Source organism: Mobula hypostoma, chromosome 2, assembly GCF_963921235.1.
Source record: "Mobula hypostoma chromosome 2, sMobHyp1.1, whole genome shotgun sequence".
NCBI lineage: Eukaryota > Metazoa > Chordata > Chondrichthyes > Myliobatiformes > Myliobatidae > Mobula > Mobula hypostoma.
Window position 1 is genome coordinate 63,645,275 of NC_086098.1, and position 144,179 is coordinate 63,789,453.

The 144,179-nt window shown below is 41.8% G+C and overlaps 1 pseudogene; it reads left to right on the forward strand.

The window, feature by feature from the left end:
• The first annotated feature begins 84,909 nt into the window (after positions 1–84,909).
• LOC134343156 (U2 spliceosomal RNA) lies at positions 84,910–85,081 on the forward strand (annotated as a pseudogene).
• The last annotated feature ends 59,098 nt before the right edge of the window (positions 85,082–144,179 follow it).

A 144,179-nucleotide genomic window follows, 5' to 3' on the forward strand; every position in this document is an offset into this window, starting at 1 on the left:
TTGAGGAAATTCGGTCTGTCACCAAAGACACTTGCAAATTTCTGCAGATGTACCATGGAGAGCATTCGAACTGGCTGCGTCAGAGTCTGGTATGGGTAGGGGGTGGGGGCGAGGTGCGGACTGCACAGCGTCGAAATAAGCTGCAGAAAGTTGTAAGCTCAGTCAGCTCCATCACGGGCACTAGCCTCCCCAGTATACAGGACATCTTCAAGGAATGATGCCTTAAAAAGGCAGCATCCATCATTAATGACCTCTGTTACCCTGGATGTGTCCTTTTCTCATTGTTACCATCGGGGAGGAGGTGCAGGAGCCTGAAGGCACACTCTCAATGATTCAGGAATAGCTTATTTGCTTCTGCCATCCGATTCCTAAATGGGCATTGAACCCATGAATGTTGGCTTGCTATTTTTTTTTCTTTTTTTGTACTATTTATTTAATTTATCACTTTAATATATATTTTTTATATTAGGTGTCTCCACTCCTAATATCTACTGAGAACCATTGTGGTAATCAAGGCCGTGTTTAATAAAGAGGCAGTAGAAGAATATGGAGGAACTGAAAGGGAGCAACAGGGTAAGTGAGACCACAATAGATTTAGTTGAACTGTGCGATATTTCTACCAATTTACCATGAATATATTTGAGTATATTTAATATTCGCAGGTTAGGAATGAAAAGAGGAGAGCTGAAATGGTCAGAGATTCTTCTTCCCTCCACAATCCACACTTTGCTTGTTCATTTATTGGCAGAATCTGTTTAAATGTGCACTCCTAGAAGATGACTGAAAATGCTGAGTGGAGAACTGGATGAGGAAAAGGAGGAAGGTAGTTGCAAAATGGTAAGGGAGGGTAGTTCGTAAACCTATAAAAATGGGTATTCCACAATGTCATCAGATGCTCATTTTTTAACGGTCTGTCACTGTCAGTATGACCTTGTGGCAATGATAAACAGGTTTTCTAAGGCAGGTATCTAGGCTACGGAAAGGGCAAGATTGTTTCTCTCAGCTTTTCAAGCATGTGGCCTCAATGTGCCCAATTGCACATCTGAATTTTGAAGATGTGCCAAGGGTCGATAACAAGCAAACTCCTATGGTTAAAGTGCTTCTGATTATGACTGCATTACAGAAGCACATATTGCTTAAAGGTATTAAGCCAACAAAGATTACACCTATGGCAATTTTGACACTCAACATTACTCTCAGTGTTGAATTTACATGTGATATTTATAATATTTACACTTTAATGAAAAAATTGTTCTTGCAGTAAATGCTAAAAGTTTGTGTTGTAACTGGGGCCAAATGCTGTGAATATAAGCTACCAGAATGACTAGCTTGCCCTGAGTGTCTCTAGTGATGGCAGTCGGTTGGATATTGATGTCCAAACTGAAATTGGCTGTTGACATCTTTTGATTGAGACCCTTCACCTGGACTGAATTCTGTTGGCTTGTTGCTAGGAGTTCCTCCAGGAATTCATTTTCTCCCCCCCTCCAGATTCCAGAATCTGCAGAACTTCATGTCTCCATGAATGTAACAACACTTCACTCTTGAAAAAAAATTCAATTGCACTAAGGTAAAACATCAATCATTTTAACCAAGGTGGTGGGCCTGCAATTTTAGTTCTTATGACTGCAACCTGAGCCCTGTTTTACTCCAATACCTGTAAAACACTGTAACATTTTTTGTCTCTCAATCTTTCCTAATTCCCTCCTTTTCAGCGACTTGTTTCCAGAAAAATCCTGTCTGTAGCATTTAACACACAATGCTGATCAATGGAACTTTTAGTCAAGGCATTCCATTCGTTTTAAAGATTTAACTTTATGCATATCTGTAATATGATTATATTAATTAATATATTCTGTAAGTTGGATCATAATACAACACTACTTTTGACCCATGGCCAAAGACCAACCAGGTGATTCAGCTCTGCAGCAGATTTAGAACAGATGCCATGGCATGCCACAGTAAAATTGGACCCTATTTCTGTCAGAAAGTGTGCGTGTTTCACTTGCGAAATATTCTGTAACAATTGAGAAGCCACAGGAGCCTGCCTCTTGTGATGCAATACCGCAATAGAAAGAGTTCAAGCCACTTTAAAGAGCCAAAAGGGAGGTGACCGGAAATGTAACATGAAATTTGTCCTGCTAAAATAAATTGAACTGGCGCCTGTTAATATGTGACTCCAAATACAATAAACTAAGCTATTATCCAGCCTCAGTGAAAATGGATCTTTGTGGCAAACTAATAAGTAACAACCAGCCATCTGAAGCTGGAAGAGGGATGCAAAGAGCATCAAAGTCATATTCTATGCCTGGATTACACAAAACTTTGAAATGCTTAATCACAATGATGCCATTCAATAGGGCCCACAACCATCTGCAAAATCATTACACTATGTTACAGAAACTTTGGCATTTACTGCAAAAACATAATGTTTTCAATAATGTGTAAATATTATAAATATCACATGTAAATTCAGCTCTGGGAGTAATGTTGATTGTCAAAATTGTCATAGGTGTAATCCTTGGTGCTTTAGTACCATTAAGCAACATGTGTTTCTGTAATACACTCACAATCAGAAGCACTCTAACTGCAGGGGTTTGCTTGTTATAGCTCCTTTGTCCAGCTTCCCACAGTCCCTGTTGGCAGTCCTCAACAGATGGCACAGAACAGCAATCCTGCTGGTGTCCCACCAAAAAGAAAGGGATCCGAGGTCTGTGTGTGTTTGACAGTTGAAACAGATGATGCAGTGCACCACCTATGTAAACAGAAATAGTGCAGGGACTGATATAGCACAGAGATATGACCCTGACCAGAGAGCCAGTCAGTCTAGACTCCAGATGTGATCATAATGTTACCAGGACATTTCAAATCCAACTGGTAAATATTTCTAACAGACGACAGTGGTTTGGTCAGAAAATGTGAGACAGAAGACAAAGGGAATGTTATAAACACATTGCAAGGCATTTTGAGTAGCTTTCCAAAAATAGGCGGCATCTACAGTGAGGAAAATAGCTGATTTGTTTGAAGCAAACATCGAAAGTGCTCACTACTGGGAATTGGAAAATGTCCACAGCAAACTCAAGCCACTTAGGGGTCCACCGTCGAATTACATTTTTAATACAAACTAACTGTACAATTAGTAAATTAAATTTGTTTCATTCACTTAATTTTTTGAGTGCCTTTTTCAGGGTAAAGTCAATCCACTCGAGTTTTTGCAAAAGCTGCTTTAGAAAGCATGATAGCCAACCCAGGAATACGTATGGGACCATTTATGGTAGGAAAATGTGAAGTACTTCAGCTAACCCTTTTACGGCTGAATTGCCATGGCACTTTGCAGAATGTAAACCTGGTTTTAATGAAACTGGATAGGACTCACTGCAGCAATGCGCCTGCTTTTCTCACTGTCTCTCACTCTCACACTGCATTATTGCAGGGATGACTTTTAGAGGAATAGACAGCCTCCTCTATTGCCTTGGAAGAAATCCAAGGCTGCTTAAGAAAATTAAGACAAAAAAAATTGAAATCCGTGCAGCAAAACTGCACAAGTAAACATAAAGGCATTACTGGGGATCACAAGCTGGTGAAGTACATTGGTAAAGCAATGATTTGCACTGAACAACGAGTATTAAAATCATCTGCGTCAAGAATGTTTTACATCAGTGTCCTTGCAGGCATTTCCTCAATTGATCCAATCAGATTGGCCTTTAACATGGGTGGCATGGATAAGGAGCTCTTCATGCTCAGAGAGAAAAAAACAACTTCAAACAGATTCCCTTTTCTTCTGTGGTAAGTATCCTGCTTTTGAACAAATATAATTCCCCTGTCCCACACAACACAAGAATCATACAATTTTATAGCATAGACAAGGTCCAGTCAACCCATTTTGCCTATGTTAGAATCAAATTTTGTTTTCGTCAGAATCTAGTCCAATTTCATCAGACAACTTATTACAGAGAAACTTGGGTTAGTGCCTCAGTACAATGCCATATTCTTACAGACAAACTCAAGCAGATTTCTGGCCTAATTTAAGTCAGAATGTAGATTCATTTCATATTTTTCACCATCTGTGGACATCACAAAGTGCTTTAGAGCCAATGTTTCTTTGAGGTGTTGAAACTGTTAATGTATGGAAATGTGCTTGTACATAGTAGGATTCTGCAAATAGTATAAAATTAATGAGATTATCCCTTTTTTAAGAACGATAAATATTGGCTAGGATACTTGGAAGAACAATACATTTCCAAAAATAAACACCTACGTGAACAGTTATTTATCCATTTATGAAAGAAGACAGCTTCGGTTTGAAAGGCGGTACCTCTGAAAATGCAACACTTCCTCAGCATAGCACGGGAGCCAGAAGGGAGAATTGAACCCACAATTTAATTTCCTCATAAAAGAGGATTACCATTAATATAAAGCTTATACTCAAAACAATCCCCTCAGCACCACTTGGAAATAACTGTCCCTTTCACTTTTACCACAGCAACGTCTGCATTGGTATAGAACTTCTGACGTTGAAAAATCTTTTGTTGCCTCATGGGATTAATCAGACATCATGGAAAGCAAGCCAAAGGAGGAAATATTAATATCAATATTAGCAAAAAGGGTGATTAACCATGCTCTAAAGTGGGAGAAAAGTGCAAAAAGCGAGGCTTTTCAAATGTTTCACCTCTCCAAGCTAGAAACCAATAAGGCAATTGCTTAGCTATCAGTGGTAAACTCATAATAGCTCAAAGAAATGAGAGTACTGGTGTTACAGAATGTAGATGGGAAGAAGGTAGGGATGCGCTTACACATGATATCAAATAGATGTGCATAGTACCAGGAAGAATCTATGGCTAATCCATTTCTGCTTGGGCTTGAGATAGTTTCCTGAAGAGAGGGGTTGAGGATAGGTGGTCAAATTGGTGGCAAGGTTATGATGGTTACAGAAGGTGAAGACCTTGGTTGCCCAACAGTCTGCTGTTGAAAATTGTGGCTCATCCAAGAATGGAGGTTACTGAAAAAAGTATGTGTCGGTGCAAGATCTTAGAGAGGAAATAATGGTTGCGATCAGCACACCAGTCATGTCTTCTGTTAATATTGTTGAGTAACAGCACATAGATGAGAAAGAGGTGTGGTTCGCATGGAATAAATCCATAAGGTCAGCCATTGGTGCACTGCTGAAGATCCTTCAGCTAGAACTGAACAGGTAAGTGTGTAACCAAGTGACAGCATTCCCACAGGGCATTAAGTTTAATGTTCCTAACCCCAGAATATAATTCCGTCCCGTATACAGAATCATTCCTCAAAAATATACTTCATTTTAAAAATGGAAATTATGAACACTTAGAGGTTTCTTGCATGTATTTACAGAGCTTCAATAAAGTCATAACATTTTCATGAATTGTTCATATCTCTAGCTAAGGAATTATTTGTGAATTTAAAATAAGCTATAGTACTTTATTAAATCATGTTATGAATTTATGCAATAAGCTTCTTTAACAATAACCAAATTAAATGTCCTTACTTTAAAATAATATATATTGGCCCTCATACGATATTATTTAATATATGATTGACTGATTTTATTTGAAGTATTCCTACTGGACGACTTTGGCAAGAATAGAATCTGGTATTAAACATTGATACTGTAAAATGTGTGTGTTATTGTCTCAAATTTCAACTTAGTTTGATGGATTTAGCAATATGAATCTGCACTCAATTATACTAAAACTGATGAACTCTCCCATTTTTAAATATTGTATATAAATTGTTAAACTCCCCAGCTATGCAGAGACCCTTCAGCAGCCAGCAATATTTGAGAATCTCGCCAGGCACTCCGCATCTTAAATATCACCTATCTGAAGAGTGCTGTTATTTTGTAAGGAGCCCAGCAAAAGAAGGGTGTGGAGGAGGGAGAAAGGGGTGGTGAAGCAGCAGACAAGTGCTCTGTTTCCTGACATCTTTGGAATTTAGAGTGTGATGAGCCGGAGCATGTGGGTCAGTCTGCCGTATCCATCGGCTGAAGGAAAGCTGTGGGTGGGAAGGTGAGGGTCTTGTCACAGAGCCTGAGTGTTTGGATAAAGCCTGTGAGCATGTGGAGGAATCAGCGTGAAGCAACACACCTGGAGGAAAAGACAGCTAATCCAACCATAGTTCCAAAAGACTGGCTCCACAAAGTCTAGCCAACATCTGGAATGGATATCAAGAGACACTGAGCAGCTCTGACTGGTGCACTATCCTACCTTTGTACTTTCATTTAAAACGCAAAAGCAAACAGACATCAAGGATATATTTATGTTCAACTGTCTTTGAGAAGCATTTTTTTCTCCATCGCCACACTTGAAAAGTTATTCAGAGATCGCTGCTGATAACCAAATGCAATTCTGTAATCTTTGGCTTGGTTCCTTTTATGTGGACTAATGTCATTTTATGTGGATTTCAAATAAAAGTGGCAGTGAAAACCAAGACAATTAGCAGAGCATTAAGGTTCATTTTTCTTCTATGGGTATTAATTGAATGTCAGCCAGCTCTGCCTTGCTCTGATGATCATCCTTGCTGCAGCATTAACCCATTCTGCAGCCCAGTCTTTCAACCCAATTTGGATTCTGACCCTATAAGGCAACAGAAAACATCTTGGCTCCAGTTAAGCTGATATTTTTGTTTTTATTCAGACAGACAGCTTTATTTTTATTAGGAGGAACAAGTCATGAAAGTGTCATTTTGAAGAGAACCTTTTTTTTCACTTTGGGTTTTCTGTACAGATCCAGATATTAATCATTGATGATATTTTTAGTGGAAGAAAATATATTGCTTCCAGATTTCTCTTCTATCAGAGCTGTACATATGTAACACATTGGCTTGAAGTGTCTTTGCAGCCAATAGCATGATCGAAAGGCTTCAATAATTCCATAAACTCTGAAAGTAACATTTGATCCTTTGACAGAGTCACAGGAGACCAAGGCTGTGCTGCAAACTTGTTTTTGTTGATCAAAGGCAGTTGTTCAAGGCTCTTCGGTCTCTGTTCAGCTGGTGACAGGAATGGCCCATGTGTTACTGAGGCACACACATCAGGACTTTCCAGGTACAACTCATGGTCTGTTGTGAATTAGCGGGTTTTAGCCAAGAGTCAGTAACGATGCCACAATTCAGCTCAGCACTTCAGCGCTAGGCCAGTAGAAAAGAACAGCCAGGGTTTACATTGCTTTTGATTGCTGTCTTATGACAGCTGCTGAAGACCAGGCCTGACTGTCTAAACACTGAGTAAGGACAAGACTGAATGCAATTGTGTTGCTTTCACAGTCAAATAGTGTTCCCACAGAATGGCGTGTTGGAGTTCATTGTAGCAGATAGGAATTATGTCTTAATGATCAGGAATTTGCAAGAGGACAAATTGAAAAATAAAGGAATTATGTTTCCATTATTATGCTCAACTTGTCCTCTTGCATATTTCTGGTGATTAATACATAAATTCTATGTATTACGCGCCCTTGAAAATTCAACCTAATGTTTTGATGAAATGAGGGGACTACAAGTACCTTTCTACCTGAAGGTTTTGGATGTGAAAGCTGGAACTGAAGAGCTATGAACCATGCAAAAGTTCACAGCATGGTCTGATATATCAACCAAAAGGAAGAAGAAAGTCAGTGTCTTTTATCTCCTTCCCATGCATCCTTCCCTGTTGCCTTCTCTATCTCTCTTCCTCAATCTGGAGTAGATAATTCACAATATTTCTCAAACTGGAATAGACAATTCCAGCAACTTTGATGTGTGTTGCTTAGATAATTCACAACTTTGCTGACATTTCTCCCCTACCCAACTGAGTTTCAGATCTCATAACTGTGATAACTGGAAAACTGAAACATCTCCAGATGCTTCCTGAATCAGCTACTGCTGAAACCCACATCCACATCTTTGTTACCCCCAGATGTAACTGTTCCACCACATCCCTGACTCCATTCCTCATTCTACTCTCTGTAATCTCCAAAACTCTTGGCCAAAATCCCATTTATCCAACATTCCTGTGCTTGTTGTCCCTGATTGACTTTTATTAATGATCAACCTGATTTAGAAATTCTTTCAAATCCGTCTATGATTTTGACTCTCTCCACCTCTGCCATTTTATCCAGCCCATTAACCATAAACTTTTCTGCCCTGGAAGCTATATCTTCAGTTCCCAAGGTCCTCTTGTCTGGAACTCCCTCCTTGCATCTCTCTACCTTTCTGTGTAACAATGTACCTGTTTGACTAATTTTTTTTTCCTGATTAGCTTTATTTGTCACATGTGCAGGTGTGGAAACTACATTGTGGCGGTTAGGAAGGCTCTACAATGGGTAACCAAGTCTGCCAAACGCATCACTGGCACCAGCCTTCACACAATCAAAGATATATGTACAGAAAGGTGCCGAGAAAAGGCCAGCAATATCAAGAAGGATCTCACCCACCCTGCTCATGGACTGTTTGTCCGATTCCCATCAAGGAGGAGGCTACGTAGCAACCATGCTAGGACCACCAGACTCAAAAATAGTTACTTTTCCCAAGCAGTGAGGCTGATCAACACCTCCACCCACTAACCTACCCAACCGTACAACCAACAGCACTACCTTATCATTTCCTGTCAGAACCACCTCATGTACAGACACTCCTGAGCCTAGCATTACTTTATGGACATACAATCGATCTATGTATATAAGCTAGTTTATGTGTTTGCTGTGCTTTTTTTATTATCGTGTTCTTTATCATTTTTTGTGCTGCAGCAGATACAGAGTAACAATTATTTCATTCTCCTTTACATTTGTGTACTGGAATTGACATTAAGCAATCTTGAATTCTTGAAATCTTAAATCATCAAAACAAACAGTGAAGTACGTAGATTGCATCAATGACCAGCACTGTCCGAGGATTGCGCTGTGGCAGTCCGCAGGTGTCATCACGCTTCTATTGCTAAAATAATGTGGCGTTAATGCTAACCTCAACCAAACGTCTTTGGAATGTGGGAAGAAACTCATGCAGTCACGGGGAGAACATACAAACACCTTACAGACAGCAGAATTGAATCTCAATTGGTGATCACTAACAATGTATGTCCCAATATCTGGATAAGCCCAGCAAAACAAAAATCATATTTTGCTTGATAACCTTACTCTGAAGCATCTTGAGATGTTTTTGCTTCAGTACAGAAGTAATTTAAGTTGAATTAGCCATAACAATTAATACTGATAAGTTGGAGAATAGAATAAGTTTTGGTAAGGTTTCTTTGATTCACTGACATTGCAACCCTCCTGTGGCATGCTGCAAGAAGGAATGAGAGTTCTAGACTTCCCATTAAATTCTGGAACATGTATGGTGCAGTAAATGCATGCACAAAGTACACGAAAACAAAGATTTAATCCTTGCTCCATTTTCTCACTGCAGGAGCTGGAAGCAACCCCATTGACTGAAAGAGGAGAAAGCAGGCAGCTTCTAATTGGATTCAAATATACAGTCTGTTCTGAGCAAATTTTGTTTACAACAAATTTGTTTAACGAGCGTGGATTCAATAACAAAGATAGGAACTATTATTTAATTGTTTTAATGTTCTTCAGCCATTTAATTCAGTTTAAGTACTTAGGCAGAGTGTTTAAAAGGCAAAATATTTGCACATTCTGTGGTTTCCTGAGAAATGACAAGTGGGAATAAACAAGCACAGGAAAGTACAGTTTTGTGTGCTTTGCAAAACTTGTTCACCATTAAGCTAGACTTTTATATACATTCTGCATTTACAGTACTCAAACAAACTAACCCAGGTCTGTACCTTTGTGAATTTATATTCCTGTATTCTTGTACTGTCCAATGACAAACTTAATGTATTTATCCAACAAATGTAAGCCTGGAATATCTGCTGTGTGTGTTATCATATATATCTTACTTATGCTTATTAATGATGCCCTCATGATTGCTGTTTTAAAAGAGGTGACAGCCTAATTGTTTTTAAATGGTAGACAGAGGAAATTGATTTAACATTTTGAGGATTTCTGTGATGGTATTGTTGCGTGTCAATCCAAGTCCAAGGTTTTTGTGGGCCTTTCATCATTATACGTTTATAAATTCCTGCACTTGTCTGCTAAATGTTGAGGAATTACACACAAAAATACATCTCAGAGTTTTCTTTGTGTCTGCAAAATGTCTGGAATTACGCATAGAGCGTATCAATGATGTGTCTCCAAACATGTCAGGACAATGTTGCTTATATAGGACATATAAATATAAAATCATAAGATCATAAGACAATAAAGTATAGTTAGGCTGTTCAGCCCATCAAGTCTGCTCTGCCATTCTATCACGGCTGCTTTATTATACCTCCCAATTCCATTCTCCTGCCGTCTCCCCATAACCTTTGATGCCCTGACTAATCAGGAAGCTAACAACCTCTGCTTTAAATATACTCAATGATTTGGCCTCCACAGCCTTCTGTGGCAATAAATTTCACAGATTCACTGCCACCTGGCTAAAGAAATTCCTCCTCATCTGTGTTCTAAATTGATGTCCCTCAACACGACGTCCTTGTACGAGAGGGAAAGCAACCAGAAGTCGTGATACATGTTGGGACCAACGACATAGGCAGGAAGAGGGATGAGGTCCTGAAGTGTGAGTTTGGGGAACTAGGCAGAAGGCTGAAGAACAGGACCTTAAGGGTGGCGTTCTCAGGATTGCTGCCAGTGTTACGTGACAGTGATGGTAAGAATTGGAGGAGATGGCAGTTGAATGCATAGCTGAAGACTTGGTGCAGGGAGCAGGGTTTTAGATTTTTGGATCATTGGGATCTCTTCTGGGGAAGGTGGGACCTGTACAGATTGAATGGGTTGCACTTGAACTCGAGGGGGAGAAATATCCTTGCAGGTAGTTTTGCTGGCATGGAGCGGGAGGGTTTAAACTAATTTGCAAGGGGGATGGGACCCAGAGCGATAGAGCAGTGAAAGAAGTGCATGGAGTAAAGCCAGATTTAACATATAGAGAGGCTTTGAGGAAAGAGAAGCAGAATAAATGGTGTAAAGGTAGTAAGGTAGAACGGCTGAAATGTGTGTACCTCAATGCAAGAAGCATCAGGAGCAAAGGTAATTGACTGAGAGCTTGGATACATATATGGAATTATGATGTTGTGGCCATTACAGAGACTTGGCTGGCACCAGGGCAGGAATGGATTCTCAATATTCCTGGATTTCAGTGGGGGACGATGACCACCGCTCCCTGGCCTTTAGCATTTTCATGGAAAAGGATAGAATCAGAGAGGACAGGACAATTTTTAATTGGGGAAAGGCAAATTATGAGGTTATAAGGCTAGAATTTGCGGGTGTGAATTGGGATAATATTTTTGCAGGAAAATGTACTATGGATATGTGGTTGATGTTTAGAGATCTCTTGCAGGATGTTAGGGATAAATTTTTCCCGGTGAGGAAGATAAAGAATGGTAGGGTGAAGGAACCATGGGTGACAAGTGAGGTGGAAAACCTAGTCAGGTGGAAGAAGGCAGCATACATGAGGTTTAGGAAGCATGGATCAGATGGGTCTGTTGAGGAATATAGGGAAGCAAGAAAGGAGCTTAAGAAGGGGCTGAGAAGAGCAAGAAGGGGGCATGAGAAGGCCTTGGCGAGTAGGGTAAAGGAAAACCCCAAGGCATTCTTCAATTATGTGAAGAAAAAAAGGATGACAGGAGTGAAGGTAGGACTAATTAGAAATAAAGGTGGGAAGATGTGCCTGGAGGCTGTGAAAGTGAGCGAGGTCCTTTATTTCTCTTCGGTATTCACCAATGAGAGGGAACTTGATGATGGTGAGGACAATATGAGTGAGGTTGATGTTCTGGAGCATGTTGATATTAAGGGAGAGGAGGTGTTGGAGTTGTTAAAATACATTAGGACGGATAAGTCCCTGGGGCCTGATGGAATATTCCCCAGGCTGCTCCACAAGGTGAGGGAAGAGATTGCTGAGCCTCTGGCTAGGATCTTTATGTCCTTGTTGTCCACGGGAATGGTACCGGAGGATTGGAGGGAGACGAATGTTGTCCCCTTGTTCAAAAAAGGTAGTAGGGATAGTCTGGGTAATTATAGACCAGTGAGCCTTGTGTCTGTGGTGGGAAAGCTGTTGGAAAAGATTCTTAAAGATAGGATCTCTGGGCATTTAGAGAATCATGGTCTGATCAGGGACAATCAGCATGTCTTTGTGAAGGGCAGATCATGTCTAACAAGCCTGATAGAGTTCTTTGAGGAGGTGACCAGGCATATAGATGAGGGTAGTGCAGTGGATGTGACCTATATGGATTTTAGTAAGGCATTTGACAAGGTTCCACACGGTAGGCTTATTCAGAAAGTCAGAAGGCATGGGATCCAGGGAAGTTTGGCCAGGTGGATTCAGAATTGGCTTGCCTGCAGAAGGCAGAGGGTCATGGTGGAGGGAGTACATTCAGATTGGAGGATTGTGACTAGTGATGTCCCACAAGGATCTGTTCTGGGACCTCTACTTTTTGTGATTTTTATTAACGACCTGGATGTAGGGGTAGAAGGGTGGGTTGGCAAGTTTTCAGATGACACAAAGGTTGGTGGTGTTGTAGATAGTGCAGAGGATTGTCAAAGATTGCAGAGAGACGTTGATAGGATGCAGAAGTGGGCTGAGAAGTGGCAGATGGAGTTCAACCCGGAGAAGTGTGAGGTGGTACACTTTGGAAGGACAAACTCCAAGGCAGAGTACAAAGTAAATGGCAGGATACTTGGTAGTGTGGAGGAGCAGAGGGATCTGGGGGTACATGTCCACAGATCCCTGAAAGTTACCTCACAGGTGGATAGGGTAGTTAAGAAAGCTTATGGGGTGTTAGCTTTCATAAGTTGAGGGATAGAGTTTAAGAGTCGCGATGTAATGATGCAGCTCTATAAAACTCTGGTTAGGCCACACTTGGAGTACTGTGTCCAGTTCTGGTCGCCTCACTATAGGAAGAATGTGGAAGCATTGGAAAGAGTACAGAGGAGATTTACCAGGATGCTGCCTGAATTAGAGAGTATGCATTATGATCAGAGATTAAGGGAGCTAGGGCTTTACTCTTTGGAGAGAAGGAGGATGAGAGGAGACATGATAGAGGTGTACAAGATAATAAGAGGAATAGATAGAGTAGATAGCCAGTGCCTCTTCTCCAGGGCACCACTGCTCAATACAAGAAGACATGGCTTTAAGGTAATGGGTGGGAAGTTCAAGGAGGATATTAGAGGAAGGTTTTTTACTCAGAGAGTGGTTGGTGTGTGGAATGCACTGCCTGAGTCAGTGGTGGAGGCAGATACACTAGTGAAGTTTAAGAGAATACTAGACAGGTATATGGAGGAATCTAAGGTGGGGGCTTATATGGGAGGCAGGGTTTGAGGGTCGGCACAACATTGTGGGCTGAAGGGCCTGTACTGTGCTGTACTATTCTATGTTCTATGTTCTATGTAATTCTGAGGATGCAACCTCTGCTCCTAGAATCCTCCACTCTCGGGAACATCCTCTCCACATCTGCTTTATCTAGGCCTTTCAATATGAGAGATGTTGAAGAATGGGAGATTCCCCCCCCCCCGTTCTTCTAAAATTCAGCGAGTACAGTTCCAGAGATATCAAATGCTCTTCATTCTTGTGAACGTGTGATCAATCTTGTGAACTTCCTCCGGAACCTCACCAATGCCAGCACATCTTTTCTTAGATGAGGCCCAGAACTGCACACAATAGTCCAGGTACAGTTTGACCAATGCCTTATAAAGCCTCAGCATTACATCCTTGCTCTTCTATTCTTCTCCTCGTGAAATGAATGCTAACATTGCATTTGCCTTCCTTATCACCAACTCAACTTGCAAGTTAACCTCTAGGGAATCCTGCACAACCACTGCCAAGTCCCTTTGCACCTCTGATTTTTGAATTTTCTCCCCATTTAAAAAATAGTCTTTGCCTTTATCCTTCTACCAAAGAGCACAATCATACACTTCCCTACACTATATTCCATCTACCACTTCCTTGCTCATTCTCCCAATCTGTTTAAGTCCTTCTGCAGATTACTGCTTCCTCAACACTACCCACCCATCCACCTATCTTCATATCATTCACAAACTTTACCACAAAGCCATTAATTCTGCCATTCAAATCATTGACATATAATGTGAGAAGAAGCTGTCCCAACACCAACCTGTGAAGAATACTACTAGTCACTGGCAGCCAACCAAAATAGGTCTTCTTTATTCCCACTCTTTGCCTCCTGTCAGTCACCCAATCTTCTATTAATGCTAGTATCTTTCCTGTAAAACCATTACTCTTATCTAGTTAAGCAGATTCATGTGTGATACCTTGTAAAAAGCCTTTTGAAAATCCAAGCAAACAACACCCACCAACTCTCCTTTTCCTATCCTGCCTGTTATTTCCTCAAAAAAATTCCAACAAATTTGACAAGGAAGAGTTCCTCTTAAAGAAACCATACTGACTATGTCCTATTTTGCCATGTGCTTTCCAAAATCTCATCCTTAATAATGGATTCCAACATCTTCCCAACCATTGAACTCAAGCTAAGTGGCCTGTAATATCCTTTCTTCTGCCTCCCTCCCTTCTTAAAGAGTGGAGTGGTATTTGCAATTTTCTACTTCTCTGGAACTGTTCCAGAATCTAGTGATTATTGAAGGATTATTTTACTAATGTCGCCACAATCTCTTTAGCTACCTCTTTCAGAATCCTGGGGCATCATCTATCTGGTCCAGGTGATCTGTCAACCTTCAGATCTTTCAGCTTCCAAAGCTGCTTCTACTTAGTAATAGCAACTACACTTACAACTGCCCTCTGACACCCTTGAATTTCTGGCATACTGCACGTGTGTTCCACAGTGAATACTGATGCAAAATACTTATTAAGGTTATCTGCCACTTCTTTGTCCCCCATTACTACGTCTCCAGAGTAACTTTCCAGTGGTCCAATGTCCACTCTTAATTCTCTCTTATCCTTTCTGTATCTCAAAAAACTTTTGGTATCCTCTTTTATGTTGTTGACTAACTTTCTTTGAAAAATCATCTTCTCTCCGTCTATTTCATTTTGGTTGCCTTCTGTTAGTTTTTAAATGCTTCCCAGTCTTCTAACTTAACATTATTTTTTGCTGTATTATATGCGCTCACTTTTACTTTTGTGCTGTGTTTGACTTCCCTTGTCAGCCATTATTGCCTTATCCTCCCTTTAACATACTTTTTCATCTATGGGATGTATCTGGCTTGCACCTTATGAGTTGTCCTCAGAAACTCCAATTACTGTTTTGCCATCATCCCAGCTGGTAATCCCTTCCAATCAATGTTGGCTAACTCTCCTCTCATTCCTTTGTGATTCCCTTCACTCCACTGTATTACTGTATTTTGCGATATTATTGATACATCTGACTTTATCTTCTCCATCTCAAACTGCAGGGTGAATTCCTTCATGTTATGATCACTGTCTCCTTAAGCTCCTGAATCAAATCTGGTTCATCATACACAGCACCCAGTCCAGAATTGCCATTCCCCTAGTGGGCTCAACTGCAATCTGCTCTGAAAACCCATTTTGTGGACATTCTACAAATTCCCTCTCTTGGGATCCAGCACCAACATGATTTTTACAACCTAACTGCATATTGATATTCCCCTTGACTATGGTAACCTTTTCTAGAAGAGATCCCAATGATCTAGGAATTTGAAAGCTTGCCCCTTGCACCAATTCCTCAGCCATGCATTCGTCTGCCAAATCATCTGATTCTTACCCTCACTGGTGCATGGCACAGGCAGCAATCCAGAGATTACTACCTTGAAGCTCCTGCTTTTCAGCTTTCTTTCTAGTTCCATATATAACTTCTTCAGGACCTCCTCTTTTTTTCCTACCTACGTTGTTAGTACCGGTGTGTACCATGATTTGTGGCTGCTCACTCTGCCTTTTTTCAATGCTGTGGACCCAATTCAAGACATCCTTGACCCTAGCACCTGGGAGGTAATATACTATATAGGTGTTTTTTCACGTCCACAGAATTTGCTGTCTGTTCCTCGAACTATGGAATCCCCTATCACTACTGCAATCCTTTTCTCCCCCCTTCCTGTCTACGCCGCAGAGACAGACTCAGTGCCAGATTCCTGGTTATGTGGCTCCCCACAGTAGGTCATTCCTCCCCCAACAGTATCCAAGGTGGTGTACTTATTATTGAGGCGAACAACCACAGGTATATTCTGCACTGGCTGCATATTCACTTTCTCTCCCCTGACAGTCACCCTGTTACCTGCCTTCTGCAACTTAGGGGTGACTACCTCCCAGAAGCCCTTATCTATCACATCTTCATTCTCCCATATGAGCTGAAGATAATCAAGCTACATTTCCATTTCCTTAACACGGTCTCTAAGGAGCTGCAGCTCAATGCACTTCATGCAGATGTGGTTATCAGGGACACAGGAGGTTTCTCAGAGTTCCTACATCTCACACAAAGTACATACCACTAACTCTGGACCAATTCTTAGTGCACTAGCTATGGACAAAGAAAGCGGGGGAAAAGAACTTCCTAGGAACTTACTTAGAACTTCCGCCTGTGCTTCCCAAGCCTGTTCTCGCTGAAGCCTGTTGAGCCAAAGCCTCCGCTGTAACACCTGCCACTCCAACAATGGCTGCTTTGCTTCTTTTTATTGGCTCTAATAAAACTCACTCCCAACAAGAATTGTTTTTTCCAAATGGCTCCTTAAGACTGTCCAACTGTACATTTATTTTCAGCTTTCACAATGCTCCAGACAATTACTGCGAGTAATCGGACCTGTCAGTGAAGAACCTTGCAAGGTAGTTGGAAGGAATGTTAAAGAGGATGATAGGTGTCTTTCAGAATATACAGATGACAGTATGTCAAAAGTATTGTTTCTGCTAGTGCACCTCAAGGGCTAGTTAATGCTAATTAATGCTGGTTATTTTTATGCTAATCTAAAATCTCCATCCAAAGATGCAATAATCCCAATGCACCACATTGCTCTTTTATTTCCAGAAGTCAAGGAAGACATGATATTCTTCATAACTTCCGCGAACCAGAATGCACAGATTCTCCTCCCCTCCCCTCTCCACTTTGTTCAGTGATCACATTCACGGTGACTCCCTTTTTTGCTCGTTCTTCCCCACCTATCCTCCTCCCTCTGTGGGAACTCACCCCTGTAATCATGAAAGATGTTTCATGTGCCCTTACACGATCACCCTTACCACCATCCAGGGTCCTAAAGAGCTTCTCCAGGTGAGACAATCTTCCACGTATGAATTCCTTGCTGTAACTATTGCTTCTGATGCTCCCAGAATGGCATCTTCTACGTCAGGGAGACCCAATGACCCAATGCAGTTAGCATGACTGCTTTGATAAGCACCCGTGCTCGGTCCACAGTGCCAGCCAAGGTTTCTCGGTGGCGAGCCATTTTAATTCTACTTCCCATTCCCACACTGCCATGTCTGTTCATGGCCTCCTCCAATACCAGGTCAAGGCTAAAGGCAAATTAGGGGAACAGCACCTCATATTTCCCCTGGCCAATCTGCAACCTGGTGATAGGAAAAATGAATTCTCAAACTTCCAGTAACCACTCTCCTTCTGCCCCTTTTAGCTTTGTTTTATTTTCCATCCCTCCTCTTCCTTTTCCTACTGGGCTCATCATCTGATTTTATTCCTCTCCCACACCTTCTCCATCTGCCCATCATCTGCAGGTTCCTCCCACTGATTCCTTCTCCTTCTCCCTTTATTAAATGCTCCACATTTCTCTGCTATCAGATTCCAACATTTTCACCACCTCGTTTTTGACATCATTCCTGCTCTCCCCTCCCCCACCTGCCCATCACCCCATCACCCTCTGGTATCTGGATCTAACTTTTACCTGCATTGTTCCACCCCTCTTCTGACCTTTATCGTTAGGTCCAGATGAACGGCATCGACCTGAAACATCAACTGTCCATTTCCCGCCATAGATGCTTCTTGACCCACTGAATTCCTACAGTAATTCGTAAGAGGTTATTTTAACCTCTTCACCCTTGTCTGCTTCGGACCACTGTAAGCAGATATGATTGATGGTTTAAGGCGAAAATACTGTAAATTGAGTAACATAATGTTTAATCTATCCTATAATGCTTATAATATTTTTAAGGTTGTGGACCGTACTGCATATCTATGTTCCAGTCTCACTTGGTAACATATTTCGTTCAGACTCACTTGGTAAACTCAGGTGGGAGTTGTCAGATCTAGTGGGTAAGTGTTTATTAAAACAGTGCTTGTGTTTTGGGAGAAGGCATATGTATCCTTTACCCCGGAATCTCAAACAAACCCAGCACTTTTCGCACTGTTTCCAGAACTCCTTTTGTCCTCTGCCTGTCATTGAATCATAGAACACCAGAGCACAGAAACAGGACCTTTGGCCTGTGACAAAACAGGTCTCTGCCAGACCTGTTTTTCTTCCTAGTCCCATCCAACAGCTCCTGGACCATTTCCCTCCATAACGTTCTCATCCATGTACCTATCCAAATTTCTCTAAATGTTTACTTAGTGGTGGAAGTGGCGGGTGGGTGTGGGTTTCATTTCAACATTTAAAAGAAACTTGGATAGGTATATGGATGTGAGGGGTATGGAGGCTATACTCCAGGTGCAGGTCAATGGAACTAGGCAGATTAATAGTTTGGCACAGACTAGATGGGCTGAGTGTTGGCGCGTAGCCAAGTGGTTAAGGCATCGGTCCAGTGATCTGAAGGTTGCTAGTTTGAGCCTAGCTGTGGCAGTGTGTTGTGTCCTTGAGCAAGGCACTTAACCACAGCTGTGCAAAGACATCAGTGCCAAGCTGTATGGGTCCTAATGCCCTTCCCTTGGACAATATCGGTGGCGTGGAGAGGGGAGACTTGCAGCATGGGCAACTGCCGGTCTTCCATACAACCTTGCCCAGGCCTGCACCCTGGAAACCTTCCAAGGCGCAAATCCACGGTCTCACAAGACTAACGGATGTCTATAAAAACAAGATAGGCTGAAGGGCCTGTTTCTGTCCTGTAGTGTTCTATGACTCTATGTTGCAGTTGAACCTACATCCACCACCTCCACTGGCAGCTCATTCCACACTTGCACCAATCTCTCAGTGAAGGAGTTTCTCTCAGGTTCTCCCTAAACATTTCACCCTAAACTTATGCCCTCAGACTCACCCAAGCTCAGTAAAACGTCTGCATGTATTCACCCTATCTATGCCCCTGTCTGGTGGTCCATTCTCTCCACAAATCCCTAATCCATTCTGGTGGTGTTCCTTTCCACCTCCCACATCACCCTCCCCATCCAGCTTCCTTTACTGTCAACAAAATAAAAGAGAATCCTGTGCTTCTACCAGCAAATACGTCAACACATATGAGCACTTCCCCCCATCCATTGCCCTATTCTGTCCTTTCCCAAATCCTCATTTTCTACTGGTGCATATGAGCCTTTGATTCTATTCTTGCCTCTTCATTGAGTAGCAATAAGAATCCTGTTTCATCTAAGATTTGTCACTGAAACCATTCCATTCCAATCAATACCATTATAAATTCGGAAATTAATTAGAGCCAGTGTGATTTTTTATTTAAAAAAACAACTAGAGCAATCAGTAGGAGAATTTCTTGGTATAAAAAAAACACTTTTTTTTGAAACACAGTTAATTCTGTCTTCAAAATATAATTTACTGGCTTGGAATGGTTGGCGAGCTCCAATTATCCAAGGATTAAGTGTAGACACTGAACTTGTTAAGTTTTTTAATGACTGTTAAAGCTGACATGTTAACTCGTGGTATAATTGGGAATTGGGGCTGTTCTATGAAAGTTAATTGTGCAATGAATTGCACCAATGTGCATCCGTTTGCATCCATGACAGAATTGGTTCAAAGGAGCTTAGATCCATCCTTTACCCTTAAAGCATGACGGAGTTGTCAATCTATTATAGTGAACAGGAGTGTGGCTGTTGATTGAGAAGAATGAAATTACATATACAGAATATAGTAAGAACTCAAATCAAACTAAAGCACTTTACAGCCAATTTGAAGAGACGTTACTGTTGCAATGTGGAAAATGTAACTGACAAATGCATGGATGGCAAGCTCCTATTATATAGGCATCCGGTAGTCTCGTGAGACCATGGATTTGCACCTTGGAAGGTTTCCAGGGTGCAGGCCTGGGCAAGGTTGTATGGAAGACTGGCAGTTGTCCATGCTGCAAGTCTCCCCTCTCCACGCCACCGATGTTGTCCAAGGGAAGGGCATTAGGACCCATACAGCTTGGCACTGATGTCTTTGCACAGCTGTGGTTAAGTGCCTTGCTCAAGGACACAACACACTGCCACAGCTGAGGCTCGAACTAGCAACCTTCAAATCACTAGACGAATGCCTTAACCCCTTGGCCACGCGCCAACACGGCAAGCTCCTATTGGGATGAATAATAGTCAGATGAGCCATTTTAGTGATGATGGTTAAGGGATAAATATTGCACACAACATTGGTATTAAAGCCCAGTTTCTTTGTGAACCATTGACTCACAAAGAAAGCACAACACAGAAAAAGGCTTTCAACCTGCTGTGTCTATCCTAGTTGATGAGCTTTGAGTATATAACTCAAGGGCCATAGTGCTTTGAGCATTTGGTCAAATATCACTTAAAGTGTAAGAGTTAATGCCCCTTCTTTCTGATAGACCTCTATTGGGAAAAACAAATTTCATCATCTGCCATCTAATTCATGAGCCAATTATTTAAATTTTTTAGTCTTGAGGTTTTGATCCCTGTGCAAAAGGAAATGGGTCACTAATTTTGTACTCAATTAAATTTCTGTGCTTCTAAAAAATTGAACACAGTCTTTGCAAATTTTGCTCGTATCTAAATTTTTTTCACTCCTGGCAACATCCTCATTAATCTCCCATGCACACTGTCTAGTAGAATCAGATCTTTCATGCACTGGTACGATCAGAACTGTGTGAAATAGTCAAGCTGTGATCAAGCTATTGCTGTACTCAGCTCCTACATAACCTCCCTGCATTTATATTCTGTGCCTTGGTCAAAAACGGAATGGAATTCCTTCTGCTGCCTTTAAGGATCTGTGGATATGTACTCTTCTGTTACTCTAAGTTTCTCAGTACCACATGTATGGTGTACTCTCTTGCCTGAAGCTTTATACTTTTTTATATTGAATTCTGTCATGCCAATTTTCTATCTTGCTGACCAGATCACTGATATCGAAATGCAAGCCTTCTACCTTACATGGAACTATACACTCATTTTCTAAAATGTACATTGCTTTTTATCATGTTCTCTGTACATACATCTGAAAGAATCGTACAAATTTCAAATACCCAAGAGCCCAAGTATTCAATTCTGTGACAACATTGTCATAAATAACATTAGAGATTACCACTGTCCATCTGTCCATAGACATTTCCGAATTGGGATTTCAGGTTTCCTCTTATTCTTTTGCCTAATTGCTGGTGTGTGACGTAGCTCAATTTCCAGACAAATCTCACAAAGAAATTAAAAGCTTGTTTGTTAGTTTCATTATTGTGAATGCTTCATGCATTTATATCACAGGTTCCAGTGGGGTTTGATGACTATTGCCTTGCAGCCATCTTGTTCCAGACAATTTTGTGTAAGATTACAGTCTTCTGTCAGCCATGCATAACAATTAAAATAGATAATGTATTTCAAATGATGAAACATTTAAAAATCACAATAATTTGTAAGTGTCCATTGAGCTGATTGCTTGAAGGGAGGAACGATTGTTTTCATTCACATGATAGTGATGGGAGTTTAAGACCTTGAGGTAACTGAAGTGGGGACAAGTTGACTTTTGGGATATATTTGGACAGATTAGAAAGTGGTGAAGTAAACTATTGTAACTATGATGTGGATGTGTTGGTTGGTTAATTAAATTAAATGTTTGCACATATCTTATTGAACGTTATCTGAAGCAAAAAAAAATTATAAAACAATGCCAAAATAATGTAGGATTTTGTGAATAAAACATGCAAAAGTCATTTTATGCGCTTAACAAAAGCCGCAGCCCTTTACTTCCATTATGAACAAACCAAAAGAAGTTGTCTTACACTGACATCATTATGTCAGACAGCATCTCTTAAAGTGAAACCAACAACTCAATGAAGGTGTTTGTGAAATATGTAGAATAGTTTCTATTATGAACAATATGTGTCACCCATCACATTACCCTACAGTAGCATTTAAAGCTTGAACTGAATTTTATTCATTATTGATTAAAACATAATTGGAAAATAGCTGAATAACTTTAATAGCAAGAAAGGTAACTCAATAAAATTAGAGAGCTATTAGGACTCATGGAAAAGACAATGTCATTTTTGCTGGAGTTAGGGATCTCAGTTAAAAATTTAATTGGAGTGTCTGGTTGAATTGTATTGAAACTTCTTCAAACACTTTACCTGACATTTCTTTCTCTTTTCAAACTAGCAGATGGAAACATTTGATTGCAATACATCCTGCTGTGCAATGGTGTAGAAGCTGCAAGAGTAGAAGATGTGCATTTTATGATGATCCCCCTCTTTCCCATTCATTTTTGGCTGTATTATCTTATTTGGGGCTCTGGTCTTTAAAGTGATTTCTTATGTCATTAGATTTTGCTGCAGACTTTCCAGAGACTGGGAAGTTCAGCAGGAACTATCTATAAAAATTTGATGTGTGCATCTCTTAGAGATAGATCCAATCATGATAGGTCTGGGGTCGAAAAGGCAAATTCCAGTGCCTAAGTTTTTCATTAAGATGGTAAAATTTTGTTTTTAGCTATTACTAAATTTCTATAAAAATTTAATAAGAAGAAAGAAACTCTTCACCCAGAATTGTTAAACATAAAGAAATAAGAGTGAAACTTTATGTGCAGAATATATAGACATGACAATAAATAGATTGTCAATTGTGACTTTTACTTAGTTTTCCAAAGTAAGAATCGCATCAGCAGAATATAAGGGTGAATAGTGTTAAATTGACATTTCATTCAATTACCCTCTATGACAGAGAGGAATTTCACAGTTTTGCCTTTTTATATGCCTCCCTCTGGATATTAACTACTGGAGTGTTACTAATGAGATAACTTGTTTTGGCAGTATTCATCTGCCTATGTTTCTGATGAATTTTCTCACTGGAACAATTTAAATTTCTAAATGTCATCCCAATTTCAGCTTGATACCCTGAGTGACCAGATCAAATGATACTGTTCAGAATGATGCAAACAAGAATCTTTGAGGACATTTTTAAAAATTCAATAGGAAAGTTGATTAAAGTATACTCATTTCATTTCATTAGATTATTTGGATTTCTCTGTATTTGACTATTGATATGGAGATGAATGTGGCAATTGTATGACCATCATTACATAGAACAGTTCAGTACAGGCCTTTTGGCTCATGATGTTGAGCCAACATTTTAACCTACTCCAAGATGAAACCAACACTTCCCTCCCACATAGCCTCCATTTTTATTAGATCCATGTCTCTACCTAGTATATTTGCCTCTAACACCACCATTGGGAGTGTCTTCCTTGCACCCACCACTCTCTGTATAAAAACCTCCCCCAGTTATCCCTCTATACTTTCCTCCAATCTCTTTGAAATCAATCTCCCCTCATATTAACTATTTCCACTTTAGGAAAAAATCACTGGCTGTCCACTTCATCTGTGCCTCTTATCATCTTACACACTTCTATCAACTCATCTTTTCTCTCCCAAGAGAAAAGTCCTAGTTCACTCAGCCTCTCCTAATAAGATATGCTCTCTAATTCAGGCAGCATCCTGATAAATCTCCTTTGTATCTTCTCTAAAGCTTCCACATCTTTCCTATACTGAGGTGATTAGAACTGAACAAGTTACTCCAAGTTGGTCTGACTAGAGTTTAACAGAGCTGCAAAACCTGCACCTGCAAGAAAAAGAATCTCAAGGTTGTGTGGTGACATATATATACTTCGATAATAAATTTACTTTGAACTTTGAACATTACCTCACGGCTCTTAAACTCAATCCCTTGACTAATGAAGACCAATATATCAAATACTTCTTAACCAATTTATCTACTTGTGTGGCAACCCTGAGGAACCTATGGGCGTGGACCCAAAGATGCTTCTGTTCCTTCACACAGCTAAGAATCTTACCATTAACCTTGTACTCTGCCGTCATGTTCAACCTTGCAAAGTATACCACTTCAGACTTCTCAGCCCAGCTCTGCACCCTCTCAACGTTCTGTAGCAATCTATGATAGCCTTCTATTTTAGGTTAGATTCAACTTCATTGTCATTGTGCCGAGTACAGGTACTAAGCCAATGAAATGTAATTAGCATCTGACCAGAAGTGCAAAAGAATAGTATTGTTTACAAAAAACCTTCAAATAGAAAGTAGTGCTACAGCATACAACTATAAAAGTACTGAGACAGTCCAATATGGGTGCAATACTGCTTAGCGCTGTGATGTGAGGTTCAGCAGTGTCACAGCCTCAGGGAAGAAGCTCTTCCTGTGCCTGCTGGTGCGGGAGCGGAGGTTCCTGTTGCGCCTACCAGATGGGAAGAGAATAAAAAGTCCATGGTTAGGGTGAGATGCATCCTTGATAATGCTTTTCGCCCTGCCCAGGCAGCGTTTATGGTAGATGTTCTCAATGGTGGACAATTGAGTGCTGAAGTGCTTTGCGGTCCGATATGGGACAATTGCCATACTACACTAAGATGCAGTTGGTGAGTATGCTCTCAATGGTACAGTGGTAAAAGTCCGTCAGTATCCTGGAACAGAGGTGAGCTTTCTTGATGCTCTGCAGGAAATAAAGGTGCTGTTGCACCTTTTTGATCAGGACGGCTGAATTCAGGGACCAGGTGAGATCCTCAGAAATGTGGACACCAAGGAATTTGAAGCTTGATACACGCTCCACTACAGCTCTGTTGATGTAGATGGGGACATGAGTGTGGTTCCTAGCATGCCTTTACTATCTACAGCACCTTTGTGTCATTAGCAAACTTTCCTATCTCTTCACTTCCTTATCCAAATCATTTATAAAGATCACCAAGAGCAAGGGTCCCAGACCAGATCCCTATGAAACACCAATGGTCACTGATCTCCAGGCAGAATACACTCTATCTGTTACCATTCTGCCTTCTGATATTTTGCAACCAGCATTGAAATAGGTATAGTGTTTATGGTCTAGAATTTGGATGAGATCTGGTACATGGAGGGCGTTATTTGTGAGCATATTCTGCCACGATCATGTGACGTTGCCATGCAATTGCAAAAATTGCACCAATCTTCTGCCTTCTTCCAATATCCCTTCATGCCCTGACCAATCAAGAATCTATCAACCTCTGCCTTAAATATACATAAAGGCTTGGCCTCCACAGCTGCCTGTGGCAAAGAATTCCACAGATTTACCACTCTCTGGCTAAAGAAATTCTTCTTAATCTCTGTTATTAAAGGGAACCCCTCTATTCTGGGGCTGTGTCCTCTGGTCTTAGGCTCTCCCACCACAGAAAACATCCCCTCCACATTCACTCTATCAAAGCCTTTCACCATTCAATAGGTTTCAATGAGGTCATCCCTCATTCTTCTTAATTCTAATGAATACAGGCCCAGAGCCATCAAACACTTTTCATATGACAAGCCATTCAATCCTGGAACCATTTTTGTGAATCTCCTCTGAATTCTCTCCAGTTTCAGCACAAACTTTCTAAGATAAGGAGCCCAAACCATCTCACAATACTCCAAGTGAGGCTTCACCAGTGCTTTATAAAGTTTCAACATTACATCCTTGCTTTTATATCCTAGTCCTCTTGAAATGAATGCTAACATCACATTTACCTTCCTCACCACAGATCCAACCTGCAAATTAACCTTTAGGGAATCCTGCACAAGGACTCCCACGTCCCTTTGGACCTCCTTTTTTGTATTTTCCCACTTAGAAAATCATCAACCCTTTCATTTTTTTCTACCAAAGTGCATGACCATACACTTCCTAACACTGTATTTCATCTGGCACTTCTTTGCCCATTCTTCTAATCTGTCTAATTCCTTCTGTAGGCTCTCTACTTCCTACAAACTACTTGACCATCTTCGTATCTTCATATCATCTGCAAACTCTGCAACAAGCCATCAATTCCAATGATCCAAATCATTGACATATAACCTAAAGAGGATTGGACCCACACAGACCCCTGTGGAACACCACTAATCACTGGCAGCCAATCAGAAAAGGCTCCCTTTATTCCCGCTCTTTGCCTCCTGCCAATCAGCCATTGCTTTATCAATGCTAGAATCTTTCCTGTAATACCATGGGTTCGTAGCTTGTTAAGCAGCCTCATGTGTGGCACCTTGTCAAAGGCCTTCGGAAAATCCATGTACACAAAATCAATTGATTCTCCTTTGCCTATCCGACTTGTTATTTCTTCAAAGAATTCCAACAGATTTGTTAGGCAAGATTTTCCTCTACTTTGTCCATATTATCATTCCTTTGCAAGATTCATACCGAGCAATGTGAGCTAACTCCCATAACAATAAAAACACTCTGATCACTTAAGGGGGTATCTCATGCAATGAACCTGATCAGATATCTTGGGTAGACCCAAGCTGTTACATTACTACAGTGGAGTCTTCCAAAGCCACAGTGAAGTATTAATATGTCTGAATTCAGCAAAAGCTAATGACTGTACTTTATTTAATATATTGGCTTCACTGCAGAAACTATAAAACCAGTCATTAATCATAGACTAAAGCCCCTTAAGTCATATTAAAATTTCTGAATCTAATTCTTCCCATAACGTTTGGAGTTTGTAACCATCACTGCAGAAAACTCAAACACTATATAGTCAGGATACTTTGAAATGAAAATGACCAATGTAAACATTGAGACTAATTTATAGCTATTTTAGCAAGGCTTTGATCTTAAGGATTGGGCTACAATATAAACACGATGTGCAAGTCAGGGGTTAGTTAGAGCTTTGCACTGTTGGTTATCTTGCAGTTCCACTGTGCTCTGAAAGCACAATTTAATAACAATAAATCAAACAATCCACAAACACATTTGAGAATTGATTTAATTCAAGATAAATGTTACTTCTTTCTTGAGAAACTAAAAGTATGTTTGAAATTGTTTTCATTTTGTAACAATGGTCCCACTACAAGATCTGGAGAACTAGAGGCACTTTTAGTACAATTAGTATGGTTTCTGCAGTGCTAACTACAAAACTCCTGACAACTTTACCTCAGGGAAATACTTTTTTTTAATATTTGTGAAATGTCTGGAAGTCATCTATTGTTATGTTATACCTTGGGACAGGGGCTAAATTGGTGCAGGTTTGCAGATCAATATACGTTGTATCTTAAACAAAGGCCTAGTGCATCAGTTTACTCAAATGTAATAGATTAAATAATTTAAAGGCCAAAGTATTTAAACGGTACGGCTACTAACAGTAGAATTGTATATTTATGCAGCATTCTTCACTGTCTCTTGATATTCTGATCTGAATCACAGTAACTTAATTAGTTTTGAGGTGCAGCTATCATTGTTACACAGACATGCAGAAGTCGGTTATCTGCACAATAAATTTCTGCAAATAGCAATGAGCTGAATTGTCAATTAATAAGTTTTTGGAGAGTATTAGTTGAAGAGATGCAGAAAGTTGTTAATACTATTATAGTTAACAGAAATGGAATAAGCCCATTAGGAATTTAAACATAAAATATACCCCATACTCAGTTCAACAAACAGAAAGGCATTTAGGTGAAACGTTGTCAGTTAATTTTCTAATCCAATTTTTTGCAGGATCAATGGAATTCTGGTGTTGAACTCACAATGATAATTTTACAAACAACCTTAACCAAAAGTTCAACAACTATAACGATATTTTATGTCAAAGGTTTCTTTCTTGGCATGGATGTTAATGTTGAAATGTTAAACATTTTCTCCCCAGACTACCTCTTGATGGGTCACCCTTCAGCAATAATTATTTTTTCCCACTCTTCAGACATTTCAACATTTCAAAGAGAGATTACCCAGCCACTGATTAATCTTTGACCTAATTAGTTTCCGACACAGGCTGCGGCACCTACGGAGTGGCTAACTAACTCTCATTAGAGTTGGATCTCATCGGTTCTGTGCACTGAATTCCCCTGACATAAAGACAAAGGATTCCTTTAAAGATACTGCAAGCAAAATCCAGACTTTAAATCATATTTACCATCTATTTAATAATATATTGAAATATTAGTCCAGAAATCTCAAAAATAATTACAACATACAGACCATGAAAGGATGATGAATGGGTTAATTCTGTTATATAAAACAGAAGCACTTCATAATATTTGTTGTCGACCAAAGTAGATGATAAAGACTAAATAATGTTAATAATGTTTCCCAGTTATTTACAGTGTTTCTCAAGTCATTGAATTGTGCCTACTAAGGAAACTATCATCTTATATTTGTGACTATAAAGCTGGCCAGAGATCTAATTAAAAATCAGCTTAGCTCCACGGCACTCTGTCACATTAATCATTGCTCTTTTTTGATCGTTCCTCTATAATGCATAACCATTCTTTCTGGAAATAACACATTGAACTAAAAATAAACATAAATGTGTTACTTAAGAAAACATTTTAATTCAAAATCTTTTTTTTCATCTTTGAATTCGTATTCTCACAGTCTATGTATTTTACTGCATTCCTTGCAATAATATTTTCACCGAGTAATGGCTTGCTGGTAGTATTCTCTTGCCCTGAGCCAGTAGAGGTGCAAGAATGTTGGCTTGGAGCACTGCAATATTCTTTATGAGGCCTGGATTTAAATCCAGCATTGGCTAATGTGAAGTGGGACTCTCTCTTTACAAGCTGTGATGGCTGCTCTGTGAATCCCATGGGCACTTACCCGCTGTAGAAAGCCGCCAACAACTGAAAGTTGCTGAGTTTATTTAGAGCAATGTGCTGCCAATATTTACTTTTGTGGCTTTTGTACTAACCCTTTTTAGCACTTGTGGCCTCACTGTTACAGTCGCTGGTTTCCACCTGCTTCAAAAGGGCACACCAGTGCCCAGAGGAGCAGGGCGAGCTGCCTCAATGACTATTGCCCTGTAGTACTCACATCTACTGTGATGAAGTGCTCTGAGAGGTTAATATGGTTATAATTAATTCCTGCTTGAAAAAAGACAAGAGTCCACTGCAATTTGCCTGCCTCCACAATAGGTCTTTAGTAGATGCTCTCCATTCAGCCCTGGAGCAGCTGGACAACAGCAATATTGATGTCAGGCTGCAGGTTATGGATTACAGCTCTGCATTCAATGCCATCATCCCCTCAGTACTAATCAACAAGTTTCAAAACCTGGGCCTCTGTACCTCCCTCTGCAAATGGATGCTTGACTTCCTTATCAGGAGACCATAGTCAGAATGGATCGGAAATAATACCTCCTCCATGCTGACAGGCAACACAAAGATGTGTGCTACGTCTGTTGCTCTACTCTCTCTACACTCACGAGTGCATGGCTAGGAACACCTCAAACACCATCATTAACTTGCTGGTAAAACAACTGTTGTTCGCAGAATCTCAGACTGCAATGAGGAAGCATATAGGAATGAGATAAGTTGGCTGGTTGAGTGGTGTTGCAACAAAAACCTTGCACTCAAAGTCAGTAAGACCAAAGAATTAATTGTAGACTTCAGGAAAGGGAGATCGGGAGAACACACTCTAATGGTCATCGAAGGGTCAACAGTGGAAAAGGTGAGCAGCTTTAAGTTCCTGGGTGTTAACATCTCTGAAGTTCTATCCTGCGCCCAACATATTGACGCAATTATAATGAAAAGACATCAGTTGTTATACTTCATTATGAGTCTGAAGAGATTTGCTACAGTATATCACCAAAGACTCTAGCAAATTTCTACAGAGGTAACATAGAGAGCATCCTGACTGCTTGTATCACTGTCTGGTATGGAAACATCAATATACAAGATCAGAAAAAGCTGCAGAGAGTTGTAAACTCAGCCAGCTCCATCATGGGCACTAACCTCCCCTCCATCAAGGACATCTTCAAGATGGCCGCATGCATCATCAATGACTCTCTCCATTTCCTCATTACTATCAGGGAGGACGTACAGGAGCTAAAGACACACACATACTATTATTGTAATTTTTTATGCATTACATTGTACTACTGTTGCAAAACAATAAATTTCACAATGTATGTTAGTGATAATAAACCTGATTCTGATTCTGAAGTTGCATAATGTTGAAAAATGACTTGTCACTACATTCAAGGTTGGTCTAACTACCCTGAACTTAGTAATTGCAGAGCATGTCACATGGCTCGCTCAAAAAATAAATGGCTTACTGAACCTTCAGCAAAATGTGACGAGTAAAAAAGGAATAATGTTCTTATGACACCATAGCCACAATCAGACAAAATCCTTTCAAAATCCTTAGATTTCTTACCACAATCACATTGACCTGCTGAGATTACCAAGTGAAGCCAGTTACCTAACCAATCAATGTTCGCCCTTTGACAAGATTTCCCACCTGTAGAAAATGATGCTGCATGTCTGAGAGGTACTGGAGCTTTTTCGGTGCTTTTCACACCCATTAGAACTTACAGCATACAACAGTGCAGCACCGTACAGGCCAGTTGGCCCATGAGGTTGTGCCAACCTTTTAACCTAGCACAAACTTTATCTAAATCTTCCCTCCCACGTTGTCCCACATTTTACTCTCAACCATATGCTGAATTATGCAAGACATCTTCAAGGAGTGTTACCTCAGAAATGCAGTGTCCATTATTAAGAACCCCCATCACCCAGGACATGCCCTCTTCTCATTGTTACCATCAGGAAGCCAGAAGACACATACTCAGTGATGCAGGAATAGCTTCTTCCCCTCTGCCATCCGATTTCAAAATGGACGTTGAACCCATGAACACTACCTCACTTTTTTATTATTTCTCTTTTGCACTACTATTTTTAATTTAATTATTTAATATGTTTGTTTGTTTGTTTGTTTATTTATTTATTTATTGCAATTCATATAATTATTTTTTCTATATTTATCATGTAGTCCATTGTACTGCTGCACTAAGTTAACAAATTTCACGACATATGCCGGTGATATTAAACCTGATTTGATTCTGATTCTGACCTAAGACTCCTCTAAATGTCCCCACTGTATCTGCCTCTGCCATCACCTCTAGAAGTGTGTTCCACGCACTTACTACTCTCTGTGTAAAAATAATTACCTCTAATATCCCTCCAATCACCTTGAAATTATATCCTTTCCTATTACCCATTGCCTCCCTGGGGCAAAGACCATGGCTGTCCACTCTGTCTATATCTCTTATCATCTTACGCACCTATATTAAGTCACCTCTCATCCTCCTTAACTTCAAGGAGAAAAGCGCTAGCTCACTCAACCCCTCCTCATAAGACATCATTCCTATAATGAGGCAAGCAGTACAGAGCACAATATGGCAAGTGTGGTTTAATTACTGTCTTATTGGGCTAAAACATTACCTTGTGGCTGTTGAACTTGGTCCTCTGACTAATGAAGGCCAGCACATCATATACCTTCCTAACCACCCATATTGGCTAGCAGCTTATCTGAAATAGAAACTAGCTCTTCAGGTCTTGTTGTTTCTGCTATCATCCATCCTCTATTTGATTCCCAATTCATAAAGGAGCTGGCAGCTAGCATACAGATCACCTCTGCAGGGATTTTTCTATATGGGGGGGAACACTTACGATGCAAGAAAAATTTAAAGTGTGATGATCGCAAATGTCCCCATAAATCACTTTAACATAGCTGTGCTCCAGTTGGGTGAAAATAATAGTCCTGCCTCAGAGAAAATCCCAATGTAACATAAAGAATGTTGGAGACATAGCATATTATCTTACCTCGAGCATTCCATCCTCTTGTTTGGGAAGTTAAGTGCTCCCTGGATGGAATTGTGAGGAAATCTGATCTTGAAATATCGTGCTTGCTGAGTAAGTGAAAGTACGCTGTTGATATGGAGCTGAAAAAATTAATCTGAACTCTCAGTATTGTGCTAGAGCACAGAGGATTAAGAATGGCCACTGGATGTCAAACAGATTCCTCTAGAACAGAGCAGAAAGAGATTTCTTCAGCCGAACTTTGATAGAGAAATCTCTTGTGCAATTGTTAGGTATTTATTTCTCTGTCTTGTTATAAGTTGCTGGACTATTTAAAAGCAGAAGTGCCTGAGATAAGCAGCATTAGAAATGCAGAGCGAGGAATGTCATATGAAGGTATGTGCATGTCCATCCACAAATAATGAGCATGAAATAACAATATAACAAAGTCCTGAAATGAGTGTTGTTATCCTATTTTGTTCAAGAGCCTGATGGTTGAGGGGTATTAACTGTTCTTGAACCTGGTGGTGCGTGGCCTGGATCTCTTGTACCTTCTCCCTGATGGTAGCAGCGAGAAAAGAGCATGGTGAGGATTTTTGTTAATGGATACTGCTTTTCTACGGCAACATTTCATGTAGATGTGCTTAATGGTTGGTTTTACCTGTGATGTACTGGGCTGAATCCACTACCTTTTTGTAGGATTTGTAGCATTTGACGACAACAGTAAAATAATGCTAAATGAATAGTCCCAGCTACCTTTAATACTGATGGCAACATGTGACTGAGGCAAAAGTGGGCACAATACTTGCAGAAACCATGGGTGCTAATTGGTCTTGTTTCTTTAGTGCACTAAAACTTCATAAGCATCTGCTGTCAAGATAGTTTGTCAATATCTACATTTCACAATGCTCATGCAACAAATAGGGATGCAAACGAGGATGCAGTTGTACTTCAAGACTAGCAAACAATGTTCTGGAACTATGATCCCAGAGATATGAATTCAAATTCCACCATGACAACTGAGGAATTAAAATTCCAGTAATTAAACAAATCCAGAACTTAACAAAAACTTAGACTCTGTATCAATACAAGTACAGGGATGTGATGCTAAAGCTTTATAAGGCACTGGCGAGACCTCACCTTGAGCGTTGTGAACGGTTTTGGGCTCCTCATCTAAGAAGAGATGTGCTGGCATTGGAGAGGGTTCAGAGGAGGTTCAAAAGGATGATTCTGGGAATGAAAGGGTTATCATATGAGGAAAGTTTGATAGCTCTGGGCCTGTACTCACTGGAATTTAGAAGGATGATGGGGAATCTTATTGTAACCTTTTGAATGTTGAAATTCCTGGACAGAGTAGATCTGGAAAAGATGTTTCCCTTGGTGAGGGGAGTCTAGGACAAGAGGGCACAGCATGAGGATAGAGGGGCATCCATTCAAAACAAAGATGTGGAGAAATTTCTTTAGCCAGAGGGTGGTGAATTTGTGGAATTTTTTGTCACAGGCAGATGTGGATGTCATGTCTTTGGGCATATTTAATGCTGAGATTGATAGATTCTCGATTGGCCATGGCATCAAAGGTTATGGCAAGAAGGCCAAGGAGTGGGCCTGAGGAGGGGCAAAAAAGGATCAGCCATGATGAATGGTGGAGCATTTGACCAAATGGCCAATTTCTGCTTCTTATGGTCTTATTGAGATACAGCACGGAGTAGGCCCAACTTGCCCTTCGAGCTGCACTGCCCAGCTATCCCCCGATTTAATCCTAGCCTAATAATGGACAATTTACCCTAGCAACCAGTACATCTTTGGACCATGGGAAAAAACTATGAGGTCATGGGAGAACATTCAAATTCCTTCCAGGCAGTGGCAGGAATTATTATTTGTCGTGTTCATATTCAAACTCCCTGAACAAGTGAAGAAACACAGGAATACAATTTCAGAGGTTTATCTGCCATGTGATCTGACATAATACATTCAACAAGACTGATTCAAGCCAACACATCCACTAAAATAAAATAATTTTCCTGAGATAACTGTCTTCTCTTCACAATCCAAGGAGACATTAGATTGCATATAATTAGGCAATTGGCAAGTTCTAATAAAAAGAAGCTAGGTTTAAGCATGCTGGTCATTCTGGAAGCAACAAATGAATCAGTAGGCCAGTGTTAGAGTGGGGAGATGAAGCTTTGGCTCATCGAGGCTTCAGCAAGGAGAGATATAGGCCTTAATAGATTTTCTTTTTGTTACTTATTTCTTCTTTCTTTCTTTTTGCACATTTAAAACAGTAGAGATGGCAAGCAGGGTAGTGGAATGCTCCTCTTGTGGGACGTGTGAAGGAAGAGAGACCTCCCTGATGATTACACGGCAAGAGGTGCATCTAGCTGCAGCTTCTAACAGGCCGTGCCTGGATGACCAGCATATAGCTCCTCCAATACTTTACTCTCACCGCAACTCATATCACAGGCAATTTCATCCCTGTGCTGATAAAAGATGGGTGAACTGGGAATTCTCCAGCCAATTGGAGAGGCCATGTAGACCAGAAACAGTGTGGGGTTTTTCCTGGTTTCCCTTTGGATCATCTCTGCCGTAGTTGGGAGACTTTTGATTTCCATTATATTTCCTTTTCCGAGGGTAAATTGGACAATCCATCAGTATTTCCATAATTAATTGTCCACTTTGGCCTAGGGGCACCCATCATTGCTTGAATTTTCTCAGAACACTTGTGTAAATCTTGTGCATCAATGTTGTGACCAATGTTGTGATGTTTGTCTTAAACAATTCACACTTGTTGCAAAGTCCTCTGAGCCCAAAATCTTCTAATCTTTTTAACACCGTCTCAAGATCTTGGAGATGTTCCCTGTTATCCACACTGGTAGCAATGATATCATCCAAATAAATCTGAGTGCCTGGGCAGCCTTCCAGCACCTGGTCCATAGATTTCTGCCAGAGTGCAGGTGCAGATGCTACTCCAAAATTAAATCTATTGTAGTGATAAAGCCCTTTGTGAGCATTTATGGTGGGAAACATTTTGACTCTACTTCCATCTGCAGGTAGGCCTCAGCTAAGTCCACTTAGAAACATAGAAAACCTATAGCACAATACAGATCCTTTGGCCCACAATGCTGTGCTGAATATTTTCTTACTTTAGAAATTACCTAGGGTTACCCATAGACCTCTACTTTTCTAAGCCCTATGTACCTATCCAGGAGTATCTTAAAAGACCCTATTGAATCCGCCTCCACCACCATTGCCGCCAGCCCATTCCATGCACACACCACTCTGTGTAAAAAAAGTTACCCCTGACACCTCCTCTGTACCTACTTCCAAGCACCTTAAAACTATGCCCTTTCGTGTTAGCCATTTCAGCCCTGGGAAAAAGCCCCTGACTATCCGCATGATCAATGCCTCTCACCATCTTATATACATCTATCAGGTCACCTCTCATGCCCCGCCACTCCAAGGAGAAAAGTCCGAGTTCACTCAACATACTATCATATACCTTTGCAACACTTTTTGGAGAGAAACACTTTAGCAAAATACTGCACAAGTTGACCCTGTGGTTCAGAAGGCATACAGGGTTGGAAAAATATACTCTAATCTGGGCAGAGGGTATTGATCTACTTTCAGTACTGGGTTGATAGCGACCACAGATCTTGACAGAACCACCCTTCTTGGCTAGTGGGACCACTGACATTGCCCATGCGCTCCACTCAACTTTGCAAAACATTCCTTCAGCCTCCATGCAATCTAGCTCACTGGCTAATTTACCACAGGTGGTATACAGAACCGCACGGGCTTTGGAAAATTTGTGTGTGGCATTTTCATTTAACACTATTTTACCCTTGATATGTTTGAGCTTTCCAATGCCACCATGATCAGTAGTGTGGCATCATCCAGTACCTTTGTTAATTCACTTTCAGTTGACAATTACAGGGACACTCACAGCACGCTGGAGGAACTCAGCAGGTTGGTCAGCATCCGTGGAAACGATCAGTCAATGTTTTGGGCCGCAACCCTTCGTCAGGACTGAAGAGGAAAGTGGCACAGGCCCTACTTTCTTTATAGGGCCTCTGCCACTTCTCTCTTCAGTCCTGATGAAGGGTTCCGGCCCGAAACGTTGACTGATCGTTTCCACGAATGCTGCCCGACCTGCCGAGTTCCTCCAACATGTTGTGAATGTCAGTTTAACCCCAACATCTGCAGAGTATTTTGTGTTGACAATTACAGGGGATGTGGCATGCAAGTTGTGGACAAATCTCCAATCACGTTGTAGTTATCTCAATCAATCATGACCACACAATGCTGGCCTTCCTGTTTTTACCACATACAAGCCCAATGTGGCCTGTTGCTTGTTGAATTCTACTGTTACAAATGTGATTCCCACAGGATTTATCTTTTCTCCAGTTTAAGTTCTTAGTTCGATATCTGCAAGCTTCAGTTCAACATCTTCGAAATGCCATTCAAATTCACTTTGTGGAATGACTAAAACTGCAGAGTCCACGTGCAATTCCGTTTTGAGTAATTTTCTGTTCTCTTCCCATGTGAGCCATATTGCTCATCTATTGTTAGTTTTCACATTGTAACCCTCAAGGCCGTCAGTTCTTTGTCATGCTCCTTACTATTAGATTTTTTATAAACAGTATGCAGATTAGTGCACATTGAAACTGCAACTTGACATTTTATCTTCTTCTCTTCCTTTCAATCTCTTCCTTTAAAGTTTTGCCTGTAACTCTGCCTTGGTCGGCCTCTGCCACAACAGTAACACAATTTGTTCAGTCAGGCAGGCTTCTGTTTAGATGTTACAACCTTTGTTTAGGCCCGCTTTCATCCCTGACTGCAACTCATCTCGGGATGCTGTTTCCATTGCTACTACGATTTCAACTGTTCTTTTAAATGTGAGTCGTGCGTCAGTTAGCACCAGTTTTTTAATATTTTCTTGTAAGATTCATCAGACTGAATGATCCTTCAGTGCATCATTAAGTCTATTACTGATCTGGCAATTTTCGAACAATTTCTTCAGTTTACCCATGTGTGATGAAATGGACTCCCCTTCCTTTTGGTTCTGTTCATAAAACCTAAAGCATTCTGCAATCAATAATGGTTTCAGTTCTAAATATTCCTGCATTACTTTTTTGATATGAACAAAGCTTATTTAGGCTGGTTTGGTTGGAGCAGTCATACTTCTAAGCAAACTATATGCCTTTCCACTTATTACTCTCAGCAAAACTGGCATTCATTTGCTGTGGCTTCAACATACTGCTCAATACATTCTGTAATTGAACACGTCTACTTTTCTGATGTAGCCAGCAATTTTATATTTATGTTCATTATCACCAGGAATTCACTGTTTATGAAACTATGAATTTTGTCCATTTTCTGTTCTTTACTTTAACTTGAACATCTCACTGCTCTTCAGAAGGAAAAGAAGTGCTGGAATGTCTCTCTCTCTCTCCCCCGTGTGAAGAAAGAACATGCCGCTCTTCAACAAATAGTTAGTGATCTCGGGTTCAGTTTAAAACTTACTTGGCACCACTGTTATGTTTTTAACACCCTAAAACATAAAACTAATTAAAAGAAAAACCTATAATCAGGGATAAGTTGTGTATGTTTAGTTCTTTTTTCCTTTTAGTGACATGGTGGCATGTTGATGTATGACTCTCACGTACTTTTACATATAAACTGTAATGAATTACGTAAACAACAAAGAATGCTTAATCAAACAATATACTGTATTTACAATATTACTCAAATATTACTGAGATATTAAATACGCAACATATAGGGAGGTAGTTACACCCAAGGTGAAAGACAAATAACTGGGTGAACCTCAAGAGGAGTAAGGGGATGGGCAGCCAGTGCAGAGTACTCTTGTGCTCAATCCCCTCAACAACCGGTGTACCCCTTTGTACCCCGAGGGACAAAATTGGTCCTCTGGAAGAGCAGAATGGTAATTCCTGTGTAGAACCAAAACAGATGGGGGAGATCTTAACTGCATTCTTTGCATCTGTATTTACTCGGGAGACAGATACCGAGTCTATAGAAGTGAGGCAAAGTGGCATCAACTTCATGGACCCTGTACAGATTTCAAGGGATGGGGTGTTTGCTACCCTGAGGTAAATCAGGATGGATAAATCCTCAGGGTCCTTGGACCCTATGAGAGGCAAGTGCAGAGATTGCCACGGCCCTAGCAGAGATGTTTTAAACATCCTTAGCAACAGGAAAGGTACCAGAGGATTGGAGAATAGCCAATATTGTTCCGCTGTTTAAAAAAGTAAATTATAGGTTGGTGAGTCTGAAGTCAGCAGTGGGAAAGTTATTGGAAGATACTCTAAAGGACCAGATATATGGAGTGAGTACTTGGATGGGCATGGACTGAATAAGGATAGTCAGCATGGCTTTGTGTGAGGTAGGTCATGTCTAACCAATCTTAGAGTTTTTTGAGGAAGTTACCAGGAAAGTGGATAATGGCAAAGCAGTAGATGTTGCCTACATAAACTTTAGTAAGGCAGTTGACAAGGTCCCGCACAGGAGACAGGTCAAGAAGGTTCAGTCGCTCAGCATTCAGAATAAGGTAGTAAATTGGATTAGACATTGGCTTTGTGGGTAAGCCAAAGGATGGTAGTAGAGAGAGGTTACCTCTCTGACTGGAGGCCAGTGACTAGTGGTGTGTCACAGGGATTTGTGCTGGGTCCTTCATTGTTTTTCATCTGTATCAATGATCTGGATGATAATGTGGTCAACTGGATCAACAAATTTGTGGATGACACCAAGATTGGGCTCTAGTGGACAGTGAGGAAGACTGTCATGGCTTGCAGAAGGATTTGCATCAGCTAGAAAAATGGGCTGTAAAATCGCAGATGGAATTTAATAGAGCCAAGCGTGAGGTTTGCACTTCTTACAGAATGACTGGTAGACACTGTGGTAGAACAGAGGGATCTGAGAATGCAGATACATAATTTGTTGAAAATGGCACCACAGGTAGATGTGGTGGTAAAGAGAATATTTGGCACATTGGCCTTATAAATCAATGTATTAGGTACAGAAGGTGGAATGTTAATATATAAGATGTTAATGAGGCCTAATTTGGAGTATTGTGTGCAGTTTTGGTCATCTGCTTACAGGAAAGATGCAAGCGAGTTTTAAACAGTGCAGAGAAAATTTACAAGGTTGTTGCCAGGACATGAGAACCTCAGTTATAGGGAAAGGTTGAATAGATTAGAACTTTATTCCCTAGAATATGAGGAGATTTGATAGAGGTACAGTATACAAAATTATGAGTGGCATAGATAGGGTACATGCAAGCAAAATTTTTTTCCACTGAGGCTGAATGAGACTACAACTAGAGCTCATAGGTTAAAGGTGAAAGGTGGTATGTTTAAGAAGGAACTTCACTCAGAATGTGGTGAGAGTATGGAACATCTACCAATGCAAGTGGTGGATGCGGGTTTGATTTCAACATTTAAGAGAAATTTGGATAGGTACATGGATGAGGGGGTATCTCGGGTTATGGTCTAATTGCAGGTTGCTGGAACTAGGCAGATTAATAGTTTACCATGAACTAGATGGGTCAACTTGTCTATTTCTGTTCTGTAGTGTTCCACTCTTTTTCTGTTCTATAAACATTAATGCAATTTCTGTTTACAACTCACTAAACAAGATGTTTCTTCAGTGATTGAACTAGCTGCTTCAAGGATGGCTATATTTATAACAATCCTAATGATTTTTTATAAAATTAGTTTGTTTGGTTTGGGAACTACCATGTGGTAAGATAGTCAGGATGAAGAGAAGACGGGAAAGGCTGGAGCAAGAATCAGCAAGATAATGGTAGATGTAAGTGAGGAGGAGTGATAGAGAGGAGGTTTGCTAACTGATGCACTGGATTCCTCCAGCAGTTGGTTTTCTGCTCCACATTCTAGCATCTGCAGTCTCTGGTGTCTCCAGTCATGGCTTTCCTTCCCATAAACCAGAGCAATATGAATGATTAGCCCTGAGTGAAGCACAGAATTTACACAGTGCCTAATGAACATGTTGTCACGTCACTCAGTAAAGCAGAGTGAATTGAGATCCTAATGATTGCAGCATGTTGAAACTTTAAACTTCCCATCCAACATATAATATAACTTTATTACATGATGTGTTGTATACAATGCCTTGTGAAACTGTCTGCTCTAGTTAATGTATCAGAATCAACCGTACGCTAGACTGGGAACATAAAAACATCTGTTTCCTTGAGCTGGTAACACCAGTGGTTAAAGGTTACTCTGTCACACAAAAATCCTGCAGAGCCTGGGTATTAACGGGATGAATTCCAAACCAGAGGCCCCCCCAGTACCATAGGGAAATGAATGCCACAACCCAAGATTTCATAATCTTGAATTTTAAGTGGACAGAATTGCCAAGGGCTGACAATTTATAATTCCTCAACCAGAGCTCCCTGGGATTGCAGCTCAATGCACAATCAAGGGGAAAGATAAAATGCATTTAGTTCTGTTAATTTTAAACCCTAATGCCAACAACATTTTAATAGTAAAGTGCCTAAATTCAAAATGATTTTTGTTTGTGGATATACATATATGATGTCCTGTCATATGCAAATAGAATAGCATTCCATCTTTGCTAAAGGTTTTAACATGTATCAGAAAAGAAAGCTTACCACTGAAGTCATGCTTGAACAAGATTTCCTTGCACTCTTTTTCAGGACAAACTGATTTGCCTCAATGTGCCACCATTTGGCATTTCAGCTAATCAGACCACTTGGTTGTACTCCTGCTACCTGCATACAGACAGAGTCTAAAGCTCAAGGATCCAGAGATCAAGACAACTAAGAGGTGGCTGCAGGAAGTAGAGGAATGGTTACAGGATTGCTTTGAGTCAGTGGACTGGGCCCCGTTCATGCACTCATCTGAGGATCTGAACGACTATACCAGGGTTGTAATAGACTTTGTTAAAACTCCAGTAGATGAGTCTGTCCCCACAAAATTGTTCAAGGTCTGTCCCAATCAGAAGCCCTAGATGAACCATGAAATCCAGAATTCACTGAGGGCAAGATCAGAGGCATTAATATCTGGAGATTAAGAATGCTACAAGAGGTACAGGTATGATCTCTGGTGGAGATCCCAGACTAGACTGGAATCAACGGGGATACTCGACAGCTGTGGCAGGGTTTGAACGCCATAACCTCCTATGAAATTAAATCAAGTGATACGGGGAACAGCAGAGCTTCCGGATGTGATGAGCTCAATGCCTTCTATGCTCACTTTGGCCACACCAGAACAGGAAGGAATGATTGTGTACTCCATATCTCCCAATTATCCTTTGGTCTCAGTATCTGAAGATGACATGTGGGTTGCCTTCAAGAGGGTGAATCCAAGGAAAACATCCAGTCTGGACAGAGTACCTGACGAAGTACTGAAGATCTATGCTGACTAACTGGCTGGAGTGTTCATGGATATCTTCAACATCTCACTCTGGCGATGTGTGGTACCCACCTGCATCAAGCAGGCTTCAATCATACCCGTGCCCAAGAAGAGTGTGGCAGCCTGCCTCAATGATTATAGGCCCAGTGGCACTTGCACCCACAGTGATGAAGAGTCTTGAGAGGTTGGCATTGAGAAATATCAGCTCCTGTCTGAGTGGCGAATTGGACTCGCTCCAATTTGCCTGCTGGAACAGATGCCAACTCATTGGCTCTTCCTGGAACATCTGGACAGCAAAGGTGCATTCATCAAGATGTTCTTTATTGATTACAGCTTAAGATTCAATACCATCATCCCCTCAAAACAACTCAATAAACTCCAAGACCTGGGCCTCAATAACTGCTTGTGCAATTGGATCCTGGATTTCGTCACTTGCAGACCTCAGTCTGCTTTGTTCGACTCGACTTGCCTTTCACCTATGACTGTGTGGCTAAGTGCAGCTACAGCACCATATTCAAGTTTGCTGATGACACCACTGTTGTGGGCCATATCAAAGGCGGCAATGAATCAGCATACAGGAGGGAGATTGAAAATTTGGCTGAGTGGAATCATAACAATAACCTTTCACTCAATGTCAGCAATGCCAAGGAACTGAGTGTAGACTTTGGGAGAGGGAAACCAGGGGTCCATGAGTCAGTAATCATCGGAGGATCAGAGGTGGAGAGGGTCAGTAACTTTAAATTCCTGGGTGTCTCTATCTTAGAGGACCTGTCCTGGACCCATCATTTAAATGTAATTGCAAAAAAATCTCAACAACATCTCTACTTCTATAGGAGTCTGCAGAGATTTGGTATGTCATCAAAAGCCTTTACAAATTTCTATAGATGTGTGTTGGAAATTGTATTAACTGGCTGCATTACAGTCTGGTATGAGAACACCATTGCCTTTGAACAGAAAATCCTACAAAAGGTAGTGGATTTGGCCCAGTACGTCATGGGTAAAACCCTCCTAACCATTGAACAGATCTATATGAAACCTTGTCATAGGAAAGCAGCATCTATCATCAAAGTTCCTCACCACCTAGGCCATGCTCTTTTCTCCCTGCTGCCATCAGGTAGAAGGTACAAGAGCCTCAGGACTCACACCACCAGGTTCAAGAACAGTTACTACACTTCAACGATCAAGCTCTTGAACAAAAGAGGATAACTACACTTGTGTATTGATATGTTCCTACAACCAATAAGGACACTTTATCTTGTTTTTCATGGTCTTGTTATTTATTTCTATTTATATTTGCATTTGCACAATTTGTTGTCTTCTATGCTTGTTCATTGATCCTGTTTACAGTTATTATTCTATAGATTTGCTGAGTATGCTGCAGAAAAAGAATCTTAGGGTTGTATGTGGTAATATGTATGTATTCTGATAATAATTTTTACTTTGAACTTTGAACTTAGACCCTTCCCTTTTGGCAAAGGACTTGGGTAGTAATGAAAAGCTTCATAGTCTGTCTGCTTCTGGAAGATGTGGCACACTATAACAAAAAGTAATTATACAAATTACATGTTTCATTAGACATTTAAGCCTCTCTGACACACAAGGGAAGATGTTCTTTGGTTCTCCAAACAGTTCACAGTTTACAAAATACTCATATGTTACTTTTTCAGGAAGTGGTTTCAAGTTTAGTCTCAATTTCAGCATTAAGCTCCCAATGTTTCAAATTTCAGCTCTTAAAATACTGACAATGTAGATGAAAAAACACTTTGATTAAATATCTTGTACTGGGGATGGGGACAGATCAGTGGTGCATTAATGTTCTTTATCACTCGAGAATGTACTTCACAAAGAAGAAATGTCTATCGGGTTCTTTCTCTTAAATGTTGGTTCAGATTTATTGGTAATATTGACACTGCACTCCTAAGCATCTGTGATTTTTCTCTCAAGTAGTGTGACGAATTTTGAAACATCAGACTCCTGATGAAGAGAGAGCATAATTAATTTGCAAATACTCTGATATATATTTCTGGATCCCACCAACATATCAGTACAAATGTTAACAAGAGTTTGGTTGTCTTTACCAAACATTGATGTTCATTGAAAATTTTCGAAAATCATTCACGGGATAAAGCCTTTAAAGGCAAAATATATAGCCTGACATTTATTGCCCACTTCTAACTGCCCTTGAACTAAATCTTGTGACAGCCCATTTCCAAAGCAGATGAGTCAGTTACATTGCTGTGTGTCACAATAGATGAAGGGCAGAAATTCAGGAGAAGGGAGTCAGGAGGTGGACTGGAGAGATGATTAAACATGGGCAATGAGGAAAGGAGAATAGAGTAATTGATAATTAGCCATTGATTTATTCTTGTCACATATCCCAGGAATCTGTGAAAAACTTTATTTCCTTGCCACCCAGCTAAATAATTCCATACACAAGTACATCAGAATGGAGGATTGAGTGTGACATTTACAGAGAAAGTGCAGTGCAGGTAGACAAATAACTTGCAAGGGCCATGACTAGGTTTGTGAAGAGATCAAGAGTTCTACTGAGCCTACTGAAGGAGGGGATTAGGAGAAAGCTATAAGGAAGAGGGTGGGGGGTTAATTAACATCTGGAACAGATGGAAACAAGATGAGGGGCTTGAGGGAATTAGACATGGTAAGGGACCAGGGAGAAGGACCTGAGGGAGTGTTTGAATTGGGCTTAAGGATAGGAATTTAGAGTTCCACAAATTTCAACATCAAAAAAATCCTTCGAAGTTACCAGATCAGGATAGTTCTAAGAAACTTGGATCGATCCATTTGCATTCCTGTGTAAATTGTGAAAACAGCACAAAGTAAAATCACTGCCACTTTATTGCCACTTGCTTTTATGGGAATTGAACTCACGTTTCCAGTTGTTAGTTCTGGATTGCAAGTTCAGGAACACAGCCAATCTGCCATTGCTTCCTCAACAATATTATTTAGAAGGTGGTTTTATTACATGTATATAGTTATTAGAAAGGTTTAGTTTACAATATTTACAGATAATTCAGATCTCTGGCATTCTCAAGGCTGGTTTACAAGGACAACTATTTGTTTATTTTTAGGTGGTTAATCCATAAAAGTGTCTGGAGTAACAGAATGCATTTGAGCGATTCCTTCTCTGTATCTGAGGGGGTTGATTTAACTCTTTCATTTTTGCATTGAGTCAATCTCCCTGTTTGTGAATTTAGAGGTCAGAGTTGCCTTTGAGTTTTGTGCAGGATTAAAGTTTGGAACCTATTGAACTCTGGCTTTATAGGTTCAAGAGCACTAGAGCACAGAAAAGGGCCCTTTGGCCCTTCTAGTTCATGCCGAACTATTATTCTGCCTAGTCCCATCAACCTGAAACTGGACCATAGTCCTCCATACCCTTCCCATCCATGTACTTACCTTAACTTCTTGTAAATGTTGAAATCAAATCTGTATCCACCGCTTTGGCTGACAGCTCATTCCACGCACTCACCATCCTCTGAGTGAAGCAGTTCCTACTCATATTCCCCTTATACGTGTCACTTTTCTCCTTTAACTCATGACTTTTAGGTTCACCCAAGCTCAGTTTTCTAACCTTCATTAGGGTTGGAGTTCCACAGCGGGATATCAAGCAGAAGGTCCTGCATTTTTTTAACAGCACATTACAGGCCCTTTGGCCCACAATTTTGTGCTGACCATGTAACCTACTCTAGAGGACTGCCTAGAATTTCCCTGGTGCATATCCCTCTATTTTTCTAAGCCTTGTACCTATCTAAGAGGCTCTTAAAAGGCCCTATTGTATCCACTTCCACCACCACTGCCGGCAGTGCATTCCACGCACCCACCACTCTCTGTGTGAAAAACTTACCCCTGACATCCCCTCAGTACCTATTTCCCCCTCAGTACCTATGCCCCCTCATATTAGCCAATTCAGCCCTGGGAAAAAGCCACTGGCTATCTACACGATCAATGCCCCTCATCATCTCATACACCTAAATGCATGAGTAGCATTAAGGGATGCTAATGAGGTGCTGGTGAGTGGGAGGACATTGCCACCTTCATGTCACAGGACATTCCAGAGGGTTGGAAATGCTGAACAAGTGGATGGGAACCCAATGCAATGGGATATTGGAGTGTTGGGTTGACTTGAGTCTCAGTGTGCAGTTGAACGATAACTGAGACCGGTGAATCTCTAAAATTCTCTACCCCAGAGAAACGACGGGGACAACTTATTTAAAATATTTAAATTGGATATGTACAGATAGGCACAGAGGAGCTGAAACCTGGGGTAGATTAGACATGGTTATATTGAATGACAGGGCACGCTTGAAGGGTCAGGTGGCCTACTCCTGCTCCTGTTTTCTTGCATTCTTGTGCTGGTGGTGAAAACGCCTACTTCTGGTGTCTATTGGTGAACTGATCTGAGCCTTGGGGTAAACAAGTGCCATCTCTGATCTCCAAGTCACTCGTGCTGAGCAAACAAATATTTTTAAGAAATGATCTAATCAAAGGACTAGATTTTCACATTCATCAGTACCGGTACTGAATGCTTCATAAATAGCACGTACAGTTAAAATTCTAGACGTGCTTCTTGTATTCAGCTAACAGACTCACAATCAATTGACACATCTTATAATTTTCCTTTTAAGACAATTTTTATTTTTAAAACTATACTACTTTTAGATTATGGTATAATGAATACTCCTCACGTAAATATATATTTAAAGGTTGCAATTGTTGGATCATGTATTTTAAGCAGTTACCACACACTTTTGTATACTTGCTTTCCAAATTCTTTGCAGCATTTGTTACAACACATTGCAATCTGACAAACCAGGCTAGGGTGGCTGGACTAATTGAAATTTTCCAGACCAGCTGAAAGTCTGCCAATGTTGACCCTCTGGACTTTATGTTTGCCTGCTGTTGTGTCAATCTAATGATGTTAGGAAGGTGCCAATGGATCCACACAGTGGGCTGGTTCACTGTGGGAAAGATAAAAGCACATAAGATCCTTCAGCAGTCTGATCAAGGTCATAAACTCTGTCCATTTCACTGAAGCCGTTACAAGGATCCCAGCTGTTTGCATGTTGCTCAGTTCCTCAGGTCCATTTCAGGTAAAGCAGGTGGATGGGAAACAGCAGAAACTTGCGCCAGCCAAACATTACTTCCATTTGGCTTGTCTCCAAAAGACCCCAAAGTCCTGTCATTGCTTCTCAAGCACGTTATTTCTCAAATAAATTTCCACCTATCCTACACTGTTAGGGAGTCAACTCCAAATCCGAATTATGAGTGAAGAAGAACAACAATCCTATGCGCCTTTCCACATACCCACAGCCCCTGCCCCACCTTGCACTCCACCCGAATATCTCTTGTTACACACTGGATATAGAACACATAGATTAACACAAAAGACTGCAGGTGTTGGAACCTGGAACAACACACAAAATGCTGGCGGAACTCAGTGGCACAATCCATGGAAGGAAAATGACAGCTGATGTTTTGGGTCCTGACATTTCGTCCTGTCTGAAAGTATTTTGTGCGTAGTTCTTTCCATGCAGTTTAGTTTTATTGCAAGAGGTTTTCAGGTGTTGATTACTTTGAGGCACAAGAGACTGCATATGGTAGAATATGGAGCAACAATTAACTGGACGAGCTCAAAGGATTGAGCAGCATCTGTGCGGTGGGGAGGGGGTTGGTGGGGGTTAAGGAAGAATAGACAAAACATCAACAATTCCTTTCCTCGCATAGATACTGCTCGACCCACTGGGTTCCCCCAGCAGATTGTTTGTTTGCTATGCTGATTGCTCTGTTACTCACCGTGATCAGTTCAGATATAAGACTTTTCTTTTCAAAACATTAATTAGGGTCTCGGCCTGAAACATCGACTGCACCGCTTCCTAGAGATGCTGCCTGGCCTGCTGCGTTCACCAGCAACTTTTATGTGTGTTGCTTGAATTTCCAGCATCTGCAGAATTCCTGTTGTTTACACTATACAACAATTGAGTAGAAATGCAGTATGAACCAAGGGGGCAATATATTCTCTGCTTGGGTGTCATGTTCCACTAATCCACTGGCCTACTTTCCTCTTTCAGAAAGGGGGTTGATTACCCTTTACTTTACAAACACAGCTGTGTTAGCCAAATCTGGCTCCATTCTCTGAATTGTCTTATTTTCTCACCCAAATGCTACAAAGTGTAAACCTTCACTTCTGAACTGAACATGATCAGAACCCTTCCTTGGACTTGTGAATCCTACTCATCAAATTTTATCCTTTCAGTGACATTCAAAAGTGGGCTGGAAGCTTAAAGGGGAAGGAAAGTCAAAGAGCGAGAATATCTTCAGATCACTTGCCCTGTTTGCATGATGTTTCCCAGTCCTCAGTACGCTCTCCTGAGGTTGAATAACTCTGATAGGATTCTTGACTTGTAAAAGCATTTAAACACAAAAGTTTCCTAGATGGTACTTCTACTGTAACTGATTGAATATCTAAAACTGGCAACTGCGTTAGGAGAACTATTCAGTTAATTATAATGACAAACTTGAGAATTTTCAAGATTTTTCAAGCTTGAAAAACAAACTTGAAATATCATTTATACAATGATCTGAATTTATTTTCCTCAAGAAAGGGATAGATTAATGCTAAAAGCCAGTTAAAGGAAACTGCCCGTGAGCTGCAGTTAATGCAATGGGTTGGAAACTGAGGTTTTGATTGACCATAATCCCTTTAAAGTTCTTTGCTTTTCTCCTTTTCTTTCTGTTTCCTCAGCTTTTCATCTATAGACAATGGTTGAAACCTACAGAAGAGCCTTTTGGTGGATAGCAAATGTATAGCTTATTTGCATATGAAGCAATAATTTGGGTTCTAAATATTCAACAGAGGGCTTATGTCATCAATGTATTAGAAAATGTGGTGAGGAAGGAGACGTGGGACAAAAAACCCCCACATTTCCCACAAAGCATAACCAGGCATCATCTAGGTCTTACCCTGGCCCTCCACCCCTCTGCTTTCCTTCCACCTTCTATTTTCCCAAGCAGTCTCTCCTGTCTCAAGCTAATCTTAAAAATTCCCCTTTGTTCTTCTTTCCCTCTTCCTCTGTATCATAACTATGTTTACCTCCAACGTTTTCCAATTCTAATGAACAATTATCAACTTAAAAAGTTGTCTCTATGTAGCTGCTGCCTGACCTGTTGTTCATTTCTGGCATTTTCAGTTATATTTCAGATCTTGAGCATCTGAACATGTAAAAAAAAGCCTTCCTTTTCATTCTTCCTCCTCACAGAATTTCCTGAACAGAGTAAATAAGAACCAATAGTGAGTGTCAGGGAGCTTATTTGAAATCAGGGGTGGGAGTTATGATTGCAAATACGTACAAACCCACAGCCACCAGAGAGTGACAAAGAAAATCTGTGCCCCAGATTAGCTTGAGCAAGGAAGTGGTGAATGATTGGTACCATCTGCTACACATTTTGTACACAAAAACTCCCCATAAGGAGAAGTGATAAATCTGTAGTTGCTTGTTTTCAACCCACTGTTATGCATCTGACTTATTCCATTCCGCAATACAGAATATCTGCTAGTATCAACAACTTGGTGTGCAAAGATATACTGAACAGATGATTTACATGAAAATCTGAAAAACAATATGACATATTACTGCCTCATATGCTTCACTGCAAGCTTTCAGAAAGTGTATGAAACACCCATAACATCCACATGAATTTTTGAGTTCTGAATCTTTATCAGATGGACTATTACTGACTTTCTGACATGAAAGTTGTTGTTTTGCGGCAACAATATGGTGCAAAGTCATAAAATTTGCATAAATTACAAAAGTAATAAAAGTTGCAAAAAGGTATAACAAGGTTGTGTTTATGTGTTCATGGACTGTTCAGAAATTTGATGGTGGGAGGGAAGAAGTTGCTCCTGAATTGCTGATTGAGATTCTTCAGGCTTCTGTACCTCACCCTCGATGGTAGCAACAAGAAGAGGGCATATTCCAAATGCTGAAAGTGCTTAATGATAGAGGCACTGCCTCGTGAAGATCTCTCCGATAGTGGCGAGCATTCTGCTTCTAATGGAGCTGGTTGAGCCTATAACCTTCTGCAGCTTCTTACAGTCCTATGCATTGGAGTGCCAAGATTATGCGTGACATCTCGCACAATCCAAATTCTGACATCCCTGTCAGAATGAGTTCAGAAAAGAATGATGCTGTGGGAAATATCTGCCACGTGGCAGCATGGTGCATCAACTGGCTGATCAGTGGGATGAGAACATTTAAGCAGTGGAGTTTTCAGGAACAAAGTTCCAGTTTCTTTTAAGATTTAGTAGGGTATTTCAGCTATACATGCTGTTGTAGTGGTCAAATTAATCAAGGTTGTAAAAGTCCTGAGACTATCTTTGACAGCTGTCAACATTAACAACTCTAGGTGTCTCAGCTTAACAGAACCTCTGTAGGTATAGCTCCAACATTTGTTTTGCTTCCTTTTAGTGCAGACTGAGTGCCAAAACCCATATTTAAGCTGCCTTATTTAAACTTAATATGGTAATTATTATTTCCATAAAGGGAAAAAAATCCTGGATTAAGAGGTTCCAAAAATGTCAGAGCTACTCAAGTACCAAAGAAGGCTTGACTGTGTAACTCAGAGTTTGTTGAACAGGCTCCATTTCAAAGCCTGTTGTTTGTAAAAACATAACCCTAATTCTTATTTCTCTGCCAGGCCAGTTACAGGTTATTTTACATGTATACAAAATGATTTGCTGCTTCTGCTTATTCTACTGGTCAGACACCAAATAAAAAATGAACTGAGCACTGCCCTAAACATTTCATCACACATTTCTAAAGGTCAAGACTTTTCTGAACAAATAATTTCAGCAGTGGAGAGTAACTGAACAGATAAAATGTGACACCAATAATTATTAATGCCTTTTCACAAGAACAGAAAAAAAGCAAAACACTGAGAGAGGAATAGTGTTCACTCGTTGTTACCAGGTGATTCCTACTGGGAAAGAAACCATCACTCTTATGTCAAACTTCTCTGTTTCAGGTTTACTCATGAAAATGAGCTATTTGGCTGGAGAAGCCAGATAAATTCCCTGCAGCACTCTGTCCCAACAACAAACCAGATGGTAGTGGGGAACAACTAATAGATCTGCAGTCTCACAACTCCAGTGACTTGGGTTCGATACTGACCTTTGCTGTTTTCTGTGTAGAATTTGCATTTTTCTTCCTGTGAATGTGTCGGTTTCCCCTGGCACTCTAGTTTCCTCTGGCACTCTAGTTTCCTCTCCCATGCCAAAGACCTGCAGGTTAACTGGCCACTGTGATTTATCTTTGGTATAAGTAAGTGGTGAATGGGAATATGGGCAAATAAAATGGAATCAGCATTGGTTTGGTGGTTCACATAGACTCAGTAGATCAAATAGCCTGTTTCTCTGCAATATTTCCCTAGCAAATCAGATCTTTACCCAAGAAGCCAATACTCATATGCACAAATTAGGGTAGTCTGAATAAAACCAGGAGATAACACCATTCATTCCAAACATTTGTTTAGCCAGAACTATAAACATTGGTTACTCAAATTCAATGGTTCGGGGTAGAGTTGAAGTTGGACAAATTGGCTCAGGATTAACAGTATCAAATCTGATGCAGTGGAAATCATGTTAACTTTAATGGATAATAATATTGGCAGTATCTAGTCTCAATCTAGTCTCATTTATTAACAATTGGAACACTCAGAAAATATTTAATAACTTTTCAAAGCAATAAATGTGATACAAAATTGAATGCATTTTAATACAAATTCTATCATAAATATATCCCTATATTAAAATCATTAAAATTATGCTACATTTACTGACAAAACAGTTGGCTATTTGCTCTAATGAAGACTGTTGCGAGAATTTTGTTGATATTGTTTCTACTATACATCTTGGAACACTGAATTCTATTACACTGCTTTATAAACACTGTTATTAAGAGAGGGAGAAGGGAATATTAAATGCATACTTTGTACCACATTAAAAACTAACATGAATTAGCTACTCATTCTCAACAATTATGTTAATTGCAAAGGTCACAAAGAAGTGATTGCCTAAAATTGTGTTCCCTTAAAGAGTCTTGCCCAAAATAAAGAATCAGGGTGGGTGATAACCAACATTAATGGATGTATAATTGTGAGGATGGTGCACTGAAAATCTTTATATCATTTGCTGACCAGCAAGGCCTGGCCTGAGGGATGTGAAGTTTATAGATGGGGAATGTTGAGGACCTGAAATGGTGGAAAATTCTGAAACCATGAGGGTTGGGAGTGGGAGAAAGAGAGGGGTGGAAAAATCACTGGAACTGAGATTGTGGATGAGGGAGAGATGGAGACTGGAAAATGGCAGCAGGAATCCTGCGCAGTTTCACACATCCGCAAACTAGAACCGATCACTGTTCCCACTATTCCCTCCTCAACTGTCTATCACCCTACCTTACCTGGATCCATCCATTGCTCGCCAGCTCTCATTCTGCCCCATTCACCTCTGCTCCTTGTACTCTCTATTGTCCCTTATCTTTCAGAACAGTCTCATGTTGTCGACTATTCATTTCCTTGCACAAATGTTGCCTGACCTGTTCGCCCAGTTGTTTGTTTGTTTTCCTGCAGATTCCAGCACCTGCAGACTCTTATGCCTCCAGCTGTACTACCTTTGCTCTTAGCCTTGGTTGCAGGCCATTCATGCCTGATAGCCCACCATATACAGGTCCTACCACTGCTCAGCTCTCTTAATTACGTGTAGCAACACGTCCTGATCAGTAGTAGTTTACTATCAATGTCTACAGTATTTGCTATTTCTTCACTATCTGGCATCTGGAAGGGAAAGACTAAGCTGCAGGAATGTGTCAGCAGGGATTCTCTTCGCTCTCCAGTTCTTCTCCTCATATCCATTCACCAAAGCCATGGATACTTCCAGGGTCAGATATAAAGATAGTACAAATGGTGAACGTTGGATCAATAGGTAGAAAGAGTCCCAGGATTACACCACAGATGTTCCCTCTGTGGTTTCTTTGATTCAGGTGGTACATAGATGGGGGTGAGTGCCTGACCCAGACCACAGACATCAGGTTACTGAGATTTGCCTTCATTGCAACTAAGACCCAGGGATTTCGCTTCCTTGGAACTCTTTCCCCACGGACACTACGTACATCTCAGGCCTTCATCACTTCCTGGGATTCAGAGCACCCGCTTCACCTCTTCTAACAAGATCTTGGCAATTAGGGCCAAGGATAAATAGTCCTTTCCACTACCCTCATCTGCAAAGAGTGGTTGAGCTTAGTTCTCACCTCACCATATAACCATATAACCATAACCATCTGAGGGAATGTTAACATCATTTCAATTAGTGCGGGTTTTCATCAGCAGGGATACAGGAAATCATATTTGATTACTGGGCATTAATGGATAAATAGTAACATTTGCATTTGCATTGTGCCACCTCAGTACTTGAATCTGCATGTGAGGTGCATGCACAAATACCCTGTCCAGTAGCCACCAGGGCAATTTTAATGCACATTTTCATTTCTAGACTGTGCGATTGCTTTTCTAGAATTGTAGATTTTCTGCTGGTGAGCAAAAAGTACAATATATTGAAAGAAATGCAAGCTGAACTATTATATCCTCTAGGTTCTGGCAGTCATTGATAGCTGAGTTATCAATCAGAGTCAGTGTCCATTCTTGGGTCTCAATGCATAATTGAATTGAATTGACTTTATTACTTACATCCATCATATACATGAGGAGTAAAAATCTTTACATTACGTCTCCATCTAAATGCGCAATGTGCAATTTATAGTAATTTGTAATAAATAGTATGCACAACAGGACAATCAATATAACATAGAAATATAATTGTATCAGCATGAATTAATCAGTCTGATGGCCTGGTGGAAGAAGCTGTCCCAGAGCCTGTTGGTCCTGGCTTTTATGCTGTTGTACCATTTCCTGGATTGTAGCAGCTGGAACAGTTTGTGGTTGGGGTGACTCAGGCCCCCAGTGATCCTTCAGGCCCTTTTTTACATACCTGACTTTGCAAATGTCCTGAATAGTGGGAAGTTCATGTCTACAGATGTGCTGGGCTGTCCGCACCACTCTATGCAGAGTCCTGCAATTGAGGGAGGTACAGTTCCCATACCAGACAGTGATACAGCAGTCAGGGTCCTCTGAATTGTGCCCCTGTAGAAAGAAAAAGATAAATTCTGTTCTGTGGAATCTATAATTAGCTGGTCCAATGGACATATCTTGTCTTCTGCATTATTTCTTATCAGGTGTCTGTCTTGTTTCAAAATCTAGATTATTAGGTTTGATTAGCTACTTCTTCAATCTAATTACTTTGGAACAAGTAGAATGTTGTAAACTGGGGTTTTGCTGAAATAAAAATAAATTGTAGAAGCCAAACAGCAGGACAATTCTAATTGGAAAGGCAAATAAATTAACATCTTAACAGTAGCGTTGTAGCGATCTTCCCAATATTTCTTTGATTCATTATGTGAGTCATCTTGAAAATGATTACATCTTTCAATTTTTGTTTTAACATCTGCATATAATTTTCTCTTTCTTTGTGAAAAAGACCTTAAAATGCATTCTCAGGAGCTATGATAATGTATCATTGTCCCTTTTCCACAAGTGAATTGCGGGCCCTTAATAATGCTGTAATATAGAGCACGACAAAAAATTCTCATTAACTTATTCTTCAAGCATGTAAAATTCCACCTTTTAACTTCCGCTATAGCTGCTCTAACTAATTATTTATTCAATGTTCATGTGCCTTGTGATGTTTGTACTTAAGCGGTTGGGAGATTGGTTTTCAGTGATTTTAATTCCTCTGGTTTCAAGAATGATTACACTACTGACAGTGAAGAACTTCTGCAGCAACATAGTCATTAAAGTTTCTCTCCAATTAAAGAAAGCAGTCATTTCATTATGCGCAATCTCTCTGGCTTGAGAGAAAAAGCCATTAATTTTCCCCCCAAAGCAGCAGTGGCTATTGATCTGAATGCTGAGTGATGCAAATGCACACCAAAAATGAGGCAGTCAGAAAAGAAAGATTCCACAGGGGGAAATCAATAGATAACAAAAGGTAATGGGTCATGTGCAGATGGCAGAGCACAGCTCACTGAACACTAGTACCTGCCTGAAGCACTTAGGACTGGTCACTTGCTGGCTACAATAATTTAAAAGTAAGAATATGCATTGGCTGGAGTCAGCACATCAACATAGACTGGTGGCACATTCCTCATTCTGGTACTGAAACCATATTTTCTTTTCCTGTTACATCCACAATATCCTTTTTTTACATCCTCACCCGCAAGTGTGAACTGTGCTTTCTGAAGTCAGTGGTAATGCAAATTTCATGACTGAGATGCCACAGGACAAACAAAGTGCGTTTACAAACCAAGTGCCACACTCAGTGCAAAATCCAGATGATGCAGATTTTTCAAATACTGTTCCTGTTTGTATTAATATAGTCATAGTCATAGTCATACTTTATTGATCCCGGGGGAAATTGGTTTTCGTTACAGTTGCACCATAAATAGTTAAATAGTATTATGTAAATTATGCCAGGAAATAAGTCCAGGACCAGCCTATTGGCTCAGGGTGTCTGACCCTCCAAGGGAAGAGTTGTAAAGTTTGATGGCCACAGGCAGGAATGACCTCCTATGATTCTCTGTGTTGCATCTCGGTGGAATGAGTCTCTGGCTGAATGTACTCCTGTGCCCAACCAGTACATTATGTAGTGGATGAGAGACATTGTCCAAGATGGTATGCAACTTGGACAGTATCCTCTTTTCAGACACCACCGTGAGAGAGTCCAATTCCATCCCCACAACATCATTGCCATAACGAATGAGTTTGTTGATTCTGTTGGTGTCTGCTACCCTCAGCCTGCTGCCCCAGCACACAACAGCAAACATGATCGCACTGGCCACCACAGACTCGTAGAACATCCTCAGCATTGTCCGGCAGATGTTAAAGGACCTCAGTCTCCTCAGGAAATAGAGACGGCTCTGACCCTTCTTGTAGACAGCCTCAGTGTTCTTTGACCAGTCCAGTTTATTGTCAATTCGTATCCCCAGGTATTTGTAATCCTCCACCATGTCCACACTGACCCCCTGGATGGAAGCTATTTTTAATATCGATTGTTAGAGATATTTCCCTAAGAATATCAGAGAATTCTAGACGTTTGTGTGCTTGACCAAAAGATCAGTTCAAAGTCAAAGGTGAGTTTATTGTCATAAGCACAAGTACACCAAAGCGATGAGAAATTTACTTGCAACAGCATCACAGGTTATATAGCATAGGAGATAAAACATAAACAAAATAAAATCATAAATTATACAAAATTATAGAAGAAAGTATAGTTAGTGCGAAGTGGTATATTGTTGCTATATTGAAGAAATGAGTAGGTTTGTTCTGTTTGGTTCAGGAACTGAATAGTTGAAGGAAAGTAGCTGTTCTTCAGTCTGGTAGTGTGGGGCTTCAGGCTTCTGTACCTCCTGTCTGATGATAGCTGTGAGATGGTATGGCCAAGATGGTCACAATCTTCAATGATGGAGGTTGCCTTCTTGAGGCAGCACCTGCTGTAGATATAACCACCGGTAATATTTACAGGAGGTGCAGATTTGAATTACTGTACCAGACCATGATGCAACAAGGCTTTCAAACACTTTCAAACACTTTCAACACTTTCAAAAGTACAGTATACCTGTAGAGGTTTGTTGGATTGTTTGATGACAAGCCAAACCTCCTTCATCTTACTAGTTAACAAAGAGGTAAATATACATTCAAAAGTGGATGACCTTGGTAGAGAAGGATGCAGGACAGGAAGTTTTGAAACACTAGAAAAATCACTGGACCTCTAATCTCACTCCTGTTTGGTTGGTAGAGGTGCAATAGGTTGCAGGAAGCAAGGGTTTGAAGGTTGAGTACTTAAGTATTTCAAAGAGAGTTCAAGCCTCCATTTTAACAAGTGTTTCTTCAGAGACACTGAACTCAAAATTAAAACAAAACTAAGACAAGAGTTGGATAGACTGTTTCTTAACACCTATCAAAATCTACCAACATGCTCCATCCTTGGTGACCCGTCTATTTTCCACTTGCTGCGATCAGAACTTACTTGGCCATTAGTTCATTGATTGGGACCTCCCCCTACACTGCCAACTCTGCATGACCACAGCAGAATTTCCTTTAACTATGCTCCTGCTCCCCTGATCAGCACCTCGTCCTCCTGGACCACCAATCCACTAAGTCACCTCCAGCACCTGCCCGTCAGATGAACAAGTCACAAAACAATTTTAAAAGATGTACTATAGTTGAAAACCACGTGACATTCAGTCTTGCCATCAAAGATCCATTGTCCATTCCCCAGATGTAAACCATCAGCCCATTAAGAAGTGAAGTCAGGATTATGAAGAAAAGTGCATCTAACTGCTATGTGTTCAGAATCTGTCTAACTTTGTTCTTACTTTAAGTGAGGCACACATGTATGATGTGGTGGCATGATGACGCATGCCATTCATGTACTTTTACATATAACGCATAATGAATTATTTATATAAGCAAGTGTTTAATAAAACAATATATTTACAATATGACTCAAATATTACTGAAATATTAAATACACAATACCCCTCTCTGCTTAGCTATAAACTCCAACTCCATACAGAAAGCACAGAATGTTTTTTAACTCTCTTCAGAGTATACTGTACAATTCCACTACTGTATAGACATCCACAGCAAAGTAAATTTTAATTTGTCCCTTTCAAGCCTAAAGAGTTAACTGCCATGGAGGATTTCTTACTCTTGTGGCATAACATCTTTCTTGACAAGGGCGGGGGGGGGGGGGGTCTCTCTGTAGGCAGGAGAGACTTGTGGCTGAGAAACAATCTCAGGTTCTGGGGCCTCCTCCGTGGTGGTTGTAGGATTGACTCTGGGACTGCAGGAAGGAGTTCTGACAGCTCTGGACACCTTTCTTCTGGACATGTTGCCATCCTGAACAGTGCACAGCAAGCTGCTTGATCTTTTGATGAAGCCTAGGCTACCATAAAAGCTTCATGTAGCTCTTTCAACACTTTAGCTCTCAGCTTGGTTAGTAGAATAACACTCAATCATTTTTCAATCAATCATCATCATTTTTATGATTTGTTGTCTTCTTGAATTTCATCTTATATTTGTGTCCTCCAACAAACAAAGCCCATCTCTGCATCTGTGCTGCTGCTATTAGTGGAACACCCTTCTGTGCATTGAAAACGGACACGAGTGGCTGATGATCCATAAGGAGGGTAAACAAGTACTGGTTGAAACGTTTTACTCCCCAAATCAGACTCAAGGTCTCTCTATCAATCTGTGGGTAACTTTTCTCTGTAGCAGTAAGGGAATGTGATGCAAAAGCTATGGGGTAGTTGCTTCCATCACATGTGACGTGATTGCACCTATATATATATATATATATATATAAAATAAGGCGAGGTGTCACAGGCAAGCCGGGACACAGGGGAACCCAACCTGGAGTCCAGAGACCACCTGGTTAATGGCACAAAAAAGGTTGGGAACATCTGCTGCAATGGATCTTAATATGTGAGTACAGTGTCTGACATCATAACTTCCTTTGCCTTTTGGAAAGCCGCCTCACACTACTTTGTCCATTGTTATTTCTTACCAATCTGTAGTAATGAGTTCAAGGGGTGGAGCACAGTAGCCAGGTTTGGTAGGAATCACAGCTATGACAAGTCTTTTGGCCTTGGGACATCTACCACTGCTTGAGTTTTCTCAGCACACTTGTGTAATGCTTGTTGGCGAAGGTGTGACCACACTAAGTACTGTATTGCTTGGTTTCAAGAATTCACACTTGTTGTGTTGTGCACTGAGCCCATAATCTTCTAAGATTTTTAACACTGTCTTGAGATTTTGGAGACGTTCCTTGTCATCCTAACCATAACACCATAAAACCATAGGATATAGGAGCATGAAAAGGCTATTTGGCCCATCGAGTCTGCTCTGCCATGTCATCATGGCTGATTCATTTCCCTCTCAGCCCCAATCTCCTGCTTTCTCCCTATACCCCTTCATGCCATGCCTAATCAAGAATTGACAAACCTCTGCCTTAAATATATCCAATGACTTGGCCTCCACAGCTGCCTGTGGTAAAGAATTCCACAGATTCACCACTCTCTGGCTAAAGAAATTCCTCCTCATCTCAATTATAAACAGACATCCCTCTATTCTGAGGCTGTGTTCTCTGGCCTTAGACTTCCCCCACCACAGGAAACATCCTCTCCACATTCACTGTATTGAGGTCTTTCAACATTCAATAGGTGTCTATGAGAACCCCCTCATTCCTCTGAATTCCAGCTAGTACAGGCCCAGAGCCATCAAATGCTCCTCATATGTTAAGCATTTCAAACCCAGAATTATTTTTGTGAAATTGCTTTGAACTCTCTCCAAAGTCAGCACAACCTTTCTTAGGTAAGGGTCCAAGACTGGTCACAATACTCCAAGTGAGGCCTCAACAGCGCATTATAAAGCCTCAACATTACATCCTTGCTTTCATATTGTAGTCAAATTCTTATCAGTAACAATGATGTCGTCCAGGAAACATTGCGTTACCAAGACAAGCCTGGACATCTTTGCAACACCTGGTCTTGCTTTTTGCAAGAATGCAGGTGCAGATGTTATTTCAAAAATAAGCCTATCATAGCAATAACACACTTTGTGAGTGTTGATGGTGAGAAACACTTTAAACTTTTCTTCTATCTCCATCTGAAGGTAGGCCTCAAATAAGTCCACTATGCTGAGGTGTTCCGCCACCCCCCACAAAAGGTTTGCAAAGATATTCTCTATCCTGGGCAAAGAGTATTGATCTTATTCCAGTATTGAGTTGATAGTGACCTTAAAATCACCACAGATCCTGACAAACCCATCCTTCTTGACTACTGGGAACACTGGCAGTGCCCATAGGATGCACTCAACCTTGGACAGAATTCCTTAAACTCCATGAAATCTTATCATGGATGGTATGGATCAGGATGAGCTTTGCAAACCTTGGGTGTGGAATTTTCACTTAAGCGAAACATCAATTGTCCTCTTTTCCTAGATGCTGCCCGGCCTGCGAGCTCCTCCAGCATTTTGTGTGGTTTCTCAGAGGTAACATGTCATTCTGATGGTTATGGACTTGTAGTGTCACCCTATTGGCATTTTTTTCAATAGGTGACTGCTCAAGTGGGTGGAGTCAGCAGTAACTTTTTCAGCTCTTTTCCTCGCTCTGACAATGAACAGGTCTTTTAATGTTGATAGCTGACAGCCAATGATCTTCTCCACTATGTGAACCACCCACTGCAACCTAGACTTGGAGAGAAAGTGGGAGAACCAACCAGAGGTCGTCATAACACTCTCAATGATAGCTGAACAAGAAGTCATCAGGATACGCTCTGACATGTTAAGTTTCTTAAACTCGTGTAGGAAGAACAACCGCTGCTGCACTTTCCTAATGATGAGCGTAATGTGCTTGTCCCATCTCAATGTATTGGTGATGGTAATCCCCAGAATTTTGAATGACTCAACTGATCATTAATTTCTGGGGGCGGGGGGGGGGGGAAGAAAGAATACAGGGTGAGGTTGTTGGCAGAAGTCAATTCTCATTTCCACTGTCCTGTTCATCAACAACATGCAGATTAGTGCTTTTTTTTTAAATTGCCACTTGACTTCCTCGTGCAGTCCATTTACTTTTTAACTGCACGACATGTTCTTCGTATGTGTCGTACCTTGTTGCATTTTATGCAAGATTCACCTTTAAAACTGCATGTCTGGTGTATGTGAGTCCCTGCCACAACATTATATCAGTAGCACAATTCATCTGGCCAGGCAGGTTTCTGTTTAGATGTTACAATTTTGTTCACGCTCACTTTCATTCCTGACCACAGCTCAACTGAGTGTCTGCATGCTGTTCAATTATTACAGCTATTTCAATTACTCTTTTAAATGTAGGTTGTGTTTCAGTTAGGAACAGGTTTTGAATGCTGTCTTGTAAGATTCCACAAACTAAAAGATTTCTCAGTGCATTATTAAGCCCATTATTAAGTTACTGAACTAACAATGATAGCTTCTTCAGTTTAGTCACATAAGCTGAAATGGACATTATTTCTTCAACGGTTTGAACGGGGCATGACTGCACAAGTGCGTGGAGGTCGGCCAGTGAGAACAGCGGGAAGAGTTTAAAAAGAGACAGCTTTACAGAGCGGGCACCGGAATAGAGGGAAACAGAGTAGGAAGGCTTTGGCTCAACAGGGCTTCGGCAATAAAGGGTCGAGGCAAGGTACATTATCTGTTTAGAATACAGACAAAGTATGTGTATGAGGCCAGTTTTCTGTGCTCAGTGTCAGATATGGGAGGTCCTGAAGACTCTCAGCCTCCTGGATGACCACATCTGCAAGAGGTGCGTCAAGCTACAGCTCCTTAGAGACCCGTTAGGGAACTGGAGATGCAGCTTGATGACCTTCGTCTGGTCAAGGTGAGTGAGGAGGTGATAGACAGGAGCTATAGGCAAGTAGTCACCCTGGGACCACAGGAGACTGAGAAGTGGGTAACAGTCAGGAGAGGGAAGGGAAAGAAGCAGATGTTAGAGAGGACCCCTTAACAAAAAGTACTCCTGTTTGAGTACTATTGGGGGAGATTGCCTACATGGGAGAAGCAACAATGGTCGCACCTCTGGCACAGGATCTGGCTCTGTGGCTCAGAAGGGTAGGGAAAGGAAGAGGATGGCAGCAGTGATAGGGGACTCTGTAGTTAGGAGGTCAGATAGGTGATTCTGTGGCCGTAGGAAGAAACGTGGATGGTACCAGGGTCCAGGGTCCGGGATGTTTCTGATCACGTCCGCAATATCCTGAAGGGGAAGGAGAACAACCGGAGGTCGTGGTACATATTGATACCAACGACATAAATAGGAAAAGGGAGGAGGTCCTGAAAATAAACTACAGGGAGTTAGGAAAGAAGTTGAGAAGCAGGACCTCAAAGGTAGTAATCTCGGGATTACTGCCTGTGTCACGTGACAGTGAGCATAGGAATAGAGTGAGGTGGAGGATAAATGCGTGGCTGAGGGATTGGAGCAGGGAGCAGGGATTCAGATTTCTGGATCATTGGGACCTCTTCTGGAGCAGGTGTGACCTGTACAAGAAGGATAGGTTGCACTTGAATCCAAGGGGGAGCAATATCCTGGCGGGGAGGTTTGCTAAGGATATTGGGGAGAGTTTAAAATAGAATTGCTGGGGGGTGGGAACCGAACTCAAGTGACGGAAGAAAGGGAGGTTATATCACAAATAGAGAAAGCTTGAAGACAGTGCAAAATGGAGGATAGGCAGATGATAGAGAAGGGATGCACTCAGACTGATGGTTTGAGATGTGTCTATTTTAATGCGAGGAGGGTTATGAATAAAGCCGATGAGCTTAGAGCGTGGATCAGCACTTGGAGCTATGATGTCGTTGCCATTACACAGACTTGGATGGTGCAGGGGCAGGAATGGCTACTTCAAGTACCAGGCTTTAGATGTTTCAGAAAGGACAGGGAGGGAGGCAAAAGAAGTGGGGGCGTGGCACTGTTGATCAGAGATAGTGTCATGGCTGCAGAAAAGGAGGAAGTCATGAAGGGGTTTTCTACGGAGTCTCTGTGGGTGGAAGTTAGGAATAGGAAGAGGTCAATAACTCTACTGAATATTTTTTATAGACCACCCAATAGTAACAGGGACATAGAGGAGCAGATAGGGAGACAGATTCTGGAAAAGAGTAATAATGACAGGGTTGTTGTGGTAGGAGATTTTAATTTCCCAAATATAGATTAGTATCTCCCTAGAGTGAGGGGTTTAGATGGAGTGGAGTTTGTTAGGTGTGTTCAGGAAGGTTTCTTGATGCAATATGTAGATAAGCCTACAAGAGGAGAGGCTGTACTTGATCTGGTATTGAGAAATGAACCTGGTCAGGTGTCAGGTCTCTCAGTGGGAGATCATTTTGTTGATAATGATCACAATTCTATCTCCTTTACCATAGTATTGGAGAGGAATAGGAACAGACTAGTTAGGGAAACATTTAATTGTTGTAAGGGGAAATATGAGGCTATCAGGCAGGAACTGGGATGCATAAATTGGAAACAGATGTTCTCAGGGAAACGTACAGAAGAAATCTGGTAAACATTCAGGGGATATTTGCGTGGGGTTCTAAGTAGGTACATTCCAATGAGGTAGGGTACAGGCACCGTGGTGTACAAAGGCTGTTGTAAATCTAGTCAAGAAGAAAAGAAGAGCTTACGAAAGGTTCAAAAAACTATGTAATGATAGGAATCTAGATTATAAGGCTAGCAGGAAGGAGCTTAAGGATGAAATTAGGAGAGCCAGAAGGGGCCATAAGAAGGCCTTGGTGGACAGGATTAAGGAAAACCCCAAGGCATTCTAAAGTATGTGAAGAGCAAGAGGATAAGACATGAGAGAATAGGACCAATCAAGTGTGACAGTGGAAAAGTGTGTATGGAACCAGAGGAAATAGCAGAGGTACTTAATGAATGCTTTACTTCAGTATTCACTACGGAAAAGGATTTTGGCAATTGTAGGGATGACTTGCAGTGGACTGACAAGCTTGAGCATGTAGATATTAAGGAAGAGGATGAGCTGGAGCTTTTGGAAAGCATCAAGTTGGATAAGTCACCAGGACTGGATGGGATGTACCCCAGGCTACTGTGGGAGGCGAGGGAGGAGATTGCTGAGCCTCTGGCAATGATTTTTGCATCATCAATGAGGATGGAAGACGTTCCAGAGGACTGGAGGGTTGCAGGTGTTGTTCCCTTATTCAAGAAAGGGAGTAGGGATAGCCCAGGAAATTGTAGACCAGTGAGTCTTACTTCAGTGGTTGGTAAGTTGATGGAGAAGATCCTGAGAGGCAGGACTTATGAACATTTGGAGAAGCATAATATGATTAGGAAAAGTTAGCTTGGCTTTGTCAAAGGCAGATCGTGGCTTACAAGTCTGATTGAATTTTTGAGGATGTGACTGAACACATTGATGAAGGTAGAGCCATAGATGTAGTGTATATGGATTTTAGCAAGGCATTTGATAAGGTACCCCATGCAAGGCTTATTGAGAAAGTAAGGAGGCCTGGGATCCAAAGGAACATTGCTTTGTGGATCCAGAACAGGCGTTCCCTTTCTCTTCACCATTTACACCTCGGACTTCAACTACTGCACAGAGTCTTGTCATCTTCAGAATTTTTCTGATGACTCTGCCATAGTTGGATGCATCGGCAAGGGAGATGAGGCTGAGTACAGGGCTACAGTAGGAAATTTTGTAACATGGTGTGAGCAGAATTATCTGCAGTTTAATGTGAAAAAGACTAAGGAGCTGGTGGTAGACCTGAGGAGAGCTAAGGCACCGGTAACCCCATTTCCATCCAGTGGGTCAGTGTGGACATGATGGAGGATTACAAATACCTGGGGATACGAATTGACAATAAACTGGACTGGTCAAAGAACACTGAGGCTGTCTACAAGAAGGGTCAGAGCCGTCTCTATTTCCTGAGGAGACTGAGGTCCTTTAACGTCTATCAGAAGATGCTGAGGATGTTCTACGAGTCTGTGGTGGCCAGTGCGATCATGTTTGCTGTTGTGTGCTGGGGCAGCAGGCTGAGGGTAGCAGACACCAACAGAATCAACAAACTCATTCATAAGGCCAGTGATGTTGTGGGGATGGAACTGGACTCTCTGACGGTGGTGTCTGAAAAGAGGATGCTGTCCAAGTTGCATGCCATCTTGGACAATGTCTCCCATCCACTACATAATGTACTGGTCGGGCACAGGAGTACATTCGGCCAGAGACTCATTTCACCGAGATGCAACACAGAGCGTCATAGGAAGTCATTCCTGCCTGTGGCCATCAAACTTTACAACTCCTCCCTTGGAGGGTCAGACACCTGAGCCAATAGGCTGGTCCTGGACTTATTTCCTGGCATAATTTACATATTACTATCTAATTATTTATGGTTTTGTTACTATTTAATTATTTATGGTGCAACTGTAACGAAAACCAATTTCCCCCGGGATCAATAAAGTAAGATTATGACTATAACTATGACTATGACTATGGCTATGACTAGAAGGCAAAGAGTGGTTGTAGATGGGTCATATTCTGCATGGAGGCCTGTGACCAGTGGTCTGCCTCAGGGATCTGTTCTGGGACCCCTGCTCTTCGTGATTTTTATAAATGACCTGGATGAGGAAGTGGAAGAATAGGTTAGTAAATTTGCTGATGACACAAAGGTTGGGAGTTTTGTGGATAGTGTGGAGGGCTGTCAGAGGTTATAACGGCACATTGATAGGATGTAAAACTGGGCTGAGAAGTGGCAGATGGAGTTCAACCCAGATAGGTGTGAAGTGGTTCATTTTGGTAGGTCAAATATGATGGCAGAGTATAGCATTAATGGCGGTGCGGAGGAGCAGAGAGATCTGGGGGTCCGAGTCCATAGGATACTCAAAGCTGCTATGCAGGTTGACTCTGTGGTTTAGAAGGCATACAGTGCATTGGCCTTCCTCAATTGTGGAACTGAATTTAAGAGCCGAGAGGTAATGTTGCAGCTATATAGGACCCTGGTCAGACTCCACTTGGAGTACTGTGCTCAGTTCTGGTCGCCTCACTACAGGAAGGACTTGGAAACCATAGAAAGGGTGCAAAGGAGATTTACAAGGATGTTGCCTGGATTGGGGAGCATGCCTTATGAGAATAGGTTGAGTGAACTCAGCCTTTTCTCCTTGCAGCGACGGAGGATGAGAGGTGACCTGATAGTGGTGTACAAGTTATTGAGAGGCATTGATCATGTGGATAGTCAAAGGTTTTTCCCCAGGGCTGAAATGGATAGCATAAGAGAGCATAATTTTAAGGTGCTTGGAAGTAGGTACAGAGGAGATGTCAGGAGTAAGTTTTTTACACAGAGAGTGGTGAATGCATGGAATGGGCTGCCAGTGGTGGTGGTGGACGTGGAAATGATAGGGTATTTTAAGGGACTCCTGGATGGCTACATGGAGCTTAGAAAAATAGAGGGCTATGGGTAAAGCCTAGGTAGTTCTAAGGTAGGGACATGTTCAGCACAGCTTTGTGGGCTGAAGGGCCTGTATTGTGCTATAGGTTTTCTGTGTTTCTATGTTTAAATTTTTTTCCTTTTGATTTTGCTTATAAAGCCTAAGGCATTCTGCAATCAACAAAGGTTTCAACAAATGTTCCTGCGTTACCTTCATGATATCAGCAAAGCTCATTTTGGCCTGTTTGGTTGGAGCAGTCAAACTTCTAAGCAAAGTGTATGTCTTTAAACTCAATGCACTCAATAAAACTGACACTCACTTCTCATTGGCTATTTCATTTGCTTCACAATATTGCTCAATTTGCACTGTATCAATTTGCAACTAGTTATCTCTTGTGCAATTGAACAGGTTTATCTTTCTGATATACCCAGCCATTTCTACTTTTTTAAAATCTATGATTATTATCACCCAGTACTTTCTGTTTATTAACCCACAAATTAGTCAGTTTTCTGCCTTTTTATTAACTCAGCCACTTTCTCCTCTTGTGAAGAAAAAAAGTGCTGTGTTTTTTTAGCTCAAACACCTCACTGTGCCTCAACAGGTAGTAGTCGTCTTGGGTTTATTTAAAATTTCTTCGTTGCCACATTATGTTTTTTAAATCAAAAACATAAAACTAATTGAAGGAAAAACAAAGGACTCCAGAATGCATGTCTAATTTGGTTTTTACTTCAAGCAAGGCATTCACACATGACAAGGTGGCTTGATGACGTATGCCATTCATGTACTTTTACGAACAAGAATGCTTAAGCAAACAACATATTTACAATATTACTGAAATATTAAATATACAACACTAACAAATATTCTAGTTTTGTGAATGGTGTCAAGACTTTAGTAACCATGAATTGAATTGTGGAGTCTGCAACCTCTCATGTTTCTGAATACTGAGCAAAATCACAAGGGCAGAGCCACCACAAAAGCATTCTCTCCTGAAAGCGATCAGCACCCAACTACCAGCAGTGTTTAGAATAACAAGTTACCAGAAGATCTAGCACATGGCACACATAGATCTTTGAGGAACATTCACACTCTTTTCAACCACACAATTTCAATTTCATAAAGTAACTCATGCAGTCCTTAAGAGAAAGCAGACTATATTTGAAGTTAAATAATTCACTAAGATAATTTTCAAAATCAGAGTTACAGTGTTAAAGAGAGATGTAGAATGTGAAACAGAACCTCTAGCTTACTGATTTCATTCTGACATTCAGCCACTAGTTCTATATTAATCCACCCATTTTCTTTTTCTAAATTCTCATCAACTGCTTCCAAATTCTAGAACTTACCAACTCACCAGGTGCCATCCTCAATTGCCGATTAGTCAACTAATCTGCATGTGGGAGCAAACCAGGGCAGCAAGAGAAAATGTATGTGTTCACAGGGAAGTCACGCAAAACCTCGCAGACAACATCCAAGGTCAGGATTGAACCCAGATCTCGGGCATCACAGGGCAACAGTTCCACTAGTGTCTCTAAACACAATTCTTAGAGACACAAGAAACTGCTAGATGCTAGGATCTAGGCAAAAAAGAAAAAGCCAACAAACTGCTGGGGGAATTCAGCAGGTCAAGCAGCATCAGTGTAGGGGGAAATAAGTTGTCAATATCTCAGGCTAAGACCCGGCCTCAGACTGAAAGTGGAGAGCGAAGGCAGCAAGGATGAAGAGGAGTGGGGGAGGGGAGAGCTAGGAGCTGTTTGGAAGCTGATGGGTGGCATTAAGAATGATGGGCAGGTGGAGTCAAGTAAAAGATAGAGTTGCGAGACAGGGGAAAGTGGGTGGATAGTTCGAAACAGACAAAGAAAAAGATGGGTGGGCTGGCAGAAGATGGAACTAGGTGTGGGGAGGTGAGGGTGAAGGTAGAAACAGATTTTAGAGGGTGATGACTGTAAGGAAGGCAGGTAGTAATGAATTGACCAGAAGTCTATTTATTAATTTTGATTCGTTCTCTCGACTACAAACTATGAGATCCATTTATAGTACTGTATGTTCCTTCTAATACTTCTCCAATTAAGCTTCAGATGGCAAGAAGGAACTGAGTTCACTCCAGAAGGTATTGTTCCCTCTCTGGAACAATACTTCGTTTGACATACAGGGAGAATGATTGATATCTCCCATATTCCTCATGCTGACCAACACACCTGCCACGTCCACTGCTACATAGAGAACCACAGTCACTGGTACCTCACACTTGATTACTGCCTGTTACTTCCTCAAGCTGCAAGATCACAAATTCAATGACAGTGTGTGTTCATGAACTATTTTGTATTGCTGTTCATTAAGGTAAGTAACAAGGACAGAGCAAATTATGAAGCTTCCATTACTGTGGGCTGTCAACATTTATCTGGCACAAGAACATAACAAAACTCATAAAACATGATTTGCACAGTATTTAAATGTATGCACACATATTCATGTATGCTATATAAATGATCAAGTATTGATATTTGTAGCTATGTTAGCAACAGGAAATGAATCATTCCTGGCTCAGTTTCTTCTTGTACCTATGAAAAACCAGCACAAATTAGGTTAAAGCAGTTTTGGGCTGTCAACATTTCAAATTAAAGCATTTTGTTTCTTGATATTTGTATTACATACTTCACACAAACCTTGTAATACCTTACGATTAATTTTCAGTCAATATATTGAATACAATGCAGTTAACAGCTAAATGATTGATGGAGACCGCAGGGAGATTAAAAGCAAATTCTGAAGAAGAGTGAACTGTTTCAATCTACAGTTGCTGTGCTGAGGAAGAGATATTTACCCAGAGTGTGCTCTGCCTAGCTCACATTGCCTTGCAGTTACCACACACGCTTGTCCCATTGCCACACTTTTTTTTTTGCTGCCAGCTGCTCTCAATGCATTGCTGGCATTTCCATGACTGCCTTCTGTCAGGATTAGTGGGACGTGAATGAGGGGGAAGGGCTAGAGGGCAGAAACTGGGGTCTCACCCACCACCCACAGACCACTCCATTGATGGCTCCAGCTGTCAAAAGGTTTTGCCGCTTTTTACAAATGTCTCCAATATCCAAACACATTTGCAAATAATTGAGAGAAAAATAAGAAATAATAACAATAAAGTTATGAAAAATGTTTTAATAATGACAAATAGGACAAAAGCACATGATACTTTCGCCAATCAATTAAAGATATAAACATATATCAAAATTTTCTGTAGAAAGGATGTTATTGATCTGGAAAGCAAGCAAAAAAAGATTTACAAGAACATTACCAAGACAATATTTAGTCATAAGGTCACACTGGATAGACTGGGATATTTTGCTCTGGAGCATAGGAGAGTGAGGGTGGACTTATAGAGGTATATAAAATCATGAAGGGCCTAGATATGCTGGAAGGCTGCAGGCTTTTTCCCACAGTAGGTGAGAGGGGAAGAGGGTACCTAAAGGAAAAACTTTTCACACAGATGGTGGGGATATGAAATGAGTTCTGGAGGAAGTAGTGGAGCTAGGTACAATTGCTAAGTTTAAAAGACATTCAGACAGATATAGGGATAAAAACAGAAGTTTTGATGGATATGGACCAATTGCAGGCAAATAGAACTAGCTCAGATAGGCACCATGATCAGCATGGGCCAGTTGCTCTGAAGGGCCTGCTTCCATACTGTGTAAGTTTTGTAAAACTTACTTTAATGATTATTGCCAACTCTTTTTAAATCAGGAAATCATCAGCTTTGGATGTGCAGAATGAAAGGGATCCACTGTCCAGCTGTTACAGTGTTCCAACCCATTAAGCTAGGGAGGAATGAAGTCACAACAGATCTACTGCACATGAAAACTGAGAACAGACTCATTCTGCGCTGTTTAGGTTCAGTTCCTTTATGGGATTAAGCTGTCTGGAACCATTGAAACACAAATGCCAAGAGGGTTTCTCTGTCTTGAACTTATGCATAGGACCATGGGAAGTCCCAGATAGCTTACCGTTCATCTGACGTCACTAAATAATGTTCATAGTCACTTCTGGTAAGTTCTCAATCACTTACCAGGTATGATCATTGCTTCTCAAAACTCAATGTATTTTGCCTCTGAGGAAGGCCCTCAAACTTCTCTCTACTGCACTGAGGTTGTTTGAATGAGGTTTGTTACTGTTATAACTCCAGTCTCAAAGCAGCTCATCAACCACAACGATTCCTATCAGAGGGCGGCATGCTGAACATGTCTATACATCTTAGTGCCACAACCCATACAATCTTTCCTTTGGCACTTCCTGAGCTGTGCTTGTGTCTGTTTTGCCCACTTTGTGTTAAATGTCTGGAAGTATGGGTCCAAGAGCACATGCATATGAGGACGTTCAACTTAATAATGAGAGTATCCCATTACCACGTTCTGATCTAAGGTCAACCGAGTGGACAGAACTCTTCCATAATTTTCCAGCTGTGTCATTGATGAGTGCAAGTCAAATTTAAAGGTACCTGAGCTTAACATAAATTTTGCTCTATTCTTAAGAGTATGGCTACCATTTGCTCCCCATCTATAATCATTGTGTGTTGTTTGTCATTCATTTCTGATGATGACATAACCTGTGTGGGAGGAGTTTTATAGTGAAAAAGCCATTGCACTGGGACAGTTGCATTCTCTTGGCCTCAAAAATGTTGGTCCAATGGTATGAAAAATCATCATGTCTGGAGACTTCCTCAACTGCAGTGGATAGCCATGATGCCATCTGTGCCTTGTCATGCTCTTCACTCTCCATGAAGCATTGCGGCACCATCTTCTTGGCTGTTGGATCTTATAGTTGATCTCATCTGCCCAGTCTGCCGGAATTGGCTTTGCCTGCTGTGGTGGGCATATCCCTATCTCACCGAGATTGGAGGTTCCCGGCTACCCTCACCTGGTTTAGTCTGTCTGTCGAAGTTGTGTACCAAGGTGTAGCCACTGTCACATGCAAACAGTTACTTGGAACCACAGGTGAGAGCTGGGTGGCAGGTTTGAACCAAATGTGGATTTGCTACCCGTGGACGAAGCACAACAAACCCGGCACCAGAGGTGCTACCCCTCCCTGTACAACCCATAGACTATAACTATGGTACTAAACAATGGAAGGCGGCTATTGACTGTGTTAATTAAATCTCAAAAGCTTCCACAGAAGGCTGTGAAAATCTTAGGGAGAGACTTTCTGCAGGTAGTTCAGTTACAAAGTATATGCATTCACTGCCAGACCCACTAACCTATTCAGGAAATATACCATTTTCTTCATGGGGATCTCATTCTGCTAGGTGGAGTGGGGCAAGAACAACAGGAGGAAGGAGGAGCCGATAGAGGAAACTTGTCTCAAGCCCACCTCCTGAAACCAGTGCCTCCATCTAACTGATGGGAATCTCTCACTTCCAGCCTTCCAAATCAAAGGAAAAGTCAGAACTACACTCCCCAAAGCCTGACTGGGGATCAATGTCTGATCCATATATTTCTGTTCAATGGAATGGGTCAAATCTGTAACTACCAAGTTTGTCCATTACGTAAATTAGTTGCTACGTTATTGTCTCTTCAAAATAAAGAAATACAAGAAAAGTAAGATTACAGTCCCTGACGGTAATGTGAAAGTTGTTGATAGAAATTTTGACTTTGAATATTTATTGTTCATTAGTGATTTTGCAGAATTCTTTAATCACCCCAGACTCCTGATATAAGAACAGAATATGTAAGTTCATAATCTTTATCAGTGCAATATCTGGGCAAGGTGGACAGCTAATGGAACAACTACCTCACAACTCCAGTGACCCGGATTCAGTCCTGATCTATAGTGTTACTTGGGTCAAGTTTGTGTTCTGTGTGTTTCACTTGCATACTCTGATTTCCTTCTACATCCCAAAGATGAGCTGGCTAGATAATTGGTCACTGTAAATTTTCCCAGTGTAGGAGGGTGGTGGAATAGATGTGATCATGAGGAAAATGATTTACAGGGAAAATTAGTGGCTGAGGCATGCAATAGCTCTACGAGTCAGAATAAAGTCAACAGGCTGAAAGGCCTCTTTCTAAGTTATAACAACATATGAACTACAAAGTGAAATCTTGCATTTGGTAGAGCAGGAACATTCACGAACAGACATCTGATAACCTAACCAATTATTTAAAAATTTACTAATGTCCAACTTCAGTCAAATTAATTCAAGGTGTATTAACTGTCAAATCAGCTTCAGCAAACTACAAAGTGTACAGGAGATGGACGGTCCCTATTGTTTTGCTACAAGCCTTTCTCGTTTTCTCTCTGCAGCACATGTCCATTAAATGTAATTTCATAGGATTATCAGGGCTTGTAATAGCAGATCAAACAGGCCCTAAAATCGCAGCTGTGCAGGCCCAATTCAACCAAAGTGCAAACTGCATCCTTGCCTGCTAATGTATTCCATTTGTGCAAGCAGACATCATTATTTATACCTAACCATCTTTTTGCTTAGCTTTATAGTTATAGAAAAGTTATTAAAATATGGAATTTAGACCCTTATTAATAATTCATGTCTTATTTCCATATTTGTGGAAAATGCTTTCAACATAATCAACACTGGCAGTTTAATAATGAGCATTATATATATAGTACAGCAGCATCTATTTTAACACCCTGAAGGTTTAAATTGTGGTTGTGTCCGACATACCAGACCATACCGCACACCCTAAGATAGTTTAATATGCATTTTTTGGAAATGCTGAAGGGCAGACAATGTCTTCACCTTAGTAAGAGTTCCTCCTCTGTTTCCACGCTCACCTGTTGCCCCATCTTGAAACTGCATCGAGTGCTCTTTGTATTACAAATTGTGCCTGCCTTCAACGCTGAGTTTGTGATGGTACTGGGTTTGCTGACCACAAAGTTCTAAACTCAAACAAACACCTTAAGCCCTTTCTGATATACGTAAGTAGCCACGAGAGCTCTCACTAAAGGGTGATTATACTGTAACTACACAATCATCAAAGATGCGTTCAGTTCCCTGTTTATTCCCAGTGGTGAGTTTAGTTGCCAATACCCACTATTCAAGTGGTGGGTCTCCTCTTCCTATCAAGGAGAAAGTACTTTCAGTTTACAACATGATTCAAAAGCACAGTACATTTATTTTCAGTGATACATGTTTAAATCCAAAGAATAATATTAAAACACATTTAAAACTCACAGATTATTTCTATCTTAAACACTTCCCAACTACAAACCACTTCTAAAACACAAAGCATTAAAGATTTCCAAAACACAGGTACAATTCTGAAAGCTAAAATGACATACGAATGATGTAGACAAATGAGCTGTCCATCAAAGCCAGAGGAATGGATTTTAGTTCACCCTGTATTTCTATCATGGCTCTTGATGTTTCTTTGCACTATTCCCAGTAAGCCTGAACTGCTCGCTACATTTATGCCCTATTTCTATCACATGGGCAACTTCACACACATAGAATACATCCTCAGGTACCATTTTTTACACTAACAGTCTAAAGGCATCTTGGAGACGTGTAAGAAGATGGAGTTCAACCCAGATAAGTGTGAGGTGGTTCATTTTGGTAGGTCAAATATGATGGCAGAATATAGTATTACTGGTGAGATTCTTGGCTGTGGGAGGATCAGAGGGATCTTGGGGTCCAAGTCCATAGGACACTCAAAGCTGCTGCGCAGGTTGACTCTGTGGTTAAGAAAGCATATGATGCATTGGCCTTCAGCAATTGTGGTATTGAGTTTAGGAGCCGAGAGGTAATGCTGCATCTATATAGGACCCTGGTCAAACCTCACTTGGAGTACTGTGCTCAGTTCTGGTCGCCTCACTATAGGAAGGATGTGGAAACCATAGAAAAGGTGCAGAGGAGATCTACAAGGATGTTGCCTGGATTGAGGAGAATGCCTTATGAGAATAGATTGAGTGAACTTGGCCTTTTTTCCTTGGAGCAACGGAGGATGAGAGGTGACCTGATAGAGTTGTATAAGATGACGAGAGGCATTGATCATATGGCTAGTCAGAGGCTTTTTCCCAGGGCTGAAATGGGTAACACAAAGGGCACAGTTTTAAAGTGCTTGGAAGTAGGTACAGAGGAGATGTCAGCGGTACGATTTTTACGCAGAGAGTGGTGAGTGTGTGGAATGGACTGCTGGCAATGGTGGTGGAGGTGGGTGTGATAGGGTCTTTGCAGAGGCTCCTGAATAGGTACATGGAGTTTAGAAAAATAGAGGGCTATGTGTCACTCTAAGTAATTTCTCAAGTAAGAACATGTTCAGCACAGCATTGTGGGCTGAAGGGCCTGTATTGTGCTGTAGGTTTTCTATGTTTCTAGAACTCCCAACATTTATAGATCAGTTATTAATATGATAAATGATATTATCCATCTGGTCTGCAAGCTTCCTTGAACTAAGCAACTTAGTCAGCTTGTCTGTTTTGAAACAAGCCAAAATAAACAACTTATTGTCTTATAGTATACCACAAGCAGAAGTAAGCCAGGTGTAGTGAGTTAGCATCTGCAAAACTGCTCAATAGACAACGCTTTTTTAACTTCAAACTGACCACTGCTTTCCATTTACATATTAAGAACTGAAGACCGATTCCCATTTATGACTAGAAACTGAACAAATTGGAAGTGTTACTTGTATCTGTTTGTGATCTTACAAGTTGCAACTGCTGTGTTTAGAAAGTGTGCTTTGCAAAAACATGAACAAAAAAGTGAATATCCATCACAAATTACAAAAGTTTATTTCTGACTTTTAACTTATTGGTTGGTCCACTTCCTGGACAGCCAAGCCTTGGGTTAATATTCAAAAGTCATTGCCTAGAAATTTATTCTTACTCAAAGATATTAATGGCTATTATTAAAATGGTTTCACAAATGTAATTGCATTGCTGTATCTACTCATTCGCTAATGTCCTAAAGTGAAAGAGATCTCACCTCTTACCCAGTCTGGCCTTTATGTGTTAATGTGGATGGTTCTTAAGTGGCTCTTTAGTTTATGGGCAATTACAGATAGATAATAAACACTGGCATTGTCAGTGATATCCTCACCACATAAACAAATATACTTAAATAAAGGTTAGAAAGGTGAAATTCTGGAATAAAATATTGGACTTTTGACAAATGTAAACAGAAAAAAGGGCTTCACTGATAAGTTATGCTCAAAGCCCCTGAAGATGATCATTGAGGAGATGTCCAGATAATAATCATCATACTGTATTTTCCCCAGTGGATTTCTGCTTCCAAAGCTGCTTGAGGCATCTCCACAGGGAAATCCTGATCAGATTCTATTTCTGTGTTGAACTGTGCCTTTGGTCTATGGCCAAGTGATGCTGGAATACCAATTTTATGAGGTCCTCTTTATCCTCAGCTTTTTACTGGCAGTCTGAGTCCACAGCTGAATTTGCACCTGATGGCAGCCATTGTTTTGGTGGAATTAATTGAACCTGTCAGGTTGACTGAATGCAGTAAAAAATTAATCCTAATACTTACAATGGAACAAAATCTATAAATAAGAGATTTACAGAAAAGAGACAAAAATAATCTTCAATAGACTGTTCTCTTTCCACGTGAATAGTGTAAGTAGGAGCTTAAGGCAAGATGACTCCTCAATATTTGAAGGAACTTTGAATATCTATTTTTCTATTTAGTTTATTAGTGGTACTAAGTTTTGCAATCCTTCCATTAATAGACAACAGGTAACAGTTGATTTACTGACTATATTGTTAAGAAAACTCGGAGACATGGGGAGCATATCAGAAGAGAGTACAGTTAATTAAGGAAAATATTATGACACAAAATACAAAACAGTTTTCAGATTCTGTTTTTAATAGATGCTTTTTGATTCACTATGGAAAATTTACAAATAGTATAGTGAGGCAGACATACATAACCCTCTCTTAGGGCTAGTATCAAACTTAGCTAACTCTGCTCAACAGCTACGGGGCTCAGCATTGGGTGCCGGTGGGAAAGGCACCTTCAATAAGCAATACACGTCTAGGGTTGGTATGATTTGAGTTCAACCAAACTGGAAAGTTGGAATGTTCCAGGGAGGGATCAAGAATTGTGGTGAATGCTATGTAAATACTGCCCCATGTAAAGTTATCATTTGCTAGGAAATAACAGATTGTACATTGGCATAAAATTAGAAAGGAAATATATTTGCCAATATTTCAACTTTAGCAAACAGTTAACTGAAAAAGAAAAATAATAGAGCCCATTACAGTTAAACCAGTCTAAGTGTGCACATAAACATTGGAGCTCATTTCTGTAGTAGTTGGGTGTATCGCTTTTCTCATGGTGCTGAATTCCGTCATCAGCCACAGGTTGAACTTCTCTGAAAGAACGTCGTGGACAAACTGGTTAACTCAAGAGTATTGGCACTTCCTCTTGAAACCATTTGTCTGCACAAAGCAGTCCTTGCAAAAGGATCTCAGCTTCAGCTGGAATCCTCCGAGCTCCTTCCCTTGTGCTCTTCTCTGCACCTCCCCACAAAAGAACCTAACCTTCAGAAATGTTCTTCAGAAATCTGATCCCGCCAGCTCTCTTAAATCTACCATGGCATCACATTGGGCAGAATGTTGAAACACACTACCAAGACAAACCCAACTGGCTAACACAACATTCCTAAGTTGGGCAAATGGTTCCTTATCTCCTAGTGAAACCAAAACACTAGTCTATGAAGCTTGCTAACAGAACACACTGTGTTCGCAGAAAACTGCTAAAATAAAATGCCTACCAGCGTAGCGGTAGAAATAAAATTTTAACCAGGGCATTACACATACACTTTCATAAAGCAGATCACTGAAGGCATGCAGAGTTCTAAAGGGCAGGCATACAAATATCAGCACCCTAGCCAATGTACTATACAGTTCAGTTATTGTTTTGGTAAGACTAATAAAAAGCAGATGGACATAACTTCTTCACCTTAGCCAATCTCTCAAGACTGAAGATGGCTTACTTCCATTCCAGTTCTGCAAATTCTAAAGTGGCTGATTGAGACCAATCTGGGAACTGTTGATTCCTTTACGGTCTGTGCAGGAGAGGACTGATAGAGCAAGGGCTGTGAGTAATTTATGTATTTATACCTTATGCATTTATGCTGGGTTTATGTGTTTCTGATACATGGAATGAGGTGCTTTGTGCTCTCCTGAATGCTTCTTCTTCACTTTGAGCTGTCATGGGCCATAGATATTCAGGAGTCAGTGTGATAGTTTCCATTGGGACATTGAGAATGTTGTTGATTTGTTTCTTCTGTCAGCTTAGTAATCTCTTACAATGAGAGAGCATGGAATAGTATGTCTGTTTTTGGAGTCTGATATCTGCCATGCAAATCACATGACCTGTCTGGTGAAGCCAAGTCAGTGTACTTAAAGCCTAGATGCTGGGTGTGGTGGCCTGGGACAGAACATTGATATTGATTGTCTAATCCTGACATAGAAACATAGAAACATAGAAAATAGGTGCAGGAGTAGGCTATTCAGCCCTTCGAGCCTGCACCGCCATTTATTATGATCATGGCTGATCATCCAACTCAGAACCCTGCACCAGCCTTCCCTCCATACCCCCTGATCCCCGTAGCCACAAGGGCCATATCTAACTCCCTCTTAAATATAGCCAATGAACTGGCCTCAACTGTTTCCTGTGGCAGAGAATTCCACGGATTCACCACTCTCTGTGTGAAGAAGTTTTTCCTAATCTCGGTCCTAAAAGGCTTCCCCTTTATCCTCAAACTGTGACCCCTCCTTCTGGACTTCCCCAACAACGGGAACAAACTTCCTGCATCTAGCCTGTCCAATCCCTTTAGGATTTTATACGTTTCAATCAGATCCCCCCTCAATCTTCTAAATTCCAACGAGTACAAGCCCAATTCATCCAGTCTTTCTTCATATGAAAGTCCCGCTATCCCAGGAATCAATCTGGTGAACCTTCTTTGTACTCCCTCTATGGCAAGGATGTCTTTCCTCAGATTAGGGGACCAAAACTGCACACAATACTCCAGGTGTGGTCTCACCAAGGCCTTGTACAACTGCAGTAGTACCTCCCTGCTCCTGTACTCGAAACCCCTCGCTATAAATGCCAGCATACCATTCGCCTTTTTCACCACCTGCTGTACCTGCATGCCCACTTTCAATGACTGGTGTATAATCACACCCTGGTCTCGTTGCACCTCCCCTTTTCCTAAGCGGCCACCATTCAGATAATAATCTGTTTTCCTATTTTTGCCACCAAAGTGGATAACTTCACATTTATCCACATTAAATTGCATCTGCCATGAATTTGCCCACTCACCCAACCTATCCAAGTCACCCTGCATCCTCTTATCATCCTCCTCACGGCTAACACTGCCGCCCAGCTTCGTGTCATCCGCAAACTTGGAGATGCTGCATTTAATTCCCTCATCCAAGTCATTAATATATATTGTAAACAACTGGGGTCCCAGCACTGAGCCTTGCGGTACCCCACGAGTCACTGCCTGCCATTCTGAAAAGGTCCCATTTATTCCCACTCTTTGCTTCCTATCTGCTAACCAATTCTCTATCCACATCAATACCTTACCTCCAATACCATGTGTTTTAAGTTTGCACACTAATCTCCTGTGTGGGACCTTGTCAAAAGCCTTTTGAAAATCCAAATATACCACATCCACTGGTTCTCCCCCATCCACTCTACTAGGTACATCCTCAAAAAATTCTATGAGATTCGTCAGACATGATTTTCCTTTCACAAATCCATGCTGACTTTGTCCGATGATTTCACCGCTTTCCAAATGTGCTGTTATCACAGTGTATTGTATGATTTGATTAAGACAGCATTGACAGTGTCTTTCAAGTACTTTGGGGAACTTCTAGGGCAGGGGTTCCTAACCTTTTTTATGCCATGGACCAAAACCATTATGTAAAGGGTCCATGGACTCCAGGTTGGGAACCCCTGTTCTAGGGAGTCAGTGCTTCAGAAGTACCTGGAAAAATAGGGGTCACTGAAGCCCAGTCGACCACAAACTAGGTATTGAATTTGAATACGTGCATTGGCCAATAATATAACACACTTTGGCCAAGTACATTATCACGATTTTTAAAAAAGTCCTTTTAAATCAACTTCTGTGCTTTTTAAGATCCAAACAATGTGAACAGGTAAATAAATAAATTTGGTCACAAACGTCATCTTTTGTTCTAAAGGAGTGAATAGTTTGACTTGAGAAAAGTTCTTAATGCTGACCCACTATTTATGCTTGCATACTGAATTCATCAGGAGCTTTGACTGATTACTGTGCAAATGCTTGTTGAAAAGATGTTTATGATTATCAGCTGCAGTGTGCCATATGAGACAATGCTGTTGGAGTTTAGTGCTTTATAAGAAGCAAGTGATGTAATCGCATGAAACCTTTGACATACATGACATTTTGGAGTTGTGAAGGATTTTGATTTTAAGTGGTAACACATGCTGTGAAATTAAACTTTTAGTTGACTACATATGTAACTGATTTTTAAAAAGACAAAATGCAGCAATCATTTTGTTGGCTTATGTAGGCTGGATGTTAAAATTTGTAGGAATCCATCGTACATTCCCCATTGCTCATGTCATGTAGTCCAATATATTGTTATGAAATTATTCAAACAAATTGAAACCACATTGGCAAAATGTGCTGCTATGAGACAGGAGGGGAGGAGGTATTCAATGAGAGCACCTCCTGCTTCAGTTATTTTGGGGAATTAATAGAGACAGGGTGGCTTTAGATTTCCCAATGGTGCACTGTCCACTTAACTCTGAAATCCAGGTCTGAAACCAGCCTAAGTACTTGGCATAAAGGCAAGTAATTTCCAAAACATCAAGCTGTTCGGGTCTTACTATATTGCCCAGATAGCTGGAGCTGGTCATCAATCACAGATGCCAAGGCTGAAATGAAAATATTCCATTGATTCAGAAGTGACCCTGATGTAGAAAGGTCTCTGGTAGCAACTGCTTGAAAATATGTTACACTTGGATGTCCCTGGTATCACTGATACACTTCACACTTTCTCCAGATTTTGCCAAATCTGTTTATAAACAACAAAGTAAATTTGAATTAATATGAGAAGTAAATATATTTTAGAACACTTTATATAACACAAGGTTGCAAATTTCTGCATATCTGTGACAAATATTCATCATAGAATCGGGGAGCATGCTTTTTAACTGAAGGTCAGAGAAATAGAATAAGGCCATGCGCTTGGTTTAATCAAATCCAGATTGTTTTCCCTGAATTCTGTTGAGTTTTTAGGGCTTTCTTACAATCCTGATTTTATTTTGACAGTGCGCTGGTGAAATTGAGGGAAAAAGAACCTATTCAGACTTGTTCAACCAGAACAGCATTGCTGTAAGGTTATGTATTATTCTACATGAGCAACAGTCAAAACATTCATCAGTCATGTGAAGTAATGCTGCTGCCATCATGGGGATAGTACAGCAGGCTTTAGCATGGCTGTCATGCATTATGTGACCTAAAGTGTCCGGCCGGCTCAGTTTCACCACACAGAGAAGGCCAGGATTTTGGAATTCTTGAGAAAACTGATCAAATAGTTTTGCGGGCAGAAGCACAGGGAGCAAAGTGTCAGGATGATCATCGCTTGGAAGACTCATGATAACTACATAACCAACATACTGGCTTCTGTTTGTTCAACACTCACATTTTTTTTTTGTTTTCACCCTTCCCCATCTTGACATAAAGGTCAGTCTAGAATCAGTCTTGCAACGTGGTAAGTCAATGAGTACTGCTGGCTGTCCCTAATCACCAGATTGAATGAGTCAGTCCTAAACTTGTACATCATTTCCTGAATGACTTGATCTTCTGGAATTAATGTACCAAAGTCTAATTCTGTGGTGTTCCTGGTGACTAAATCTGGCCATCTTTACACATATTCTGGTGACTAAATCTGGCTATCCTTTCATATATTTTGGGTGACTAAATCTAGCCATTCTTTCAAATATTCTGGTGACTAAATCTGGCTATCCTTTCACATATTCTGGTGACTAAATCTGGCCATCCTTTCACATATTCTGGTGACTAAATCTGGCTATCCTTTCACATATTCTGGTGGCTAAATCTGGCTATCCTTTCAAATATTCTGGTGACTAAATCTGGCCATCCTTTCACATATTCTGGTAGTTCCTTGATTATGGTGTGATAGCCAGAATTGCAAAAGGTCATTGGATTCTTCCATTCATAAAGTTGTCCATAACATTGAGCTGGTCCTTCTCTGATGGTAGCAGGTCCCTTTCGGGAGAAACCTTTGGAGTCTATGCAGGGACCCTCCTTCTAACAGAAATTAGTGCATATATATTGTTTGTCACAACGTCCTACTCAAAAGTCTCTCCTGATTTTCTGATGCATGTATATCCGATTTCACAATACCTCACTCTCATATCACCCCTGAATTTCTGACTCCTATTCTTCTACAACAATGATGCTCCACAGTTACCGTTAGTCTGGCAGGACCTGTCAGTGTATGGAATCATCTGGTCTCCATGAACTACCCGGTACTTGAGGGCAAGTGATGCTATAAATGGGACACATTCTGAAGAATCTGCCCCATCCAGAAGGTAACAGTGACTTACTAAATGTTACTTCACAAGATGTGACCCCTACCTGGATGCAGTGAACTGCCCAGTGGTGATATGGATTACGTAAAACACCCTGGAGATTCTCTCTCCATCAGCGCCATGAATTTTGAAGGATTTTTTGGCCAGATTTCCTGCGTGTTTAATTTCTCTGGAATATTATCATCCCGAATCTCATGGCATCCAATGAGAGTTAACAAACTGGAAACAAAATTGGCCAATGGGAGGAAACAAAGTGCAATGGTAAGAGGATTCTTCTCATATTGGAGGCCAGTGACTATGGTGTGCCACAGCAGTTGATGCTGGGCCTATTGTTATTTGCTATTTATATTAACAATTTGAATCTGACTATATGAGGCATAGCTATTAAGCTTGCAGATGACACTAAAACAGGTAAAGGTGTAAACAATGAAGAGGAGTAGTAAAAATTACAATGGGATCTTGATCACCTAGTCTGAGGAGTGGCAAATAAAATTTAATTCAGATAAGTGCAGAGTGTTACATTTTGAAAGAACAAATCAAGGTAGGACTTCTACATTGAATGGAAGGGCCCTGGGTACAGTTATAGAGCAGATGGAGATTGGAGTGCAGGTACATATTTTTAAAGCATAATCGCTTGTAATCAGGGCAATGAAGAAGGCTTTTGGCATGCTGCCTTTCATCAGTCGGATCAGTCAGGGTTTGGAATATAGAAGCTGGGAAGTTATATCGCGATTGTATAAGACACTGGTGAGGCCACACTTGGAGCACTGTGTTTAGTTTTAATCATCCTGTTATGGGAGGGATGTGATTAATCTGGAATGAGTGCAAAGAAGATATAAAATGATGTTGCCAGGACTCAAAAGTTTGAGTTATAGTGAGAGTTAGGCAGCTGTGCCTTTACTGCTTGGAGTATAGGACACTGAGGGGTGATCTTATAGATGTATATAAAATTGTGAGGGGCATAGATCAGGTGAACAGACTTCTTTCCAGTGTTGGGGAATCAAAGATGTAGTTTTAAGGTAGTGGTGAAAGGTTTAGTAAGAGCCTGAGCTGCAACTTTGTTACAGCATTCGTGTTGGATATATGGAATCAGCTGCCAGAGAAAGTGGTTGAGACAAATACATTTAAATATATATTTAAGATGCATATGGTCAGGGATATGGATAACTAGAGTTTAGAGAGATACGGGCCAAGTGCTGAGAAATGGGCTTGAATGTCCATCTTTGTCGACATGGACACATATGTGCTGAGGCTTTTTTCAGCACTGTTCAACTCTATAACTCAATAATCTCTTGGTTATCGGGCCACATAATCATTTTCATCTTCATTCTGATCCAGAATACAAATCAAAACTATATCAACCATTTGCTGAAAATGTTAAAAAAAAAATACTTTATACACTATGTGAAAAAATTAAAATTTCAAATTAAAATATATACCTAAAAGACATGCATGGCTTTTAATATATTCTTTGTATACTGTATATTAATGTGATTTTCTGTTTAAATAGTGTCTTTGAGCAGTTTTCCTTGGATGCATGATTAGATTCATCATTGGTCAACAGGAAGTCCACTTTAACACTGGAAAGTGAAACCAGCTGGTAAACTGTTCTCAACAGATTGCTGCATTCATATTCAGTAAGCTACTCACTCAAAAGAAGACAATGACTGGCAGAGCATGTACTTTCTTTCCAAATAGAAAAATGCAAGGATATATTTCCAGTGAGCTGGTCTGCTAGATGGAAGTTAACATGGCCCCTGCTTCCTGGATCCCTTTAGCTGAGGCAGTTCCACCTATTGAAAAATTCACCCTTGCGCATCTATAGAGGTAGACTATTAAATCAAAGAGTCCAGACATGGAATGACAAAAAGAATTGAGCACTGAACAGGCATTGTTGTGTCTGTACAATTACATATCAATTAAATAAAGGCACTCACTCAAAGGTAGAGTTAATGTGTATATTCACTTTGCAGAGAGAGCAGCAAATCAATGTGCATGTGTAAGGTATCAGTCAATAATTAGTGCTAAGAGGAATCATTGTGCTAAAATAAACAGAGCCATACATTGCAGTCTTAATGGCCTGGTAAGATTCAGTTAAAAAATCAGTAGAGGGGCCATAGGTCCAGAGTCTGGTTTCTTTTCCAATAACATCTAGAGCATGGTCCTTTCAAAAGAATCATGGCTGTAACCAGGAAAGGATGATCATGAACTCTTTTATCCATAAAAGATTCATTGACACTACAAAAAATAAGGATGTACACTTGCATAGTAACTGTAATAAACTTTCAGGATTTTCTAAGGTGTTTAATGGAAAAAAAAGAGTACTTTTGAAGTCTGGTCTCTGTTATGAGAAATTCAGCAGTCCTCTTGTGCACAGCAATCCAGTGAAAAGGTGTTGAGTGGATGTTTAGTATTAGAATCTCAGACAGATTCCCTTGCTCTACTTCACAGCGATGCCACAGTTTCATTTACATCAAAGAGATGCAACACCAAGTCTTCCCAGAAAATGGCACCTCCAATACTGTGGAGCTCCCACAGCATAGACCCAGGCCTTGGTAACTTAGAGACAAAACCCCAGTACGTCCATGAAACATGGTAAACCTTCCACTCCATACTTGACCTGATATTTTCAATGGATGGGAGAAAGGGAAGTAGCATTATCTGAACATGGAAACTTCACATGTGATTAGACCATAAGAGCAGAAGACATAGGAGCAGAATTAGGCCGCTCGGCCTAGCGAGTCTGCACTGCCATTCCATCAAGGCCGATCCCAGACCCCACTCAATCCCACACACCTGCTTTCTTGCCACATCCTTTGATACCCTGACCGATCAGGAAATGATCAACTTGTGCCTTAAGTATACACATGGACTTGGCCTCCACCGCAGTCTGTGGCAGAGCATTCCACAGACTTACTAACCTCTGGCTTAAAAAATTCCTCCTTACTTCTGTTCTAAAAGGTCACCCGTCAATTTTGAGGCTGTGTCCTCTAATTCTGGATACCTCCATCATAGGAAACATCCTCTCCACATCCACCATATCTGGTCCTTTCAACATTCAGTAGGTTTTAATGATATTCCCCCACATTCTTCTAAATTTCAGTGAGTACAGGTCCAAAGCTACCAAACGCTTCTCATATATTAACCCCTTCATTCTCAGAATCATCTTCGTGAACCTCCTCTGGATTCCCTCCAATGACAACACATCTTTTGTGAGATATGAGGCCCAAAACTATTGAGAATACTCTAAGTGCCTTATAAAGACTCAGCATTATCTCCGTGTTTTTATATTCTGTTCTCCTTGAAATAAATGTCAACATTGCATTTGCCTTCTTTACCACAGACTCAACCTGTAAATTAAATTTCTGGAGTCTTGCACGAGGAATCCTAAATCCCTCTGCACCTCTGATGTTTGAACCTTCTCTCCATTTAGATAATAGTCTGCACTATTGTTCCTTTTACCAAAATACATTATCATACATTTCGCAACACTGTATTCCATCTGCCACTTTTTGCCCATTCTTCCAATTTGTCTAAATCCTGCTGCAATCGCATTGCTTCCTCAGCACCTATCTTTGTATCATCTGCAAACTTTGCCACAAGGCTATCAACTTCATTATCCAAATCATTGACAATCAATGTGAAAAGCAGCGATCTCAATACTGATCCCTGAGGAACACTACTAGCCTCCGGCAGCCAACAAGAAAAGGCCCCTTTTATTCCCATTCACTGCCTTCTGCCTGTCAGCTATTCTGCTATTCATAACAGTATCTTTACTGTAACGCCATAGAATTTTATTTTGTTAAGCAGCCTTATGTGTAGTACCTTATCAAACTCCTTCTGAAAATCCAAGTAAATGATATCCGCTGCCTCTCCTTTGTCCACCCTGCTTGTTACTTCCTCGAAGAAATTTGTCAGGTAAGATTTCCCTTCACAGAAACCATGCTGCCTTTAACTTATTTTATCATTAATGTCCAAGTACCTTGAGACATCTTCGGTAATAGACTCCAATCGCTTCTCGGCCTTTTGGCTAAGATCAAGTGTAGTAATAGACTCCAACACTTTCCCAACCACTGAGATTAGGCTACTGGCCAATAATTTCCTTTCTTTTGCCTTCCTCCCTTCTTCAAGAGTGGAGTGACATTTCCAATTACCAGTCCTCTGGGATCATGCCAGAATCAAGTGATTCTTGAAAGATCATGACCAATGCATCCGTTATCTCTTCTGCAACCTCTCTCAGGACTCTGGGATGTAATCCATCTGCCCAGATGACTTATACACCTTAAGAGCTTGTGCTTGCCTAGCACTTTTTCCTTTGTAATAGCAATGGTACTCATTCCTGCTCCCTGACACTCACAGAGTTCTGACCTTTACTGTGGAAGTGTCTTCCACAGTAAAGACTGAAGCAAAGTACTTATCAAGTTCATCTGCCATTTCTTTGTGATGCGACTTAGCAGATACAAATTTTGTTCTGTCAGCAGACAGGTCCCAATCTCAGTCGTGGCAATTCCAATGAAGCCATGCCAACATAAAAAAAATTGATGACTTATACCTTGTTTCACCAGTAGAAACAGTGTTGCATGGACTTTTATCAATAATCTAGTTAGCACTATCTCCTTCCTGTTTTACTGAGTGATGCATTTGTGTTTACTAAGTTTGAATGTTAAATGGCTTTGCAAAATGCAGGCTGAATATAACAGCAGCTTTGCTGATCTTCACATAAAACATGCTGAGAGGACGGAGAGTACAAAATGCAAACTATAAGTTTTTATGTTGACTGTGTTAAGTTTCTTTATAACTCAAGAGTTTTTGGGGGGTTCAGCATCTCAAACCACTCCCATGGGCAATTTTTTCTTCTTGTGTTACAGAGAGGCCCAGGTATCTAAATTGATACCACTCCATAAGGCCAAAGAAATTTCCACTTTATTTCAGATTACTCTATTTAAAACATGATTTTGCTCTTCTTTTAATTAAGATGACAGTAGGTTACTGTAATAAACCAGTAAAATAATTATCGATTTAGAGCAATTCTATAATTGTGATGTTATTATTAAACTGCTAAAGTGAAAAGTAATAAATAAATGTGTTGAACAGTGTAAAACATAGCAATTCTAATCTAATACTCCATTTTGATAAGAAACCGTTGTGCCTAATTGTCATTCACTGATGTCTTCAGGCAAATGAAAATGAAACAGCTGATATAGAAAGATTTCAATTCAAAAAGAACTGACAATCAAATACCTATTTGAATAAATGCCCAAAAATTGATTAAATTTGTATTGAATGGCTTGATTCCATCTTCCAACACCTGAGTGAGACACAGCCATTGAGGACAACATGCTGAGTATTGGCCAGAAGCCTGAATCATATTGTCAGCTGTACCCTGATGTAGTGTGCTCCAAGCTCAGAGACAAAGGAATTTCACTATTCATTTGGTTAATTTTCACTGTTCAATGATGAAGGTTCAGAGATAAGTTTACAAACTGTTCAGATGGTTCTCCCTCTGGAGTAGTTCAGCACAGAATGTGAAGCCCAAGTAGCCTGGAACAACCTATTAGTAATCATGTCAAACTGCTCAGTGTATTCAGCATCTTGATTCATCAATTGACTCCCAAATTATACTGTAATTTCATACACATGTGAAGTGGAAGACAAAAAGCTATAGCATTAGAGCAAAGTAACCGCATGAAGTATAGAGATGAGAACATTCTAAGAGGTTGAACAATCAATATCCTGCTTCTGTGAGGTTGGCAATTGTTTTGTAAGTGATGGACAGGAGAATTACACAGTAAAGTATGTGGTACCACATTAGATTGATCTCTCCAAGCTAGGACAGGTTAATTATCAATTTCAATGTCTATTCCTGGAAATTCATTTATGGTGTTAAATAGCTGCTATTACCATTTCCTTTATACTGAAAAGTATGCAGTATTTTAAACCTCCATTTTAATGCTTATTACAAAACATCATTCAGTATTTAATTGGCTCATTCAGATTTGTTGTAAAAAGACCTATTCAAATAAGTCACTTTCTCTCCATATTCTTTGGGTATTCTTGAAAGTTATGTAAAACAGTTCAGTGCAGCGTTGCTTCTTGGCACGGCTCCTGAACTTCATTGCTGCTCTCTATCTCAGGGAAGCTGCATTGAATCTAGTGTCATTCAGGGATGGGTGATATAAAGATAGCTACCATGATAAGGTTAGCAGGTGAAATGATTTCTGGCAGTTGGTCATTTTTACAGTTGACCCTATCTTTGGCACATGACAACCCGATTTAGCAGCCCCTTGTCAGAACTGTGCTGAAAGCATCCAGCAGTAGAAAGAAGCTGTTTCTTCAGCAAAGGAATTAAAGATAAATTCTCTTAAACAGCAATGTTAATATGCATAAGATGCTTGACTAAACAGCCCATGGTTAGATTGTCACAGGGAACAAAATTTGAGAGGAAATGGAGTCCAACATTTGAGAGCTGTTCATCTTGACAGTAATAAATAAACAAATACACATGTGGAAAGAAATTGTGACATTTCAATGCCCGTTGGTTCCACAATTACTTTATCATTCAAAATATTATAAAGACTTCCTTTCCCCATTGCCCTGTAAGTTTTTCCATTTCAGGGATATAAGCAATCCTTATTTAGAAAGTAATTACTGACTTTGTTGTTTATGTTTACTAACTTCAAAACATTAAACTAATTCAAAGTAAAACACGGCAGTCGGAAATATGAGTCCAACTTTGGGTTTACTTTCAGTGAGGCTCGTGTGTATCACATGGTTATCGAGATGACGTATGCAATTCACGTATTTATACATATAACCCGCAATGAATTATTGAAGTAAGTGAGAATGCTTAATGAAACGATATATTTACAAGACTACTCAAATATTATCAAAATATTAAATACACAGCATTTGCTTCGATCATCTTTCTAGGCAACATTTACCAAACCCTGCCATGAGGTCCTGAAAGAAATCTGAAAGAACTAGGAATAATAGAAGTTTGATATTCCAGGTAAGAGACACAAGCTCAATGTTTTCAATTTAAAGCTTTAGTGGTCCTTTTTTTTTTACTGATTACGGTGCTTGGTCATAGCTATTGCCAAAAGTTGCAACTCAAAGTAAGGAAATCTTAAAAAAAAATTCCTCCCATTGGGGAGTAGAAGCAGAATGATTTGATTAGTAGACAACCAGCCTGGACTCAGCACTTAAGAACCAAATGTATAACTTAAAGTTTACGTGTGTAAGAATTCAGGAAGTTCAGTTTTCAATATTAATCTGTGCCAAGTTAAAATAAAGCATACTTTAAATCAGATACCATTTTGAATTTGTTCTTTTTGTGGGAATAAACCTCTAATTTAAGTATTTCAAGGGTGATTGTGGTTTTATAAATTATGACTGTGGCATTTTCACCTGTGTCGAATATTGTTTATAAACAATATTGTGCATGATAAAGTGCAAGAGAAATGTAACAGGCAGTGAATCAAAGTCATCTTTCCAATGGTACTACAAGCATTTCAAATGATCATTGTTCTTATTTCCAAGGTTTTTGTTGGAAGATATCCATTTGTCATTCGGTGATCTTTGTACTTAATGCAAATCCCATCCATGTTAGAGGGTGCTCTCTCTCTCTCTCTCTCTCTGGCTATCCATCCCATAAGATGATGATGGTTCCTTTCAGTCACTTAGTGGGGTTAACCCTCAGAAAGGAACAGCGTGTGTGTGAATGGATTTTAGGTGAGTAGGGGGTTACACAGGTCCAAACCCACCTTCTCAAAATCCCCTCCCAGATCCAGTGGCATGGTGAGGCCCAAGATGGCTGGGGGAAGTTCTGTTGCAGTGAATGGCCAGACCAAGCTTCGATGCAAGGGATGTCCTTTCCACACTTCATGGCACATGTTTGCTAGATGGCCGTTGACCCTACGAGAGGGTTGATCTGCCCTTTGACAGGTCTTGTTTTTTGTCCTGCAGGGTGTCTAGCCACCCTCCTCACCAGGCAAGCCTGGTTGGGGAGCCGGTTTAGTCACCGACCACCCGACCGTGTGACAGGTAGTACTGGGTTACATGGTACCAGTAGCTCTCAGACGAGTGACCTGACCTGGTGCTAAGAGGGTGCTAAGAATCAAGCAGTAGGTCATGTATTGTATGCCTCACTCCTGGAGCTTCCATAAGTGGCTGGAGCAGTCACAAACAGGAAAACCAATTCCTTTCCAGTTATTCCAAAGAAAAGGTCATATTAGTTGTCAGCTTGAAACATCTTTAACGACAAGCAACAATACAGAAACTTATGCCTTTAGACTCACATAACTGGAAACTCACAGTATTAAAAGGAAAGTAAAGAGATTAAAATTGTGAGACTGTGGTTAATAGAGAAACTGCCCAAGGGATTTCTTGAATCATGTATTAGCAGAATATGTTCTAGGTTGAGAGAATACCAGAATAACTGACATGGTGAAAATAAGTAAGGGATCTCCTCTGAGACATGGTCCGTCTTAATGGAATTTTGCAAACAACCCTGAGGACACAGGCAACAATAATTGAGCATGAAGGCCCTGATGTAATCTAGGGATGTCAAAAATAGATATCAATCACATGCTGAAGCACAAATGCTCTGAAATACTCAGGGAATGTAATTCTGTGCAGAAGGGATAAATTAATTTCATTGCATTTTACATTGGTTTGAAAAAAAATACAGTGAATTCAAATATTCTCAAACCGGTAAGATTTATAACAGAAGAAAAAGAAAGGTCTGCGGATGAGAAAATATGCCACAGCGTAGGAAAAGATATTTAAAGGCAATTCTGAGCTCTAACTGGAAATGTAAAGTCATTAAGCATAGATGTATTAATATTATATTGCATTTCAATCAGATATTGGTTAAGTATAATTTCTGACATTCTGTTATTGAAAGAAAATTAAAGGTACAAAATGATTCCATCAATAACCAAGAAATAGAACTAAAACCTTCCTTATCACAAGAGATCCTGCACATACTGAAAGTCCAGAGCAACACACAGAAAATGCTGGAGGAACTCAGCAGGTCAACCAGCATCTATGGAAATGAACAAACATTGAATATTTGAGCCGAGACCCTTCATCAGGACTGGAAAGGAAGGGGAGAAAAGCCAGAATAAGTAGGTTAGTGGGAGGGGGAGGTGGACAAGCCAGAAGATGATAGGTGAAACCGGGTGGATGGAGAAGAGGGGGAGAAGTAAGAAGAGTCATGATGAGGCCACTCTCAGGTTGGTAGAGGAACACCTCATATTCTGTCTCAGTATTCTCCAACCTGATGGCATGAAAATCAATTTCTCCTTCTAGTAATTTTATCCCCTCTCCTTCCCTCTTCTTCATTTCCCCTTTCTAGCCTCTTATCTCTTCTCACCTGCTTATCGCCTTCCCCCAGTGTCCCTTCTCCTTCCATTTCTTCCATAATCCACTCTCTTCTCCTATTAGATTCTTTCTCTTCCAGCCCTTTGTCTTTTCCACTTATCACCTCCCTGGTACATAATTCGTCCCCCCTTCCCCATGTGTCTGGCTTCACCTATCACTGTCTGGCTTGTCTACCTTCCCCCTCCCACTACCTTCTTATTCTGGCTTCATCCCTCTTCCTCTTCCTTTCCAGTCCTGATGAAGGGACTCGAACCCAAACATCAACTACTTATTTGTGTGTGTGCGTGTGTGTGTGTGTGCGCTGCCACATCTATTTAAATTTGTAATACTAGCAAATGTATCATACCAGATATGTAAATAGCCTGACAAAACATTTTCAGTAAATGACAAAAAAGAACAGAAATAGTTATTTTGGGCTGAAATAACTATTGAAAGATAGAGAGTTCTGAAGGCCATGTTCCCTGCTTGCTGTGAGGGCTAGTCCTTCACTTTTGGCTGGAGATCAAGTTGTCTGGATGCATGTAGGCACTAACAACATGGAGAGACTAAGAAAGAGGTTCTGCTGAAGGAATGTGAGGAGCTCAGATCAAAACTGAAAAGCAGAATCACAAAGACAGCAGTCTCTGGATTATTACCTGAACCATGCAAAGTGGTAAAGGGTAAATAGGGTTGGAGAGGTTAATATGTGTTTCAAAACGTGGTGTGGGAGAAATGGGTTCCAATATATGGGATATTGGCACAATTACTGATGAAGGAGAGAGCTGTTTTATATAATTCAAAAATAAACTTTATTCATTATAAAACTAATACTGTGTATATGAAAGAAAAATAGTACAAGAAGACTTCATGGTCATTAGGGTAAACATTTTTAAAGATAAACAAACATAGCATAATTCTAACAACAGGAATTCTGCAGATGCTGGAAATTCAAGCAACATACATCAAAGTTGCTGGTGAACGCAGCAGGCCAAGCAGCATCTATAGGAAGAGGCGCAGTCGACGTTTCAGGCCGAGACCCTTCGTCAGGACTAACTGAAGGAAGAGTGAGTAAGGGATTTGAAAGCTGGAGGGGGAGGGGGAGATGCAAAATGATAGGAGAAGACAGGAGGGGGAGGGATAGAGCCGAGAGCTGGACAGGTGATAGGCAAAAGGGGATACGAGAGGATCATGGGACAGGAGGCCTAGGGAGAAAGACAGGGGGGGGTGACCCAGAGGATGGGCAAGAGGTATATTCAGAGGGACAGAGGGAGAAAAAGGAGAGTGAGAGAAAGAATGTGTGCATAAAAATGAGTAACAGCTGGGGTACGAGGGGGAGGTGGGGCCTAGCGGAAGTTAGAGAAGTCAATGTTCATGCCATCAGGTTGGAGGCTACCCAGACGGAATATAAGGTGTTGTTCCTCCAACCTGAGTGTGGCTTCATCTTTACAGTAGAGGAGGCCGTGGATAGACATGTCAGAATGGGAATGGGATGTGGAATTAAAATGTGTGGCCACTGGGAGATCCTGCTTTCTCTGGCGGACAGAGCGTAGATGTTCAGCAAAGCGGTCTCCCAGTCTGCGTTGGGTCTCACCAATATATAAAAGGCCACATCGGGAGCACCGGACGCAGTATATCACCCCAGTCGACTCACAGGTGAAGTGATGCCTCACCTGGAAGGACTGTTTGGTGCCCTGAATGGTGGTAAGGGAGGAAGTGTAAGGGCATGTGTAGCACTTGTTCCGCTTACACGGATAAGTGCCAGGAGGGAGATCAGTGGGGAGGGATGGGGGGGACGAATGGACAAGGGAGTTGTGTAGGGAGCGATCCCTGCGGAATGCAGAGAGAGGGGGGGAGGGAAAGATGTGCTTAGTGGTGGGATCCCGTTGGAGGTGGCGGAAGTTACGGAGAATAATATGCTTCGCCCACACCTCAGCGAGTTCCGTGTTCGCCACGATGCGGAACTTTTCTTCCGCCGTCTCCGTCTCCGAGCCTACTTCTTCGGCAAGGACTCTTCCACCCCCACCGATGACCCCTTCTCCCGTCTTCAACCCTCCTCTTCTTCATGGACACCCCGCTCTGGTCTTCTGCCTGCTTTGGATCTCTTTATTGCCAACTGCCGACGGGACATCAACCGTCTCGACTTCACCGCACCTTGTCCCCATTCCAACCTCACTCCTTCGGAACGCTCTGCTCTCCACTCCCTCCGCACTAATCCTAACCTTATTATTAAACCCGCTGATAAAGGGGGTGCTGTTGTAGTCTGGCGTACTGACCTCTACCTTGCCGAGGCACAGCGACAACTCGCGGATACCTCCTCTTATTTACCCCTCGATCGTGACCCCACCAAGGAGCACCAGGCCATTGTCTCCCACACTATCAACGACTTTATCCGCTCAGGGGATCTCCCATCCACTGCTACCAACCTTATAGTTCCCACACCCCGCACTTCCCGTTTCTACCTCCTACCCAAGATCCACAAACCTGCCTGTCCTGGCCGACCTATTGTCTCAGCTTGCTCCTGCCCCACCGAACTCGTTTCTGCATACCTCGACACTGTTTTATCACCCCTTGTTCAATCCCTTCCGACCTATGTTCGTGACACTTCTCACACTCTTAAACTTTTCGATGATTTTAAGTTCCCTGGCCCCCACCGCTTTATTTTCACCATGGATGTCCAGTCCTTATATACTTCCATCCCCCATCAGGAAGGTCTCAAAGCTCTACGCTTCTTTTTGGATTCCAGACCTAATCAGTTCCCCTCTACCACCACTCTGCTCCATCTAGCGGAATTAGTCCTTACTCTTAATAATTTCTCCTTTTGCTCCTCCCATTTCCTCCAAACTAAAGGTGTAGCTATGGGCACCCGTATGGGTCCTAGCTATGCCTGCCTTTTTGTTGGGTTTGTGGAACAATCTATGTTCCGTGCCTATTCTGGTATCTGTCCCCCACTTTTCCTTCGCTACATCGACGACTGCATTGGCGCTGCTTCCTGCACGCATGCAGAACTCGTTGACTTTATTAACTTTGCCTCCAACTTTCACCCTGCCCTCAAGTTTACCTGGTCTATTTCCGACACCTCCCTCCCCTTTCTAGATCTTTCTGTCTCTGTCTCTGGAGACAGCTTATCCACTGATATCTACTATAAGCCTACTGACTCTCACAGCTATCTGGACTATTCCTCTTCTCACCCTGTCTCTTGCAAAAACGCCATCCCCTTCTCGCAATTCCTTCGTCTCCGCCGCATCTGCTCTCAGGATGAGGCTTTTCATTCTAGGACGAGGGAGATGTCTTCATTTTTTAAAAAAAGGGGCTTCCCTTCCTCCACTATCAACTCTGCTCTTAAACGCATCTCCTCCATTTCACGTACATCTGCTCTCACTCCATCCTCCCACCACCCCACTAGGAATAGGGTTCCCCTGGTCCTCACCTACCACCCCACCAGCCTCCGGGTCCAACATATTATTCTCCGTAACTTCCGCCACCTCCAAAGGGATCCCACCACTAAGCACATCTTTCCCTCCCCACCTCTCTCTGCATTCCGCAGGGATCGCTCCCTACACAACTCCCTTGTCCATTCGTCCCCCCCATCCCTCCCCACTGATCTCCCTCCTGGCACTTATCCGTGTAAGCGGAACAAGTGCTACACATGCCCTTACACTTCCTCCCTTACCACCATTCAGGGCACCAAACAGTCCTTCCAGGTGAGGCATCACTTCACCTGTGAGTCGACTGGGGTGATATACTGCGTCCGGTGCTCCCGATGTGGCCTTTTATATATTGGTGAGACCCAACGCAGACTGGGAGACCGCTTTGCTGAACATCTACGCTCTGTCCGCCAGAGAAAGCAGGATCTCCCAGTGGCCACACATTTTAATTCCACATCCCATTCCCATTCTGACATGTCTATCCACGGCCTCCTCTACTGTAAAGATGAAGCCACACTCAGGTTGGAGGAACAACACCTTATATTCCGTCTGGGTAGCCTCCAACCTGATGGCATGAACATTGACTTCTCTAACTTCCGCTAGGCCCCACCTCCCCCTCGTACCCCAGCTGTTACTCATTTTTATGCACACATTCTTTCTCTCACTCTCCTTTTTCTCCCTCTGTCCCTCTGAATATACCTCTTGCCCATCCTCTGGGTCACCCCCCCCCTTGTCTTTCTTCCCCGACCTCCTGTCCCATGATCCTCTCGTATCCCCTTTTGCCTATCACCTGTCCAGCTCTCGGCTCTATCCCTCCCCATCCTGTCTTCTCCTATCATTTTGCATCTCCCCCTCCCCCTCCAGCTTTCAAATCCCTTACTCACTCTTCCTTCAGTTAGTCCTGACGAAGGGTCTCGGCCTGAAACGTCGACTGCGCCTCTTCCTATAGATGCTGCTTGGCCTGCTGCATTCACCAGCAACTTTGATGTATGTTGATAGCATAATTCTATGAGGCCCCTTGAATGATTAACTCTTTTCATCGCTCTTTTCCCCACCCAAATCTACCCCTCCATGTACAGTAGCTGAAGGAGACTATACTCAAGTCCTTCCCCACTGAGCCTTAGCATTGGCTGCACTAAGTTTTAATGCATCCCTTAGCGCATACTCCTGCAGTTGGACTGTGCCAGTCTGTAGCATGCCTTTACAGATATCTCGCTGTGCTTGAAGACCAAGTTCAGGCAGACCGAAAAGCACCTTTCACTGAACTGATGACCTTCCAGAACTTGATGTTTGTCTCGGTGTGTGTCCCTGAGAACAGCCCTTAGATCTGAGAGTCCTTGGTTAGGCAGATGCCGGGACTGCACTGGAACACGGACCTTTGCACCTGTCTCCCCACCAAATAGTTTTGTAAGACCAAAGGGCATGCTTCCTCAAACTGATGACCCTCCAGCAGCACTTGATGTCTGTCTCAGAAGTGAAGGATTGTCTTTTCCTTGGGATGGGCTGAAACCAGTGGCAAGTCACATAACTAGGGTTATAAACTAATTAAGAAGAGGCAGAGTTCTAAGAACTGTAGGTTTAATAGATCAGCAGGAAATGTTAGAGCAGAGGTACAGGATAGTGAAGGGAAAACTGACAGTTGCAGGGAAATATGCCAGAGTGGAGGATGTAAACAGAAATATACAAAACAGAGCAAACCCAGAGTAAAAATCAAAGCTTAATTCTCTTTACTTCAATATCTGTGTACCTTACAAGAAGGTAAGTAAGTGTAACGCTCAGCTATATTGGCTCATATAGGTCTAGGGGAAGTCCCACCCAGCACCGGCCTGGACGCTTCCCGCTGGGTCGGTTGCTGTACCACTACCATCCGCATCAATCCCAAACATCAATCATCAGCCAGCACACACAGTACGTTTTACCAAGTACACTTTATAGATATCACTAAGTCTATGAAATTAATATAAGTTCGATACAGAAAAAGAAATAATGGAAAAAGGCACTAGACAAAGTTCAAGTTCTTCGTGCACAAGTTGGAGCTCAGGGATTCCTGACGACCACCCGGACCCTGTCGGCTCGCGGCTCGGGACCACCCGGACCCCGTCGGCTCGCGGCTCGGGACCACCCAGACCCCATCGACTCGCGGCTCGGGACCACCCGGACCCCGTTGACTCACGGCTCAGGACCACCCGGAGTGATCAACCGGAGACTTTTCACACGTTTGCCATCCTCTCTGTCTCTTCTCCGACTCCTCCCCAAAAACCCCCCAGTTCCCAGTCATATCAGACAGCATTATCACCCCCAGAAACAATAACATGAACACCCATTGGCTAATAGCACCCTGTTATCTGTACTAACCCAGGCAAATGTCTAGCTGGAGACTTTCTCAGCATTTAACATAACATAGAAGCCATTTTAATCCACATACGCAGCAGTTTAAAAGATTAACATAACAAAGAAGCCATTTTAAATTTAACATACAAAGAAGAGACCCCGTACACTCTCCCCCCACCAAATAAAAGTCATGCCCTCATGATGTTAACAGGGTTCACCAGTGGTCCTTGCAAAACACAAAACCCAACCCAGGTGCATAAAGCAGTGACATAACTTCCCAGGGCTGTGGAGATCACACCCTGCTCTCCCAGCGCTGTATAGGTCAACCTCTCTGGGGGGTGCCTACCCCTCTGAGACCTCTGTACTTCCTCTGCTGACTCTTCCAGTTCAGACACCCCAGGTGACACCCCTGGCCTACCTGTTGGACCCTCACACGGGGCACCACCCTCACAGGGACCCCTCAGCACTTGTGAGCCCTCTGCCTCAGGTTCTGCCCCCACCCTCTCCTCCCCCAATCCCGGCTGTATTACAGGTGGTTCTGCAACTCCCTCCCTCGGTTCCCCTAACTCAGTGAGGGAAGGGTCAGGAGCCTCTTCTCCCGGCATAGGGGAATCAGCGAACGGAAACAGGTACCACACGTCCGAATCATTGTCTTCCGATGACGTATCCCTTTTCGGGGTGGAGACCGGCCCCGTCTCTTTCGCAGCGGGCTCTTCCCTCACCCCACGCCCTCGCACTAGCCGTAAACTCCCGTTCTGGCTCTTCCCTCGCCCCGCGCCCTCGCAGAGTCCTCGCACTAGCCGTAAACTCCCATTCGGGCTCTGGGTCTACCTTCACCTCTCGACCCAGGAGCAACAGGTGGTTCCGATGAAATACCTTGACAGGCCCCTTCCCATCCTTGGGTCTCACCCGGTAAACACGGAGATTCGGCATCTAGCTCTTCACCACATACGGGGTGGCTGCCCAACGATCTGCCAGCTTGTGCTTACCAGGTAGTCCTAATTTCCGGATAAGGACTCGGTCTTCCGGCAATAGCTGGACGAACTTTACTTTCTGATCATACCTCTTCTTATTCCGCTGGTTCTACTTGGTGGCTGCCGCCTCGGCCAACTCGTACGCCCTTTTCAACTCTCTCCTCATATCGGACACGTACTTCAGACATGGCTTCGAAGGTATTTCACCCGCTTCAGTCCCAAAACACAGCTCAATGGGCAACCTCGCTCCCCGTCCGAACATCAGACAGTAGGGCGAGTACCCCGTAGCATCATTGCGAGTACAGTTGTAACAGTGAACCAAATGGGCGATGTGCCGACTCCACTTACTCTTCTGTCCAATCTCCAAGGTGCCGAGCATGTCCAGCAGAGTCTGGTTAAACCTCTCGGGCTGAGGATCACCCTGCGGGTGATAGGGGGTGGTTCTGGACTTTTCAACCCCAAGCATACTCAGTAATTCATGGATAAGCCTGCTCTCGAAATTCCATCCCTAATCACTATGGATTCGCCAGGGAAGGCCATAATGAACAAAGTACTTCTCCCATAACACCTTCGCCACTGTAGACGCTTTCTGATCCTTAGTAGGAAAAGCCTGTGCATATCCAGTGTAGTGATCCGTGATGACCAAGACATTCACGGTATTGCTGGTGTCCGGCTCAATAGACAGGAAATCCATACACACCAGGTCCATGGGTCCCGCACTCTGCAAGTGGGATAACGGGGCCGCCTGCGCAGGCAGGGTCTTCCTCCTGACGCAACGGCTACAGGTCTTACAGTATTCTTCCACCTCCCCCCTCATCCGGGGCCGGTAAAACCGGTCCTTGACTAATCCATAGGTCTTCTCTACCCCTAAGTGCCCGGAATCATCATGTAGAGCCTGGAGCACAGTCTTCCGATACTTCTCAGGCATGACCAGCTGCCAGCGCCGGGGGTGGTCCGGAGGCGACGTGACCCGGTACAGGACGTGGTTCTTCAGCTTCAACCTGGGCCACTCCTTCAGTAGTAGGGGAACGGAGGCATGTTTCGCCTTCTCCACCTGCCCCATACACCCCTGCTAACTGCGTACCAGATAGTGCCAATGCTCGGGTCATCACGCTGAGCCGCCTCCATTTCCTGGGGGCTCAACTCCGGCAGCAGCCTGTTCCTCAGAACGGTGGCTGCTAACCACCGGTGCCCAGTAGCGTCCAGCTTTGCCGAAGTCAGGATATAAGTGAGGGGGTTGTTGTCAGTTCTCACCTCAAACTGGGTCCCGTATAGATAGTCACTCAACTTGTCCACCACCGCCCATTTCAACGCCAAGAACTCCAGCTTGTGAGTGGGATAGTTTCTCTCAGATGGCAACAAGCTCAGGCTGACAAACGCCACCGGTCTCAGTCTGTTGCCCTGTTCCTGGTACAGGACAGCCCCCAGACCCTCGTGACTGGCATCAGTGTGTAGAACATACGGCTTCCGGGAATCAGCAAAAGCCAACACCGGGGCCTACGTCAGCGCCCTTTTTAGAGATTGGAACGCCTCTTCACATTGAGCATCCCACCTCAATCCAAAAGGCTCCCCCGGGGTTCAAGTATCCTCCTACCTCCAGCCCTCAGTCTCCCTTCCTTTTCTTCCCCACAGGTGGATAACCACACAACAGCTGGTTCAATGAGTGACTCATTTTTGCATATCCTTTCACGAATCACTGGTAATATCCGCAAAACCCCAAAAACGAGGTAAGGCGCTCACCTTCTGAGGTCTCGGCCAGGTGGTGACTGCGGCTATCTTAGCCGGATCAGTGGCCACTCCATTTCACGAGATTATGTGCCCAACATAACTGACTGACGTCTTGCAGAACTGACATTTATCCAGGGAAAGTTTTAACCCTTCCTCCTTCAGCCGACTCAGCACCTTCAGCAGCCGCTCCTCATGTTCCTCCAATGTAGATCCAAACACTGTCAGGTCGTCCAGGTACACCAATACCTCCAGCAGGTTCCTGTCCCCCACTGTCCTCTCCATGAGCCACTGGAATGTGGCTGGGGCCCCCGAGATGCCTTGGGGCATTCGTTTGAACTGGAAAAATCTCAGGGGGCAGATAAAGGCCGTCTTCTCTTTATCGGCCTCACTCATCGGAATCTGGTAATACCCACTCCGCAAATCCAATACACTAAACCACTGGGCCCCACTTAAACAGGCCAATGCATCTTCCACCCTTGGGACTGTATATTGGTCGGGAACAGTGCGCCGGTTCAGGGTCCTATAGTCCACACACAGGGGTACCTTCCCATTTCCCTTCCTTGCCACCACTATGGGGGACGCATAGGGGCTTCGGGACTCCGCGATAATCCCTGCATCCTTCAACTGCCGCACATCTTCCACATCGGCTGGGGCCAACCGCCGCGACCTCTCCCTAAACGGGGTGTCATTTGTCACCCGGATAGTGTGCTGAGTGCTCTTGGAACACCCTACATCAAACTCGTCCTGAGAAAAGACACCCCCTAACTTCAGCATCTTCTCCACCAGCCTGCTCTTATACTCCAGCGGTACAGGGGAATCTTTAAAATTGAAGGCCTCCTTGGTCAGCCCCCCGTTCTCCAATAGTTTTCCTCCAGTGGGTCTCACGGAGGCACTAGACATCACTGTAACTGGAAACAAGTGTGCAAGGGGCATCCCGCACTTAAAGATGATCTCCCTCTCCGTTATGTTCCTTACCATCACCCCCATCCGCCGTGCCTGTACAGCTGAGGGCCTCTGCAATTCAGGTCTCACCAGCGCCCCAGCAGGGAACCAGGACTCCCCTTCCAGGTCGTCTGGGGCGTCTACTAGCAGGGCCTCACCTGCTGGTGCTCCGGGGAATCTGGGGGTCCCCATCACTAATGCCACCTCCCCTGGCCGTATCACCTTAGGCCTCGGCTGAGTGCACCACACCGCCCTTCGTTTGCACTCAGGATCCAGCCCCTGGGGGCCACCCACTTCTTCGAACACTGCTCGAAACACTGGGTGTACTAAGAGGGTCTCCAGAAAGTTCTCCCCTGCCTTCTCCTTACAAGCTCCCAAGAGCCGTCGCACCAGAGGGGAGCTAGTCTCCACTAGCAGGGTAGCGCCACCAGTTTCCACCGGGTCCGGACAGACCAGCACCAGCGTCTCAATTGCTTCCGACACTCCCACATCACCCTCCGAGAATTCCAATCTCACTGACAAGTATCCATCGTACGGGTAATCACCATCACTTATGCCCAAATCTCCAGTGCATTAAATGGGGTTACTGGCAAATGCTTCAGATATTTGTTGTAGAACGACTGGTACAGTAAGGTAACCTGCGATCCTCTGTCAAGGATGGCTTTTGCAAAGATTCCCTCTATCCGTAGGGACACACTGGAACGGGGTCCCACCAGTCCATCCGGTATAAGGGCTTGTACTTTCGGGGGTTCCATGGCTGCTTTCTGGGAATGTGTTCCTCCTGAGACTCCAGTCCGTTCCCTCACTGAGCCTCTCGTAAGTTTCCCGACACCTCTTCCTTCTTAGTGGCCCGGGGGCCCTCTCCCCTCGGAGCATCTCGTCTCTCACAATCCCTCCACAAGTGACCCGCTTCCCCACAGCTGCAGCACACCCCCGGCCACTCACATTCCCACCGGAAATGCCCCTCCCTCCCACAGTTATAGCACACACTACCCACCGCCTCTCTCCTCCCGGGACACCCCCTGAAGGGGGTACTCCCCCTGTCCATCCCCTCAAGCGGGGAGTCCCTCCCCCCCGGGACCCCTTGGATTTCTCTGATCTCACCCTGGCTACCACCTCCTGAACCGCTGAAGACCGTCCCTGGGAGTCCGAGCCCCCTGTTCGGCCTGAAGCACTCTCCTCCACCCGCACCTCTCTAATCAGCTACCCGAACGATGGAGAAGGGCTCCTCTTATATGACTGCCGGATACTCCAAGCCACCCTGTCACCCTCCTGGGAACCATTAGATATCTGACTCATCCTCAACTTCGCTACTTCATCCGCCTTCACTACCCCTCGGCGCAGCAGCCCCGTAAGCTTCCCCTCCAGCTGAAAAATGTATTCTGAGAGCTTTTCCCCTCTTCCCTGCCCCATTTTTTGAAACTCCGCTAAGAGTCGCCAGGGATCTCCTGACAGTCCAAAAACTTCCTCCAAAGCGTCCAAACACTCCGACAGGGAAGCCGAGGGCCATTCCGCTCTCAACTCGCGGACCACACTCGCCGCCCCACCCCTCAAACTTTCCACCTATCGTTGTCTGTTTTCCTCATCCGAAACTGGCCACACCTCTAACAACTGGGACGTATTCTCAATCCATACCTCATAGTTGTCCTCCCCTTCCGGGTGGGCATGGCTCCGAGAAAATTCTCAGCTTCGGGCGGGGGGCCCCTCAACCCTTCTCACCAGGGAGGTAATGGCAGCCACTAACTCGGAGGTCTCACCCTTGGCTGGGGGACGGGGCCTGGCCAAGCCTTCCCACTCCACACCTCCACCCCTGGCTACTGGCACCTCCCCTGGGGCCTCATCTAGCTCCTCCTCCGGTACCTCCTCACTTTTGTCCTCCGGAAGGGTGTAGAGACCCCACGGCCCCACCTCCCCCGGACACTGACCATCGCTGGTAGTTCCAACGTCATGACGTCGGCACTCGTCCGCACCAACATCCAGCTGGACTCCAGTTCTTTCCCACCCCTTCTACCTGCCCGATACCTTTAATCAAACACAACCCTCGCACCAGTACATCTGCCGGAATGCGATAATCCACCCCACTTAGCACGCACGCATGATTCACCGGTACATCCTCTAATTCACACCAACTTACAATCTTATCTCGATCCATCTTTGCACTAATTAACGCGGCAACTGTTACAGCTTTACCGAAAATCCAAATCCAGGACGGTAGCCCCCACTTGTAACGCTCCGTTATATTGGCTCATATAGGTCTAGGGGAAATCCCACCCAGCACCGGCCTGAACGTTTCCCGCTGAGTTGGTTGCTGTACCACTACCACCCAAATCAATCCCAAACATCAATCATCAGCCAGCACACACAGTACGTTTTACCAAGTACACTTTATAGATATCACTAAGTCTATGAAATTAATATGTTTGATACAGAAAAAGAAGTAATGGGAAAAAAAAGGCACCAGACTTATCAGAGTCCAAGTTCTTCGTGCACAAGTTGGAGCTCAATCGAATCCGGACCACCACCTGGACCCTGTCAACTCACGGCTCGGGACCACCCAGACCCCGTCGACTCACGGCTCAGGACCACCCGGAGTGATCAACCGGAGCCTTTCGCACGTCCGCCGTCCTCCCCGTCTCTCCTCCGACTCCCCGCCAAAAACCCCCGTTCCCAGTCATTATCACCCGAAGAACGATAACATGAATACCCACTGGCTAATAACACCCTTCTGTCTGTACTAACCCAGGCAAATGTCTAGCTGGAGACTTTCTCAGCATTTAACATAACATAGAAGCCATTTTAATCCACATACGCAGCAATTTAAAAGCTTAACATAATAAAGAAGTCATTTTAAGTTTAACATACAAAAAAAAGGAGACCTCGTACATAAGGTAATAGCATAGATAGCAAGATATGAATATGATGTAATAAGTTTTACAGAAATGTGATCCCACAGGGTGACCAAGACTAGGTCCTCAAGATTTCAGCTTGCACACTGTTCCAAGATAGCTGGGGTGATGTTGTTAATTAAGAAAGGTACCAAAGCACTGCTGAGCATATTATAAAGGCAGGAGTTAGTGATGTGGAATCATGGGAAAGAAGACACAGCTACCCCAAAATATGACCCCTTAATGGGTCAGGACATAAATTGGGATGTATGAATGTATTTGAAGAGAAATACAATAAACATGGAATATGTTAAAATATACATTGATTGGATGAACAAAACTGGCAAGGGCACCAAAGGTAAACAATCTGTGAAATGTACCACGGACTGCTTCAGGGAGCAGTACATTGTGGAGTGTACTTAAGAACAGGCTATCTTAGATTTGGTCTAATGCAATGAAAAAGGATTAATAAGCGATCTTGTGGTTAAAGATCCCCAGGGGATAGTGACCACAATACAACGAATGCAGTTTCAGGATGAACGCCATAGATCTATAGCCAGTGCATGCAATTTAAGTAAGGGCAATTATAATGGCATGAGAGAGGACCTGTCTAAGGTGAAATAGTCAAACAAGCTAAGAGACAGGTCAGTAGAGAAATAGTGGCAGATATTCAAACAGCTGATCTATAATACTCAGCAATCATTTATCCCAGAGGCATTCCATGAGAAAGAGGCAAAATCTATGGTTAATAATGGAGGTAAAGGATGATGATAAATTGAAGGTGTGACATGTGGTGAGGCTAGTGGTAGATCAGAGGACAAGGAAATTTTTAGGATCCAGTGTTAAAAGACTAAGAGGGAGAAAATGTTTTCTGAAAGAAAACTTGCCATGTAACATATAATTAAATGGCGGAAGTCTCTATGGATATATAGGTAGGAAGAGGGCTGCTTCGGTTTATGTGGAGCCTCTGGAGAATAAAACTGGTGAATTCATTACAGCAAATAAAGAAATGACAGACATGTTGAATAACATTTTGCATCAACCTTCATCATGGAATACTTTACTAAGATATCACACTGGCTACTTTCAAATGACTTATAAAAATCCCAATTACAAGTGATAGCGTATTGAAGAAACTCAGGGGATAGTTTCCAGGACCTGATGGACTGTATGCTAGGCATTTAAAAAAAGTGGCTGCTGAGATAGTGGACCCATCGGTTGAAAACTTTCATAACTTATTAAACTCTGGGAAGAATGCAGAATAACCAATGTGATTCCCTTATTCAAAAGGTCAAGTTTAATTGTCATTCAACCATACCCGTGAATACAGACAAATGAAACAGATTTCCTCTGGGGCCAAGGTGCAAAACAGGGCACCATCAGCACGCACAGCACAAGGCACATATAGCACATATAATTACAATAGCAGTAAAACACACAGTCACAAAATAATAGCCCAATTCCCAGCTTGTCATGGTAGATTGATGGTGTCTGGGATACCCTAACCCTCGCTTGCAAACCCCAGTCAGTCTGGATTAGTAAAAACATCTCCTCCACAATCTCCATCTGCACAGGAGCACCACAGGGATGTGTACTTAGCCCTCTGCTCTACTCGCTCTACACCTGTGACTGTGTGGTTAAGTACACCTCCAACACCGTATGCAAGTTTGCTGATGACACCACAGTTGTGGGCTACATCAAAGGTGGTGATGAATTAACATACGAGAGAGATGGAACATTTGGCTGGGTGGTGTAATAACAACAGCCTCTCACTCAATGTCAATCAGACCAAGGATTTGATAACAGACTTCAGGAGAGGGAAACCAGGGGTCCATGAGCCAGTAATCTTTGGAGGATCAGAGGTGGAGAGGGTCAGTAACTTTAAATTCCTTATGTCACTATCTCAGAGGACCAATCCTGGTCCCATCATATAAACATAATTGCAAAGAAAGCATAACAGCACCTCTACTTCCTCAGGAGTCTGTGGAGGTTCTGCATGTCATCAAAAACCTTAGCAAACTACCATAAATACATGGTCAAAAGTGTGCTGACTGGCTGCATTACAGCCTGGTATGGGAACACCAATGCCTTTGAGCAGAAAATCCTACAAAAGCTAGTGGATTTGGCCCAGTACATCACAGATAAAACCCTCCCAAACATTGAGCACATCTACATGAAACGTTGCAACAAGAAAGCAGCATTAATTATCAAAGATGCTCACCACCCAGGCCATGCTCTTCTCTCACTGCTGCCATCAGGTAGAAGGTACAATAGCCACCAGTTTCAAGAACAGTTACTACTCCTCAATTATCAGGCTCTTGAACAAAAGGGGTAACTACACTCATTTAAGGACTCTTTTATCTTGTTATTTCATGATCATTATTTATTGCTATTTATATATATCTGGATTTGCACCATTGATCCTGTTTACAGTCACTGCACTATGGATTTGCCAGGAGGACATACTGTAGCGACAAGATAACGGGCAGGTAATTTAAAACTGAAGTTCACAGAAAATTTTTCTCACAGAGGATTGTGAATCCCTGGAATACTCTGCCCCAGACAAATGGTGGAAGATGGATCATTAGAACTATCCAAAGTGAATAAAACAGGGAACAGAGGTGTATGAAGAAATGTCACAGAAGAGGATTTGAGGGCAGCAGAGAAACAGCCATGATGAAATTAAATAGTGGGACATCCTTGAGGGGCCTGTTGCCTACTCCTACTCCTAGTTCCTCATGGTCTCATGTTCTAACGGAGTCTTGGTTAACTCAGGTCATGTTAGGTTACTACATTTTTGGTCAATTTCTTATTTTGTGGCCTGCAAACTGTTTTATGTGTGCCCCACCTGTACAGCCACCCAGCCTGTTAATGTAGCTAAAGTTAGTCATCTTTCCTGTAAAGCATTGCTAAAATGAGAAAGAATAAAAGGTTATATTGGAAGGAAATACTGTAGATGGGGTAAAAGAGAAGACGCTAGGTTCAGACCACTTGACATTGCAGTTAAAATCACTGAGGAAGACAAATTTGCTAGGGCAGATTGAAAAGACACGGCAATTGATAGAAATGTAGAACTGGTTAAGGTGTGCGCAGTAGAGGATGGCCTATACTAATGTATGCCATATGACAGCCATAAAGATCAAAGACCTCATTGCGTTGAAGGGACGTTCCAGAATAAAGTGCCTGAGGTGATTATTCCACTTCTAAAGGAGCAGTGGTAGGCTTGAGAAAGGGATGGGGATGAGAAGGGGATAAAGAAAATTATTCCAGAGTCAGTGTATTGGGTGGACAGCTGGAGGAACAAAAGACGGATCTGTTTGGTTTCTGGCAATATGAAGGCACTGACAGGTATTTTCAAGGTTCCATTGGAAAGTGGTGAAAATGATGTGGTGAGTACCTCTGGATTCATTGAATAGAGATTCAAATCTGAAACACTGAGAGCCTGAAAGCAGGGTTGTTGTTTATGGTTTGGTAATAATTGGAAGTGCAGAAGAAAGTAGTCAAGCAGAGACAAATGAAAGATGGCATCTATAGCATGAGAGAAGGAAAGAAAAGACAAAGACGGGACAAAGAAATGAAAGGCTTGAAGAAGAAGCTGGCTCAATTACTGGGAGCAAACACAATGTACTTATGTATAGAGTCCAAGAAATTTCAGACCACACTGACATACCAGAGACAAGGAACATCTGCTAGAACTATTCAGCAGGACAGGCAGCATTTTGTGGAGAAAGAAGCAGAGTTAATATTTCAGGATGACGACTTTTTTGTCACATTTCCAGGAATTTCTCTTTTTTTTCAGATATCTGGTGTTTACAGTTTTGCTTGATTTTCAATTACAGAGATAAGAAGAGTCATTTTCCAATGGACCAAAGAAGAAAATGTGCTAAGTGTGGATTTTTTTCAGGTGACAGTAACTGTGTAGGCAATGGAACAATCACTAGCCAGTTCTGGAGAGGGGACGGATCTGGGACCTGCTCGGGATTTATTGGACAAATGCCAGTAGCATTTAAAGTTGCCTGGTGGAATCAGAGATCAAAGATAGTGTGGAGCGACAATCATGAGCCAGCTTTGCTATTAAAGATGCCCCACAAAGCTTCATATTAACCAATGATCTGAGCACTTTGTGAGGAGTCAAACTGGAAGATGAGGGAGGCAAAAGAAGGGTAAAGGTTAATCTAAGAATGAGGAAAAGGTTTTTCCAGAATAGGGTGCAAGTTCATATTCAGAAAAGGGTAATTCAAGTAAAAGACTAATCTGGGGGAGGGTGAAAAGTTAGTCTGAGGAGTGGTGAAAAAATAACCCAGAAAAATGCTAAAGACAAATCTAGACATGGGAGAAAGGTTAATGGAAGTACATGAATAAGGCACAGATGAGGTGCACAGAGGAGATGGAAGCAACAGTGTGCACCTCAGGAGCCACTCCAATCGAGTATAGCTAAGTGAGGCTTGAAGAATAAGGGCAGTGAGCACCTTGGAAAACAAGTGAAATTCAGAAAAAGCTAAGATTGTTCAGCAGGATGGGAGCATGAACAAACTAGTGCTAAGTCAGCATAGAATGAAAAGTCCCAGTGGGCGAACAGAAACAAAGACCATAAAAGCAATCTATCAGAGAATGCTGCCTCATTGGAAAGAAATGGAGAAGGTAGAGATTGCAATAAAACTACCAGCAAAGATGTGGAATTTGCCCCAGGAGAAAGAAGTTTCTGGCGAAGACCCAAGCCAGCAGTGGAGAGTGGTTGAGAAGCCAATGGTACTCTGCACTGCAGTTCTGAAGCTCAGCAGATAATAAAAGCAGGTGGGAATTGGATTAAAAAAACAAGTCAGGAGCAATTTTTTTTCTACACAAGGGATACTTTGAACATTGACCACAAGGCAGAAAGTATTGTATCATTTAAAAAGGAAATAAAGAAAGAATAAATGAAAGAAAAAAATGGGAAATGGCTGAAGGTTAAACCTCAGTAGTTTTTCTATAGCTAACACTTAAGCAGGTATGATCTATAAAATGGCTTTCATTGTACCAAGATTTCAACGATTTGCACAGAGAGGACAATCATGGTCTGGTGAGATCAGATACTTCAGGAGAGTTCATTTTCTCCGTTAAGATACTGCCCACACTGCAGTTGTCGATGTGGCAAAGCATTAACCAAACACAGAGGAACAAACAATGGGGTTTTTGAGATAGATGCCTGTGTTGCACACTTCTTGTGAGCTGAAGAAATATGGGAGCTGACAGATGTTTCCTACATGAACAATATGGATAGGGATGTTCCTGACAACTCCTTCAGGAATTCATTCAATTTACACATTTTATATAACAATCAAAGATTGGGAAAGGTGGTTGGTTTGTATGAAGACATTAACCAAGAAGTGGAAGCTCAATTTCTTTATAAATCAGATGGTATAGTGTGGGTTGGTGCATGGACTCAGAGAGCTCAACTGGAGTTGTTTGATGTGGTGATCTTAGTATGTGTTTGATATAGTGATCTTCGTAGGTAAGGGATGACTTGTGACGTGGAAATGAGATATATGAGGCAGTCTGTGTGAGGAGTGTGTCTCTGGAGCCTGGGTGACAGCACATGAGTGTTAGAAGAAATGACAGTACTGTACCTCCTTTGTCCTCATTCTTATGGCAGAGGCCATCCTGCACTCCCTTCACAAGAAAAGCTAACCACATCAAACACCTCCAGCTGACTTCTCCAAGTCCACAATGTTTATAGAAAATCCCTGGGTCTCAAGGGCCTGAAATGCAAAAAAGGTCAGTAGGTTAACAGCCAGAGAGGGCTGCTCCACCTGTCACTGTGCTGCAAACAGGCAAGATGGTGTCAGAAATTGCCTGGACCTGTAATGTGGCAGTGAATATAACATCCAGATATCAACCATCTGTTGAGGTTTAGTGTGCCAGGACTGTAGATCACAGCTGCCCACTGCTGCGATCCAGGGGAGGGAATGTCCTATTCCACCCAGGTACACTGACGTTTTCCTCCTGATATTGAATCTTCCAGTTGGAAGACAGCCACTTTTAACAGTTAGAAATTTGCATCATACATCTCTACAGTTAGTCCTTCAGTGATCTGTGGTCAGCTTTTGCCAAACATGGACTCCCGAAGGAATTGGTCCTTCATATTGCTTCATAATTTAAGTCGATTTTCCAGATAATCCACTGGAGAGATTGAAAGACCTTCAATGCCGGGAAGAAGCCAATGAGGTGACGAGCATTGGACAAGGGTCTAAGCTGTCTATGATTCAGCAGCTGGCATTGATAGATGATGGTTTTTTTGGGGGGCGAGTACAGTGATTGCCAGGACCCCACCTCTCACAATGGAACAACAGGATGTTGTAGAAGTACAGGGGGTCAGCAACTATGCACGTGTTGATCAATTGGAGCAGATATGAGATGTTCAGGAGAACATTGACCAAGAACCTGATAAGTAGAGTTAATGAACGTGAATTGGAGAGGCAAGGCTGGTTCTGCTATGTGGTTATAATTGAGCAGAATAGGCGTGTAGATGCTGGAAATCCAAAATTATAAAGATGACACACCAAGAATCAAGTAGTCCTTGGGCTGACATCACAGGAATGACATAAGCTCTTGTTTGTGAGAAGATCATAGAAATTAAGGAAATCTGCTAATCAATTACACATAACTGTTTACCGAGTATTTATACACAAATATATGACTGACATATGAGATATATATGTAAATAGTTAATGATTATATAGAAATACATAAATTATTGTTAATTTAGGTTTATTATTATCTTAAGTGGAAAATAGCAATTCCATGTACTAAGCAGTATGGTTTTAGATCTTTCATTATACAAACCGCTATGGTTAATTAGGTTTTGTTTGCCTTAAGTAAAGGGCATTTGATCAGATATCCCAATTTTTTCACTCTTCTTACATGGTTTCCATCATTACATGGTCAATATTACATGGCCTCTATCAAGAATATTTAAATCTGTACTCAATGCAAAATATTATTCCATCAACTTAATAAGTCAATCTCTACCGCCGTCTCCCATTCCACACAATTTAATCACAATGATCAATGGGATCATTATAAATTGCTTAATTGAACAGGAAGGATACACACCTCAGTTGTCAATCTTGTTTACCATTGTATCAATTTGAGTTTGCCAGACTAAAAGAGTGAGAAGTTAAATTTCCTTGGTTAGAGTTAAGCTGTACAATTGTGCTTTGCAATGAATTTGCTGCATTTGTCTGTTTTTAGTGAGTAAGTTGAACAGAGTTTATCAATGGTTTGGGGTTCTAAAGTCTTGAATGGTTATTCAATTTTCTTACATATCTGAGTAACAGGATGGATTGAAATTCAGGAATATCTACTACGATCTGGGGAGAGATAATATTGGGATAGTAAGGAGGCGTTGATCGCAGGGGATCACGGGTTTACACCTTGGTGGACTGTGTCCTCTCCAGGGCGTAAGCCTGGGTGAGAATATTTGAAGAACCGGCTGTTGCCCTTGCAATAGGTTCCCCCTCTCCACGTCCCTGATGTAGTCCAAGGGAAGGGCAAGCGCCAATACAGCTTGGCACCAGTGTCATCGCAGAGGTTGCCAGAGTGAAGATGTAAACACCATCAATCTGCCTTAGGGACCCCGGCTCCAGATTTCTTCCTTGGGGTTTACTCCAAAAGCCTTTCCCATGGGTGAGTATGGCCGCAAGGCAGCAGAGGTTTAAAATCAGAGTTTTCCTTCTCCTAGGCGGGCTGGCGTCCAAGGCTGATGAGCCCCACCTGCCCAAAGTATTTGGGTGATGACCAGAGAACACAGTGCTGTATGCATCCTGTTTTTTTCACAAACGGATTGGCTTGAATTTGCTACAGCAGAAATTCTACAGACATTTGTCATTAGTAAGACTTGCCCTTCTACCTGTCAGCCTGAATGAATTTTGCTTCTGAAACTGATGAAACTGCAAAAAATAACTGCAAAATAAGATAGATAGAGCATTTGAGACCTAAGCAGCTTGAACAAATGTAGATTATGGAATAAGTACAGAATGAACTGACAATTAAAGTGCTTAAAAAGCAGATGAATTCAACCTCAAGTCAGGTACAAAAAGAAGCATATAGAAAAATTAGATTTTAAGAAGAAAGATAAGGAAAGTAAAAAGAACTCAGATTTTTTACAAATATGCCTAAGCAGGGAAGGTGTTCTGGAAAATTTAGGAGTGCAAAAGAATGAGTCTCAAATTTTTTTGCTTTATTGATCCTGTGGAGTTCATTGTGATTATGTGCTTTTTTCAAGAAAGCCTATAAATGCAATTTGTAATCTCTTACTGCATTTTAAACATTGCCTCTGAGGACAATTAAGCTCCTTCAGACTTCTGCTGACCCATGTTTCATCCCGCACTTTGCCCACATCCAGGTAATGGGATCCTTTTGAATCAACTCGTTTTAGCTCTTCCTTTTTACTCTGTGGAAGCTATTTACCTGTCAAAATTGTTGCCTCTGTACTGCCTGGGAAACAAAACAAGGAGATTCAGTAAACTCTGAGAAATTAAACTGCCCAACCTGTACTTCTAATAAATGACCATCGTGATCCCGACTCTGAGTTAAAAACGATGATTACATCTGAATTTGAGAAAAATTCCATGCTGTTTTTAAGGATCTGAGGAATTTGTTGCCACAGAGAGCTGTGGAAACTAAATCATTAGGTGTAACTTAAGGCAGAGATTGATAGGCACTTGATTGTTAAGGAGGTTATAGAGAATGGGAAATTATGGGGAAAAAAGAATAGAAAAGAAAACAACCATGATTGAATGCTGCAGCAGACATGAAGGGCCAAATGGTATAATTTTTTTAATATCTTATGGCTTTGTAGATTTTGCATCTATTTTTTAAAAAAAATCTATATTTATGTACGTGTTTACTGTTGAAATGCTAAAGTTTCTCATGCAATGATATTTTAACTTAAATTCCTGAAAATATTTAAATACATTGTATAGTTGGAGAATCAATTTATTTTTCAAGATACGTAATACTGAATGCAGATGCTGACTATGGTTTCTTGATGCAGAATGGAAAATGACAATACCAGCCCAACACTTACAGAGATTGACGTCGTCTGTTTAATGCTTATGCGCTAGTCATTCTTTTGCAGGGTTCATTCACAGGACCATGTATGTCAATCAAGTGAGTTTTAACTTCTGTCATCCTCCAAAAATTGCTTCAGGCAGGAAACAAATAATGTTAATGTGGTGACACAATATTCAGAATATACTTATTAAACATTTTTCAAAGGGCTATAGAAGTGCTTCTTTCTTTAATCATGAGATTTTAATGGAAGCCATTTGAGGGTGTCAGCAATGAAGGGTGAGTACAACATAACCTCGAACGGACAGACTGACAAACTGACAAACGGACAAACTGGGAGAGTGAAGAGGCTGAGGCAAATGGCTGTAACGACAAGGAGACTGCTGATTACCCCAGGCTATGTGGTGCTTTATACAGTCTCTTGTGTGGATACATAGAACATGTGTTACCACTGACATCTATGCTGACATAAAAAGTATAATTGAAATTAGATGTGTTTACAAGTTATAATATTTGGAAAGACCTCCGTTGAAATCAGCACAATCTTTGGCTATTGTTATTGTCCCTTATGGATTCTTGGATGTTTCATCACTTATTTTTTTTATTAATTACAGTAAGAAATTACAAGAATCCCACAAAAAGCCACTTGAGTTTTTAACACATTTTTAGCATGGAAAATATGACGGAAATAAAAGCCAAAGAGACGAAAAATTCACAGTAAACTGCAAACTTCATGCTAAAGAGAGTCACAGCACTGAGTGAGAGAGAAACAGAGAGAGAGAGAGAGAGAGAAAGAAAGAAAGAGAGAGAGTCTGGCACATTCTGCCAGAACTCTAGACTGCTGCTCCTATGGTAGGGAGCCTCAGTTGTGCCATTGTGGGGCGCATCCACAATATTTTGTTCTCAGTTTGTTCTCAGGATGTGAGTTATTGGCAAGACACAAAGGAAACTGAAAATCCTGAGCCTGATGCTTAGAAACCACACTCCCCAAAGAGATCTGCTGGGGGCCCCAATCATGGTCAAATTCACCAAATTATATTCAACAAGAACATTTTTTTCCCTATGAAATAAATTTTTGCACTTCTAATCCATAACCATGTGAGTTTTTCTCTGACACTCCCTGACATATTGAAGGACAACACTGGGAAGTTATCTTTAGAAAAGATGTCTGTTCACAGAATTAATGCAGGAACACCTTTTAAATTATGCTAAATAATGTGAGGATAGCCAGATGTGGTGAAAGTTTTAAAAATTCAGGCCTGTAAACAGGACTTTACTAGGTGCAATGCATTCATTTGCTCCTGGAAGTGGCCTTTGTGCCTTTAGTGGAATCCACAGTAAGCAATATCTACGTGTGTACCCATGTGACCCTAACGGCAACAATGGTGGATTGATGTCACCTAAACCAAATTATCATTTTATACAAGAACCACTTCAATACTTCTCTTCAGACAGGCCAAGCAAAAATGCAACAAAAAAAGATTCAAAGTTCTAAGCTTTATTACTTCAGTGAAAGTTGAATATCCAAAACACTGGTCAAAATAGGCTATTTTAATTTAACCTAGAAAACTGATTTCTATATAACTGTACAAGATAATGCATATGTCACACTTGACCATATCAATGGGTCATCTTCTGTTATTAAAGCAATTTGGTTTATAATTCTTATCCTGAAATAATAATCTCTCTAAGAAAAATCTTCAGAACTTTTCCATAGTATGCTCTTAATATATGGGATGATGAGGTAGGTTTTCAAAACTTGCAGAGAGACTTAGGACAGTTAGGGCTAAAAGATGGCAGATGGAGTTTAATGCTGAAAAATGTGAGGTGCTACATTTTGGTAGAACTAATCAAAATAGGACATACATGGTAAATGGTAGGGCATTAAAGAATGCTTTAGAACAGAGGGATCTAGGAATAATGGTGCATAGTTCCCTGAAGATGGAATCTTATGTGGATAGAGTGGTGAAGAAAGCTTTTGGTTTGCTGGTCTTTATTAATCAGAGCATTGAGTATAGGAGTTGGGATGTAATGTTGAATTTGTGTAAGGCATTGGTAAGGCCAAATCTGGAGTATTGTGTACATTTCTGGTCACCGAATCATAGGAAGGATGTCAATAAAATTGAGAGAGTACAGAGGAGGTTTACTAAAATATTAACACCAGGAATTCTGCAGATGCTGGAAACTCAAGTTGCTGGTGAACGCAGCAGGCCAGGCAGCATCTCTAGGAAGAGGTACAGTCGACGTTTCAGGCCGAGACCCTTCGTCAGGACTAACTGAAGGAAGAGTTAGTAAGAGATTTGAAAGTGGGAGGGGGAGGGTCCTCAGAAGGTCCAAATTGAGAGGCTCGGAAATGAATCCTAAAGCCAACTGGAGTAAGTTGGCGACGGAGGCACGTTCCAAGAAAGGATATATGGCTGTGATAGCGAGTCTGAGTCAAAATATTCCATCTCTCCCCCTCCTGTCTTCTCCTATCATTTTGGATCTCCCCCTCCTCCTCCCACTTTCAAATCTCTTACTAACTCTTCCTTCAGTTAGTCCTGGCAAAGGGTCTCGGCCTGAAACGTCGACTGTACCTCTTCCTAGAGATGCTACCTGGCCTGCTGCGTTCACCAGCAACTTTGATGTGTGTTACCAAAATGTTGCCTGGTTTTCATCTCCTAAGTTACAGAGAAAGGTTGAACAAGTTAGGTCTTTATTCTTTGGAGCGTAGAAGTTTGAGGGGAGACTTGATAGAGGTGTTTAAAATTATGAGAGTTGTTGTGGTTAGACTTTCTCCATTGAGAGTGGGGAAGATTCAAACAAGAGGGCATGGGTTGAGAATTAGAGGACAAAAGTTTAGGGGTAACATGAGGGGGAATTTCTTTACTCAGAGAGTGGTAGCTGTGTGGAATGAGCTTCCAGCAGAAGTGGTTGAGGCAGGTTCTATGTTGTCGTTTAAAGTTAAATTGGATAGATATATGGACAGGAAAGGAATGGAGGGTTATGGGCTGGGTGCAGGTCAGTGGGAATAGGATAGGGTAAGAGTTCGGCACGGACTAGAAGGGCCAAGATGACCTGTTTCCGTGCTGTAATTGTTATATGGTTATATCCTTAATACATGCTCAGAAACAAAATGCTGATAACCAGGACAGCAACAGTTTATGAAGTAAATATGGAGAAGTTTTCATAAGAGTACTTCCAATGACAACTATTTTATAAAGTATAACTTCTATCACAAACTATTTCTTAAGAAAATAATCAAAATACATTGGAATATGAGTGAGTCTTAAATCAATGGTGGAATTGGCTGCCATTACAACCAAAAATGGAAAATGTTTTGGTTGCAGAGGTTTGTCTGAACTAGCCAGAAAGAGAATAATAGATTTGCATTTATTGACTCTCACCATCTTCATCAGTAAATTCCAGGTAATTTCATATCCATTTAACTACTTCTGAAATGTATTCTCTGTGGTGATGTCAGACAAATAGAGCACATTAGGGAAGCTGGAAAGTGAACAATCTCACTAACAGTGTGGGGATGAATAATATATTGGCATCTTCGCACTGATCTCAATTTTGGGAACAATCGCAGACTGAATATTCTTTAGTTTCACAATGTACATTTACTAAAGTTCAAAGTAAATTTATTATCAAAGTGTATTTCTGTCACCATATACAACCCTGATATTCATTTTCTTTCAGGCATACTCAATAACTACAATAGAATCAGTGAAAGACCACACTAACAGGACAAACAACCAATGTGTAAAAGGCAGCAAGCTGTAGACATATAAAAAAAGAAATAAATAAATAAACAAACAACCAAACAAATAAATAAATAAATAAGCAAGCAAGCAATGAATATAGAGAACATAAGGTGCATGAGATGAAGAGTCTTTGAAAGTGAGTCCATGGGTTGTGGGGACATCTCAAAGGTGGGGAAAATGAAGTTAAGTGAAGTTATCACCATTGGTTCAAGAGCCTGATAGTTGAGGAGTTAACTGTTTCTGATCCTGGAGGTATAAGTCCTGAGGCCACCGGTACCTTCTTCCTGATGGCAACAGCAAGAAGACAGCATGGCCTGGGTGATGGAGGTCCCTGATGATGGATGCTGCTTTCCTATGGCAGCACTCCATCTAGATGAGCTCAATGGTGGGGAGGATTTTACCTGTGATGGACTGGGCTGTATCCACTTCATATTGTAGGATTTTCTGCTCAAGGATACTGGTGTTTCCATACCAGCCAATGATGCAACCAATCAATATACTCTCCACTACCCATCTATAGAAGCTTGTCAAAGTATTATGTATCATGCTGAATCTTCACAATCTCCTAAGTAGAGGCAGTGCTGTGCTTTCTTAGTAATTGCACTTTTGTGCTGGGCCCCGGCCAGATCCTCTGAAATGATAAAACCAAGGAATCTAGAGACTCTCTCCACCCCAATCTGCCAATGAGGACTGGCTTCCATCTTCCTCCTCCTGAAGTGAATAATCATCTCCTTGGTCTTGCAGACATTGAGTGAGAGCCTCATAGTTATCAGTGTAAAATGAGTAGAGCAGAACAAAGTATCATTTTAATATCTCATCCTGTGCCAATGCAATTCCCCCTCAGTACTGCACTGGATTATATGTTCATATTAAGTGATGTATAAATGCACCAAATTCTTGCATAGAGGAAAATATTAAATGTTGAAGAATGGGGCAGAGTTTGCAGATTGAACTATAGTTAACATGTTAACATTTGACTCCACAACTTTTGACTGACTTGAGACATGCATTAGTTGTAAACTATCCAGCCTTACCGAATAAGCATAGGTAGCAGAATTGTACCGATATATTTAAATTGTAGTAAAATTATTTGCAGTTAACACATTGTTATCCAAATAAACATTCTCACTGTAGTTTTCCTCCTTGAAGAATACATTAGCAGATCTGGATCAGGTGCACATCATTACAAATGATAGAAACAGCTTTCCTATTTCACAGCTGGGTTCAAATCCAGTAACAAGCACTGGGAATTCGAACCCCGAACCACAATCAGCTAAGTGACTAAAGGCTGCTTCCTCCTCAGCGCTCTCTGCGCAAGTCACTAATTTGCAAATTTCCAGCTGCATGCTCAGGGCTAAAGACAGGAATAATTTTTTGAAGTCATTTACGAGATTATTGATGAGCTAGTCATTTGGAAAACTGTGTCCAGGGTGTCTACCCTTCGTCTTTTATTTTTAGTTATGTATGAAATATAGAGAATAACAGATGTCTGTTATTGTAGTAAATGCCTGAAATATCCTCAAGGACTTTAGATGACTCTGGAAATGGAAAGTGTGAAGTCTGTGCAGCTTATACAGTTATCCAAACACTAAGAGTGCCTTCCAGCCCAGAAAACTGGCCGTTGTTTATTATTTTGCATAGAGCATATGCAAGTTCTGTACTTTCATGTTTCTAATTTGCTATTTGGGTTTCTGCCTTCTGTTAGCAACAGTATATTCTGTTATTAACGCCTGACATTGGAGCTGGAAGATATTATTGCTAACTTTATTGCTTCAGCATGAAGGTAGCACTAATTAGTAGGAGGGCAGATAACTTACTGGGACAGTGAAGGAATATACCATATATGAGTTAAACGCAACTATCAGGTGCCCCATTTCTCTGATGTCTCCTTTAGAATATGTGCTTGGGGACGAAAGAAAGAATGTGAAATCCAAAATGTAACTCTGACTGTGGATGTGGAGTAATGGTGACTAGATAGAAATCAAGGATTGGATGGAATGGTGGAGGGAGGCCCAGCTTCAGAAATAGAAAAATACATTGCAAGTCCTGGTTAGAGTTAACAAGCTGAAGAGGAGCATCTGGCCACTTCTCTGCAAACCTGAAGTCCATGCTTTTCCACAGAAGGGATACAACCAGGTTTAAGATATGCTCTAGTTTCCATCCAGGCCGGAGTGTACCTCAGTTATGTATTATGTACACTGCAGCTGCATATTGTAAGCAAGCTTCAGCATTTTGCATTTAGATACATTTCCTTTCACTTGCATTGTGTTGAAACAGAGATTGCAAGTGAACAGCTATGTTTGCTACTTAAAATGGTAAATTATCAAACTATCAATCCAGCAACTCAATCCATGTCCTGTTTCCCTTTGCCTGATTCTTTCTTCTTTAACAATGAATTATTTGATTTCCATTCATAACCCCAGAATCAGGTTTGTTATCACTGACATGTGAATGATAAATGTTGTTTCGTGCCAGCAGTGCAGTGAAAAACATGAAAATTGCTATAAGTTGCAATAAATAAATAGATTGATGATAGATCAAATTCACCTTTTTGTGCTGTGTCAGATAGATAGATAGTGCAAAAGAAGAATACCAAGATAAGGTTGCTGGGTTGATGGACTTGTTGCATCTGATGATCTTGATCCAGAAGTTCTTCAGAAGTCAAGAACGATGCATAAGATTTTGTCGTTTCAGCCATTTTATTAAGTGTTATAAGAACAAAGGACAAAGAACAAACACAAAGACAAATAAAACAGAAGGTGTGATTGACTCAATCTCAGACTAGAGATAAGCAACATTCTAGCGATAACAATTAACCTATTAAATAGCCAGACTTGGGTGGCATGACATCTGTTGCAGAAAAACTGAGAACCTTCTAGAAAAGTACAGAAACAACTATACCACAATTACTAGAAAATTTACTAAACAGTTACATTGTTTATAGGTAATTCAAGTAAAATTATTAGCATGCACATGGAAGTCAAACTACGAGGAAAATTCTAAAAACATAACAATTCTACATTCTAATCCAACAGACTATTCTGAATTCTGATAGTGGAAGGGAAGAAGCTGTTTCTAAACTGTTGAATGTGGACTATTATGTTCCTATTCCTCTTCCTTGATGGTAGTAATGAGAAAGGGTTACGTCCCAGAAGCTGAGGGTCCTTAATGATGGATGTCACCTTTTTCAAGCACTGCCTTTTGAAGATGCTCTCAGATGTGGGGAGACTTTTCCCATGGTGGAGCTGGCTGTGTTTATAACCCTCTGCAGCTTCCTTCAATCCTGCACATTGCAGCCTCCATCCCAAGCTATGATGCAACCAGTCAGTATTCTCCCCACTGTACATCTGTAGAAATTTGCAAAGTCTTAGGTGACATACAAAATCTCCTCAAACTCCTAACAAAGTATAGCCACTGGCATATCTTTTTTATGAAACATTGCAAGCAAAAGAGATTTTTGCCAGAAGGTGAAGGAAACACAGTACAGCACGATTTCTTTTGATTATTTTGTAAGATCCATTCCTTTTAGTAGATGGACAATAAAAGAAGAATTGCAGATGTTATGTAGAACATATAGACAGAAATATCCCAAAGTAAGCTGTAGCGCTGAGAGAGTGATAAACGGGTGGAGCTGTTTTCCTTTGAGGAAAAGGTGAACCACATGCCCAATTTCCTCATAAAGGTGAATGGAGAGGACTCCGTAGCAAAACTTTTTGGGTGAATTCTCCTCAGTTTTCCTGCAATATTTATTACTTATCCAACATTACAAGACAGATTTCATTATCAGTATCACCTTTGTAATGGGATGGAAAGGTGGAGGAAAATCCAGTTTCAGAGATGCAAAATATTATCTCGCTCCAGAAGTACTGTTCATCTCACCTTATGAACAAGCTTTCTCTAACTGTGCTAAGTCTCTGCACTGCTCTACTTTTAAACAGGTAATTTCTTGGCCCATTTCCCTCTCATTGTATTTAGTCAAACTAATTTAGCCCTTAAGTAAGCTCATTTAAGCACAATACCCTTGTCCATCTTTTGAGAACTTAAATGCCTTAACTGTGTTTAGGAGACTCTGTGGGATTAATCATGGTACTAAATGAGAGGAACATGTAAACAGTTAATTAATTTCTGTTCACAGTGTTTAGCAATGTACGTAAAGAGAGAATCAGCTTCTAAGTATCAAATTGTTTCAGCTGTTTGTCAAACTAGTAAAGCATTCCATTGTATTGATCATTACAAGCTGACACTTAATGATTACATTATCACTGAAGGAAGTGAAGAATTGCTATATTTATCGACAGTCACATATTTGTGTATTGACACAGCATTATTATCAGTGCCTAGATTATCTAACCATAGGAGCCCAGCTGCCTTGCTTTCTGGAATTGTTTCAATACATTTAGAATATTTTCCCAAAATGGAAAAACCTATCTCATTTCTTACAGAAAATAACATAATCTACAAGGTTACTAACTTATCCTAGATGACTGGAATTATTTCAAGAATCTTTTAAAGCCAGCAGCCTGGATTGACCTGACCAGTTCAAATACAGTCCACTTGCAATGTCATGACATGCAGATGAGCTCAGCAAGCAATCTGCAGGTGGAATTCAGTGGCTCGAGCAGAAGGAAGAATGCATCTGACATTGTTTTGCATCTCTCCTGCGGGGTTTCAATCTGCAATGTCGACAGCTCCTTTCCTACTATAGACACTGCTTGTCCTGCTGAGTTCCTCTAGCAGATTGTTGCTCTGGGTTCCAGCAGCTGTTGTCCCTTGTGTCTACATTCAGATTAAGTTTCTGAATTTGGTGAATGACAACTCCCAAATGGAACTCTAAGGATTAAATAAATTAGCCTAATATTTACCAAAATTTGAGGAGAAGATGGCGACGCGATGCAGCACGCAGTGGCCACTCCGGTGATGAATATCTGTTACCTGTCAAGTAGGATGCCGTGCACAATCCTGATTTGATGGAGACAGACGTGACAGCACAGAGGAACATCTGGTGAAACTTCTGAAATGCCTGCTTCGCTGCTGCTGCTACTGTGTGATCCTGAATCTCCGGAGGGGAAGGCCCCGAGTCCTCAGCTTTGCTTGTTGCTCAGTGGCTGGGGCGGAGTCGAAGTGCTCAGCAGAGATGGTGCTCGGTTCTCGGTGTCGGAGGCTCGAGGTTTTCGGACAGACTCAGAATCAGCTGTGGTCGGGTGCTTCCAGGTTGCTGCATCGGCAAGTTTGCGGCGCTGGAGGTTCATGGCAGGAAGAGTTTCTCCCTTCTACCGTCTGCGTGAGATGATGGGCTATCAGGATTTTGAGACTTTTTTTTACCATACCCATGATCTGCTCTTTATCAAATTATGGTATTGCTTTGCACTGTTGTAACTATATGTTATAATTATGTGGTTTTTGTCAGTTTTAGTCTTGGTCTGTCCTGTGTTTCTGTGATATCATACTGGAGGAACATTGTATCATTTTTTAATGCATGCATTTCTAAATGACAATAAACGAGGACTGAGCATCCTCATAATCTAATCTAATCTAAAATATTGTTGTGTTTTTGGAGGGATTGAGAATGAAGCCTTTTGCCTTCAAGCTATTTCATTCAAGATAGTTGGCAGCTCAGGTGGCATCTGGGAGAGAGAAGCAAACTGACGGTTTCAGATTAAGTACTTCTCATCAAAATTGGAATTTGTTGACATCAAGCAAATATAGAGTTGGAGAAATGTGATGGAAGTAGAATCATAGAGTCACACAGCATTGAAAAAAGCCCTTCAGCCCATCTGCCCATGCTGACAAAGTTGCCTGCCTAAGCTAAAATAGTAATAGAGGAATGGAGGCTTAGGGTGATGATCTGCTCTAAACACAGAAAGTAGGAACATGAGGAAACTACTTAACCTTTGAGCTTGCTTCTCAATCAATAACCTCCAGCTCAATGGCATATTGTACTCTCTCCCCATACACTTTGGTGGTTTTTTGTGTTTAAAAATCTGTCTACCTGCTTCTTAAATGTAATTTCTGCTTGAATGGAAATTAGAACATCAATTCTAAAGGAAGTATACACAAGTGGCCAAAGTTAATAGTAAGGAACTGATCAAGGAGTACAGATAAATTGTATTTAGTCACTGTCAAGTTTCAAACTTCAACAAATTTGAATGATAAAAATGAGCAATCAAGGTAATGCTTTGACCTTTTATAGCATATTTGGGATTTGCCCATATCATGGTGAAGAGATAGCATTTCTTTTACCGATATTTCCTGTAAAGTGTGGTCACTGAGAACTCCAGTTCCATGGAGAAAGTCTATCTCAGAAGAGTTTTCAATTTATCTCTGTTAACAAAACAAACTGCCCAAGGATGTATCCAATAAGAACGAAGGCCAAGTTTTATATCTGAAATGTAGAAAGGAATTTTTTTTTTTGTCATGTGGATATGTATATAGACAAGACGCTCAGATCTCCAGGTGTTGAGGTCTATTGTTTACAAGCTCCACCAGTAATGTTATGGTTATGTGTGATGATGAACAGTCTGGATCATCAATTGTCTTTTTGAGTCCTTGCAGAAATTCTGCCAGAACAAGACATTGCACAGGGGTTCAAGAGTCCTCTTGTTACAATATTATGCTGGTTTAACACTGTACAGAGTTGATTATCAAATATAGAACTTAATGTTGCATGCAGTGATCTGTTGGCTCAAATCTGACATGCCCTGTACCATGTCATTATTAACAAGCTGATAGCACTGTAAAAATTGCTCTACAAAAACAATTAACTCCAAAAAAAGAAGCAAGTTTTAACCAGATTAAGATTTCAACAGTAAAAAAAACTATTTACTTCAACTTTTATATTGTAGTAAGGCAGACAAAGAAATGAGAGTCAATTTTTATGGTCTTCTCCACTTTAATTTCTAATTAATCACAAAGTTGTTAGCAGTGGAACTGAAGCAAAAGACAGTGCAATGTAGATCCTTGCACTGTGGGAGCATTCCACTGGGGCAAAAAGTGTGCCACATTGTCAGAAATTTGGAAGTGGATACTGGATGACCACAGCGTAACATATTTGAATTTTAGAAGTTTCTGATGTGTGTATGTTATTTTACAAAACTGCTCCACTGAGAAAGTATTTCCTGTTTTTATTCATTGACTGCCATGAGTGGGTGTGGTGATAACTAAAAATGCAATGTTACTTGCAATTCAAGTGAAGCTACAAACATGAACACTGAAGGAATTAGATGTGAGAAGAGACAAAGCAGGCTATGACAGAGCACATCTCATTTCATTAATGCCTCCCTGAAGGTACTGTTGAAGGAGAGCACTGAACACACTGATGGGGGTTGTGGGGGGAGATTGAAGTTTACTGGTGACACAAATAAAACATTGCTGTAGCTTGCAGAGTAGATCAGCAGGGCAAGCACTGTGCTGCTCTCCTGGATTCAGTGCAAAAATGCAGCAAATTCACCTATCTGCAGACAAGCAAAGTACTTAAACTTCTTTCCTCCGTAATTTAAAATATACCCCAACACGTCATCCTTCACACCACGTTATTTTGCAGGTGTAATCTGTCTACAGACTGTACTTCTTCATAAACCCATCAATCCACCCATCAATAAGATGCGTTGTTATATTTCTGGAATGTCATCCTTTTCCTCTATATTCACATTCATCTTGTAGGCCCCTCTATCAAATAAGAATAACATATTACTCATACTCAAGGGCCTTTTCTCTCACTGCTTCCAGGACAGGTAGATAACAGAGGTGTTCCTCCTATCATCTGACAAGTGGTAAATACGGCAAAGGTGACATCAGAATCTCAGAGAGCCAGGACATTGGCAATGGGGCTTTCCAACTACCTAAACCATAGAATTTAATTTCAGCCAAGAATGCTGTTTGTAACACTCATTTATGTTGACTTCCTGTCAATGGCCATCTGAGTACAATCACATGTACTCAGATTTTTAAGCATTCTCAAACTGTTCTCATTGGCATCTATCATCTTCATTTATGAATGCTTGAAGAGGAGGAACTAGTGTTGTTTTTAACCACTTCTAGACTTCAGGGTAGGGTCACTATTTTCAGTTTCGGAGAATATTGTGCCTTATGTCAGCAGCTTTAAATTGCTGAGTCTCAACATATTTGTTTACAGGTCCTGGGCATTACACATAGATGCAATCACAAGGAAAGTGCACCAGCTGCTCTTCTTTCTTCAGAATTTAAGGTCATTTGGTTTGTCACCAAATGTACTTGTGAAAGCATCCTCACTGGCTGCATCATGGTCTTGCACGGCAATGTGAATGCACAGGAATATGTGAAGCTGCAGAGAGTAGTAGATGCTGCCTAATACATCATTGGCACATCCATCTTCACCATCGGTTGTATCTACGGGAGGTGCAGCTTTAAGAGGGCAACATCCATCATCAAAGATCCCCACCATCTAAGCCATCATATTCTTTCGCAGCTAGCATCAGGCAAGAAGTACTGAAGCCTGAAATCCCTCATCACCAGGTTCAAGGACAACTGTTTCCCTTCATCCATTTAGTTCTGCACCAACCAGCACAATCCTAATCACTGGAATTTAGTAACACTATGAGCATTTTGTTATCTTTGCACGAAGATGAACTTTGTTTTTTGTTCTAAAATTATTGTTTTTGTAAAATATGCATTTAATTTATGTATAATTTATGTTTCACTCATAAATACTGCTTTATATAATGCTATGATGTTGCTGCAAGTAAGGTTTTTTTATTGCAGCTCTGCATACCTCTACGTGTACTTCTGCGTATGATAATAAACTCAATATTGGCTTTGGCATTCTTTATGCAGTCTCCACTTGATCAACTCCTGGAACAGTTTGTGATTTTTACCTGGAATCTTCTAATTTTATCTCATGAACTCTATTGTGTGTATTAAACATTTTCTCTCTGTCACTGAGGAGTTTTGTTTCTATCTCAAGTCCTTCCTATCCATTGTCTTCTCAAAACTTTGCTCAGCTACATGCAATTCTGTTGAGTTTTCTGAGTATTTATAGCTCAGCAAGACTATAACTTGTTGTGGTTTCACAAACACAAGAAAATCTGCAGATGTAGGGAATCTGAAGTAACACACAAAATGCTGGAGGAACTCAGCAGGCCAGGCAGCATCTACGGAAAAGAGTAAACAATCGATGTTTTGGGCAAGACCCTTGGTTGCTATAACTTGTTGTGGAATGGGACTTTATTTTTGCAGTTCAGCAAAAGATTTGTTAATCAATATCTTATTGTTAAACTTGAACACCCTTGTCACACTTATTTATTCAGTACATCTTTGATAATTCTCCCTGCCACATCCTTTGGTGCAAGATAATGAAACGAAATGTGCTTTAAAATAATTTTATTTCAAATTGAAATGAAGAGAAATGAAGACTCCTACCAAGATTCCTTTTCATTCTAACCGTGACATGAGAAAATGAATTTCAGTTCTTCAAAAGTCTACTCTGTAGCACTACTAAACCTAATACATCTCACTTCTCTGCATTAACACTATCATTTAACACTAACAGTAACTATTAGATAGATAGATAGATAGATATACTTTATTAATCCCGAGGGATAGATAGATAGATAAACACTATTATCAGACCTATTTCCATGATAATGAACACACACTCTTTCGATAAGATTTGCTGTTAATTTCTGACTCTGTAGGGGGGTCTTTCCTGACATGGCATGACAGCAGCGCAGGTGCATCTCTACGACGTGTGCTCAGCTCATTGCTCTACTCTCTAAGGTAATACACATGCAACACTCCTTATCTATGACATATAAATGAGGGTAAACTCATGACTAATTGAATCTTAATAATAATACTTCCTTCAAAATGTATCTACTAAATGTTTGCTGATATTAGCAAAATTGATTAGTCAAAGAGTCACAGAACAGAAACAGACCCTTTGGCCCTTCTAGTCCATGCCGAAACCATTTAAACTGCCCACTGCCATCGACTTTCCCTCCATATCCCTACTATCCGTGTGTGTGGGGCCTCTGTTGGTCATGGTCAGCCATGGGTACTGCACCTCTGGTAGTCACTAGTTTGTCGAGCAGCGTCGACTGTGGCTATTGAGGCTGATCCTGGAACGGCAGGCTCTGCCACAGTTGCTGCGTGCGTAGGGCGTCGCGGAATTGTCATCCGTTGTCCGCTGTGCTCTCCGTTTAGCTCTCTGCTCCTCAGACTGACTCAGGATCACTCTTTCGCCTTGCTCTAGGTGTTGCTGAGGAGTACCTCGCCATTTGTTGCCCTCACCTGCTGTATCCTCCCAGCACTCTGTGTTGATTTTTAAGGCTTTCATGTCGTGCTTGCAGAGGTCCTTGAAGCAAAGCTGGGGTCTACCAACGTTCCTCTTGCCTGTTGCTAGTTCTCCATACAGGATGTCCTTTGGCAGTCTACCATCCTTCATACGACAGAAGTGGCCCAGCCAGCGCAGACTGCGTTGTCTTAAAAGCATAAACGTTGTGGGAAGTCCAGCGCGGGAGAGCACCTCAGAGTTTGGGACTTTGTCTCTCCAGGTGATGCCAAGGATGCGGCGAAGGCTGCGCAGGTGAAAACTATTGAGTTTCCTCTCCTGCTTGGAGTAGATGGTCCTAGTCTCGCTACCATACATGAGGGTGCTGATAACGCATGCATTGTACACAGCAGTCTTGGTCTTTGTAGCAAGTTTCGGATTCTCCCAGACCCGTGAGGACAGTCGAGCAGGGATCGAAGCTGTTTTGCCAATACGCCTATTGATTTCAGCATCGAGGGAGAGAGTGTCGCTGATGGTCGACCCCATGTATGTGAACTCGTGGACCACTTCTAGATCGTAATTGTCGATGGTAATGACTGGTGGCTCCACTACGTTCTGGGCAAGGACATTTGTTTTCTTTAGGCTGATGGTAAGCCCAAAGTCCTTCCATGCCTTAGAGAAACGGTCCATGAGAGTTTGTAGTTGCTATTTGGTGTGCAAAGTTATAGCAGTATCATCGGCTAACAGCATGTCAGGTATTAAGATTTTTCGCACCTTTGTTCTTGCTGTCAGGCACGCAGGGTTGAACAGCTGCCCATCGACAGATGCGTTCTGTCGATGTCCCAAACACGTGCTTCAATAGCAGAGAGAAGAAGATGCCGAATAATGTTGGGGCCAACATGCATCCTTGTTTGACTCCACTACGAATAGCGAAGGGTTCTGATGAGCTGCCATCGTACTGAACAGTAGCCCTCATGTCGTCATGAAATGACTTGATGATACTTTGGAGTTTCAGGAGATCTTGAGGAGAATCTGAAAGAGCCCATCCCTGCTGACAAGGTCGAATGCCTTGGTCAAGTCGATGAAAGCAACATAGAGGAGTTTCTGTTGTTCCCTGCACTTCACCTGGAGTTGATGGAGTGAGAAAATCATGTCGACAGTTGACCTCCTTGCGCAAAAACCACATTGGGACTCAGGATAGACCCGTTCTGCCAGAGTTTGTAGACGTGCCAGAGTTACATGAGCAAAGACTTTGCTGACAATACTCAGAAGGGAGATACCCCTGTACTTGTTGTAGTCGCTCCTGTCACCCATGTTCTTGTACAAAGTGATGATTTTGGAGTCGCGCATATCCTGTGGTACGGCTCCTTCCTTCCAGCATTGACGGAGGACCTCGTGTAAAGGTTGGAGGAGTGAGCTCTTGCAGTGTTTGATCAGGTCTGGAGGAATCCCATCATTGCCAGGAGCTTTCCCTGGGGCCAGACTATCAATTGCCTTGCTGAGGTCCTCAATGTTTGGTTCAGAGTCGAGTTCATCCATGACTGGTAGACAATCAATGGCATCAATGGCTGAGCTAACAACAACGTTTTCCCTCGAATAGAGCTCAGAGTAGTGTTCTACCCAGCGTTCCATCTGCTTGCTTTTATCGGTGATTATTTCACCGCTGGATGACTTTAGGGGTGCTGTCTTGCTCTGCGATGGGCCAAGGGCCTTCTTGATACCATCATACATCGATCTGATGTTGCCTGTCACAGCTGCTGTCTGAAAGTCCTCACTGAGCTGGAGCCAGTACTCACTTGCACACTGCATTGTAGTCTGTTGCACTTTGCTTCCAGCAGCTCAAAGTGCCTGGAGTGTTTGGTCGGATGGTGAGAGCTTGTAGTCTGTGAGAGCTGCATGCTTGGCTTTGATAACAGGAGTCATGATGTTGGACTTTGCCTCGAACCAGTCACTGCTCTTTGTGGTCTTTCTTTCTCTTTTAAATCTTTTTATTGAGTAAGTATACAAAAAAGGTAAGCCATATAAACATTAATACAATGTTAAAGTATAATAAAATTCCAAAAGATAACAATACCAAAAAGAAAATACTACAAACAATGTAATTTAAGCATAAGAAACCAAGATAACATAATAGTATACTAGATTTTATATATATCAATGGAAAAAAAGAAAAAAAAACCCCAAAAAAAAACCCACCGTGCAACTAACTAAAAGCAAAGCAAAGCAATGGGCTAACTTGAAACCAAACAGAGTTAAACTTAAAATCACGTCCTCAATCCCGACCTCCATTAAAACAGTGAAAAAAAAACAAGAAGGGTAAATATTACATTAAATGAAAATATCGAATAAAAGGTCCCCAAATCTGTTCAAATTTAAATGAAGAATCATAAAGGTTACTTCTAATTTTCTCCAGATTCAAACATAAAATCGTCTGAGAAAACCAAAAAAAGGTAGTTGGAGCATTAAGCTCTTTCCAATGTTGTAAAATACATCTTTTCGCCATTAAAGTAAGAAATGCAATCATTCTACGGGCTGAAGGGGAAAGATTACTAGAAATTTTAGGTAGTCCAAAGATAGCAGTAATAGGGTGAGGAGAGATATCTATATTTAATACCTGTGGTCTTTCTTACAACGATAGAGAGTGCTGACTTGTAGATGGTGTCACGAGGGTATGACCATTGTTCTGTTGCAGGATCTCCTTGTGAGGAGGTAGTCATAGCACCCTGTACTGACTTGGCAAACTGGTCAACCTTTTCTGACTGTTTCATATCTGTTTTGTTGATGTGAGGTTTTCCAGTTTGTTTGGAGTGGTGGATTTTCTTTGGACGTAGTTTGAATACTAGCATACTAGCATGATCCATATTGCAGCCTGCACTGTGGTATGAGCTGGTGACTAGTAAAGAGTTGAGGAAAGAGCGCCTGGTGATGATCATGTCTAGATGGTGCCAGTGTTTAGACCATGGATGTCTCCATGAGACCTTGTACTGCAACTTCGTCTGAAAGTAGGGGTTAGTTACACACAGGCCATGATAGGAGCAGAACTCCAGGAAACGTTGGCCATTGTCATTTATTTTGCCAATTCCAACGTGTCCAAGACAAGACCACCAGGAATCGTTATTGGCTCCCACTCTAGCGTTGAAGTCACCAAGGAGAATGAGGTGCTCATCACTAGGAATATTCCTGACAACAGCTTCTAATTTGTCATAGAACATGCTTTTTGCCTCAGAGATGGGGTTAAAGGTAGGGGCATACACACTGATGAGAGATACTGGGCCATGACTGGTGTGTAGGCGGAGAGTCATAAGTCATTCTGATCCATTTTCTGGTGGCTCCACCATTTACAACAAGGATTTCCTAATGGCAAAACCCACTCCATGCTCACGGGGCTCATCTTCATTTTTTTCCTGCCAGAAAAATGTGTAGTCCCTTTCCTTCAGTGTACCTGAATCCACCAAACGTGTTTCTTGTAGGGTAGCTATATCTACCTTGAGCCTTAGTAGCTCATTGTTAATGACCGCTGTTTTTCGTGCATCTTCGATATCCTTGAGGTTTCAGACAAGTCCAGTCATCATTGTGCCGACATTCCAACATCCCAACTTGAGGGGTGTTGTCTTGTTCATTGAAACATAGAAAATAGGTGCAGGAGTAGGCCATTCGGCCCTTCGAACCTGCGCCACCATTCAGTATGATCATGGCTGATCATCCAACTCAGAATCCTGTACCTGCCTTCTGTCCATATCCCCTGATTTGTTTTCTTTCTTTGCTGGTGCAGTAGTTACAGTCAGCTCTTTGTGGAATAATCCATTATCTCCACGCACCCAATGAGGAAGACTGACTGTGGCGGGACAGCACCTTATTGGCTGGGGGCTGCCCAGCTTGAGGTGGGCAGTAGCTGTCCAGTGAAACATGATGATCTCTCCCACCGTCAGAAGCAACCCCTGGAGCCATGCAGTACACCAATCAAGCATTATGACTTATAACCGGTAACTCCTGCTTCCCGTGTTTGTCCGACACTATAAAGTGAAGCTGGAGTGGCCTCTCCAGGGCGCAAGCCAGAGCAGAGTTGATACGGAGATCCATCCGTTGCCCATGCAGTGGGACCCCCCTCTCCATGCTGATGCCAGGTCTAAAGGAATGATGAAAGTCGGTATGGTTTGGTGCCAGCAGCATCGTAGGAGTTGCCGTGCCAGTGCTGGGTACAGCAGTCAGCCACCTTCAGGACGCCGACTCCGGATTTTCATCGGGGTTTACTCCCAAAGCCTTTCCCGTGAGCGGGTATAGACGCAAGGCAGTGGAGGTTTGAAATCAGAGTTTTCCCTCTCCTAGATGAACTACCATCCATCGTTAATGAGCCCCATCTGCCCGGACTATCCGTGCACCTATCCAAATTTCTCTTAAATGTTGAAATTGAGCTCATGCGGACCACTTGTGCTGACAGGCTATTCCACACACTCACAATCCTCTGAGTGAAAAAGCTTCCCCCCATGTTCCCCTTAAACTTCTCCCCTGTCACCTTTAAGCTATGACCTCCGGTTGTAACCCCACCCAACCTCAGTGGAAAAAACTTTTGCATTTACCCTATTTATACCCTTCATAATTTTGTATCCCTCTATCAAATATCTCACTCTCTATGTTCTAAAGATTACTGTCCTAACCTATTCAATCTTTCCTTAAAGCGCAGGTCCTCCTTGTAAATTTTCTCTGCACTCCTTCAAACTTTCTTGTAAGTAGATGACCAAAACTGCACACAATACTCCAAATTAGGTCATACTAACATCTTATACAACTTCAACATAACATCCCATCTGCAGTACACAATACATTGATTTATGAAGGCCGATGTGCCAGAAACTTTCTTCATAGCCCTATCTACCTGTGATGCTACTTTCAATGAATTATGTGCCTGTATTCCCAGATCCCTTTATTCTAGCACACTCCTCCATACCCTACCATTCACTGTGTAACACCTACCCTGGTTGGGCCTACCAAAATGCAAAACCTCAGACTTATCTCCATTAAATTCCAGCTGCCATTTTTCACACCATTTTTCCAGCTGATACTGATCCCTCTGCAAGCCACGATAACCTTCTTCACTGTCCACTGCACCTCCAGTCTTGGTGTCATCTGTAAGTTCACTGATCCGGTTAATCACATTATCATCCAGATCATTGATATAGATGACAAACAACAAAGGACCAGGCACCGATCCCTGCGGCACACCACTAGTCACAGGCCTCCAGTCAGAGAGGCAACCCTCTACCACCACTCTCTGGCTTCTCCCACAAACCCAATGTCTAATTCACTTTACTACCACATTCTGAATGCCGAGTGACTGTTCCTTCTTTACAAACCTCCCATGCAGAACCTTGTCAAATGCCTTACACGTAGACAACAGCCACTGCCTTGCCTTCATCCACTTCCTTGGTAACTTCCTCAAAAAACTCTATAAGATTGGTTAGACTGGACCTACTACGCTTGAAGCCATGCTGACTATTCTTAATCAGTCCATGTCTATCCAAATACTTATATATCCGGTCTCTTAGAATACCTTTCCACTACCAATAACTTTCCCACAACTGATGTCAGACTCACTGGTCTATAGTTTCCCAGTTTTTGTTTACAGCCTTTTTTTAAACAGCAGTACAACATCGTCATTACCAATCCAATCCTCTGGTACCTCTCTTGTCACTCAAGATGTTTTAAATATCTCTGCTAGGGCCCCAGCAATTTCTGCACTTGCCTCCCTTAGGGTCGGAGAAAATACGTTGTCAGGCCCTGAGGCTTTATCCATGCTGTCTTGCCTCAGTGTAGCAAATGGCTTCTCCTCTGTAACCTGGACAGGGTCCGTGAAGTTGACGCTGCTTTGCCTCACTTCTATAGACTCTGTATCCATTTCCTGAGTAAATACAGATACAAATAATGCATTTTAGATCTCCCCAATCTATTTTGGCTCTACACATGGATTACCATTCTGGTCTTCCAGAGGACCAATTTTATCCTTTGCTGTCCTTTTGCTTATAACATACCTGTAGCATCCCTTAGGATTTTCCTTCATCTTGTCTACTATAGCAACTTCATGCCTTCTTCTAGCTTCCCTGATTTCTTTCTTAGGTGTTCCCTTGCATTTCTTGTACTCCTCATTTGTTCCTATACCTGTTATCCGCCTCCATTTTTCTCTTAACCAGGGCCTCAATATCTCTTCAAAACCAGGGTTCCATACACCTGTTATCTCTGCTTTTTATTCTGCAGGCACATACAAGCTTTGTATGCTCAAATTTTCATTTTTGAAGGCCTTCCACTTTCCAAGTACACCTTTGCCAGAAAATAACCTATGCAAATCCACACTGGCCAAATAATTTCTGATACAGTGCCGTCAAAATTGGCCTTCCTTCAATTTAGAATCTTAAAGTTCAAAGTAAAATTTATTGTCAGAGTACATACATGTCACCACATGCAACCATGAGAGTCATTTTCTGTAGCATACTTAGCAAAGCTATAGAACAGTAACAGTAATCTGTAAACATCAGGAACTATAAACAAACTGTGCAAATGCAGATATAAATAAATAGCAATAAATAACAAGCATGAAATAACAATATAACAGAGTCCTTAAATGAGTGCAGCTATCCTCTATTCAAGAGCCTGAAGGTTGAACCTGTGGACCAGACATATCTCTTTGTGTATTTATTTTGAAACCAATGACATTGTGCTCACTAGATGCAAAGTGTTCCCCTATACAAACCTCTGTCACCTGCCCTCTCTCATTCGCTGATAGCAGATCCAGTATCACATTTTCTCTCATTGGGACTTCTATGTGCTAATGAAGGAAACTTCCCTGAACACTTTAGATAAACTCGATCCCATCTAGTCCTTTTACTGTCTGGGATTCCCAGTCAATATATGGAAAGTTTAAATCACCTATTATGACAACCTTATGTTTTTTGCAACAGTCTGTGACCTTTTGCAAATCTGTTCCTCTAAATCCCTAGTACTGTTGGGTGGTCTGATAACAGCCATTAACGTGGTTATGCCTTTCTTGTTTCTCATTTCTATCCATTGTGCCTTACTAGTCATGTTCATTATTCTGCCTTGATGGAGCTCTAGTGTGACATTTTCCCTGACTAGTGATGCCACCCTTCCTCCTTTAATCCCTCCCAATCTGTCACATCAAAAACAACGCAAACATACAATATTGAGCTGCCAGTCCTGCCCCTCCTGCAACCAAGTTTCACTAATGACTAAAATGTCATAATTTCAGGTGTTGTTCCATGCCCTGAGCTCATCCACCTTTCCTACGATACTTCTTGCATTGAAATATATGCAGCTCAGGACACTTATTGCACCATGCTCAATCTTTTGATTCCTAATTTTGTCTGAGGTCTTACCAACCAACATCTATCTCCACAACCTCTCCACTAACTGTTCTGGCACTGTGGTTCCCATCCCACTGCAACTCCAGTTTAAACCCCACAGTGCAGCTTTAACAAACCTTCCCATTAGGATATTAGTCTCTCTCCAGTTCAGGTACAAAGTGTCCCTTCTGTACATGTCCCACCTTCCCTGGAAGAGAGCCCAATGATCTAAAAATCTCATGCCCTCCCTCCTACTCCAGCTCCTTAGCCACATATTAAACTGCATAATCTTCCTATTTCGGGCCTCATTAGCACATGGCAAGGGAAACAATCCTGAGATCACAACCCTGGAAGTACTGCCCTTTAACTTACAACTTAACTTCCTAAACTCCCCATGCAGAACCTCGTCACTCATCCTACCCGTGTCATTGGTACCTAAATGGACCATGACTTCTGGCTGTTCACCCTCCCACTTAAGAATGTTGAGGACTCAATCTGAGATGTCCCCCCGGCACCCAGGAGGCAAAATAACATCCAGAAATCTTGATCTCACCCACAGAACCTCCTGTCCATTCCCTTAACTAACAAGTTCACTATCACCACAGAGCCTGTGGTACGTCAGATACCGGGTAAACAAGTAGTCTTTGGGATACTGCAAGTCTGTATCTTTGCTGTTGCTTTGCTCACGCTAGAGTGCTTAGTGGCGGGTGCCGATGCTTTTTTTGATGATGGGGGGGATTGTTGCTTGCAGCTGCTTACACGCAGGAGGGAGGGGAGCTGGGGGTACTTCGGAGTTCTAACATTTAACTGTCATTCATTCTTTGGGGGCACTCCTCTGCTTTCATGGCTGGTTGTGAAGAAAAAGCAGTTCATGCATTTCTCTGACATTAAATGTACCTTCAAAACCTTTGAAACCACAGTTTTCCACTTCACCCCTTCCCTTCTAAGTCAAAGAGGCAGACTCAATGCCACAGGCCCAACCACTGTGGGTTTCCTCTGTTAGGTCAATCTGCAAATGGTATCCAAAGTGATATACCTGTAGTTGAGGGGGATGGCCACAAGGATAATCTGATTGTCACCCAGTTTCCTGTGTCCTGCACCTTGGCTGCAACTACCTCTCTATGTCCTATCTATCACCCCCTTCAGTCTCCTGAATGATCCAGAGTTCATCCAGTTCCAGCTCCATCTCCTTAAAGAAGTTGTTACAAGCTGCAGCTGGATGAACGTCTAGCATTTATAGTCGTCAGGGACACTGGAGGTCACTGAGATACAAAGGAGAGGAAAACACTCAACCTTGAGCTTTCCTTTATGTTTGCTTCCTCTGACCGAAGCCTCTCTTCGCTAAAGCCTCAAGACCAGCACTCTGATTCTGTCTACTCAGACGACGGCTGCTGCAACGTCGACCTCTGTGCTTGCCCCTGCCTTCCTTTAATTTGCTTCTGCTAATCAATCCCAAATGCAGATTTGCTGTTGGTTACACTGCCATCACCCACTGCTGCCTTTTTCTACTCAGGCAGTGGATCTGAGTGATAACCCCACCTCTCAATCTTCCGATGTCTGGATTGATCACTGGTCAAAGCTCTAATACAATGTTGCGACCTGCTGTTACCTTTTTCTACTTGAACAGTGGACCTGAGTGAAATCCCCTCCTTTGAATCCTCCGGTGTCTGGATTGGTCACTGGTCAAAGCTCTATTACACCATTGGAGCCTGTTGCTGCCTTTTTGTTTATTCGGGCAGTGGACCTGAATAATATCCCCTCCACTGAATCTTCCGATGTCTGGATTGGTCACTGATGTGATACTCACAGATATTGCTGTTCCAAGGACAAATATAAAGAGGATGGAGATGAATGTCTTTCCTCTGTGTGTTTCAAGTTGAATCCAAATTAACCTGCACATGAAACGATATAAAAAACAGTTTACGTACAAGAAATGATGTTCATATAAAACAAACTACGCCTCTAAAGGACAGAACCCTCCCCATCTGGAATCCACAGAATGTCAAACTTAACTGCTGAAACTAAAGGTCAAATAGTCATTTCATTAAGTCTTTGGCAAAAGAAGGATATTCTCAGAGACTGGCCTTGAAATTACTTGCTACATATTCTTTAACCAAAAATTCCGGCCTTGATGATGTTCCTGATGGAAATCAGCAAGAAATGTTGGGCCAGTTAACCATGAGGAGAGGCTGAGTTGATTAGCTTAGAGCTCTCTTCTGGCATGATCAGCCAGGTCAAGATCAGTAGGAATGTACAGTAGTTCTTTTGGTTCTTCTGAGTTGAGTGCCTGATAGGGTGGATCTAACTATATTCATAAACATAGAATCTCCAAGTTTCATTAAATAAAGAATTTGGTATCATCTAGACCTGTGTCCAGTTCTTTGTTGATCATCTCTGCCATCTCATAGGCTAGAACACCTGTACCAAGTTCAAGCCTTGGTACAGTGAGATTTGGTTTGGGAGCAAGCCTTGCCTTGCCCAGGATGAATCCAACTTCACTATTTCCAGCAGCATCTGTGATCTTCAGGTATGGAACAGCAGCAACAGCTTCAATTGACACATCACAGAAGATGTAGAACTCTTTCTTTTGAGTAGTAGATAATGGAATGGTCATGCAGGTTTTTCGAATTTTCAAGCCTATAAAATCTTGAAGGGATGAACACCGCTAGTGCCACTGTTCATGTTTCTCTTTAGGGAGTGGGACATCCCATCGACAAGTGTCCGAGGTCATCTCCCTTAACATGAAGCATCCCTGAATACTGACTGGGGCAGCAAATCCAAGAGGGTCAAATACGCTACTGATAATCGACAGCACGCCATGATGCGTTGAGTCATTCAGTATCAGCGACCTGGGAACTAAGGGTGTGGGTAACGAGGTCCCATCCAAGGCCCAGACTACAGTGCATAAGAGAGATGTCCTGTCCAGCATCAAGATTCTACAAACCTTTGGCCAGATCTTCGTATGGGAAATGTTGCATGACCTCAGCACTGTTGGATGCGATCCTCTACAGTCTAGGATTAGGTTGTGCCAACATGCCTTGCACTGCTTTCAGCACACTGACTGCGTCTTCTGCACTAGAAAATGATTTATGTCTGTCATCAACGTAGAATTGGCTTTCTATATACCATCATACTTCAGTCCCAAATTCCTTCTCTCCCTCGAAAGCTGTCCTCTTAATATCATAGATTGCCACAGCAGGTGAGAGAGGTTACTAAATATATGGACTCTCATGTTGTAATCCAGAATGTCGTTGTCCAGTTGGCGGTCACGAAACCACAAAAATCTAAGGTTGTCTCACTGATCCTCTTTCACTAGGAAGCTGTGAAACATTTGTTCAATGCCTGCCATCTCTGTGATGGACTCATTTTTGAAATGCATGATGACCCTAAGCAGACTGTTATTGAGGTCTGGGTCCTGCAAGAGCATATTTTCAGTAATATGCCCTTGAACTGCACACTTGAATCAAAGACATCTCATAATCAATGAAGTATGACTATGACTATGACTAGTTGTGCAGATTTCTGGGTGTGGTAAACACTGAAGTTGGGCAAATACCAGTTTTCTTTGCTGAGATCTGGTGAAGGCACTAATTCTACAATGATTGTTCCTGAAGAGTCTCTCCATGAACTCCAGATGAACTCTTTCATTTCTGGTTCCCATCTTATTGTGCGACTGATGGAAATGAGTCAACTAAGGGCATTCTCTCCATTGTTTGGAAGGAACTGCCATAAAAAGTGAAAGGAAAGGGAAGATATCCGACTGTCTGATTTGTTTTTGCTAAACTCTTGATTTGAAGGAAAACCTCAGCTTAATGGGAGGTGCCAGCTTATAATCGTTTTCCAAGTCAGAGAAGACCAGCTTGCCTAAATCTGGTTGAGCAGAGGGAAGTATGTCAGGGTGCTTGATATTCATACTTACAATCTTCTCTTTCACCTAGGTTCTACTCTCACAGGTCTGAAATGACTTGGGAGCCCATTCTTCAGGACATTAGTCTTAAATATGCCGATAGTGAGCTGACGAGCACCTTTGAGGCAGACTTCACCAACTATGACCCAACTCAGGTCCAGTCGTTGGGCATCAGGTGCATCATACCAACCATTGTGCTATTCAAGCACCTTATGTGCATGGATGGTGGCTCCGCCAAGCAACAGGAGAATCTCAGCTGAAGAGTCAAGTGGGGAGATCTCGTCAGCTTTTTCCTTAAGATATCAATGCCCGCTTGCAGCTTCAGGAGTTGGGATTTCACCCCTGTTGTTGGGAATATGGTCGCTGTCAATGAGGGTTGGCAAGGGTAAGAAGACCTCCCTTCCTATTGATTCCAGAAAAATCCTCTGACTCTTATTCTGGCAACTTTGAACATTCTAGAACGTGTCTTTAGAGTGAATGTGGAAACAGAACTCTAAACACTAAATGTGCCAAAGAATGTTAATTTCGCCAAGGACACATTGCTCTGATATCTAATATCGCATATGTCTTTATTTTTTGCTCAGGATGTTCATTGGGTAGATGTTAGCCAAGCGCTCTGTATTTTAGAAGAGGATTTGCCTTGGAAGCCTTTTCCGCATATGTCTGTGCTTGAGGATGTAGCTCTGACTGATGGATGCTCAGCCAGCTCCCGGCTATGCTCTACTGTAGATGTACTGGCACCAGTAACAACCCAAAGTGCTGGCCGTGAATGAAGTGCTGACATGTGCTGGTCACTGTCAGTGCAAAGTTTGATAGCTTTACAGTCTTTTGGTTGGTGCTCTGTTGAAGCACAACATTTGAAGCGTACTGAGTGCTCCTTTAGAAAGTGTCTTTGGTCTGCAAGGGGTTTTTCTCTGCATCCTCTGCACTTCCTTAAGGGTTGAGGTGTCTTATGGATAGGGTATTGTCTATCAGGGTTGACAGTAGAGTTTTCTACTTCAGTTTTGTTGAGCGTGACAGGGATTTTTGTTTTTCATGCTTTTACTGGATACCTTTCTTTGAATGAGATGTACCAGAAGTTGAGAGCAAAAAATTAGGGTCATTTTACATTTCTGTGTACCTACAGAGGAATTCCACAAAGAATGAAAGTGGCAGATTGTGTCTATGATACTTTACTTCATACCCAAACTGTTCTTTCATATTTTTCAGTAGTTTCTCCACTATAGGATTTATTCCTCTTAGTAGGTGGTGGCTGCCCGTCGTGTCCAATGATGATAGGAAACCTGAGTAGGACAGTTTTTAAAGTGGAAAACCCTTTGCACTGGGGCAGTTCCACTCTCTTGACCTCAGAGAAAATGGGGTCTTCCTTGGTAGCAGAGGATGACCACGACGTCTTATGTGCCTTGTACTGCCTTCACTCTCCACAGAGCATTGCAGTGTCATCTTCCTGGCCATTGGATCTCACTGTAGATCTCATCCACCCAGTCCGCTGGAGCTGACTTCGTGTGCTGGCACAGGCGTGTCCCTAACTCGCCTGGGTATGAGGCCGCCAGCTGTCCTCACATGGTTTATAGACACAAGAGGTACAGCAGTTTCTGGAAATCTAGAGCAATACACACAATGTGCTGGAGGAGCTCAGCAGGTCAGGCAACATCTGTGGATGGGAATAAACAGTTGACGTTTTGGGCCAAGACCCTTCATCAGGACTCACTTGTCGAAGCAGTGTACCGGCCTGCGGCCGCTGTCACATTCAAACAGCTTCTTGGAGCCACAGGTGAGAGCTGAGTGTCTGGAGGGGACCAAACATGAGTGAGCTGCCCCACAATGGGCATGACAAGCCCCTACAACAGAGGTGCTATCCTTCTATGGACACCCCATACACCCCAGTAACCCAGTCAATAACCCTTATGTTTTGCGGATTCTGGTTCCGACAACTGACTTGCAAGCTCCAGTAACTTCCACGGTTCTTTCTGTGAGAGCTTTGGAATATCATCGAGTCTGGCCTCTGGAGAGCCATAGCATTTGTCCAGCCTCTGTCATAGCATTTATAAACCCTGAGCTGGATTACTAATATGCACTGCCCTAACCTTTGTTGCACATCATAGTGACTCGCCATCAGTCTACCTACAGAGGGAAGGTCTAGCTCTTTGCTACGTTTGAGACCTACTGCTTCTACGGCATTGTAAAAGCTTGACTTCCATGACTAACTTGCAGACTGGTTGTTGAAAACTTATTGTCCTGCTGTAACTGGGTCACGATGAGCCGGATACCAAGTCAAATCTAATGCACCTGTGACTCCTGAATGGAAGCTTTGTGGAGACTGGTCTGACAATTGTGTGTCCTGGGATGGATGGAAGTTCAGCCTGTCCATGTCTGTGCAGATGGAGTTGGCATCTGTAGCAACTCTTGACTGAGGTCTTTGCTGCGTTGGAACTGTAGAAGGAGGTTTTGTGGGCTTTTGCTGTTGTAGATCTTGACTGTCAATACGGAGACTATGTGGAAGGCATGTTGGATCTGTGGTGTGGACCGCTTTGCCTTGTAGAGCTGAAACACTGCTTTTTTACAGCCAAAATGTGTTTGGGCACCATTGGACTTAGGGGGCATTGGCAAACCCAGCCTTCACGGTTGCCGGCTTTTCGAGGTCTAGTCCACACGTGCATGGATGAACCAGTGGGCCAGATGTGGAAGTATTTTGCTTGATCCCATGGTTTGTGACTGTAGTTGTGAATGTGGGCTTGGTGAGGTTTGGGAATTTGCTCAGTAGTCAAGTGAACTCATATACGGTGGTGCACGTGCCTGACGAGAGTTGTTGTGGGGAACTTATTAGGGGAGCAGGGTAATGACCCAGAGTTCTTGATATTCACAAGCTGGAAGTTATTAAGATTGATTAACAGTCCTTGGGCACTCAGGAAATCTGCGCCGAGCAGACATCTAACCACTTTAGCCAGGACAAAAGCCCATGTGTAATGTGGCCCACTGAAGCAGTACGTCACCCTTTGTGTCCCCTAAGTCTGATTCCTGCTGCTTTTGGCAGCTTCCAGCGAAGTTTTGTCACTCTTTGCCTTCTGATCAATAGGTGATTCTGGCATTACACCCACTAGAGAACCATCGTCTTGAAAGGGTGTCTGTAATGAACAGTAGACAACCCTGGCAGCTGAAACCTACAGTGTTCACAGAACTCTAATGTCCTGATGCACTGGAACTGTTAAACTGTAAGACAGTCTACACTTTGTAGCATTCGTACCAAAAGGAGCGTAGTAAAAGCACTGACTCAGTGTTGTCTGTTTCGCAACCGCAGGCATGCGTGTATTAGAGGCCCTGCTGACCCGGCTTATTGAGACAGGGAAAGGAGGGGAGTTATTAACCTCTGCCTGGCTGATTGCAGACCATCAGCCACTCTAGCAAGCTCTCTCTAGTCCTTCATGGGTGCATTAGTGAGGGCTATGTGAACTTGATCAGCATTTGCTGCATGAAGAGTCCTTTAAAAAGAAAAGAAGGATGGTGATTTTCCAGGAGAGACTGCATGTGGTCCATTAGCTCCAAAGGCCTAGCATTCCCCAGGCCAGGCAGGGACAGCAACTGCTTGGCGCGCTCTGACTCTGATGGTACAAAAGACTGTAAAAGGTGAGTTTTCAACTATTGATATTTATCATATTCAGGCAGGTATTCAAGCAGACGCAGAAGCAGAATCAGATTTAACATCACTGACATATGTCATGAAATTTGTTAACTTTGTGGCAGCAGTACAAAGCAAGACATGATAAATATTTTAAAAAATGAATTACAGAGTATATATGAAGAGTATACAAAGCATATATATATGAATATTAAATAGTTAAATTAAAAATAGTAACGCAAGAACAGAAATTTTAAAAAGTGAGGTAGTGTCTATGGGTTCAATGTCCACTTAGAAAACGGATGGCTGAGGGGAAAAAGCTGATCCTGAATCACTACTGAGTGTGTGTCTTCAGGCTGCTGTACCTCCTTCCTGATGTAACAATGAGAAGAGGGCATGTCCTGGGTGGTGAGGAGCCTTAATAATTGATGGCGCCGTTCTGAGGCACCGTTCCTTGAAGATGTCCTGGATACTACCCATAGTGGCTAATACCCATGATGGAGCTGACTAATTTTACAACTTTATGTAGCTTCTTTTGATCCTGTGCAGATATCACACCCCCCCCCCCGTACCAGATGGTGATGCAGCCTGTCAGAATGCTCTCCACGGTACATATGTAGAAGTTTTTGAGTATTTTGACTCACTACTCTCGCTGCCGAGGAACTACTCAGTAACGCTACCACTTAGTAATATTTGGTATTGTCCGTGGAGATTTCTTGTAGTGTGAATTGGGCCATGGCTTGTACAAACCAAGCGATGGCATTTTGCTCCCAAAACTCTGGCCATTTCAAAGTGACTGCACAGGCTAACATGTTGAATAACTCTGGAATCATCTTAGAGCATCAGGGTCATCAACGTAGGTTTTCATAAATAAAATGGCAGAGGTATTTTACATTTCAGGAAAACAGTAAAATGATAGAAGGAACAGTAAAATAAAGGAGGACTCCTTTATTGTCCTCCAAACGCAGAGCATAAAATATTGGTGGTTGTGAATTAGGCATATGTTTCCACCCATTACATCATCCTACACTGACGATTATTCTCACAGTTGGTGTTAACATATGCAACACCCCGTATCTATGCCATGTAAACAAGAGTAAACGCATGACACATTGACATACTAATGGTAATAAGAGTAACACCCTGGTTAAGGTTTTACTATTAATACTGTAGGGTATTTCATTTAATATTTTTCTGTAGAAGCAGTGTGTTCTGCTGGTAGTGTTTGGGTTACATTTAAAGATAAAGGGTAATGATGTTCAACTTAGGAATGTCCGGTCAGCCAACCAGGGTGGTGGAATTAGAAACATAGAAAACCTACAGCACAGTACAGGCCCTTCAGCCCACAATGCTGTGCCAAATATGTATTTACTTTAGAAATTACCAAGGGGAACACATAGCCCTCTATTTTTCTAAGCTCCATGTACCTATCCAAGAGTCTCTTAAAAGACCCAATTGTATTCGCCTCCACCACTGTCACCGGCGGTCCATTCCACACACTCACCACTCTCTGCGTAAAAAACTAACTCCTGACATCTCCTCTGTACCTACTTCCAAGCACCTTAAAACTGTGCCCTATCATGTTAACAGTTTCAGCCCTGGGAAAAAGCCTCTGACTATTCACATGATCAATGCCTTTCATCATCTTATGTACCTCTCACCCTCTGTGTTTCCAAGGAGAAAAGGCCGAGTTCACTCAACCTATTCTCATAAGGCATGCTTCCCAATCCAGGCAACATCCTTGTAAATCTCCTCTGCACCCTTTCTGTATTTTCCACATCCTTCCTGTAGTGAGGCGACCAGAACTGAGCACAGTACTCCAAGTGGGGTCTGACCAGGGTCTATATAGCTGTAACATTACTTCTCGGCTCTTGAGCCTAATCCCACACTGGATGAAGGCCAGTACACCGTACGCCTTCTTAACCACAGCATCAACCTGCGTAGCAGTTTTGAGTGTCCTATGGATTTGGACCCAAGATCCCTCTGATCCTCCACACTGCCAAGAGTCTTACCATTAATACTATATTCTGCCTTCATATATTTGACCTACCAAAATGAACCACCTCACTTATCTGGGTTGAACTCCATCTGCCACTTCTCAGCCCAGTTTTGCATCCTATCGATGTCCCTCTGTAACCTCTGTCAGACCTCCACACTATCCGCAACACCCCCAACTTTTGTATCATCAATTGGGAGCAGGTTCCAGAGAAAATTGAGTGGAGAGGTTTTGTGACGGACACTAAATGCGTCGACGCTCTTTTGGCAGGAAATAGAGAGAGAAAAAGATGAAGAGAACCAGCAGTAGGATTTAATCCCAGCGGAATGCACGATTCACTGGAGTCCAAGATGGAAGGTTCTATCGGTGATCAGTGAAAAGGAGTTGGTATCGTCAGTACCTGGACACCTCTAGCTTTTGGAAGAGTTGAGCTTCAACTTTGTGCACATTTGACTGTCTTAATTATAATGGGTACTTTTATTATTTTTTTTATTTCTTTCTTCTTTAATAACTGTTTGATTAAGTGGCATTCACAAACACACCTTTCTTATAATTGTATGCAGTGTATGATCTGTTATTTCTTGCCGACGGGTGGGCAGCGGGGCAGCATTTACACAGAATACACTGAGACTGGGGTGCAGGTGGCTGAAAGATCCCAGCCCTCCAAGTCTGTTAGGACCCAAGTCATATTGACCCTAGATGTAGGGAGTTCAAGAAAGGTGGTTTTCTCACCACTGAGGCCACTGTCTTATTAGCCAGGGGATAACCAGCCATGTTTCTAGAGACACACGACAAAAAGGGCTTTCATAAGTGATAAACATAACACTTCTTTCAAATCTATCTACTAAATGTTTACCAATATTAGCAAAACTTAAGACTCAAACATATTGCTGATTCAAGGGCAAAAAAGCGGGAAGAGAAGATGGTGACATGACGCAGCACGCGTGGCCTCTCTGGTGATGAATATCTGTAATCTGTCAAGTAGGATGCCGTGTGCAATTCTGATTTGAAGGAGGCAGACGTGAGAGCATGGAGGAACATCTGGTGAAACTTCTGAAATGCCTGTTTTGTTGCCGCCGTTACTGTGTGAACCAAAATCTCCGGAGGGGAAGGCCCAAATCCTCGGCTTTACCTGTTGCTTGGCGGCCGGGGCCGAAGTGCTTGGCAGAGGTGGTGCTCGGTGCTTGGTGTCGGAGGGCTGGTCGGAGGCTCGAAGTTTTCGGATGGACTCAGAGTCAGACTGTGGTCGGGTGCTTCCAGGATACTGCATTGGCAAGTTTGCGGCACTGGAAGCTCATGGCAGGGAGGGTTTCTCCCTTCTACCGTCTGCATGAGATGATGGGCCATTGGGACCTTGAGACTTTTTTTTACCGTGCCCATGGTCTGCTCTTATCAAATTACGGTATTGCTTTGCACTGTTGTAACTATATGTTATAATTATGTGGTTTTTGTCAGTTTTAGCCTTGGTCTGTCTTGTGTTCCTATGATACCATACCGGAAGAACATTGTATCATTTTTTTTAATGCATGCATTACTAAATGACAATAAACAAGGACTGAATGTCCTCATAATCTAAAAAAAAATAAAGAGAAGGTGCAAATGGATGTCTTTCCACCATGTGCTTCAGGTTGAATCCAAATTAACTCGTGCAAGAAATTATATAATAGCAGCTTCTTTACAGGAAGTGATGTTCATACAAACCAAACTGCACCTCCAAA